Source organism: Panicum virgatum, chromosome 9K (genome assembly GCF_016808335.1).
Source record: "Panicum virgatum strain AP13 chromosome 9K, P.virgatum_v5, whole genome shotgun sequence".
Lineage (NCBI taxonomy): Eukaryota > Viridiplantae > Streptophyta > Magnoliopsida > Poales > Poaceae > Panicum > Panicum virgatum.
Window position 1 is genome coordinate 49,283,419 of NC_053144.1, and position 138,955 is coordinate 49,422,373.

A 138,955-nucleotide genomic window follows, 5' to 3' on the forward strand; every position below is an offset into this window, starting at 1 on the left:
TCCTCGAATCCAAACTGCTCAAGTACATAACAAATACAAGACTTATTGGATATCTAGATCAGCTTAGAATCTAAGAACCCTTGTTTGCACGGTCATTTAGTATTTATTTGTTACTAGAGAGAGGAACAATGTATGTGGCCGTGGCAAATAGAAATCCAATCTGACCATTGGTTCCAAAAATGGTGGTCTTGATTGAGGTGGACTGTAGTGAAAGTTGAGAGCCGCGCCCCCAGCAGAGGCGAGTGGTGGTGGTAGAGGAGGAAGATGAGCTCTAGAGGAGTTGTGTGGGGCCGGAGCATGTCAAGCCCTGAGGAAGGTGGAGCGTTAGGGATGCAAGTGGGCTAGCCCGCGAACCCACATATAGGTTAAATTTTCGCAGGTTATTGCGGCAACCCACTTAATTAAGTCTATATGTGGGTTTTGCGGGCTGCCGCTTGCATCCCTATGGAGTGTGGCTCGCCGCAGCGGGCCACAGAAGGTCGGCGATGCAAGAGCATGTGTGACATCTAGTTTGAGTATGGTGGGATTTTGATTCATTTCTGAAACTTTTTAGACTTATTAAGAGGGTGTTTGAAATCCTTTAGAAGGAAAACATATTATTTCTAAATTTAAAATAAAGCAACTTAGGTTATACAATTTGTTTGGTTCCACCTTCGTCGGATCGGTACTCCGCTGGTAAATTCACCAGGGGTATTGCCCAGGCAGTAGATTTGAGGTGAGGAAAATCACAGAACTAAGAACTTAATGGTAACACAACACAACAATTTAGACAGATTCAGACCACAGTTCGTGTAACACCTACGTCGTGTTGGGGGTGAATCTGTATTGTCTTGCGTTCAGGATGAAAAGCCATCGAGACTAACGGCAAAATGTTGTGTCGAGGCCAATTATGATGACTATACGGGTACCGTACCCGATACCTTCTTATATACTCTAGGGGATAGGGTTTACGTAGCAAGTCCTTAGTTGGTTACTATATAAAAGATTCAATCTGATTACATTTATATCTATATAGAATAGTAGGTTTAGCCCATCTAGTTGCTGGTCGGGCCCTTTGTCACGATACCCAGGAATCTACCTTCGTCACGCCCCCGAGCACCGGGCACCCCTCGAGCACAGGGCACCTAAGGCCCTGTTTGGAAACTATTAACTCGAATTTTAAACAAAAAAGTGAAATAATCCTGCCAAACACCTTGATTATCTACCTGCTTATTTGCACCGCCACCGCAGAAAAATCCACCCCACCACGGCGTTTCGAAATGCGGCCTCCAGCTCGCTTATCCAGAAATGCGACGCGATTCCCCTTCCAGCCCCTCTCCCGCACAGAGCCTTCTCCCTGGATCTGGGCTCCGGCCTTGTTCTTCCTCCCGTCCCCTACCGAATCTGTGCCCTGCTGCCGGCCGCCGACCTCTCCTCCTCGCTACAGCCCGGTCGGCCCTGTCTCCTTCCTGCTACGCCGGCCGCTGGCCTCTCCTCCTCGCTGCAGCGCCCGGCTGGCCCTGTCTCCTTCCTGTCCGCCTTCAGGGGGCGTCCGCCGGCCAGCGCCCCCTCCTGCCTGCAGCGCTCGCCGGCGACGGCCGTCGGCACCTCCTCCCTGCAGGCCCCCTAGAAGCGCCTCGTCCCCGCCTAGACCTCCCTGCAGCGCCCCCTAGGAAGCGCCTCGTCCCCGCCGAGACCTCGTCCCTGCAGCACCCCCCAGGAAGCGCCTCGTCCCTATAGTTCCCAACTGTCAGCTTCGCCCTTTGAAGGTGAGCATAGCAGGCTCTAGAAAAAAATACAAATTGGTAGATTTTTTTTGTGGTAGAAACCTTATTGATTCTCTGTGCAGTAGAAATCTAATCTACATATATTTATGGTACTAGAAATTCCACCAATATTGCAATATATATATAACAATAAAAGTTCCAGCTAGATGGGATGCATTTGTAGCCAAAATTTTCAACGAAATATGTGTAGAAGAAGTCCTTGCCAAGAACAGGCCACAACATTGCTTAAATTCTGTGGGTTATGCTAATTTGGTGAAGGAGTTCTTTGACCGAACAAAGAGACCATACACCCAAGACCAAATGAAGAACAGATGGGATGTTCTAAAGAAGAAATACACTCAGTGGAAGACCTTGAACATGAGAGCCACAGGATTGGGTAGAGAACCTGTTACTGGATGTATTTCAGCCAGCGATGAGTGGTAGGCTGAGCAAAATACAGTTAGTAGTTGTCATTTTGTATTTTCTGTACATGCACTAGTTATTTTTGGTGATATTCTAATTGCTCTAGTTTGTGTTGTAGGCTATGCCAGGATGTATATCATTAAAAAATTCAGCTCTTTGAGCATGAGGACATGATGCGGATAATGTTTGATGCAATTAGTGTTACAAATGAAACTTCATGTGTTCCTAGAACTGGTCATGCGGCAGAACTGGTCATGCGGTGGAAGAGAAATTGACATAAATGATGAATATTTCATAACCTATGTGGATGACACTAGTGATGAAGACCCTTCAGAAGATGATAGCCTAATGGGGGATGATACAGATATGTGTGCCTTTTGTCACACCCTGATATTTTTGAATTTCAGGATGTGATTAAAATTAAAAATAAAACAACAATTTTCTCACAATTTTAAAATTTTCTCAACATTTATTTTTCTTCACAGAGAATTTAGTGTAAAAGAAAATAAATATTGGTTGTTTTTTTTCAAATTAAATGATGTTGTTCTTCTGGTGATGCATTCATGTCACATGCATAGTATTGTTGAGTGTGAAAACCTTTCAAAATGTGTTCTATCATCAAAAGTTCTTCCCGGGAATTTTCCGGAATTTTCTGGATTCTTTTCCCATTTTCCCTAGAGCAAACTCTAATTTTTAGAGGCTCTTCCAAATCTTCTCATGAGCTCCACATATTTTATTTGAGTTCGTTAGGTCCCAATATATTTCTAGGATTTTTCCTAGAATTTTCGGGCCATTTGGAATATTTTTCGGACTTTTAAATATGAATTCTAGATTTTTCTAGAATTATTTTAATTTCTAAAATAATTAATTCCGAATTTTAAATGGTCTAAGTCTATCAAAAGTACATAAATCTCTAATGGATCTCAAGGGCCCATTCGTGTGTTCCCTAAAGGGCTAAAGGCACGTAAAACCCATTAGCATGGGAGAGAGCTTTAGTACCACATTCCTAATTGATGTGGGATGGTGAGACTTTTCTCCCTATATATTAAACCAACCTCTCATGGCAACTCCACACAAAAATATAGACTACCCATAGGGAGACTCCTTGTTTGGGAATCCCTAAAATAATCTTTTCCCCAGAATCCCACCATCCTCCGCATCCGTGCATCTCCGGTGAAATCCGACACCACCCTAGTGCTCAGCTCGTCGTCCTCTTCGTCGTGGTGTCTTCCTTCTCGCGAGTCGTCGCCATTTCGCCGTCGAACCCGTGCCTTCTCCTCGACAAGTTCACCGCCCCAGAGTTTCGCAAGGTAGCAAGGGAGCTCTCCGACCTTTTTTCCCCTCCCCTTCTCGCTCCTGCGTGCGCGCCCGCGCCCGCCGGCTCTGCTCCGCCGCCGCTCGCCACAGAGCCGCCTCCTACCGCGCGCAAAACCCTATCCTTCGCCGCCGCGCCGATTGAAGCTCGGAGCCGCCGCCGCGTGGCCGTTCTGTCGCGCCCCCGCCGTCTTCGAACCATCTCGGAGCTTCGCGTCGAGGTAGAGCAACTCGCCGGCCCGTTTCCCCCTCCCTCGCGCTTGTTTCCGCCCGGTCCTGCTCACCATCGCCGCCGCCCCGCCATGAGCCGCCGCGAGCTCCACTCCGGCCATGAGAGCCCGCGCCGCTGCCCTAGATCACTTTCCCGCCCCGCGCGTTTGCTCCCCGGCCGAGTCGTGCTCGATTTCGGGCCCGGACGGCCGTTTTCGGCGAAGTTCGGAGACTCTCTGCCGTGCGCCGCCGCCCGCTCGCCCCACCCATTCTGAACCGTCCGATCCGTTGCTAACGGTTGAGATTAGATCTAAACCCGAGTCAACAGCCTACATACTGGTCAACACTCGATAACTTTGCAAAAGAGCCCCTTAGTTTATAGGAAATCAACTCGCAGTCCTAACTAGTTCAAAAGTATTCACAAATCAGCCCTGTTTCTTCTGTTTTAAACCCTGTGCTTTTACAAATTAGAACCTGCCGTCCCTAGCCTGCTCTTTTGCAGATCTAACCCCAAGCTTAACCTGTTTTGTGAGCGCAATTTACTGTGTCTTGCAAAACTCCTCTGCTAGCCCTTAAAGTCTATAGTTAATCGTGTTTAGGTCCCTGTAGCCTTGTTTTAGCCATAACTTCTTCGTTTTAACTCCGTTTTCATCGATTCTTGCGCTCACGTGATCCTTGTGACGTGTGCAATAGTTTTATCACCTTGTTATTCTCTGTGAGCACACTTTGTTGTTTCTTACAAATCTTTTCTGTTAGTTCTTAACCCTTTAGTTAATCGCGACTAGATCCCTGAAGCACCGTTTAGTCCATAGGATCGCCGTCCTAGCTCCGTTTTCTGTGTTTCTTGCGCTCTCGTAACCATAGCAGCGAGCCCTATCCTTTAGTGCGTTCTTTTAAAGCCTTTCTTTTGTTATGGTGTAATGTTCTTAGTTGTATCTTCTTGTTTGCTTTGTATGTTTGCCCGAAGATTGTTCCGAGTAGAAGAATCGTTGTTCGAAGATTGAAGAATCAAGAATTCCAAGTGAGCAAAAGCTGAAGAGCAGTAAGAGTTGCTTTTCGTTGGAGAAAGGCAAGTGAACCTAACCATCTTTCTATCTATGCTTTATTTACAAGAGTACTATGATTTAATTGGAACATGGAGAACCACCCAAGAAAACCGTACAACCACAATACTATATGGCTCTAGTCTTGGCTAAGTAATTAGATGAACTATATGTTGTGTTGGGGTTGTTTCGCTTGGTGGTTATGAGTTTGTGTTGTGGGGCGGGTGAAGGAAGCTGTGTCTTCTGAGGGACCGCAAAGGCAGGGACCAACACATACATATAGGGATTCTTCGGAAAGGCCTCGTAGCGTCCATATGCAATCACACCTCGGAAGTGTGGTATTGTGCCTAGCTAGCACATTGCGTGGTTGGGTTCAAAGTTCTTCGGAACTTTTACGCGAATTGTGGTGAAAGTATACAACTTTTGCAGAGTTAAAACTAACCGGTTAGCCGTGCTCACGGTCAAGAGCGGTTTGGACCCTCACATGATTAATAAACTTAAAGATGGATTTAAATCATTTTCTGGTTATTTCTCGTGGCCTTGCTGAGTACCAACCATAAGTGTACTCACCCTTACTTACTGCTGCTCAAAAGGAGAAAGTTGTGGTGAAGTCTTTTGAAGATGCTGCTGAGTTCTAGGCGTACGCAACCCCCAGTCGATTGCCTGTGAAGTTTGGAGCCTTCATTTTCTGGATAAGCTGTATAACTCTGATAGTCTTTTATTTGTTTTAGTTCTCTTTTTTCATGATACTGTTATTGATTATTCACTTATAATGTCTCTATATGTATGAAACTTGATCCTGGCATACATATAGTTATGCATTCGGTTTTGTCCTTAAAACCGGGTGTGACACCTTTCATGATGTACTTGCTTCGGCTTTGGTTGGTTGATTTATTGTTGTAATTTTTAGTATTTTGTAGCACTTTCCATCTATCAAATGAGAGTTAATTTGACTTCTATTGTACATTACATTTTTCTAGAACTAATTTCTATCTCAAACTTCAAAAAGATGCAGAAAATTGCCTTCACATCAGTGGCTCAAACAAAAAAGAGGTATTAACAGCCTTAGGGGTATAACGGTCATTTTATATACATGACAGATAATCTACCAGCAATAATCAGGACAGCCAAACACCTTGCTTATCTGGACAGCTGATTCTCTATATCGCGGCTTATCAGATAAGCTTGCTCAGCTTATAAGCGAGTTTCAGAAAAGCTCTCCCAAACAGGGCCTAAGTCGATCTTCTGCCCAAATAATCATGAAGCCGATTGAAGAACACCCTTTCCAATATGCCAAGTTTTCTAGCAGTGGAAGAGGATAGGGAAAAGATGGTGTGTTGCATCTCTGTGACATGGAGCGAGCCCACATATATGCATAGCACATATGTTACACTTTCATCCCCGCTTTATGCAAAAATACTGTTGGTATGTTGCAGCGAACAGAGTGAGCCAACAGTATTTTTCTCTCACACCAAACCAGCACTAGCCAGCAGCCACCAGCCAGCCAGCAGTACTTTTCTCCCATAACAAATCAGCACCCGCCACCGGCCACAGCACAACGAACAGAGTGTAGCTAGCTTTCACCTACCTAAACTTCCAACGTAGTACTAGGCCAATATCAGTGGGAGTGTCATAAGAGTGTCATAGACATTAAATTTGCTAATATATACTAATAGTATGAGGAGAGAGAAGAGAAAAGTGTCATGAAATGTGAGAGGAGTGTCATCACCATGACACTCCACTGGCACAGTTCTTAAGATTTCAGTCTAAGTAATTGTGTCGATGACACTCCCACTGAGACTGGCCTAAACCACCATACTACAACCACAATTGAACCACATAGGTCAACTACTATTAAGGAATACCGGTCTGAGTATTACAATCCGGCACTAAGAAGTGATGGTTGTGGAGGCAGGGCAGCAAAAATGGATAGATGGTGCGAGGCTGCTAATAGGTGGAAGACAATAAAAACACATGTTACACATCCCTAATTTCATAGGAAGCGGCTGAGAAAAAATTAATTTTTTCTTGAGGCAACTGGTAAGACATGTCTCTCCAACCAGCATATGCATGCAGCATGCATACACACTGAGTCACTGATACACAGCATATTGCACTACGTCACTAGTTATTGCTTACACGACACACATCAACACATACACGTACCAGGGGCGGGCCTACATTGTATCAAAGGTATTCAAGTGAATACCCATTATTTTTTGGCAAAACCTTTTACATATATAGAGTGTAGCATATGTATATGAATTAAAACTATGAATACTGGACAATATAACTGGCTTCCAAACTTCTAGTTTCTGTTTGGTGCTGAAAATCGTAGCACCCCACGTCCCACCCCTCCCCACCCAACGGCCCACTAGCCCATTAGCGATCAGGCAGCCAGTCAGCCAGTTTGACCGACAAGCCAAGCGCCTGTGTGCCCCCTCGGTCCCTCGATTCCCCAATGCCCAGCTGCAAGAGCGGAACTCTAGCTCCTCAAGTTGGCGATCTCGGCAGCAAGAGCGCAATCGATGAGGGCCAGACGAATAGACAGGCAGGGACTTGTCGGCCGCGAGGATGGACATTGGTAGGGGCTCTACGGCTGGGTAAATGATCAGCGCCACGGGCGTGGTAGCTGGGCGGGAGACGAGATACGAGTAGCGGCTAGGTCAGCTCCGCAGCCAGGCAGGAGCGCAGGGCTCTGTTGGCGCCTACCAGCGTCACCACCGGGAAGCAGCGATGACACCCGCAGACGCCAATTGGGATTGCAGGTATTTCAATGACTACTAAACTTCTCCTAAACTCCACTAAGCCTATAGACTACACAAGATGGGCTTGAGAAGAGAGGTGAGTGTGTGTTCATTCTCTACCCCTCCCCTTGTAGTTATAGGAGGGATCCACGGGCTAAAACCCTTGAAACCGACCTAAGGGACCAATGGTGAAGCACCATGTGGCAAAGTTGATGCGGTGGGCCCATGGGCCTGGTCGGCCGACCAGCCCGGGGCGCCAACAGCCCCCAACTCTCTTCTAGTGGGTTTTTCTGGCCTCCCTTGTCCGATCCATGCTGGTCTCGGCCTGTCTTGAGTGGTTTGAACTGGGTTCTTGGGCTACACTTGGTCCATTTGAGCCTGAATCGGTGCTCTGGTATTTTCTGTAATTTTATACTGGGCCAAAGTGTGCTTGCAACCTGCATATTAGCTCAAAAACACATCTTGCATTTTCTACAAGGTGAAGTGTGGTTTAGGAATTTATTTGGATAAAGATGCGTGTAAGAAATGCAAACTCTCATGATTTTTTGATCAAATTGACGCCTAGAAATAGTCGTTAGTGGGCGTCAACAAGCTCGAGCATGCTCGGCATGGAGCATCTTGGGGCTGCCGCTTTGCGCAGTGTGGTAGGGCCTCCACTGCTCCGCCGCTCCAACAATTGTGCCCATGTCTTGGGCGAGCAAGTAAAAACAGGTCTGAGTGAAATTAAGCCTGAGCACAAAGTGAACTGACTAGTGATAAATTTGATCTTTATTTTAAAACTTAGCATTGTAATTTATAAATTTGGAGCTATTAAAAAATTACGCCTTTTGAAATTTTGAATACCCAGCTCTCGAATCCTGAGCCCGCCCCTGACACGTACAACTGCAAGTCCAATAATTCCCTACTCACCCATACAGACAGGCCAGAAAACAAAAGAAAGCCATCCTCTGTCTACTAGTTTAACAAACACTGAGAGAGGTCTCGCGCTCGCGTCTGCCATGCGTCCTTTTCTGGCCACCGCTACAGCTGCGCTAATCCTCTCAACTCGCCATCATCCTGCTTCAGATAATCTTCTCTGCCTCGTAATAATAATAATAATGCTGCTTCGTCACTCGTTTCTGACATCACCACCAGTGGCCGTCGTCGATGACATCTCGACGTTGTTCTTCTCCTTCTCCGGCGACTCCTGCTGCTGGTAGCCGTCGCCGGCCATGTTGGGGATGCCGAAGAGCCCGCCCATCTGCTCGAGCGTGCGGCCGCGTGTCTCCCGGAGGTAGGTGAAGAAGAAGACCCAGGCGAGCGACGCGATGCCCGCGTAGAGGAAGAAGCTTCCCCCGATGGTGATGCCCTTGGAGAGCGACAAGAAGGTCATGGAGATCACCCCGCTGGTGACGCGGTTCAACCCCACGCCCAGCGCGCACCCGAGCGCGCGGAGGTGCAGCGGGAAGATCTCCGAGCTGTACACCCACGTGATGGGCCCCAGCCCGATGGAGAAGAAGGCCACCACGCCGAGGATGGAGGCGATGCAGACGCCGATGGCCCAGGGGACGGTGGCGCCGCCCTCCGGGTGGTGGCCGACGGCGGTGAGCCCGACCCCGAGCCCCACGAGGCAGACGAGCATGCCCCCCGTGCTGGTCAGCAGGAGCGGCCGCCGGCCGAAGCGGTCCAGCGTGACCGTGGCCACCAGGATGAAGAGCGTCTTGGTCGCGCCGACGGCGCACGTCGTGCCGAGCAGCTTGCTCTTGTCGGTGATGCCGGCGCTCTGGAACACGCGCGGGCTGTAGAGCACCACCGAGTCGATGCCCGACGCCTGCTGGAAGAAGTGGATGCCGAGCGCCGACAGGAGCACGCGCCGGACGCCCGGCGCCGGCGAGAGGATCAGCTCCCTCCACACGCGCTGCTCGCCGCCGGCCCTTTTGGGCGCGGCGACGACGTCCCCGTCGACGTCGGCCGGGATGCCGGCCGCCTCCTTGATGTCGGCGAGGCGCAGGGCCGCCTCCTCCGGCGTGTCGGAGGTCTTGTCGAGCACGGCTCGCGAGTCGGCGAGGCGGCCCTTCATGACCAGCCACCGCGGCGACTCGGGCATGCCCAGCACCATGAGCGCGAGGACGACGGAAGGCGCGGCGCCGATGCCGAGCATGAGGCGCCAGCCGAGCTTGAGGCTGAGGTGGGAGAAGGCGTAGTTGGAGACGTAGCCGAGCAGGATGCCGAGGTTGATGAACACCTCGGGGAAGGAGGTGAGGAAGCCCCGCGACGACGCCGGCGAGACCTCCGCCGTGTAGACGGGCGCGATCATGAGCGCGTAGCCCACGCCGACGCCGGCGACGAACCTGCCGGCCATGAGCATTGGGTAGTTGACCGAGAAGCCCATCATGAGGGCGCCGACGAAGAAGATGACGGCGGCGAGGACGATGGTGAGCCGCCGGCCGATCCAGTCGGAGGTGCGCCCTGCCGCGAAGGAGCCGATGAGCGAGTAGAGGTTGAGGATGCCCAGCAGGACCTCCACCTCCACGTCCGATATCTTGAGGTCCTCCTTGATGAACAGCGCCGCGCCGCTCATCACCCCGATGTCTAATAATTAATCAGAAGCACGCAGAAAAATGTTGAAGACAATTAACATGAAGTGATCACTAGCTAAAACATCATGCACACACACGTATGTACTTTAATAATTAGCACCAACAAGTCTATATACAAGTAGAAAAAAGGTCATAAAGTATCAGATGTGTTTGCAGGACAATTACAGTTTTATACTTGACACGGCAAGAGAGGAGGGGGCAAAAAGAAGAAGAAGAAGAAGAAGAAGAAGAAGAAGAAGAAGAAGAAGAAGAAGAAGAAGAAGAAGAAGAAGAAGAAGAAGATGTACGTACCGTAGCCGAGGAGGATGGAGGTCATGGAGGCCAAGATGGCGCAGGCGAAGGCGAACCGGACGTTGCTCTTCTTCCGCGGCGCGACGGCGGCCGGAAGGCCACCGGAGGCGGCTGCGGCCGTGTTTGCTGCTTCGTTGTGCTGTTCTGCCATTGTTACCTTCTTTGGGAGCTTGTGAACGCTAACCGTGCACAACTGCACTTGGACCAGTAGGAGGTTGCTGCTAGCAATATAGTGGTGCACAAGGTTTTACATGTCCCTACTCGGGTACTACCTAGCCAACATGAACAAAAGACGCTGTGGAGGGACCGTGCATATATAGGCGCGATATATGTGATCACCTCTCATCGATAGGGAGGAGCAGCAACTTCAGAGTTCAGACGAAGAGCCTGACAAATGTGGGCCCACGAGACTCGTTGTCAGAGGGAACGATGACGATGGTTTCCGTGTCAACTTTGAAGTTGGATGGTTGATACCTACTACCTACTGTTCCAGTGCCGTCGTCTTTGCGGTGGTAATCTGTTTTTAGTTGAATTGTTAAGCTAATAATAAGCAGCTTTATGGACACATCTGATCTGGGACTTTTGAGTATACGTAGAGATCGACCATCTGGGACAATTTTGCCGTCGGTTTGTTGCAGTATACATGAGATTGTCTTGTGTCGAAATTGCCAATTATCTGTACGGTTTGCGTTTATGGAATTTACTTGCTCAAACCTAACATCGATCCGAAACCTGTTGGGTTGATTGGAATCATTCTTGGTGTGGCTAAACCAAAATAAAAAAAAGATTCATGAATTCATATTCGCCTAGAATTGTAGGATGGATTAATTCATCACCAGAAAAGAACCCGGCCGGGCCCTAACAGAGAAAAAAAGGGTAGCCATGCCCCCACATGTCTATACAATATATGCATACTCCGTTCATCCTGAAATATAAATTATTTTGATTTATCCTAAATCAAAATATTCTAAGTTTGATTAAGTTAATAAAAAAGCGATAACGTCTTGAATGCCAAACGAGAATAATTAGATTTATTATAAAAATATATTATCACAATTTACTTAGTTAATGTGTTAAATGCTAATATTCTTCTCTATAAATTTGATCAAATTTAGTCTATTTTAACTTATAACAAAATAAAATACATACATGGACGACGCTCGTTTAATTTAGCTCAATTAAGGCGACAGAGCCGGGCACGCGAAGTCAAGAGTCAAACGCTTCAATCGATTTTATTACTTAAAAAAGATTTAAGTACTCCAAAGATTCCGCTGTCACACTCGTCAAAGCTTAGCCAGGCACGGAGAACGACGGAACCACAGGTCAGCAGGTGTGCACGACCCCAGCTACAAAAATTCCCTTACATTTTCGTCCTCTACCCGCGGGCCATGTGCGTGCTTCTTGCTAATTAAACAAAACCAACATGCTAATCCAGAGACACGCGTACCCGTATACCATTGATGCACACCATTGGGATAGTATCAACGACAACCGATGGGACAAGAACTAATTAATCAGTTTATCATAAAACCATTTTCTTTATTTTCGCTAAATTGGAATATATTTTCCTTGGTATCAGTACTACTGCACACGTCTGTCTACTGCTTGGACTTTTCGACGTTGTGTGATAGTGTCTGTCACATGCTTAGAGGGCCATCTGTGCTTAGACTTGCTTATTTACAGTCGTATGTAGGCAGACGTCACTATAGACACATATCAGTAATGGTCACTAAATAAATCCAAAACATTCCAGTAACAATTAATAGATGGTAAGAACCTACTAGCTGACCGTTCACTGTGAAATCAAAATGATTGATTTTTTTTCTTACAAGCTCTAAGCATCAGTACGATTGACATAGTTATGGTTTTAGTTCAGGATGTCCATTTCCCATAGTGTTCAGTCTTGAATCAATTTAGCTTTCATTGGATAGAATACAGATATTAGACAACCATAAACTGTCACAGTAAACTCTTGCTGAAGGTCTATCTAGAGCAAATTATCTTACACTAAAGCTTCTAGAATCAAAGTTTTTTTTATGCATTACACATGGATCATGCTTACAAATATATTTGTTAAGTTTCCTGCACAAATACTGCAGTCTCACAAGTTCATGGAGGTTGCCAAAGTCCGATCTTGAGCTTGGGTCATGTAAATATACACTAAAATCAAACTCCATGAAAACCACTTCCACCAGAAGTCAGAATAGGCATCAAACATAATCAAGAATACTATTATCACATAAATGAATGTGTGTATCATAGATCCTCAAAATACCACAAAGACAGACATAATCAGGAATACTATTTAGCTTTCATTGGATAGAATACAGATAATAGACAACCATAAACAGCCACAGTAAATACTTGATGAAGGTTATCTAGAGCAAATTATCTTACAAAAACTACTAGAATGATTTTTTTCATTACTAATGGATTATGATTACAAACATATTTGTTAAGTTTCTTGCATAAATACTGCTGTCTCTCAAGTTCATGGAGGGTTTCCAAAGTCCAGTCTTGAGCTTGGGTCATGTAAATATACACTAAAATCAAACTCCATGAAGACCACTTCCACCAGAAGTCAGAATAGGCATCAAATATAATCAAGAATACTATCACATAAAAGAATGTGTGTACCATAGATACTCAAAAGGCTACAAAGACATACATACATAAGTCATGAAAATTCTTATTATGGGTTCAAACGCTGCTCTATCCTTCTTCTCATAGATTGAATCAAGTGGCCTTGAGAATTGCGAAAATGAAACAAGTGATCTCGAAATGCTGAAAGTTCTGGTACCCTTTGCAGCATTGGTGCATACTCTTGACATGATGGATCTTCAGAAAAATTAATCAAAGCTTCTGCTGCTGCGGACTCCGTCAAGTTCCCTAAACGTCCATTGAGCAAGTCTAAAAGAACAGGAATAGCACCAACTTCCATCAAACCTTCTCTGATATACTCCTCATAGCTTAACTGTGCAACAGCGCCTGTAACTTTCTCAATAACATCATGATTATTCCCATTCCGCAGAAGGTCCACAAGAACAGTTATCACTCCAGAACTTTTAAGGAAAGGAATGATACTCTTATATTCAGCAAGAGCCAACAAAACATCAACAGCAGCACTTATTGCAAGGTCATCTTCACCCCTCAGGATTCCAGCCAGATTCTCCAGAACCACTCCAGCATTGTCCCTGATTGAAATTAAAATGCAGAATACATCTTCCACGATATCTTTCGCAAGTGGATGCCTTTCTTTCAGCAGCTCAGCATATAAAGGTATGGCGCCAGACTGATGAATCAACGGGAGATGGGGTCCAATTGACGAGACTATACCAAGCGCATTAGCAGCAACAAGGCTTGCTGAGGAACCACCATTCCTCATGAGGCCAACTAGCGCCTGATGACTGCTGACACTAGGATCCCCAGGAGCACCTGCTTTCGCTTTGAGAACTCCTGGTTGCAACGACCTAGCTTCGCATCGTTCATGAACAATGCTCATGCTCACCACCAAGGCTGTCCTGATGCTCACGCGTTCACCCAGCGCCTCAAAAGTTGCCACCGTGCTTGTCGGATGTGGTCACGCCGCTTGGGTTCTCTGGACCAGCGTGAAACCGACACAAGACTCCTTGTGTAGGCTCTCGATCTGCTGGAGGAGGTTCGTCCTCTGACTCCTCACGAGGCCATCCTGCGCCGCCTCGCCACACATGCAATCCAGACCATCAACAATGAACGCCTTGCGTACTGGCGCCAGCGCTTCCACATTCGCATCGCGACTGAGTGGGATGAAAACTCTCGTTTCTTTCACACAGCTGCGTCGAGTCGTCGGCATAAAAATCTCATCCATTGCCTTGAGCATGACGGGCAAACTTTCCTGGCCCATGACGCCAAAAGCTTAATCCTCCATGATTTCTACAAAGACCTGCTGGGCCGCTCCTGCTCGGTGGAATGGCGTTTCTGCCTATCTGAACTTTATCCGACAACAGCCGTTGCCGGTATGGATCTCTCGCGTCCTTTCACCTCTGATGAGATTTCTTCTGCTCTGTTCTCCATGGACATGAACGCCAGTCCGGGGCCTGATGGCTTCGGTCCGTCATTCTATAGGCACTTCTGGCCGGCCCTACGGAATGATCTCACCCAACTGTTCACTCAATTTTATGATGGCTGCATTGACCTAGATGGTCTGAATAGGGCATACTTGGTGCTCATACCAAAGAAAGCTGGAGTCCGCACTGCTGACGCGTTCAGACCGATCTCTCTCCAGAATTGCCCGATGAAGCTCTTCACCAAAGTCATGGCGAACCGGCTTCGTGCTGCCATCCCCGCCATTGTTGACGCTGATCAGACAGGTTTTGTCCATGGCCGTAGCATTGCCGAGAACTTCATATATGCTGCAGACCTTCTGAGCTGCTACCATAAGCGAGGGGTCCCTACTGCAGTGATCAAGCTCGACTTCAAAAAGGCTTTCGACTCGGTGAACTGGAGCAGCCTTGACGCCATCTTGCTAGCTAGGGGGTTTGATGCTCGGTGGCGTGGCTGGATAGCCAATGTTCTCTCCTCTGGGAAGACGGTTGTCATGCTTAATGGTGTGCCTGGACGCTGGATTACTTGCCGGAGAGGCCTACGATAGGGCGATCCCATTAGCCCTTACTTATTCATCATCGTCGCTGACGTTCTGCAAAGATTGATCAGACGAGCTTCGGTTCGTGGCAATCTCTGCCACCCTGTTGTTCCCTCTCTCCCATGTCCGGTGCTCCAATACGCAGATGACACTCTTATTGTCGCCAAAGGAAACGTGGCCTCGATGCGTACCCTCAGGTCGATTCTTGAAGACTTCTCTGCTGCTACCGGCCTCACCATCAACTTCCACAAATCAACCTTTGTCCCGATGCATGTGGCTCCGGACGTTGCCATGGACATGGCCACCACTTTGGGTTGCACAGCGTCTACTTTCCCCCAGACCTACCTTGGCTTGCCACTTTCTCCCCACAAACTCAGAGTGGCTGATTATAAACCATTACTTGACAGCTTTGACCGCTACCTCAGTGGTTGGAAAGCCAAACTCCTGAGCACCGGTGGGAGGCTTGTTCTTGTTAGGAAAAATTGGTTTCATAGCATCGAAAGATCATCGTTTCTGAAAAATACCATCAAAAGATCTCTGTTACGTAAAATACCATTGAAAGAATCATTCCGTTTCGAAAAATACCATTCCGTTAACTTTTGCAATGAACCGATCACCATTCTTTTTATTGGACAAACTAAAATATCTGTTTTACCCTCATCTTCTTCCCTTACTCTTCCTTCTTCCTTCCACGAGCACGTATCCGCCCGCTCCTGCTAACCTGCCCGGCTCCGCTCGCCGCTCCGCCCACCCCTGCCCACGCCACGCACCGTCGGCCTGTGCTCGTCACAGCTAGCTATAGCAGCAACAATAGCGGCTAAGCGGCATCGCCAGCGGCACTGGTGGTAGTGGCCGCTGTGTTCGTGCTCGTGCTGGTGGTGCAGGTGTGCAGCGGCTGCCAGCGGACGCGCTGCCAGCCTGCTACTGCTGCTGTTTGTGCTTGTCTCCGCAGAAGTACTGGAGGATGCAAGGCCCAGGAGCAGGTCCACAAAACCATCCACGATAGGTGCTGCTGCTTGCCATTGCCGTTGATCTTGAGGTACCACGCCGGGCACCGCCCAGTTGTGGAGCCCGTGCGTGGACACCATCTCCTCCATGGACGGGCGAAGTCCCTGTGCGGGCGGATGCGTGCTCGCGGGAGGACGAAGGAAGAGAAGAGGAAGAATATGAGGGTAAAAGAGATATTTTAGTTTGTCCAATAAAAAGAATGGTGATCGTTCATTGCAAAAGTTAACGGAATGGTATTTTTCGAAACGGAATGATTCTTTCAATGGTATTTTACGTAATGGTGATCTTTCAGTGGTATTTTTCGAAAACGGTGATCTTTTGATGCTATGAAACCAATTTTCCCTTCTTGTTAATGCAGTTCTTGGGGGGCTTACTGTCTACTTCATGTCGTCCCATCTTCTGCCAAAAACGGTGATCGATAGACTGGACGCTCGTCGTCGGGCCTTTCTCTGGACTGGTGATGACAAAAGCAATGGTTCACAATGCCTCCTGAAATGGGAGGATGTCTGCACTAGGTGTCAAGAATCTTGAGGACCAAAACCACTGTCTTCTCATGAAGTTCGTTCACAAGCTTTACGACCCTACTCCGCGCCCCTGGAAGACATGGTTCCTTCACCACACCGCAAGCATGGATGACTCGTTCTTATGCAGGCTGATCAATGCTGAACTGCATCGCTACCGCTCTCTCACCTCTGTGCGAATTGGGGACGGGCAGCTTACCTCATTTTGGCATGACAAATGGATTCTCGGCACTACGCTGGCCCAAGCTTTCCCGGCCCTCTATTCGCACTGCACCCGTACCTCAGACATGGTTGGAGTTGTGCTCACCAGGGGCCTCGTCCCTTACCTCAGACCTCGGTTGACGCAGGTGGCTCGTGAAGAGCTCAACATTCTTCAGAACTGCGTTCAGGTTTCTCCCCTCTCGGACAGGACCGATCAACGTTTCTTGGACGATCTTGCCCACTCCCCTTTCACTACACAAGGAGCTTACCGATCACTACATATCAATGATGAACGACACGTGGATGCTGCTAGGATCTGGGCCACGAGACTACCCGGTAAAGTTAAATTTTTTGGTTGGTTGCTTCTGCTTGGGCGCCTAAACACCAGGGCAAACCTTCTCCACAAAAACATTCGCCGTCGCGACGAGGCAAACTGTGAGCTTTGCCGAGGAGTCCTAGAAACGGATGAACACATCTTCGTCCATTGCAGCCGGGCCGCTGCGGTTTGGTCTAGGTTGGGGATCAGTCTCACGCCGAGCGCGCATAAAACGCCTTGGTTCATTGGCTGTTCTTTGCCGCTCCCTGATCCAGCTCGCGCAGACACTGCGCTCATCCTCCTCTAGCAGCTTTGGAAGGCTTGGAACGCAAAAATCTTTGACCAACTGGACCTCCCACCTGCCGAAATCATTCGCAGAGCTGCGAAGGACCTTGATGTCTGGTGCTTCCGCTACAAACGCACATCTCATCATGTCCGTGCTTGGCGGGATTACTTCTTATCACGCTGCTAAGTTTTTACCCCTTTCTCTCCCCCCTCTGTAAATCCCCTCCGGTATGCCGGGGAAGTATGTTGTAAACATCCTTCGATCAATGGAAGTAGGCGGGGAATCCCCCCCCCCCCCCCCCTTCGGTATGCCAGCGGCGCACCCATCTCAACCAGCAAAGATCGGCCGACAGTTGATGCACCAAGCAGGCCAGCAGCCTGAGCTGCTCTGGTCCTTGACGCCAAGTTACCAGACGAAATGGCCGCAACGAGGTATTCGACCTTTCCATCAGTTAGGAGCAGGCGCCGGACTTCTTTCATCAATGCTAACGCGCTCAAAATTTCCAGCAGGCGCCGCTTCGATGCCCCAGAGCAGCCCGGAAATAGGCCCAAGAAAACCTCTGCGCCACCGCCCCTGCCAAATACCACACGGCTAGTCGCGTGGAAGGTCAGGATGCAGCTGAGGCACCTCAACAGGATCCTCTGGGGCACCTCCTCAGCCTCCGGGAGCAGCCCCTGCGCCACGGGGAAGAAACCCGCATCAACAACTTCGGCCGTGAACCTGCCACCGTCGACGCGAACGACGGAGCACAGGGCCTGCGACGCCGCCGCCTGCAGACGAGGCGGCGGCGACCGGGCGAGGAGGCCGACAAGCGCCCGGACCACGACCCGCACGGCGGAGTCCGGAGCGTGGCCGGCCAGCCGCTTGACCACGAGCGTGGCTCCCACCGCCGCCGCCTCGTCGCCCGAGGAGACCACATGGAGGTATTTCCTCGCCACCTCCGCCCACTCTGTTTCGCCGTCCTCACGTCGAACAGGTGGTGGGCACTCCATCGCCACCGCCCCCAACCCGGTGCAGCTACCGATCGCCAAGGGAAACGGGACTCCTTCATGGAGTACGGGAGCAAATCTTGGGTGGATTGATGGAAACTGCCCGAATATTTGCTTGATTTCGACGAAAGCGAGGTATCGGTGGAACTGGAAGTGATGAAGTGTAGTTGTATCAGTCAGGGACTCAGGGTGCTCTGCTCCGGGATTTGCCGATTTGGTGAGCGAGTGAAGAGTTACGCTGGCGGCTCTCTTTTTCTCGCGTATCTCGAAGAGGAATGCGGGTCTCGGGAGCCGTCAGCCATTGATACGCGAGCAAGGTTGATTTTGAAAAGCACCTCGGGGACGCTGATTCCTGAAATCATATATATACACTCTATCTTGAAGATTATTTCCACGGATAGCTCTAAGCTGCCACTTACGGATATTGGTAACAGTTTATATTTCTCTATCAGACTATCTTCATGATTATTTCATACTCCCTCTATCTTAAAATAAAACTATTTTTAGAATTTTTTCAAGTTAAATCTTTTAAATTTTGACTGTAGATGGTGAAAAGATTATAAATATTGCCAACATGAAAATGATATTAGTTTATCTATAATGAAATCAACGACCATGAGCACTATTGGAGGAGCCATAGAGGAGCCATAAAAGGTATACTTCCTCGCATAATAAAAGTTATTAGTTTAACCATGGACATAAGAACAAGAAAAAAGTAAATAAAATGTGCTTGTATTTTTTCTAACCCATGAGCAATCTACATAGTTTTTTTTTGGAACAGCAACCTACATAGTTTGATATGTGTAGAAAGCTACACGTGGTTCCCCTTCATGGTACATGAACGTAAAATGAGGTATGCATTTCATTTGTGTACCATGAACATAAGCTATATGGTAAATTTTCCATTGGTGTCAAAATCAAATGTGCATACATTTGCTTGGTGATTCAAACACTATATTTAGGGGGAGTTCATCATATAGTTTGTGATTTTGGAGATTAACAAATTTGCAAACTTATCTTTTGTAGTCTCTTAACGGCGTGTTATGGTGCAAACACTCTAAGAGAATGTTACTCACTCTTGATATATGACATCAAAGAAATACACCACATGAAAATATACTCCCTCTATCGAAGAGTGCAATTCGATATTTTTCTAAATAAATTAGTGTTATCGGCAAATGACCATGCTACCCTCATTACTTGTCTCAATCCCATTAATTTAGGCATGGAAGATGTTCAATTTTCATAGAGTTAGTTACAACATGCAAAAAAATCCTAAAAAATACATTTGAAAGGATAAGACAGGTAGTTGTTGTAAGGATTGTGTTCTTTGTTTAAACTTAGAAGTGCACTCTTCATGGAACAAAGGGAGTATTTCGTTATTGATTTGATGATACTAACTTGGTGCCAAAGCTGCTATATTAGGGATCGAGTGGCCAATAGCTAGTAAACTCCTAAAAACATAGCAATAGTTTTTACAATTATATTATTTACATTTGTCATGTGGGCCTCCAATCAGTAGTTTCATTGCTACTAGTGATCAGTTCATCTACTGCTTACAAGCAGAATGGACAGGTTCCTCAACGACAGACGAAGCGGTCTCAAGCAAGGACTACGACACAGCACGAACATTATTTCACCAAACAAAGCACTAGGACAAATCAGTCGCCATATACAGCAACTTCCCTAGACGATCGCAGTCTTCGATGTGTGTTTCTGCTTTTGCATGTTGTCATAGTCAGGGTCCACGTGGGAGGTGGGATCCAGGTGATCTGAAGGCTGGTGTGGTCATATATTTCTGTATCGGAACATTAGAGTATTTATTGATGAAACTATAAGTTTTTTTATATGTGGTCCTATTGATTTATTCTGAAAATACTAGTATCATCGGTTGTCTCAGTTGGTCACATCGGTCTTATCCTACTTGGAGGCCACCACCAAGGATGAGAGCCACAAGAGCTAGAGCACGACCCCACTAGATCCATAACACTATCCACACAAGATTTCCCTCTACCTGTGGCACCTCAATTCTGAGGTTTGATCATGATTCATGATGCCCATTGGGCAACAAAGGGGATTGCAACTGTTTATGTGTTATCATCACGAATTCATTACCTTGTCACATCAGGCACCAACAGATATTTTATTTTGTGCCCCTTCAGGTTTTCAGCGTTCTTAGGTGGTTTCTCAATGACAAAGGGGAAGCAAATAAAGGATCACTTGAAGGTTCATATCAAGATCAGGTGAGTCCCATGACTGCAGCCTATCACAGAAAGCACTAGGTTGCCTTTTTCCAAGTGGTTATTGCTGTTGAGGCACACGAGTAACACTACACCATATGGGTTATCGAAGTGACATTGCATAAGGTCATGGTACCGGCGTGAGAGCAAAAGCCAACCGGACAGATTCTTATGCATCTAAAAGGTTCTTTCAGAACGAACTATGCAATCAAAGAAAGTACATATCATGAACGCCGCAAATTTACAAGCAACAGAGCATGGAGCAGAAATTGTGTCTTCAATTCATTACTAACCGAAAGTACAAATAAAAGACGCCCTGGACCAACAACGACTTTTACCTCTGTAAATATAACTAACCTTGGTTCATAATCTTTGGAAACAAATGGTAGCTAGAGCACCAATTTGCATGTATCATAATGTCTTATTACAACAACTATCATGTCACATTATTTCGTATAACTTATATATAGTCAGACTACACACTTGTATAAAACTTACCAGTGTGGCTTTTGTTTCTCTGTCCTCAACCTGCATGCTACTACTGCTTTTTTCCATCCCGCTTCTAAAGTATAAAATGAACACGTGCTCTCTTTGTCCTGTGATTCCTAATTAAGAACAGTGAGACTTCTTCTCCGATCCCTTTCTCTATCTACAAAAACTGTTTATTTTTTTTTGGTCTCCTGTGTAAAAACGCACTCATCCCTTTAGACCTTATATATTATTGAGATGATACCAAACGAAACTGATTGAGGGTCCAGGATGCTTTCTCTGGTCTCCCTTTTCCTTCCCATTATATGATTGAGGATATGCTGTTTCCAGCGGGCGCCGCCGATGCAAATGGACTTTCCGGGAGGAGTTCGATTTCGGTGCTGCAATTAGGAGTGTATCCATTGAAAAATTACAGACGATGAAACGCAAGAACAATGTGGCATTGACCGTGCTTCGCAGTGTGGTACCTCTCTTTGTCATCGTAGTTGTTGCTTGCCTGCGTTTGCGGAGCTTGGCTGGTGGATACAATCTCCAAGGAGTCCGGCACATTGAGGGGACGGTCCATCAGGTCGACATCTTTGGAATCTGCTTATAGCGTAAATAAATTGAAGAAAACTTAAACTTAACTCTAGCTAAGATTACTCAAGATGGAAATTAATTCCAAGGCGAGAAACTATGGCATTGCCGATCGACCTGCTGGGAGGCAGTTGAGGGGATTTCCGTCCTCAATGCTGCAGTCGAAGTAAGCAAACTGATGCGGCAGCGGTTCGAGCCTCATCGCTGCGAAGCGCTTCCTCTCGAGCTCCATCAGCCTCTCGCGCTTCTCCGCCAGTTGCTTCCTCACGATCCTGCTTGAAGCTTCAAATTCATCTGGAGAGATGATCGAGAAAGCTGATGCAAGGAAACTCGTGTTAATTAATTGACTGGGAATGGTTAAAATGTACTGGACCCTTGATGAAGTACAGGTTATTACTGTCATTTACCAGGATAAAAGTCCGGGTCAATGTCGAAGAAGCGAGTAGGGTAGTAGTGCAGCGGCTTGATCCTGTCCGTGTACGTCCTGGGATGACTGGAACTTTTAGGTTGTCACACATATATATAGTAGTAGCATGCTATCGAAAAAGAAAGAAAGAAAAAACAAATAATGTCCAATTTATTAATTAGTTTCTTCTGGCTCCCGTACATCAGGCATGAAGCATTACCGTTCCAAGCACCTGGATTTCTCCCTGTAGGGTTTAACGAGGACCCTTGCCCCGCAGATGAAGTGAGGGTTGCGCCTCATGAGGATGGTGCTCACTGTCTCCGGATTCTGGAAGCTCACGAAGCCGAACATGCGCCTCTCCTGGCACGGGATCCTCACGTCGCTCACGGGACCATACTGCCTGCAAAATGCAGGTCCACACACTGTATGTATCAGAACGTCATATAGAACTGAACCCAGAATGCATCTTCGATAGATCAACCTCGTCAAAACTGAGAACAAAAGTAGTAGCTATCCCTATATACATATATAAAGATAGATATAGATAACATATATATGTATATATATATATACATATATATAAAGATAGATATAGATAACATATATATATATGTATGTATATGTACCCGAAGTAAGTGGCAACGTCTTCCTCCTGGAAGGTACTCTCGGCAGGGAAGGTGAGGTATATCTGGTGCGAGCTGGCCGGGACGGAGCCCATGTCACCTCCTCCTCTCTCGCCCCTGAATTCCGTGTACCTGGGGGCGTCCTCAGCGAGAACCACCGAGTGCTGCCCATGCGGCCTGATGTTGTGTGCATTGTCAAATGATTAGGAGTCTGGTAAACTTGAATGCTGACATCATTTTTTTTGTTAGATTACAGTCTTATTATTATTACCTCTCGATGACCCTGATCTTGTTGAGGCGAGAGAGCAGCTTGGTGAGGCTGTAGCCGGCCTTGCCATGGCGCTGGCTCTCGGTGAGGTAGCCCTCGGCCTGGAGGCCCTTCCCATACCTCTCGCCGTAGAGCGTGGGCAGAGACGCGATGGACAGAGGCTGGCCGTGCCGCGAGTTGAGCAGCTCGGTGATCTCCATTTCAAGTTTCTCCAGCGCGCCAGGCGTGCCGCCGCCGCCGTTGTGGTGGCTGGTGTCGTCGGCAAACCCGTCGGAGTAGGCGTGGTGGTGCGAGAAGGGGCAGTTCTGGCCGTTCTTGCACACGCCCTTGATGAAGTAGTGGCAGGCGCGCCGCGTCGTCACGCCGTTCGCCCGGCGAGCCGTAGCCCTCGGCGGCAGGCCCCCGCCGGCGCCGCCATTGCTGTGGAACGCGTCCTCGGCGGCGGCGTAGTAGTACCCTCCGGCGGCGGCGTAGTGGTGGTGGTCGTCGAGGCCGTTGTGGTTCTGCTGCTGCTGCTGCTGCTGCAGAGAGTAGTGGCCCTCGGCGGCGGCGGCGGCGTCCACGAGCCCGAACTCCGGCTGCGCCTTGGGCACCGGCGCGGGCTCCGGCCAGTACTGGATGCCGAAGGCGGCGGCCGCGGGGGAGAAGTGGTGGCGCACCCCGGCGGCGGAGGCGGCGGCCGGGTGGTACCCGGCAGATGCTGCGGCGGCGGCTGCGGCCCTGTGCGCGGCCCCGATCTGGTGGTGGTGGTGGTGCGGCGCGGAGCAGCGCGCGTAGAAGGCGGCGAGCGTGGCCTTGGCGTCGCTGATCCTGGCGTGCACGGCGGCGTCGTTGCCGTAGGCGAGCTGCACCATCTCGTCCTCGTCGGGCTCCCTGAGGAGGATGCAGCCGAGGATCTTGCCGACGTTCTGCGGCTCCATCTGCTGCACCCTCGCGAAGGCCAGCTTCGCGAGCTCCGGGAAGTCCATCGCCGCCGCGCGCGCGCGCAGCAGCAGCAGCAGCAGCGAATCCTACGACCAGCTCCTTGGCATCGATCTCGATCACAGCCCTCCTCTCGAAGGAATCCTCCCCCCTCCTCTCCCTTCCCCTCGAAGGAAACAGGAGGGGAACGAGGGAGCCCCGCGCCCCTTATAAACAACGGCGAGGTGGGGAGCGGAGTAGAGCAGCGGCCGAGGAGGGCGGAGACGAGCGGTTCGCAGGGGCGATCGAGTAGGAGTAGCGCGTAACAAACCAACAGATCGACTAGCGACGGCTGCAGCGCGAGGCGGAGCGCGTCTTTTGGATCTTTGACTGGCCACTTCAACTCCTCTCCCGCACCACGCACGGAGTGAGAGATTACCGGAGGCGGTTGCTCCTTAATTTCGTTGTTTTTCTTGGCGGAAATATATGGAAGGGGATGGGAAATATCCCGGGATTATTGGTGCGCCGTGATGGGCGAGCGCCGAACTGTTTGCGCAGCCAGGAGGTGGCGGCCGCACGTGATCTTTGAGATTATATTCTCTTTTTTTTCTTTATACAACTTGCCGGCCGCATGATTTAATTTCGTTTCTTTTTTTTTCGCGAGGAGCGTGCATCACGAATGCTTTGAAATCGTCTTGTGTGAAAAAGAAACAGCTAGGAAAACAATTTGATGTACTTAATTAAAAAAACAAAAAACAGCCATTTTACCATTCCAAAACATAAATAGGTCAAATCAATCAACAGTCACGAAATTGGTCCTTTTTTCCTCCATGTTGCACAAGTTGATTTCACAACTAAACAGACGATTGTATATATCTCGTTTGTCACTTTTAGTCTGCAACTGTAAAAGGTAGATTTTATTTCTTAGTTCGTAACACAAGCTGTGACGTGAAGATAATTTATATATCACGATTCTTTTAGTTTCCAGGCTGATGACAGCCTTTCAAATCCGCACCTAGCACTTCGTTGTGTCATCAACTTGCGTGGTGTAACATCCTAGTTTTAAATTTGCTAGGATTTTGATATTTTTATATAAAATTTGTGAAAAATTATGAGGAAAATTTTGCAAACATTTCAAAATACAATTATTCTTATAAATATAAATTAAACAACTAGAGAATATAATATATTTTAATTAAACAACTGGAGATTATCATATATCTTTCTACCATTTATATTCTTGATGGCCTTTGTTGTCTAAAATTTGAATTTTTTTCATCCTTTATAGTATAGACTCGATAGGTTTCCCTATGACTAAAGTACATCGGCTAATTGTTATTTACGATCAAAAGCATCTAGAGCACCAGGCCGAATACGGCCCAAACAAACCCAACTCAGGCTCCCCTCCGGCACTCACTCCCAACTACCTAGACTTAAACTCCACCGGCCCAACACAATCGCCGGGGCTATATATCGCTAGCGCGATAATAATAGTTTTATCCATCATCTGAAACCAATCATTGCAGGTTTAATAAACTAATATAAATGCATGTGAGACCGTGTGAGAATGCATGGAGGCATGTGATAGTATTATAAACAAAAAATATTTTTACTATATAGTTGTCTATTTCAAAGTGTGTCAGACTATACTTCTAACCGCTAGCTAGGCAATGTTGTCAATCATGCATTCTCATTTCGTTTCTTCTTTCTAATTCTATCTGTTAGCTTCTATTCTTTTATGTTTTTTCCTTATTTCCATCTATTTATCTTCTTCTTCCCTCATTGATGTGTTTTTTTCCTTATGTTCGTTTTTTTCTTTCCTTGTTTTAGGTAGTTTCTCTTTTCTATTTTTTCTTTCCTAGCAGGTTACTTTCTACTTTGACTTCTCATATTTTGTACAGATTGGTTTAGATAGATTTTTTCTTTCTCAAACTTTTAATAGAAAATTATAAATTTTATCACGGCTACACTTAGCATATATGTTATTACTTAGTATATTTATTTGTACAAGCTAATCTCCAAATTTGCTATTACTTAGTATATAATTTCTTTTCATGTGAAGATTCATTTCTTTTTATTTTAGATTCATAAATTGTGTGTAATAATTTATTTCCTTTATATGCTAACTTGTTTTAGCACGTGTATATATACTTGTAAAAATACTTTTTACATATAAAATGGTTCATAAATTGTATGTTATTAAATATATATTTAATTGTATCATTGATGCATTTATCTTCATATAAAATTTTTTGTCTGCTAGTAATTAATTTATTCGCAACATTAAAACTATTTGTTTAATTTGTAGATTAAATTGTTCTGTGACGTTGACCTATTTATTCATGATATTTATTTAAATGTTAACAATGTTTAATATTTTGTTCGTTGTATATTATTATTTATTCATTATATTTAATTTTTTGTTGGTAAAAATAATTATTTGTTCGTGTTGTTAAATTATTTATTTTCAAGATCTGAAATTAATTATTTAGTATTGAAAAAATATTTCTATAAAATATCATGTAAACATAGGCAATTGTGGTCTTGTTTTGAAGATTTGTTATAAGAAAAATAATGGTGTAACTCAAGTTTAATTTGGATGCTAGATTTAATAGTTATATTTTTTTAATTTTGGATTTTGCATGCATGAGGGTGACGTCACGGTCCTACATGAATTCAAATTTGTCTCCTCTTTTATTAGTTGTAAACATGCACGCACACTACATTGGTAGGCCGATAGCCCATATAATACCACGCGTTGAGGTGATGGTTTGATTTTGCATGCATGTGGGTGACGTCACAGTACTACATGAATTCAGATTTGTCTCCTCTTTTATTAGTTGTATACATGCACGCACACTACATTGGTAGGTCGATGCCCCAATGTTGAATGATCACCCCGCAACACAACCGCACCCCAGGATAGCTCTCCCCATCCCTGCCCTTGACCACCTCATGATCTGGATTAGGTCCTGCTTGCTTGGATGCTAAAATATTGGCATGTCAAAATATGGGCATGCCAAAACATGTGCATGCCAAAAAATTTTTTTACCAAAATCTAGGTAAGTTTAGAATAGCATTTGTCTAGGTGAACTGCTTTTTTCACCTTTATTATAACCAAATATAAGTGCCAAAAATCGTGGGCTTACTCATATTTTGACATGCCAACATTTTAGAAGAGAATTAATACCTCATAGTCGTACCTCGCCATCGTCATCAAGGTAACGGAGCTTTACCGTCTTGATTCGGTACTAGTCGAGCCTCTCTCACCCTTCCTCTTCTCCTCTTGGCTCACGTACCCAGGATCTCGTCTCGAGTCGCCACACGCCATCTCAGCCGCATCGTCGACTCGGCTGCCCTGGTGAGATCCGTCATCCCCCACTCTGTGCCCAGGTCCAAACCACATATCCCTGTAGGATGGCATGCTATTGGGCGTTCGGGGCAGCGAGATCAACCTCGCCATGGCTGTATATATCACCTCGTCATCCAATGTTGCTAGCCCTATGGCTTACATCGGCACATCACCGGTTCACCGTTTGCCAACCCCATATGAGTGGCACCACAGAAACCACTCCTGACACCACATCAGCCTAGCACACATATATGCATAGATCAGGGGTGAAACTAGAGTCATTTGTTTGGCCGCCACCTGAAGCTCGAGGAGTCGAGGACACGCCGCTCAAAACCATGCATGGTGGGTCCACAAGACGAATATCATTTGATTGTAATAAAGTAGTATGTGGATATAGTTGGGCACATATCTATGTAGCTGGCAACAGTTGGGGGGGGGGGTCGGAGAGAATGTTCCACCCGCCGCCTCCTGGCCGAGCTCTCGGCGGGAACTTCTCCTTCCCCGTCGATCCTTCTTCGAGAGCGTTCAGGAGAGCACGATCGGAGTCGAACTTTCCTCTCGATTCGTTGGAGAGATCGTCGGCCAAACTACGGTTTGTCCCGATTCAATTCAAGTGGAGATCGGCGGGTGATTAGAAGACGCCTTCTAAAGGCGATTCGAGCGGGAAACTCACTGCAAATCGTGAGCGCGTCTCTCTGTGGTGGATCCCCACAAGACTGGATTCGGTAAGCATCCGGTCACCACCAAGGTGTGGTCACCCCCGCCATGTCAGATTTGGAAAGGGGTGCTGGGCGTTGATCCTGGTTGCAGGACACGCGGCAACATTGTGAACAATGATGAAGGAATCCAGGGCGGTGCTGGAATCCAGCCCGAGGTCAACATCCCTTCGAAACGAGGGGATCTAGACAACCCTGATCCAGTTCGTCCTTCCTTCGATTCCTCTTGCGTAGCTATATTCGTGGGTTACTTTCACAAATCCCACCACAAATCCCGTCTAGTTCCCTCCACCAAATCGTATGCCCAAGCGCTTCAGACTCAATCACCAGTGATGAGCAACAAAGGCGGTTTTGGAGGAGGAGGTTTCGGTCGGGGATCGGGTCGTGATGGGGCCAGAACCAATGTTTGGTAGTGGATTCAGGGGCGCGGTAGTGGGCAGAGATCGGCTGACGAAGGACGAGACCAAGGCAATCAGAAGAATTCGGGATCTAATGAACAGGGTGGATCTGATGGTGCTAAGAGAAACCCTAGGTCAGATGAGGAGGAAAACGCCCGTGGAGGATCTTCCTCCTCGGCTTGGGATCGTGCTACTGGGTTTGCTACTTCCAAGGAAGATCTGAAGATGGGCGCTGGCAAGGGGACTAAAGATGGCAAAACCGCTACATCAGAGGTACATACTAACAGACCTCCTCAAGCAAAATCGGGTTGCTCTGTGTGCGGGATGAGAAATCACTCTATCGAGGATTGTAGAAGGAAGGAATTATGTGAGATGTGTGGTTTCGCTAATCACAACACACTTGATTGCAAGAGGGAACCGTTGTGGAACATGGGTCCTGAATTGTGTGCTGCTCAGGTCCCGGATCAGAGTTTTTTTCATATTGATGAACACATAGACCAGAAAACTTCACGTGATCGTTCTAGCACTGCAATTATCACGGTTGTTCGGGGAGAGTTAACTGCCAAACAGATCGAGTTGGAGTTCCGCAACATCGTCAATCATAAATACTGGAAATGGTCTGCAAAAGCTTTAGCTAAGAACAAATTGGCTATGAGATTTCCAAATTCCAAGATGGTGCATGATTATAGTAAATTCAAGCTGGGGGTGAAAGAAGGAGATGAACTGATGGTTATTGAACCATGGAAATCCTCAATGGGGACCAAGGGCCCATTATAGCAGGCATAGTTTAAAGTGAGTGGCATTCCTATTGATCAGCGTGGTCTTTGTACTATTGCCAAAATTGGGGGCTTAGTGGGTAAGACAATCTCCATTGATGAACAAACTAGATTCAGGCATGACTATGTTAGAGTCAAAATTGCTTGTAGGGACATCAGGCAGGTACCTCCCTCAGCTGAGTGTAATCTTGGGCTGTTCATTTATGATTTCTTCTTTGAGCTAGAAGACACTGAATTACAAGAGCCAATTCCCTTGAACACTGCTACTAAGGTTGGTGATCATGATGAACACCCTAGTTCCAAGAAAATGAGGACAGAGGAGTCCCTCAGATCTGAACCAAACAAAGGGAAGAGTATAGAAGAGCACACCCATGGCTTGGCAGTGGGAAAGGGGTTCAATCAGAGACTGACCACCTATCCAGAAAATTTGGATCTGCTCCTGGTAAATTACTATCCTATGGAAATCTGAAGTCAAAATCATCATTCAATGAGAAAGGATCTAGGTCTATCAATATGGTGGATGACAACACCCCCATACCACTTGCTGATGAGATGATCCCAGCTGCTATTTATGAGCCCAACAATGACACTGAGAGAGAAGGTCTTATGGAGAACAGTGATGATAGTGAGGGATTTTGCAGAACAAGTGAACAAAATGTTCAACAAGACAGGAGAGTCATCCATACATAGAGAATCTCTATGAAGGGTCTCTAGCTTGTCTGAACAAGATGTGGACATGGTGAATCAGCACATCTTTGAGAATGCAAAAAGGCAGAACTCTACTGTCACAATCTCAGAAATTAAGGATGCTTCTAGTAAGCCTGTGGATACTAATGCTACTCTGGGTAACAATGTTCAGCAGCCTATGAAAGTCATGATGCATCCCTGTGATATCCTCAGAAAAGAAAGAGAAGAAAGAAGGACAAGTGACAGGATCCAGAAGAACTTGTTGGGACATCTGAATCAGAATCCTGGCAATAACAACAAGAAAAGAACTTCTGAAGGTACTACCTCAATATACTCTAATTTCTTTTCTACTCTTGATAATGATTCTATTGTTGAAAAAGTTAATCTTATGGGTGTCAATTTGGGTGTGGAATACTTTGATTCTATAGATATGCTTAAGGACCTTGAAAATGCTAGATTTTCTCTTCAGGAAAAACTAAAATCTTCTAATTCCTCTGAAACTAATGATACCCAGGATTTGAGTGCATCTCAAAATAACCAATCAAATGATCAGACCCTTTTAGATTGGATAGAGGAGGATAACTCTGAGGAGGATGATTTCATTCTAGTTCAATCTAAAAGATATAGAAGGACTGTGAGAAGGTTGACCCTCTTTGGGAAGAAACCACAAAGAAAAGGTTGCAAGGAAAATCCTTGCACAAAAGCAAAATGTGGGGATGCAAAGTTGGGAAACTCAACTTTGGATTCACCAAAGACCCCAAAACAGAAAAAAAGACTAAGAAATGAAAGGTCTGATCTGGAACTGCAGAGGCATTAAAAAATCTGGTGTCTCTGCATTTCTTAGAAACCTCATCTCTAAGCACAAATTTCATTTTATTGGATTACAAGAAACAATGCAAGAGGAAATTGATGACAGAACTCTCAGGTTGATAGACCCCTCAGGCTCCTACCTTTGGAAATGGATTCCTTCTAGTGGAAGGTCTGGGGGATATTAAGTGGAGTACAGATTGACAAATTTGATATTGGTTCCTTCCTTGAAGGAAAATACATATTACAACTGAATCTTTATGATAAGGAGAAGAAAGTGAAGTGGAACTTTCTCAATATTTATGGTGCCCCTCATGAGGAAAATAAGATGGACTTCCTTGCTGAACTAGCCAATTTCTGTAGCAAAAATAAAGACCCTTTTCTTGCAGCTGGGGACTTTAATATTATCTGATTTACTTCTGAAAAAAACAAGTGTGGTAGGTTGAGTAGGAGCTCTCATGTCTTTAACTCTGTCATTGCTGCGCATGAGCTGATAGACGTCAGAATGTCAGGTGGAAAGTTCACCTGGTCTAATAATCAAGAAAATCCAACTCTGGAAAGGTTAGATAGATTTTTGATAGCTAAAGAATGGGATGACACTTATCCCAGGGTGGTAGTCTATAAACTTCCAAGGGAAGTTTATGATCATAACCCTTTGATTCTAACTACTGAAGAGAACAAACAAGTGAACAAACATTCTTTTAGTTTTGAGTTATCCTGGCTTAAACATCCCGACTTTCTCACATATGTGCAAGAACTTTGGTCAAAACCCTGTCATGCCAGTTCTGCACTAGGATTGGTTCAAAATAAACTGAAAAGATTCAAGCAATATTTCAAAGGGTGGGGATTCAATATCCAAGGACAGCAAAAGAAAAGGAAAAATGATATACATACTGAACTGTTGGGTCTAGAGGTGGTTGAGGAAGAATCTGGTTTATCATTGGATCAATTACAAAAGATGGTTTCTCTGAAAAGTGAGCTTATGCAGATTTTGGGAGATGAAGAATTATATTGGTTTAAGAGATCCCATGATAAGTGGCTCCATGAAGGGGATTTGAATACTAAATATTTTCAAAGGATTGCTAATGCAAGAAAAAGGAAGAACACCATCATGTATTTAAAAGATGGAGACTCTACTATTAAGGGGGATGATGATCTTATCCAGCATGCCACTTCATATTATAAGGAATTATTTGGTCCCGCTGCTGAAAATATCTTTCAAATTGATCCTGACCTTTGGGAAGATATGGAGAAAGTCACAATTGATGAAAATGATGAGTTGACCAAACCATTTACTGAGGAGCAAGTTAAGAATGCTCTGTTTTAAATGGAAAAAAACAAAGCTGCTGGTCCTGACTCTATCCCTGTGGAGTTCTATCAAAGTTGTTGGGATATTATTAAACATGATATTATGGAGATCTTCCATGAATTTCACCAAGGTTCCATGAATGTAAGCAGAATCAATTATGGTATCATTACTCTACTACCCAAAATACAAGAAGCTAAGAAAATCCAACAATTCAGACCTATTTGCTTGTTGAACTGTCTATACAAACTAATTACTAAGGTTCTTGCTCTGAGGCTTGAGAAGGTAGCATCTAGATTGATTCTCACCTCCCAATCTGCTTTTCTGAAAAATCGTAATATAATGAATGGAGTACTAGCTTTGCATGATATTTTTCATGAAACCAAGAGAAGAAAGGAGGTAGGAGTTATTTTGAAGCTGGATTTCAAAAAGGCATATGACAAGGTGAATTGGTCTTTCCTATTTGATGTTCTAAAGCTGAGTGGTTTCTCTGGGAAGTGGTGTACCTGGATGCAGCAGGTGGTTACAGGTGGGACTGTCAGTGTCAAGTTAAATGACAAAGTGCGTCCTTATTTTGTCAGCTCCAAAGGAGTTAGACAAGGGGATCCACTCTCTCCCATACTCTTCAATGTGGCTGCTGATTGCTTAGCTAGGATGGTTAGGAAAGCCCAAAGGGCAAACCTGATAACTGGCCTGGCTGAAAATTTAATTCCTGGAGGTGTGATTCTGCTACAGTATGCAGATGACACCATTGTATGTTTACAAAATGATATGACCAAAGCTAGGAACATGAAGTTACTTTTATACTTTTATGAAATGATGTCTGGACTCAAAATTAATTTCTCTAAAAGTGAGATAATTATGATTCATGGTGATGATTCTCTTAACACATAATATGCAGATCTCGTTAACTGTCAAATTGGCAGTTTTTCTTTGAAATATTTGGGGGTTCCAATTAGTCCTGGGAGGCTGCATATTAAGGATGGGCTTCCTTTACTAGAAAAAAATGAGAAGAAACTTGCTTCTTGGAAAGACAGTTCTTTATCCATAGCTGGCAGAGTGACTTTAATCAACTCTTGCTTGTCTATTACTTTCATATACCATATGTCAATGTACTTGTTCCCTAAGACTATTGTGAATTCCCTGGAAAAACAAAGAAGAAGTTTTCTGTGGCAGGGAGGTGGAAGAAAAAGGAAATATCACCTAGTCAAATGGCTAACAGTCTGCAAAAGTAAAAAGAAAGGTGGGTTAGGGGTAAAAACATTTATAGAATGAATATTAGCTTGCTATGCAAGTGGTGGTGGAGGCTGGAAATGGAACAGGGCGTCTGGCAGGAGATTGTGAAAGCCAAATATCTTTCATCTGACCTGGTTAGTACTGTAAAATGGAAGGTGAATGATTCCCCAATGTGGAAAGACTTGTTACAAATCAGACATATATACTTAAGAGGTAGATCTAACAAAACAAGAAATGGTGCAAATACTCTGCTTTGGAAAGATGTCTGGTTAGACTCTCAACCCTTGTGCATTCTGCAACCTGTTCTGTTTGATTTGTGTTCTGACAAAAGCATTACTGTTCTTAACTTTATACAAAAGCTTGGGCAAATTCAGTTTCAGAGATAATTGTCTTCCACTCTTTTTGAACAATAGATTGAAACAATTGATAAAATTTTCTCTTATCCTTTCATCAACCATGATGATGATATTAGATGGTCGTGGAATAGGAAGAGTGGCATTTTTACCACAAAAACTATCTATGATTGGTTGTCACATGGAGATAGTGGGTTCCATTTTAAGCATAGTTGGAAAGCTAAAATCCCTTAGAAGATCAAAATCTTCATAAGGTTATTGGAGCAAGATGCAATTCTAACAAAAGACAATATGATCAAACGAAATTGGTTAGGTGACCCAACATGCTACTTCTGTTCTGAATCAGAATCTCGTGATCATCTTTTCTTTCAATGTTATATTTCCAAAGTGGTGTGGGGAATGGTGGTGTCGGGTACCATGATTAGGGGCACCCTAATCAGGGGACTAAAATCACCCTAAAAACGCAAACGCATGCTGGGCAACCGGGCCCTCGAAGGCCTGCAGCCTCCTTCCAATCTGGAAGAAAGGAAAGGACTCAAAGAAGCCCAGCACGCGGCCCACGTACTCAGTGCGGCCTGTCCGCACCCCCTCGAACCCGCGGGGTGATCTCCGCCTCGCTCGAGGGCTCCTCGCCGAAGCCCTCGACCGCGCCTTGCCCCTCCGCCTCGCTCGAGGGTAGCAAGCCTGCCCTCGAGAAGGCCGATCGTTTCCGCCTCGCTCGAGGGAAGCGAGCATGGCCTCGAGAAAGCCGATCGTCTACACCCTAAGGAGCTGAGCAGCCGGACCCCTGGGGTCCGACTCCATCTCACCGGACCCGCTTCCCGCTCGGGGACGGGTCCGGTGTCACCATGTGTCCCAGAGGTGGAAATGCTCAGCACCTATGGCCACAGACCCGGACCCCCGCAGATGGGTCCGGGACCTCCACATGCCACCCGGACCCCCGCAGATGGGTCCGGGACCTCCACGTGCCTATCCGGACCCCCGTGAGCTCTCGTCTCAGCTAGCTGCTCGGGAGGGGTCCGGAACCGCCATGTGTCACGCGAACACGGGCGCGGGCATAAGCCTTCCGCTGGAAGCTCCCTCACCCACCCGTATTAACTGCGAGTGGTTGAGGTGTGCTCTTCTAACGCCGGGAAAGCCACCCCTCATACAGAAAGGACAAACGGTCCTTCCACTCACCCGCCCGCCGTACGGAGGCATTAATGCCAACCACTCCTCCACAGCGCCTGGGTCTGACGGTGCCATGCCGCCATCCCCCATAGTGGCTGTGACCGGAGTCTTGTCTGCCAACTCCGGTCACTGCTCTGCCATTTCGGCGCTGTGGCGACACTGTGGGAACCTGCGACGCCGTGCAAGATGTGCTCGGCACTGCTCCAGCTACTATGCTGCCAACTCCCCGTACCTCCTTCGTACTTTCCCTTCCGCGGAGCCCCCGAATGGCATGGGCACGACTCTCGGAAGCGACTCCGGCCTTGACCAGGACAAGACCCTGGCCTGCAGGACCTTCGGAACGTCGCCACGCCGCCCGCTGGAGCCGCTAGGACACCGGCGCGATCCTCGCAAGACCAAGGACGAAGCCTAGGACGACTGCCACGCCCGGTGCCATACCCCACAGTGTACTTCCCACAGTGCTCGGCCACTGCACCCCCGCGGTTCGGGAAAAAGACGACGACTTTCATGACCCCCTGTGCATGTACACCGTCCCTCCTTGTGTCTATTAAAGGAGGAGGCGGGCGTTCCCTTAGGGGGGTCGGCCCACCTTTCGGTAGAACACAATGCTTCGCACTACTAGCAGAGCACATACGCTCCTCTGAACCCCGATATTGGCACTCGCCTCAATCAACTCCTCCTCTAGCAGAGACTTGGGAGCTTCCCTCCCTCTCTCGCCTCGCTTGTACCCCTACTACAGTCACCCCCGGTGCAAGACAGTACAGTGCTCTCGCACACCCCTTTGCTGGACGTACGGTCCCACGGCCGGAACCAGGATAAACCCGTGCGTTACTGTGTTGCCTTTTGCATCAACATCTGGGACGAGAAACACGCATCATCATTACTGGTTGGGTCCGGACCGCCGGGTCAGGACACCGACAAGTGGGCACCTGTTTAGGTGCCGATAACGTCCCAAGAGATTTAACACAGTATTATAGTTGGATCAAAATTTGGTTACCAAATGGTGGTTTGGTTCACACCTTTGGCCTAGCGGCAATATGTTGGGCTATCTGGAAGAGCCGGAATAGAGCCTGTTTTGACAAGAAAATGATTAAACATCCTGCTGAAATTCTAATCCAAGCAAGTGCTTTTATGAAATATTGGACAAGTCTTTACAAGGCTGAGTTCCAGGAACAGCTACTGGATGGGGTAAAGGCGTTGCTCTCCTGTGCACAAAGAGTGTTTGCTCAACAAGGTCCTCCAATGTCACACCCTCAGCTCCCTGCTCCCCCTGGGGATACTGAAGATTCTGAAGATGATGAAGGCTGAAGCAGATGACCTCTTTTCCTGCTCTCTTCGACTTACAGGCGCTGTGGGCGCGTTTACCCTGGTCTTAGCTTTTGCTTCTGTTTCTTGAACGTTGTTGCCTGTAAACCTTAAACTCGTTTGTGTCTCGGCTCATAGGAATCCTAGGTCCGCAGTCTGCGTTATCTGTACTGTTGGCTGAAACTTAGCCAGTTGTGTCTTTTGGATCTCCTTCTGGGGGTGGACGGTTGTATTTCCATTTCAATAATGGAAATAGGGAAGTTCCTCGATTCGAAAAAAATAGCTCCATCCCTTCTCTCTATTTTTTTTGATACCTTAACCCTTCAAGTACAAGTTGTAGCATCTGAACTCACGCACAAACTCATACCACTACACTCACGCACACACACACCAACGCACGCCACACGCGAGTTAGACCTACAACCTATACCTAAGAACATCGCGTGGCTGTGAGATATCCGAAGTCACCAGGCTTCGCACGTGACGGGCACGTCACTCTGACCATTGTGGCGCATCCACGTGTGAGGCAGCCGTAGAATAGACCTGCAGGAGAAATTGGGGAAAAACCCCGGTGGGAATCGTGAGCGCTCGAACTCACGACCGGCAGCTCCCTCTCTATTGCTCCTATGTAAAGTAGACGTAAAATTGACAGAGACAAAGAGCAAGATTGTCAATTTACATCCCAAGTTACAACTGACCAAGGTTCGGGGGCGTCTGGCTAACTTCTTGGTTTATTACTGACTAGCATGTTGACGAGCGCGAGGGCGATGCTGGTGTACTGCTTGGCGCGGCGCACCCTGGCGCGCAGCTCGGCCCTCACCGGCGCTGGCGCGGATTCCCGCGGCCCCAGGCCGTCGGCGCACGTGTCCTCGTCGGTCATGGCGGCGCTGAGCCACGTCAGCGCGTCGTCCACGCGCCACAGGACCTCGAGCCCCACGGCCTGCTCGACCCCGCGCAGCCGCTCGGCCGCGCGCGCCGCCTGGCCCGCGGCCGACGCGACGGCCTCGGCGCAGTCGCCGAGCGCGCCGGAGCCGGAGGGCGCGCCGGGGCCGGGCGGCGGGATGCGCGCGGCGAGCGCGCCGAGGGCCGCGAGCGTGAGGTTGGCGGAGGCCACGGCGAGGCGCGCGGGGCTCGAGTGGACGGAGGCCGCGTGCGGGGCCAGCCCCGCACGGCAGAGGCGCGGGTAGAGCGTGCGCGCGCAGCAGACGCGCACGAACTCCACCTCCGCCCTTGCGCCGCCGTGGCAGGCTGGCGCCGGCGCGGGCGCGGAGAGTGCCGGCTGCCAAGTGGCGGCCGCGGCGAGGAGGAATGCGACGACGAGCAGCATGCCGTTGCTTCCTTCCTTGCCTTCCGAGTGTAGATAGGTGGATTTGAATTTGTTTGAAAGGACGGGACGCGAGTGATTGGTAACATAATGCTCCAAACTAAATACTGGTGCAAACGAACGAGATTGGAGTTGGGGATAGAGGATTTGTGGCCGCGAGGATCCCCACCTAGGGTCCTATACCCAGCAGTGCAGCCAATAGACTCAAATGGAAACATCCTGGCAGACTAGCGCCCCCTGCTCATGCACATACAAACTGACAGGCAACCAGTTTGGATGTACACTACATAACATACAGATACAGAGTGTGGACAATTGGACATTATTAGGGATACACGCATAAAACCAAAGCATTTCTGTCGTGAGACTACTACTAGGGGTATTCAGTGGTAAACAATACACGGAAAACCAAAGCATTTTTGCAGGTAGGAGTAACAGCATTTGTTTGGAAAAAAAAACTGGAAGTCAATCCCATTGGCTTTGTTCTAACAAGAGGAGGAAGTACTTGCATGCTCTACTCCATCCAGTCACCGGGATGTTGTCCAAGGAAGTTGATATCATTAATACAGTAAATGAAACTTTTAACTCTGGCAATGTAAACCGGATGTGATAAAAGAGCAAGCACGCCTTTGGTTGCACAGAAAGGCAGGATGGCACTTGAGATCCAAACAATGATATTAGCACTACAAAATGCAATGTATTGTTGGCCACCATCTGAAACTAAAGTAGTTTTCGCAGGACCAAAGCATTCTAGCGTCAAAAAAAAAATCAAGAACTATCACACATCACATAAGAGACATCAGACATCACCATTTCACCTATGCCACCAAGAGCGCAATAGCGCAATTCATACTAAGTAACAGGATGAAGTCGATATTGATCAAAAACAGCATGCACACATCATTAGTGCCTTGAACTAAGAACATCAACAGCATATATAGAAGAAGCATGAAGCAAGACATGACATATTACCTGCAAACAGTCATCATGGTTTAATAATCCGGTTCTGCAATCTTTTGACTCATACAAGCAAGTGTTATCTCACACTGAAGGACGCACTGACTTTAATAAGCACAGCCAAAGAAAACTGCAATAACATAGCACTTTAACTGAAAGAATACAGCTAGCCTTCCTAAAGGCAGTTCATGAGATCTAAACAATTAAACCACATTGATCCAAATCAAAATAGCACAAAAGAGACATGCTCACTTGCATACAACAAGAAAACAGAAACTTAACATTTCTGCCAGTCTATCTGACTGATTCCTAAAACAATCAGACTACGAGGAATGACACATATAACCCTTACTGCATCAATATGAAATTGTCATTGCAGTATCAAAAACATATCTGCAGTGAATGTAACAGTTTCACTGCTCATCTGCTAGTACCTCCAAGAACAAGGGAACATAAGGAAGATAGGGCTTCGAGCAATCATATCCAAGATTGCAGATGACACGAACTTCCTTGCGGTCCATTTCATATGCCATCAGTGTATTGTCCCACCCGTAAACAAAGTAAATCAAATTACATTCAGGGTGAACAGTAATCACTATGTAGTCCGACTCAAATTGAAGGTTCTTCCGCCCAAACAGCAGTGGAGTCCTGACGGAATGCTTCAATGTCCATTCATTAGTACCATGGTCTTCAAGGAACCAGATCGACATTTTGAAGGCATCACCATCATTAACATTAAGAAAACACAGGCGACGCTGAGCTTGATGGATGCCACCAGAAAAACAACTATCAGTTGGCACAGGAATTGTCCTCCATGTTTTCCCCTCCATGTCCACCAACACTCTCCCATGAGAGAACGTGAGCATATGCATGAAGCCGTTAAGAAACACACTTCTCGCTGATGCATCTAGCATAACATCATCGCCCCATTCACTTTCCTTAAAGCTCCATGCTGCAGTTTTGGATGAATAGATCTCCACCCCTGTGACGCACCCACCCTCGTCCAGCACATACTCAACCACATGGAAATGTGAGGAGACTGCCGGATCAAACCCCAAGCGGGCTGTGCGATCCTGGCCACTATCCCAACTGCCATCCAGCAACATCACCCACTTCTGGGTCGCGGGATTGCACACAGCATAATGGAACTGTCGAAACCCGTCGGCATCACTAGGACCAGGCTCAAAGCAACAGCAAAGGAGGAGACCATTGCAAGAATCCAAGAGGTCTACATCGTCACTGGGGACGGGCAAGAAGGAGAATGAAGGAAAGATGAATGGTACACCTTTTCCGGTAACGTTGGTGAAGTGGTGCGCCCTGCTGGGGAAACGATCGCCGTTCCAGCTGTGGTAGAAGAAGCCAGCGAGGGTGTGTGGTAGCTTCTTGCGGTGGACGGGGTCGGAGATGAGGTTGCGCCAGGACCGGGAGACGCACTTGAAGCGGTACAAGGAGCGGACGGGGACGCGGCTGAGGATCTTCACCAGGACCTCGTCCGTGAGGCTGGCCGCCGGGTTCCTCTTCTCGGGGGGCTGCTCCATCTCGTGGAGTCAGGATCCCCCGCCGTGAGGACGAGGTCGCCCCGCACTGCAGTTTTTTTTTTTTAACAATCCCCGCACTGCAGTTGGATCACCGCTAATTAGTGATGTGATGAGTTGCGCGGAGAATAAGACAGCTTCTGTGTTCCAGAATTGATGAGGCTGGGGACAATTAGCTTGCCTTTTTTTTTGAAAAGATTAGCTTGCCTTTTGGATCTGGCGGAGCGCGGCCGGAGACGGAAACGGAGGCCGACGCCACGGCGGCGGCGGCGGCAATGCTGTTGAAGAAGGGAGGACTGGCCGACTGGGAGATGAGGGTTTGCGACTTGCGTGCTTGGTTGCCGTTTTTTGGTGCCCTTCTCGGAATTTTTTTTATTTTTATTTTTATTTTTTTCGATTTATCAAAAATATATGTCTTGTTTTTTTTTCAAAAATGTCACCCAGCCGCCGGTTCATCCGGCGGAAGATTGTTACCGCCGGTTCAACCGGCGGTAGGTTCGGTAGGCGCTCCAGCCGCGCCGCCGCCCGCCCGCCCCCCGCGCGGCTCCCGCACGCGCGCCGGCGCCCGCAGCGCTCCGCCCGCAACGCTGCCGCCCGCTCCAGGTACAATTTTAATTTTATTAATAATAGTTTTTAGATTAGAATTAGTAATATTAGTGTTTTTGAATATAGTTTTATGTGTAGAAATAGTTTTTAGCGTGTAATTATTTGAGTATAGTTTGATGTGTAGAAATTATTTTTTTTATATGTTGAAATATTAGTTTATATGTAGGAATTATTACGATATAAAATCGTAGAACATGTAATTAAAAATATTAGTTTACATACGAATACAATTGAAAATATTAATGAATTCAAACAGACATATTTGTCGCATAAAAAATAATATTAATTAATATTATATTACAGAAAAATAGAAATTGTTGTCAGTACTAAAAATTGTAAAGAAATAATTAAGATATATGCAAGAATAGCAGAATTATTTTTTAGCGTTGATTAAATTCTAATGATGAGTAATTATTGTCGTAAATATTGACAGGCATGTCAGATGATTTGTATTTTCAAGTGTTCTATGGGTCTGGAGAAGTTAGATATGGTCCTGAAGGGGTAGATTTGTCAGAGTTTAGCTCGATCACAAAAAAAATACCCCGAGCTAGAGAGAACTTGGATTTCAATATCCAATTGGCTATTTAAAGCTTTCGGCCTTAGTCGAGATGAACATGAGATCTCTGTCATGGCAATGGTTAGTCGAAGGGAACCAGTATTTTGGGAGCTATTGCCGCTTGAAGGGACGCAAAACTGGAGGAACTATGTCAATATAAGTAGTAGCCGAGGCTTACCGCTTGTGTTGTTTGTTCAAGCATTCGAGAAGATTAGTTTTAGAACTCAAGCGGGCGGGGATCATGAAGGCCAGGGAGATATAGTTTCCGAAGAAACTGAGACGATGCATGAATCTCATGAAGAAGATGGTGAACTTGAGATTTTAGAAGATGATACACATGCTGCACACGAACCTCGTCAAGCAACTGGTCAGGCTGATGAAGGGGAAAACATTCCAGAGATAGTTGAAGAGTTTCAGAGGGAGAGTGAAGAACATCACAATGCAATGAATGATGGCTCCTCGGATGATGATGATGATGATGACAAAGATTATCATGTCCCACACAATTGGTCCGGTTATAAATTTTCAAAATTAAGTGTAAATGAAGGTGAAGCGGTGTCTTGGGAGTACAGGCAAAATGAGGTATGCATCGGTTCGATGTATGCTAACAGTGACAACATGAAGGAAGCTATAAAACGTTGGTCGACTCTCTCTTTGCAAAGACAGTTCAAAGTTCTCAAGAGCAGTCCGAGAACATATGACATGCGTTGTGTGAGAAGCGAATGTCCTTTCAGGGTGTATGCTTCTATGGGCAAGTGGCAAGATTTCTGGGAGGTTAAAAAAATTGTGGAGTACACATGCCTGCGTGAGCAATTAGAACCACAGCACCGCAACCTCAGTGCAGGTTTCATAGCTAACTACATGTACCCTTTGATCGTGGACAATCCTAGTTATGAACCTAAGTCAATCATTTGTGCTGTTGAGGAGGAGTTTAAATATAAAATTAGCTACAACAAAGCTTACAGAGCGAAACAGAAAGCGCTGCAGATGAGGTGGGGGACGTATGAAGCTTCGTATCACAATATACCGGCATTACTGCACACTATATGTCTTAGAAATCCTGGTAGCTACTACGACTTGAAAACGTATCCATGTGCCCAGAAGCCTGGAAAGCAGGTACTCCAACGGTCGTTCTTGGCCTTGGGCGCTTGCATTGAGGCGTTTCCGCACTGCCGGCCAGTCATTTGTATAGATGGGACATTTTTGACAGGAAGGTATAAAGGCACAATCCTCACAGCTGTTGCAGCTGATGGTAACAGACAATTGTTGCCTTTGGCAATTGCCTTTGTGGAGAAAGAATCAGGGGATACTTGGTATTGGTTTTTGCAGAGGGTGAAGCAGATGATTGTTAAAGATGTAGAGAACGTGTGTTTGATTCATGATCGGCACAAGGGTATATTACAAGCAATTGATGACATACAGAATGGTTCTACTGAGCGTAGTAGGACTGCACTTTGGCCGGACCTAAAGAGTAGGTGGTGCATGAGGCATATGGGGGCAAACATTCATACCCAGTTCAAGAACAAAATCCTTATGAAGCTATTCAAGCGGTTATGTAGCCAGAATCAGGAAAGGAAATTCAACTTCCTATGGAAAAAATTGGATGAGCTAACAAAAAAGCAAACGGCGGAGCTAGCGACGAGATCTGTCAATACAGAGGACGACGACCTGGTCTCGCTTGAAGATGTGGGCTTGGATGGTCCGAATGTCAGGCGCAAAAGGAGAAAGGCAATTAAGACATTCTCTGAGTGGATTGAGCACGAACCAAAAGAGAAATGGGCTTTACTGTTTGATGAAGGAGGTGCTAGGTACGGTTTAATGACTACGAACCTAGTCGAGGTATACAATTGGGTGCTTCGTGGTGTAAGATCATTGCCACTTGTTGGGATCGTGGAGTTCTTCTTGTATCGCACTTGCGAGTACTTCAGGGACCGTTACGCTGTGTCACAGAAAGATATGCTCGATAATCGCAAAGTTTACGGATACAAGGTTACGGAGCATATGGAGGAAGCTTTCAAAAAGGCCCGTTTACATCGGGTGACTCCAGTTGGCTCTATGGAACGTCGGTACGAGGTGATGTGTAGGGACAAAGGCCGAATGGGGGGCCGGCGTGAGAAGCATGTGCAGGAGTGTGTTCTCCGTCCTGATGCTTGTATTTTCTCATGTCATAAGCCAAAGCTGCTGCACCTGCTGTGCACACATGTCATTGCTGCCTGTTTTGAAGCTGGTGGACTACAGGCTCGTATGTATGTCTCAAATTACTTCATGAAGGAAACTATTTGGATGACTTGGAGGCACGAGATATATGGGTTTCGCATCCTTGGAGACTTCATAACTGATCTGGACACAATGCAACTTACATTCCAGATCCAGATCCAGAAATGTTTCAAGGGGTGGGCCGACGCAAGAAGAAACGCATTAGAAATAACATGGATCGCTCGGAGGCTGGTCGAGATGTCCGCCTCTGCTCGAAGTGCCATGAGACGGGTCATACGTACAAGTATTGTACGGCATTGAGTTATGGTGGCCGCACAGATGGAGCGGGCCCATCTGAAGCTGCTCCAAATCCGGCACCGCAGGCAACGGGTCGTCGTGGCCGCCGTCCTAACAACGATGGCCTTATTTGATCGAGTACGATTGTCATTTGTGTCATTCGCTATTCAATTATGTTCGATGTTAAATTATGTAATATTAAGAACTAATATGTCGTAAACTGATTTCGTCTTGGCGTACGAATATTTGTTGTAATATGTGCCCCAAATATATGTTCAACTTTATTGTTGTAATTGGAATTTGAAGTTATATAATATGTAATTTGTTGTGCATCATTTATAAGTTTATTACGTTATGTTTTATTTAGTATTTTATTAAAAAATTGTTGTATTACTTAATTTATGTTCTGAAATTTTATTTAGTATTTTTTTTACGTTAATGTTATTATGCTTAATATTGTTATTTATGTTCTGAAATTATTTTGTAATAAATCTCATTATACAGGTATGGCGCACGAGGAAGGAGCTACCCCTGAGTTGCTAGATGCTCTCGTCGACAAGCGCCACCGGTCGTACATGTCTGCGGTCCGTCGCATCAGCTTAGGGACGTTTCGGGCTCGTGTGCCCATGTCGACGATGCCGATACACCGTCGCTGGGTTCCTAGGTACGGAATACATTTGTCACATATTTTAGTTGTTTCCTTAACCGTTTGTTCTAACTTGATTTTCATTGTCGCGATGCAGGTTACGCGCTTCAGGTCTTCTCCCGATTGCGCGACTTGTGGAGGGAGATATGGCCGACCCTGCACGTCGACCTAGGGACAGGGCTCCACGGTTCCAGTTCGACATGTCCCTCCTCGCGGCACTTCTCGACCGTTGGCGTCCGGAGACGCACACGTTTCACCTCCCGGTTGGTGAGATGACCCCTACTCTTCAGGACGTGGCGATGCTTCTAGGCTTGCCGTGTGCTGGACGAGCTGTGGGTGCAGAGGACGTGGGACTCTCGTGGCGCGACAACCTTTTGGCTCGGTTCGCCGGGGTTCAGCGCAACGAGCTAGCGTTGCCGTACCGGCCCTTGCCTGCGAACCACGCACACGGACCGACAAAGAGGTGGCTTCTACAGTTCAGTGTGAGTACATAAATATTGATTCATTCCGTACTTATATTGATACGTATGTGCATTGACGACTCGTACCATTTTGAAGGCGGACTACATGAGGGCAGACGCAGACGACTTTACGGTTGCCAGGCACTTCGAGGCGTACTTACTGTGGCTGTTCGGCTGGGTCATGTTTTGCAGCTCGCAGGGTGACTCGTGCCCCAAACAGCTCATTCCTTTGGCGAGGTCGATAGCTGACGCTCCACTTCACGAGATGCCACAGTTCAGCTGGGGTTCTGCTGTTTTGGCTGCGAGTTACAGGGGTCTTTGCACGGGCGTGACGAAGGTCTCAGCAGAGGAGCCCATTTTTGTTGGGTGTCCTCTACTGTTACAACTCTGGTCTTACGAGCGCTTTCCCGTCGGAAGTCCAGAGATGAACTTCGAGCCGTACGTCCAGCTGTCCGCAGACCACGATTCCGACGAGCCGTGACCTGTCGTGACGACGACACCTTCCTCCCACCTCGCAGTTCGGGGCCGGTTCCTGTGACCGGTCCATCGTCAAGACGGTATGCACCCGCGGCATAGTCAGGTCCACCGCCACCGCCACGTGAAACGATGACGACACCTTCGGGTTCTGCAGTTCGGCCCACGTACGTGCCGCGACCGGCACATTTGTACTCGGCAGGTAAATCGTACTCCAACCTCGTGTCACTTACAATACCGTATCATGTAAAACTTTATTTATTAATTTGTACTTCTTATTCGTGTAGCGCCCGGCTCGTCGCTGTTTCCGTCGATGGATCCCTACGGCGCTGGATCTTCGTCTCTTCGTCGTCCAATACACGATTTAGGTACGTCTAAGACCAGTTGTTAATAGGCGGTAACAAGTGTATTTTTAACTGAATATTGATGGATTGAAGTTTGTGAATCAGAGTACCGACAGGTGGGAGGGACAGACGACGATGAGGAGATTCAGGAGGTAGACGACATCTCGCAGATGGAGTGGGTGAACACGTTCTTCTCTTCTGCACCGACGCAGGAGGTCGTCGGAACTTCACAGCTGGGGAGTGCCCCACTCGCGACGCAGGACTACAGTCAGGTGGAACAGACGCCTGTTCCTGAGCAGGGTCGTCGGTCCACTCGCCAGACCATCCCGCCGGAGCCACTGACGTACTCACAGCACCACACTAGGGCGGGCCAGGCTGCAGAGCGACGTGGCAGGAGGAGAGGGGGCAAGCGCGGACGCATCTAGTTTACAGGTTGTAGCTTGTTAATTAATTTGTTCCGACATACTATCTTATGTATGCATGTGCAGACTATGATTCGATGTGTCCATTGCGTACCATTATGATGAGTAGGCCGGTGCAATGATTCGGGCGATGGTATATGTCCGTGGAGTGAAATTATAACGATTAGGCCGGTGCCGTGCAGTGTTTCGGGCGATTGGAAATGTCGGGGCAGTGCAATAATCACGAGTGAGCGCTGTGGAACGTGAAAGTGCTGAAGTCATGAGCAGTGAGACGTCGTGTCGTTGTTTAAAGTGGGAGCAGTGAGCGTTGTTGAGCGTGCGAGGGTACAAATCAAGAGCAACGAGAGGTCGTGTCCGTGTTTAAAGTGGTACGAGTGAGCGCTGTGGAGCGTGCGAATACAGTAGGCTTTTCATGTGCATTTACACTCCACACTCCGGGTATCAGACCTTTTTGCGCCTATAAATACTCACAAGGTTGTGAGCTCCCAGCAGCACTCAAACACCAAAGCTCATTGTATACCCGATGTCTGGAGGTGGGTCTAGCGGGAAGAATTACTACGGTTTTGGCAAAGGAAAAGGGGGAAGAAAGGGAGACCCCATAATATGGGAGGGGCCTCTTGGACCCGATTCCTTTCCAGAACCAGTGTTTGAGTTTCCGCCACAACAGAAGAGTGAATTTACCAATGAAACTCCTCTTCGACAATACGATAACCGTAGAGAAACGTGGCCAAAATGCAGACATGGTGAGGACTGCTTAGTGCAGATGTGCACCGACGGGATGGATGGCGGTCGGCGTTTCTTCAAATGCCCTCACGCATGGGTAATGCTCGGTTGTTTTATTTCTTTATTCATTGAGACATCTTACATGAAATTTGTTTTGCAGTCTTCAGATGCTCCAGAAAACTGTGGGTTTACCAGGTGGGTCGATCCTGCACCAATTGATTCTGTTCAGGAGTTCATCGAGTACCTCCAGATTAAGATATTTGATCTGGAGTGCAAGGTGAACCATTACGAGGAAGTAAGCGAGGGTAACAAAGACGGCGAAGATGATGATAACAGCAATGCTGCCGCTTCACAAGATGAACCATGCACTAATCCTTACTGCAACTGCCCTTGTCACAAGAACAAGGGCCCTGGCCCTCCGGCACCACCGCCTGCGCAACCTGCAATGGGTGGATACTGCGGAGAAGGCTCAACGCAGTTTGCTACGTGGGGGTACGGCTATTAGGACTACCTAGTCCAAGTGACATGTTGCATCGTTGTATTTGTTGTGTTTTTTTAAATTACCTAAGGCATGTTAGCTTAGATCAAAATCTGTTTACCGTAGTTGCAACGGGTTCTGCCATGCCACTGCATTTCTGCTGTGTGTTTCATTAACGTTGTATTATGATGTAATTCCTATGGTTAACATTGTGACGATTACGCCGGTACCGTGTAGTGTTCCGGGCGATGGGATGTGTCAGGGCAGTGCAATAATCACGAGTAGGTCGATGCAGTGACAGTACGACAAGTTTAAAGTGGGCGATGCGATGAGTAGGTCGATGCAATAATCCGTGTTTAAAGTGGTAGCAGTGAACGTTGTGGAGCGTGCGAGTGTTGATGGTACGAGCAGTGAGAGGTCCTGTTGTTGTTTTTAGTGGAGCGTGCGAGTGCAGAACCGTGGACGACTATGGAGCAGTGAGAGATAATATCTGTGTTCAAAGTGCTTGGACATGTAAGCAGCCCTGCGTCTATAAAAGAGCACCTTGTGGTTCCTGAGAGCACAGACTTGCAATTCAGTTCCCACTTTTTTTAATTAGCCCAACCAAACAGCTATGAGCTCCTCATTCTCCCGGGCAGCTTTCCGTCGGGAAATGGAGGCTAATTTAGGACCCTCTCCTAACGATCCCAATAGATGTATTACAGATTGCAAGGTATGGCCGAAAGGTGTAGAGCCACCAGATTGCTATTGCCAAATGCGTTGTGTTCCGAACATATCTCGTGATTACGAGACTTTTGGCCAGAGATATTGGTGTTGCAAGAATATCGAGGAAGTCCAAAAAAGAGGTGCAACATCACAGGTATAGATTAATTTGTAAATATGCTTTTATTATTTTTATTAATTTTGATTCGTTTCTTGTTTGCAAAAGTACGCTGGTGAAGACACGCATACTCATTGGTGTCATTTCCATGAGTGGATTGACACGTGGATCACCCATCGTGATCAGCGATATATGGAGTGGTTAAAGAAGGTGAATGAAGATTTACGCAAAGGCGAGCGTGCAAAACCAGACATCGCGGGACGTGATAAGGGTACTGCCCGTGAATGATTGATGTTGTACTGCTACGTCTGAATAAATAATGTAACGTTTGTTCGAATTACCTAAGGCATGTTAGGTTTAGTATTGGACCTCGTTACCGTAGTTTGCAACAGGTCCGGACATGCCATGTCATGTGTTCTGTGCGTTGAATTGTGTGGACCACTATTTAATTTGTGTTCAATGTTTGAACGGTGATTGTTTTTATTGTTTTTATTGTCTGTACTGGCCGATATATGCCAACGGAGTTGTTATCGCGTCGGTCTGAAAAGTTTATTTGTAGGGCAATGCTTCTGAATAATTTAGTTGCAGCTAGTACAAATTACACAATGCCGATTAATTTGAGATTGAAATTACAATAACAATTGCACTGGCATGTACATGGAACACGGTAACGTCGTATTCCATCTAGACCTAACATGCCTTAGGGAATATGAAATTCGAACATTACATGATAGTTATCTACTGAGTGCACCGAGGATACTTCCCCTTCCTAATAGCCTCGGGTCCCGCCTCCTTCGCACGGCGGGCCCTCTCTCGCTTCCTCTCCCTATCAGCTTCACGCTCCTCCGCCTGCCGACGTTCAACTTCTGCGAACCTCTTTTCGATCTCTTCTTTATCTTTCTTGCGTTTCTCCTCCATTTTTTCCTCTTGCAGCATTCGCTGCCACCTTTCCGCAGCCCACCTTGCTTGGCGCTCAACGTGTTCCTTAGCTTCGGCCGATTGCTCCGTGTCCAGCCCACTCTATGAAATCACAAAGAGGTGGTGGACTCTATTTCGAAGCCGAGTTAGAATTAGCATACTGAACTCCGAAGGCGCAAACTAGATAGTGCGAGGTGATACCTTCGCTTTGTCCTTGCCGTAGCGCTTTGGCGGATCGAACTCGTAGTTCTCACACATGAAGAACCTCCTGCCGAAGTCATCGCCCAAAACTTTGGACTCCATCAGCTTGCACAACGAACCGCAGAAGCACATTGGAACCTGCACTCCTTCAGGCACAGGTTCTCTAATTTTGTTCCACATAATGTAGGTAGAACCAGAGGAAGACATGGTGGCCGTGCGTGGATGGCTAAAGACTCCGTATGAGATGGCTACTGACTTCATATGAGATGGGGCGATGTTTTATTTATAGATGGAGCTATTTGGTCTATAGGCATGGTTCACGCATGTCTATCGCCGTTTGAAACGGCGGTAAGTACTCCCATATTTTTAATTATAGTAGGGGTGCAGAAGAATCTGATGCAAGATGACAAGACATCGAAATAGTAATTAAAACTCATGAATATCTCATGAAAATATATTTTCACAGATTATTAGAGTTAAATCTAATTTGTATAAATTTTTAAAAAATATTTCCCTAACCTCCGCTATCTCTATTATTTTCTGAAATATCTATAAATGTAAAGATAATAATTACAGTTCAGATAGTCTTTAAAATAATTATACAAATATTTAAAAATAAAAAAAAATATGGGACACCTACCGCCGTTTCAAACGGCGGTAGGGCGCTGCCAGCTATAGCCGGCTGTAGCAGCCGGCTATAGCCGGGCTACAGCGCGGCGGTAGTACTTACCGCCGGATCAATTGGCGGTAAGGAGCTACCGCCGTTTGATCCGGCGGTATCTTCCCTGGGCCCACGGCCCATGGAAGATACCGCCGGATCAAACGGCAGTAGCTCCTTACCGCCAATTGATCCGGCGGCAGGGTGACATTTTTGAAAAAAAATTATACCCACATACGCCCATGGAAGATACCGCCGGATCAAACGGCGGTAGCTCCTTACCGCCAATTGATCCGGCGGCAGGGTGACATTTTTGAAAAAAAAACTATACCCACATATATTTTTTGATAAATCGAAGAAAAAAAATAAAAAAATAAAAAAAACTCCCCTTCTCGGTACTGGACGTGGGCCACTGAGCCTTGAGGTTAGATGGCACGGGCTGTGAAAGTGAGAAATGGGCCGAGTGCCGTATCGGTGAAAGCTGACACTTTTCCATTTTCTTTCGCTGCTACTCCCTACAGCTAGGCAGCAACGAAAGAGTGTCCTTGTTTCGGGCATTGGCAATCACCAAACAGATGCAGTACATTGCATTGCTATTTGCTTATTACTCGAGTAAATTACAGGAATGGAAGACATTTCCGCAGCTTTGTCGGAATTGTACAACTGTTTAGGATGGGCGTTCCGGGTGGATGCCCAAATTAACTGAACAGATACCAATTCTCAGCATTCATTGCAAGCAGTGATTCAATTGGCAGAGTTAAAAGTACATGTTGATTCATTAATCATTAGCATACACGTACGGAAAGAAAATGAATCGGAAGGAAGATAAAAGAAATAACCAACGCATGGTAGATATCTGCAATCAGCTTTGCAGTATAGCATCTAACTTTGTCATTTTGCTTGTCTTGTTTCTGAACCTCCACAGCATTCTGAAACAATGCTAAACTGGAAATACAGAAACGGAAAATAGACATCAGTATCAGTAGAGGTGAAAGCTTTCGTTGCCTCCATGGTCATCAAGAAATGTGAAGCGATAGCCATTGGTGGCAATTCCAGTTAGCCTTAATAACATAATCCTAGCTGTTTAACTGAAAGAATACAGTTAGCCCCTAAAGGCAGTTCATGAGATCTCAACAATTAAACAACATTGATCCAAATCAAAATAGCACAACAGACATGTTCACATGCATAAAACAAAGAAAACAGAACTTTAACTTTTCTGGCAGTCTACTCAACTTACAGATTGCTAGAACAATCAGACAGCTACAAGGAATGCCATCATACTCCTTACCAATATGACTTCATCATTGCAGTAACAAATATATAGCTGCAGTAAATCTAACAGTTTCACTGCTCATCTGCTAATGCCTCCGAGAACAAGGGAACGTAAGGAAGATAGGGCTCGGAACAATCATGTCCAAGATTGATGATGACACGAACTTCCTTGCTGTCCATTTCATATGCCATCAGTGTGTTGTCCCACCCATAAACAAAGTAAATCAAATTGCATTCTGGGTGAACTGTAACCACTGTGTAGTGCAAATCAAATCGAAGATTCTTCTGTCGAAACAGCAGCAGAGTTCTGACAGAATGCTTCGATGTCCATTCATGAGTACCATGGTTTTCAAGGATCCAGATCGACAGTTTGGAGACATCAGTATCATCAACATTAATAAAACACAGGCGGCCCTGGGCTTGATGGATGCAGCCAAGCTCATCATCGGACGGCACAGGGATTGTCCTCCATGTTTTTCCATCCATGTCCACCACCGCTATCCCGTGAGAGAACGTGAGCATATGCATGAAGCCATTAAGAAACACACTTCTCGCTATATCATATAGCATAACATCATCGCCCCCATTCACTTTCCTTAAAGCTCCATGCTGCAGTTTTGGATGAATAGATCTCCACCCCTGTGACGCACTCACCCTCGTCCAGCACATACTCAACCACATGGAAGTGCGAGGAGACTGCCGGATCAAACCCCAAGCGGGCTGTGCGAGCCTCGCCACTAGTCCAACTGCCATCCGGCAACATCACCCACTTCTGGGTCGCGGGATTGCACACAGCATAATGGAACGGTGGAAGCTCATCGCCATTTGGATCAGGATCAGGCTCAGGCTCAAAGCAACGGCAAAGGAGGAGGCCATTGCAGGAATCCAAGAGGACTACGTCGTCACTGGGGACGGGCAGGAAGGAGAAGGAAAGATGAATGGTACGCCTTTCCCGGTAACGTTGGTGAAGTGGTGCGCCATGACGGGGAAGCGCTCGCCGCTGAGGCTACAGTAGAAGAAGCCGGCGAGGGTCTGGGGTAGCTTCTTGCGGTGGGCGGGGTCGGAGATGAGGTTGCGCCAGCCACGAGAGACGCACTTGAAGCGGCACAGGGAGCGGATGGGGGCGCGGCGGAGGATCTCCACGAGGAGGTCGTCCGTGAGGCTGGCCGCCGGGTTCCTCTCCTCGGGGGGCTGCTCCATCTCGTGGAGTCAGGATCCCCCGCTGTGAGGAAGAGGTCGCCCCGCGCTGCAGTTGGATCACCGCTGATTAGTGATCTGATGACAGCTTCTGTGTTTCAGAATTGGTGAGATGGAGAACGATTAGCTTTCCTTTTGGATCAGGCGGGGCGCGGCAGGAGACCGAAACGGAGGCCGACGCCACGGCGGCGGCGGCGGCGGCGGCAGTTCTGTCGAAGAAGGGAGGACTGGGGGGATGAGGGTTTGCGACTTTGCGCGCTTGGTTGCCGTTTTGGTGCCCTCGTGGGAACTGGACGTGGGCCACTGGGCCTGGAGGTTAGATGGCATGGGCTGTGAAAGAGAGGAATGGGCCGGTAGCCCACGACAGTGCAGAAGGCCGTAGCGGTGAAAGCGACACTTTTCCATTTTCTTTCGCTGCTACTCCCTCCAGCAGCGATAACCAACGAAAGAGTGTCGTTTCGGGCATTGGCAGTCGCTAAACAGATGCAGTACTCTGTCCACTACACTGCTTTGCTGTCTGCTTACTCGTGTAAATTGCAGGAATGGAAGACATTTCTGCAGCTCTGTCAGAACTTTACAACTGTGTAAGATGGGCGTTCCGGGTGGACGCCCAAATTAACTGAACAGATACCGATTTTCGGCATTCAGACATTGCAAACAGTGATTTAATTGGCAGAGTAAAAGTACATGTTGATTCATTAATCATTAGGACACATATGGAGAGAAAATGCACATGATTTAAAGTACATGTTGATTCATTAATCATGTTGATTCTAGGGCAGTGTATATGTATTTGCTCCTCCTTTACTCTGAACCATTCCATTCTACTTGCTTTGGTGTAATGGAAATGAAATGAAATTAGGGCTATCATTTTGCTGTTCGTTCCAAAGAAAATTGGTGCTGCTTATATCAGTTATCAGATTAAAGATGAACTATGGGTATCCATGGCAAGAAAAAAGAGAAGAACAAGGAACCAACTGTGACCAAAACATGGCTACAGGCCAAAGGGACATTTATACAGATCTGAAAAACAAAGAGGCACAAAATGATAGCAAGACGAAATTGGCAAGCAAGATCGTACCTTGTTTCAGTTGTGGACACCAAGATATACCCAAAAACTGGCTTTAAAAAAAAACGATATACCCCCAAACTCAAACATGCCCTGAATACCAGGCTAACATAGGAATATTGTAGAATCTATCAAAGCTAAGTAGCTAACTGCAATAATGCTAGTGGTTTGGTTCGTCCACTTCACTTTCTTCATGCTGTTTTCGGAGATTTCATGCAAACGAGAATGTTCCATGCATGCCAAATGAAGCCATTTCAGGCCAAGTCCCAACTGGGAACATGAGATCACTGGTTCAAAGTTTTCAGAGCTTGTGTTACTACATTATATTACCAGGTAAATAGTGATTGCAATTTGAATAGGGCACTAATCGAAAATCACTTGAGACATTTGCACCAACAGAAAGTATAGTGGTATGCCTTGTAACTTTCAGCTCAGCTCAGGGTGTTCAGCACACAGGAAAGAGTTCAATACGAAGTGTCAAGAAAGCTAAACATTCAATGGACTGATTAAAGTTCAAACTGTTAGAATGTGGTTCTCCAACATAAAAGATGATGAAGCAAGAGTCATAAACAAACCACCTGCAAACTTATCGGTCTAATAAAGTGACTCAGCTCTATTTGAGACAGGAGGACAGTCACTGTTTATCCCCAAGAAGCACACACTGACCTTAAAATCATCCACGAACAAAACCAAAAGAAAACAAGGAATGTAACTAGTTTAACTGAAAGAATAAGGCAAACCTTTCATAGAGGCAGTATGGAAACTTCAATAATTAGACAACACTGGTCTAGCTAAAAACAACACAAAGAGTACAACAATACATCAGAGTTTAAACAGAAAGTCTACTGAACTGACTGACTGATTGCTATTGCTGGAACTGATAGAAATGCTCAGTAACATATACTCCTTGACACATTGGTATGGTATTGCAGTAGCAAATACAGTGGAGCTGCACTTTGGATGTCAGTTTCAGTGCTCGTCTGCCAATGACTCTGAGAAGAAGGGAACATATGGAAGATAGGAACCCCAGGAGTCATGTCCAAGATTGCGGATGATGCACACTTCTCTGAGGTCCATTTCATAAGCCATCAGTGTATTGTCCCATGAACTGCAATCACTTTGTAGCCCTGATCAAATCGCAATTTCTTCCCTCCAAACAGCCACAAGGTGCTGACTTTATGCTTCAATACCCATTTGTCTGCATCATAGTCTTCAAGAATCCAGATTGACAGTTTGTAATAATCATTATTATGCACATCCAAGTAAAACAAGAACTCTTGAGCTTGATGGATGAAGCCAAATTCTTCACTGGGTGGTGTAGGAATTGTCCTCCATCTCTTTCCTTCCATGGCCACCGCTACAATTTCATTCATAAGCACGAGCGAATGCATAATACCATTGAGAAAGACACTTCTTGAACCAGGGCACAGACTAGCATTATGACTCCATGATCCAGTTTTGGATGAGTAAATATCCACCCCTGTGACGTGCTCACCCTCATCTTACACATACTCGATCACATGGAACTTGCAAAAATAGGACTGCAAACATTGGTCTTTGCTATTTTGACATTGGACCCACATTTCATAGACTCAGATGGTCCCACAATATCATTCACTAGGGTTATATCATTCACTAGGGTTCGTGTGGTGCCCTCGTTGAGAGCTGTGACAAGAGAACTGGACTTGGGCCTTGGTACATGGGCTTAGAATTCTCCCATGAGGCCAATTCTGCGCGTAAAATTCAACAATGGCTCCGAATGAAATTTAACAATTTTCAAGGCTGTAAACTAAGTTTCTATTAACACAAAAGTAGCCTTTTGAACTTTTGATTTACTAGAGCTTGTCACAAATAAATTACGTTTCGAGCATTGCATCTCCAAATACAACTTCAACTAGCACCTTTTACAAAATGATAAACATAGAAATAAGTATGTTTCTACGAAACTATGATTCCATACAAATTTACTGATAGTTTACAACCCACAATTTATAAAGACAACCATGAAAGTAAAACCCTTGCAAGTTCTTCCTGATCTTCCCGCCGCTGGCAACCGAGCCTGCCGCTCGTCAAGCCGACCGCCTTCCCGATAAAAAACAGTAGAAGTTTTAAGAGCCACCATGAGCAGCATAGCATATCAGGGACCCCAAACTTGCTTCGTAAGCATTGAACGTGCAGGTCAATTCTCGCCGAAGAATAGGGGATCTGCGTCTCAATCACCAACAACCCCAGTTCGCTGGACGATGAGTCCCCAAGGAGGGGAAGGAAACCATCAGACGCAACCAACCCAATTTCTATTTCTCAAGTAGGTGTAGCGCACACCTCACAAGGTAAATACCGGTGAAGATTATGTGGTGGCCGTCGGAACCGCCGAGCACTGGCGCGCCGCTGGGGCGGCGGGGAAGCGGGAGGCGCCGGGCCGCTAAGCCGCGCAACTGCGCGTGTTGCTGGGACTCCATACGCACACCGTCGCACCAGCCTACCCCCTACGCCGCATTGCCAGGACATCGGGCGGCGTCGCCATGGGAGGTGCAGGACCGCCTAGCCGCGCCCCCAAACAAGTTGCCACTGCGGGAGGCGCTAGGCCGCCAAGCTGCATCACCGTGCGAGCGACCTTCAGCGAAAGAGGCTCGAAGGGACAAAAGAACTAGTGGTATATATCAACCGAGAACCCTAAAGAAAACAGAGCTTACCAAAACTAAGGTCATGCTTGGATCCCACCTCCTAAAGCAAGTCACTAAACTTTACTTGCTTTAGGTCCATTTAGTCCCCCAAGAAAAGTGACTAAAAACATTTAGTCCCATTAACTCCCAAAGCTAAAAAGAGCCAAAAGGAGCAGTTGAGTGGGCATGCTCCTCTTTTTGGTCATTTTCGTCATTTTATTTGGAACTTTACTCTTTAACGCTGTGTTTGGTTGAGCTGTGGCTGTAGGAAAAGCTGTTATGGGCTGTAGGCTGTGGGAAAAACTGTTATTGGTTGTAGGTTGTGGGAAAAGCTAATATGGACTATGGGCTGTAAGGAAGCTAGAAGATGTTTGGATGAAACAACTTTGGACAAACTACTGCGAATTGTGAGTTGTGTAAAATGTCTGTAGTGCTCTTATCTACTTCAAAAGCTGAATATATGTAAAATACTATGCTATTCAATGATTGACATATTAAAATAGCAATTTTAGAAAATGAAAAATTATTGTTAGTTTAGGCCCAACCATATATCTGATCCACATAAGTAGGTCTATTGAATTCACAAAAGACACATGGTTAATCAAATGATTTCATCCATCCATATAATTATCAAGGCAGAAAGAAACCTGCGGGACTAAAACAGCAACTGATGAAACTGTTCTAATTTCTCTGATCAAGAAATTGAGCAGAATGTTTATACACAAAATAAAAGAAAAATTTATGGTTCTGGCTTGGTTGTCACCCAATTATTCTTCAGACATTGATGGCAAAACATCACCAATCTTTATACAAGAGTTTGCAGAGCTTCAGAAAATTTTTGGAGTCGTTATGTTGGGTTACTGGATCTATTTTGTTTTCGTGAGACTGGTACATAATTCCCAAATGTCGATAAAGTCGTCAATTGATGCAGCAAATCCAATCAATATTTCCCAAGCTACTACTTTCTCCTAAGAGCAAGATCAGAATCTACTACTTTCTCCTAAGAGCAAGATCAGAGGCATATTGCTATCTGCTTACTCGTGTAAATTACAGGAATGGAAGACATTTCTGCAGCTCTGTCGGAATTATACAACTGTGTAAGATCGGCTTTCCGGGTGGATGCCCAAATTAACTTAACAGATACCAATTCAAGCATTCAGACATTGCATGCAGAGTGATTCAATTGGCAGAGTAAAAGTACAGGTTGATTCATTAATCATTAGTATACGTATGGAGAGAAATGCATCGGAAGAAAAATAAAAGAAATAACCAACGCATGGCAGATATCAGCAATCAGCTTTGCATTATAGCATCTAACTTTGCCATTGTCTTGTTTTGTTTCTGAACCTCCACAGCTTTCTGAAACAATGCTAAATTGGAAATACAGAAAGGGAAAATAGACTTCAGTAGAGGTGAAAGCTTTCGTTGCCTCCATGGTCATCATTCATCAAGAAATGTGAAGCTATAGCAATTGGTGGCAATTCCAGTTAGCCTTAATAACATACTCCTAGCTGTTTAACTGAAAGAATACAGTTAGCCTTCCTAAAGGCAGTTCATGAGATCTCAACAATTAAACAACATTGATTCAAATCAAAATATCACAACAGACATGCTCAAATGCATAAAACAAAGAAAACAGAACTTTTCTGGCAGTCCACTCAACTTACAGATTGCTAGAACAATCAGACAGCTAGAAGGAATGCCACATACTCCTTACTGCACCAATATGAATTCATCATTGCAGTAACAATAGCTGCAGTAAATCTAACAGTTTCACTGCTCATCTTCTAATGCCTCTAAGAACAAGGGAACATAAGGAAAATAGGTCACCGAGCAATCATGTCCAAGATTGCGGATGACACGAACTTCCTTGCGGTCCATTTCATATGCCATCAGTGTCTTGTCCCACCCATAAACAAAGTAAATCAAATTGCATTCTGGGTGAATTGTAATCACTGTGTAGTCGAACTCAAACCGAAGCTTCTTCCGCCCAAACAGCAGTGGAGTCCTGACGGAATGCTTCAATGTCCATTCATTAGTACCATGGTCTTCAAGGAACCAGATCGACAGCTTGAAGAAATCAGCATCATCAACATTAAGAAAACACAGGCGACCCTGAGCTTGATGGATGCAGCCATCAAAAAAATTATCAGTTGGCACAGGAATTGTCCTCCATGTTTTTGCATCCATGTCCACCAACGCTATCCCATCAAGGACCGTGAGCATATGCAAGAAGCCGTTAAGAAACACACTTCTCACTTGATGATGTAGCATAACATCATCGCCCCATTCACTTTCCTTAAAGCTCCATGCTGCAGTTTTGGATGAATAAATCTCCACCCCTGTGACGCACCAAGCCTCGTCCACCACATACTGAACCAGGGGCGGAGCTGCCTTGTGCCACCGGGGTCGCCGGACCCCGATGGAATTTGCTAAATTCAATGGAAAGCTACTGTTCAATACTATTCAATCATGCGTATGACCCCAGTGATTGTGCCGACCCCGGTGGTTTTGTGGTCTGGCTTCGCCCCTGTACTGAACCACATGGAACTGCGAGGAGACTGCCGGATCAAACGCCAAGCGGGTTGTGCGAGTCTCGCCACTAGCCCAACTGCCATCCGGCAACATCACCCACTTCTTGGTCGCGGGATTGCACACAACATAATGGAACGGTCGAAACCCGTCGCCATCACTAGGACCAGACTCATCGCTCTCATCGCCATTATGAGGATCAGGCTCATAGCAACGGCAAAGGAGGAGGTCATTGCAGCAATCCAAGAGGACTACATCGTCACTGGGGACGGGCAAGAAGGAGAAGGAAGGAAAGATGAAGGGTATGCCTTTCCCGGTAACGTTGGTGAAGTGATGCGCCTTGACGGGGAAGCGCTCGCCGCTGAGGCTACAGTAGAAGAAGCCGGCGAGGGTCTGGGGTAGCTTCTTGCGGTGGGCGGGGTCGGAGATGAGGTTGCGCCAGGACCGCGAGACGCACTTGAAGCGGCATACGGAGCGGATGGGCAGGCGGCGGAGAATCTCGACGAGGAGGTCGTCTGTAAGACTGGCCGCCGGATTCCTCTTAGCAGGGGCCTCCTCCATCTTGTGGGGAGCTGGAGGCAGATCCCCGCCGTTGGAGTGGTGCCGCCCGGCCATGCAGTTGGATCACAGCTTAGTACTGCAGGTGGAGGCAGTTTTGTTGTTCCAGAATTGGAGAATGGGTAGCGATAGCATTACCTTTGGATCTGTTGAAGCGCGGCCGGCGATGGAGGCAGCGGCGGCAGGGATGTCGAAGAAAGAAGTGGCGACTGCCGACTGGGGACGGAGCACCCGCAGGGTTTGCTCGCTTGCTTGTGCGGTTGTGGGAGACGGTTCATGTGCAAGCTTATAACAGAGAAAGCTTACACATGAACCGGTAGCCCACTGCGGAACTGACGTCCGTGTAACGGAGAAAGCTTAGGGCTTCTCCAGTGGCGATGAAAAGCGAATCATGTGATGACCTAGAGCCGAACCATACCGACTCAACTACTGGAGTATTCGATGCATGAGCAGGTGAGAAAAGAATTCGACTCCTATTTAGGAGCCGATGCAAGAGCATAGAATATTATTTTGGCTGCAGGAGAGGCTGTTCATGAGAGACGCCGAGAGTAAATGAAATCAGTGCATCACTGTTTTCTCTTGTTATTTAATTCTGTGGTGGGACCCATTGGAGAGAGGATATCCTAGAGCAAGTTTTTTTATCATTCAACAATACCACGTGTCACGGATGATTCGCTTTTTTCATCCAACCACTGCTGATGCTCTTACACATGAACCGTCTTGTGTGTGTCCAAGTTTAGTTGCTGTTACGTTGCTATCACCTAAATTTCATTCTCTTGTTTATTATGTCATATAGTACTATGTACTACATAACCGTCTTGTTCCTTTCTTCTCGGGATCATTGGAAGATGGAACTGGAATTGCCACCAATGGACCATAGCTTCACATTTCTTTCCCCGAATCGAGGTGACGATACGTGGACCACGGTGAATTTGTGTTCTCTGAAGGACCAAAGATTTTCTACTCTAGTTTGTTTTGAAATGCTGCGTAGAGGTTACATCATTAAACAATATAAGACAATGGCAGATTAGATGATCTTCTGCAAATTATTCTTCAGACATTGATGGCAAAACATCACCAATCTTTATACAAGAGTTTGCAGAGCTTCAGACAATTTTTGGAGTCGTTATGTTGGGTTACTGGATCTATTTTGTTTTCATGAGACTGGTACATAATTACCAAATGTTGATAAAGCCGTCAAGTGATGCATCAAATTCAATCAATATTTCCCAAGCTACTACTTTCTCCTAAGAGCAAGGTCAGAAGCTACTACTTTTCTCCTAAGAGCAAGATCAGAGGCATATCGAACATGATCGTGCAAATCGATCCAGCTTCGAGTTTCAGAAATCAGTCTTTCTTGTTGAAGAGCCCGCCGGGAGCCTAAGCCGGGATGTGCCACACGCCGCGCGTCACCGCCGCCAGCCGAGATGTGCTACGCGTCGCGCGCCTCCACCGCTGGGCCATGGAGTTCTCTGCCACTGCCGCCACCGCTGACACTCGAACTCTGGGTTGGAGGGGCGGTGCCGGTGTGAGGTGCCGCCGGTTTGTTGGCCCACACGTTTTCGATTTCGACCAGCTCGTCGCTTCTGGTGCCCTGGCAGGCGTCGGAGTTGGAGGGGGTCTTATCAGCCGGTGGCTGGTCGTGTAGATTACTCAGGCTGTATCCGAATCAAGTGACTAAAAGCAAATTGACTAAAAGTAGTGGCCAAATTTTATATTTTGATCAAGTGACTAAAGGTCTGTTTGGTTCGGCTGTGATGTGCTTTAACATTCAAAATAAAAAGTCAAAATAAAGGGAACTGCTTCCTCCGATGTGCTTCCACAAAAACTGCTTTTCTGCAGCTCATTCTCCGTAGCCACTCTCGAGGTGCTTTTAGCGGTTGCGAGGGCGAACCTTTCAGTTCCCCTTGAGTCTGTGGCGCCGTCCCCGCCCCCACCTGTGCCCCTATCCAACGTCGCCGGCGCCCGTCACCAGGGCACATATGGCAGTCGTCCAGAGACTCGGTGGTGCGGCTAGTCGGAACTCATATTTCGGTGCCCCCTTGTGAGAACTGGACGTGAACCACTGGGCCTTGAGGTTAGATGGGACGGACTGTGAAAGTAAGAAATGGGCCGAATGCCGTAGCGGTGAAAGCTATACTTTTCCATTTTCTTTCGCTACTACTCCCTCCAGCGGAAGAAGGCAGGCGTTGGCGGTCACTAAACAGATGCAGTACACTGCATTGCTATCTGCTTACTCGTCTAGATTACAGGAATGGAAGACATTTCCGCATCTCTCTCGGAATTATAGTTATACAACTGTGGCCCTGTTTAGTTCCCAAAAAATATATCCATCACATCGAATGTTCGGACATATGTATGGAGCATTATACAGGCTAACTGATTAGCACGATATGAATCTTTTAAACCTAATTATTTCATAATTGGATATTATTTGTCAAGTAACAACGAAATGTGCTACAGTATCAAAACCAACAACTTTTTACCAACTAAATAGGGCCTGTGTAAGATGGCGTTTCGGGTCTAACTGATTAGCACGAGATGAATCTTTTAAACCTAATTATTCTATGATTTGATATTATTGTCAAGTAACAACAAAATGTGCTACAGTACCAAAACTAACAACTTTTTACCAACTAAATAGGGCCTGTGTAAGATGGGCGTTCCAGGTGGATGCCCAAATTAACTGAGAGAAAATTTCTTGTAAGGACCCAGAGAAAAGAGCACTTCCTTGTGTGGCTCTGGAAAAACAAAACTTCCTCTATGGCCTTCACTTTATTTTCCATCCCTTCTATGCCCTTCCGTTGCCTTCCGTCAACTCCTGTTAGGAAATTCTGTCAACATCGTACGGAGACGTCCCATGGTCTGGAAGGAGACGGCCATGAGGCTGCCGCAGCAGCATTGGGTGCTGGAGGTCAAGATCCCCAGCTTCTTCCGCTGCCCCATCTCGCACGACATCATGCGCTCGCCCGTCAGCCTCTGCATCGGCGTCACCTACGACCGCGCCTCCATATCCAGCGCTGGCACGACTCCGGCAACACCACCTGCCCAACCACCATGCTCCCGCTCCCCTCCACCGACCTCGTCCCCAACCTCACCCTCCGCAGCCTCATCGCCCACTGGGCCCCCTCGGCCGCCACCTACTCACCCACCACCGCCAGAGGAGCCTTCGCAGCGGCTTCCTCGGTGCGGACATCCTCCCCCGCCAGCCTCGTCCGGCAGGTGGTGGCCTCCGGCGCTGACCCCTCCCTGGCCCTCCGTGAGCTGGCGGCGTATCTCTCCGACGACGACGTCGACGACTTCGAAAAGAACGCGCTTGTGGGCGCCGGCCGCGCCGTCGAGACGGTCGCGTCGGTGCTCCGGAGGAGAGGTGAGGAGGAGGCCAGCGTCGAGGGCGTGGAGGCGGCCACGAGGGTGCTCGCTGCGATCGTGGCCTCGGACGGCTTCGACGACACGAATAAGAAGCGGGTGGCCGCCGGCCTCGCCGCGGACGCGCCCGTTGCAGCCACGTCACTGGTGCGCGTGATGCGCGGCGGCGGCGGGAGCGGCCTGGAGGTGAGGGTCGTCGCGGCGAGGATGGCGGAGTTCTTGCTCGCTAATGCCGCCGAGGCGTGCACGGAACGGGAGAGCGGCGCGTCCGCGGTGCGTCTACATGCACGTGGCGGGGGAGGTGGTCGCGGCTGCGGCGACGAGCATGGCGAGGAGCAGGGCATCCATGGCGCGTGCGGCGGGGCGGGTGGGCGGGAGAACCCGTCGACAGCGGCAGCGACGAACCGCAGCGCGGCCGCGTCCTCCTCGACAGAGACGTCCGCGTCGGCCGCGAACGGGTGCTCCAGCACCTTGGCGAAGATGTGCGGCAGGCGGCGCAACTTCTTCCCGCCGAGCGCGCCTGTGGCGGCCGCGTAGCGCTGCACGGCCATGGTGCGCTTCCGCGAGGCCGGGTGGACCCGACGGGGCCGCTTGCGTCGTTGTCTTCACCGGCGGCGGTGCTGACGCCTCCAGCGGCAGGTCGACGGGCGCGGGGCGGCGGACGACATGGGGGCGTGCAGCGTAAGGGATCCATGGCGCGCGCGGCGGGACGGGCGGAGGGCGTCAGTGCCTTCACCGGTAGTGTCAGGCTGTCAGCGACGCCTCCAGCAGGTCAACGGGGCGCAGTGCAGCTGACAGTGCCAGGACTTGCATCGCAGGGGGTGAGGAGAATGTGGGAATTTTCTAACGGGAGGTGACGGAAAGGCCATAGAAGCGATAGAGAATAAATTGAAGGACATACAAGGAAGTTTTATTTTTCCAGGGACACACACAAGTAAGTGCTCTTTTCTCTAGGGCCTTAGAAGGAATTTTCTCATTAACTGAACAGGTACCAATTCAAGCATTCAGACATTGCAAGCAGAGTGATTCAATTGGCAGAGTTAAAGAACATGTTGATTCATTAATCATTAGTGTACGTATGGGGAGAAATGCATCGGAAGAAAAGTAAAAGAAATAACCAACGCATGGCAGATCTTAGCAATCGGCTTTGCAGTATAGCATCTAACTTTGCCATTTTTCTTGTCTTGTTAAACTGGGAATACAGAAATAGACTTCAGTAGAGGTGAAACTTTCGTTGCCTCCGTTGTCATCAAGAAATGTGAAGCTATAGCCATTGGTGGCAATTCCAGTTAGCCTTAATAACATAGCTGTTTAACTGAAAGAATACAGTTAGCCTTCCTAAAGGCAGTTCATGAGATCTCAACAATTAAATAACATTGATCCAAATCAAAATAGCACAACAGACATGCTCACATGCATAAAACAAAGAAAACAGAGCTTAACTTTTCTGGCAGTCTACTCAACATACAGATTGCTAGAACAATCAGACAGCTAGAAGGAATGCCAGATACTCCTTACTTCACCAATATGAATTCATCATTGCAGTAACAAAAACATAGCTGCAGTAAATCTAACAGTGTCACTGCTCATCTGCTAATGCCTCTGCGAACAAGGGAACATAAGGAAGATAAGGCTCCGAGCAATCATGCCCGAGATTACGGATGACACGAACTTCCTTGCGGTTCATTTCATATGCCATCAGTGTCTTGTTCCACCCATAGACAAAGTAAATCAAATTGCATTCTGGGTGAATTGTAATCACTGTGTAGCCGAACCCAAATGGAAGGTTCTTCCCCCCAAACAGCAGTGGAGTCCTAACGGAATGCTTCAATGTCCATTCATTAGTACCATGGTCTTCAAGGAACCAGATCGACAGCTTGAAGGGATCAGCATCATCAACATTAAGAAAACACAGGCGACCCGGAGCTTGATGGATGCAGCCAAAAAAAATTTATCATTGGCCGTGTTTAGTTCGTGAGGACTGTAAAGGCAAAAAAATTTGCATCTGAATCTTTCCAATTTGAAGTAGTAAATGAAGTCTATTTACAAAACTTTTTGTATGAATGGGTTGTAAATCGTGAGATGAATCTAATGATGCTAATTAATCCATGATTAACCAATAATTAGCGGTTGGTACTGTAGCATCACTGTTGCAAATCATGAATTAAGTAGGCTCATTAGATTCGTCTCGCGATTTACAACCCGACCATGCAAAAAATTTTATAAATAGACTTCATTAAGTACTTCAAATTAGTAAGATTCCTTTTCACTTTAATGCGTTTATAGCTTTTTTGCGTTTCCGGCATGGGAAACATACCCATTATCAGTCGGCACAGGAATTGTCCTCCATGTTTTTCCATCCATGTCCACCAACGTTATCCCATCAAGGACCGTGAGCATATGCAAGAAGCCGTCAAGAAACACACTTCTCACTTGATGATGTAGCATAACATCATCGCCCCATTCACTTTCCTTAAAGCTCCATGCTGCAGTTTTGGATGAATAGATCCCCACCCCTGTGACGCACCAAGCCTCGTCCACCACATACTGAACCACATGGAACTGCGAGGAGACTGCCGGATCAAACGCCAAGCGGGTTGTGCGAGCCTCGCCACTAGCCCAACTGCCATCCGGCAACATCACCCACTTCTTGGTCGCGGGATTGCACACAACATAATGGAACGGTCGAAACCCGTCGCCATCACTAGGACCAGACTCATCGCTCTCATCGCCATTATGAGGATCAGGCTCATGGCAACGGCAAAGGAGGAGGCCATTGCAGGAATCCAAGAGGTCTACATCGTCACTGGGGACGGGCAAGAAGGAGAAGGAAGGAAAGATGAATGGTACGCCTTTTCCGGTAACGTTGGTGAAGTGATGCGCCTTGACGGGGAAGCGCTCGCCGCTGAGGCTTTCGTAGAAGAAGCCGGCGAGGGTCTGGGGTAGCTTCTTGCGGTGGGCGGGGTCGGAGATGAGGTTGCGCCAGGACCGCGAGACGCACTTGAAGCGGCATACGGAGCGGATGGGCAGGCGGCGGAGAATCTCGACGAGGAGGTCGTCTGTAAGGCTGGCCGCCGGATTCCTCTTAGCAGGGGCCTCCTCCATCTTGTGGGGAGCTGGAGGCAGATCCCCGCCGTGGGGGTGGTGCCGCCCGGCCCTGCAGTTGGATCACAGCTTAGTACTAGTAATACGATGGCTTGTGAGGAGAATGAGGCAGTTTTGTTGTCCAGAACTGGGGCATGGGGAGCGATTAGCCTCACCTTTGGATCTGTTCAAGCGCGGCCGGCGATGGCGGCGGATCCGGCGGCGGCGGCGGCAGGGAGGTCAAAGAAAGGAGTGGCGACTGGGGATGGAGAGCACTACGGCGGCTCGCTTGCTTGTGTGGTCGTGGCCTCCTGGGAAATGAACGTGGATCGATGGGCCTTGAGGTAGACGGCACGAGAGTGACATGGGTGGGCCGGTAGCCCACTGCAGAACAGTGTTTTCCAATTTCTTTCCAATTATTTCCGTTTTTGTCGCAGCTACTCTCCCGAAAAACCTATATATCTTCCGAAATTTTTTTTACTCATCTTCTAATATTTGAGATCCGTGCGAGTGGAATGAGTGAACCAGATTCCGAAAGAAATTTTTTTACTCATCTTTTAATATTTGAGATCTGTGCCAGTAGAATGAGTGAACCAGATGAAATCACATGGAAAACCAATTCAGCTTATGGTTGTCTTTTGGGTGGAGAAGCAAGACACATGTCAGCCTACGGTTGGTTGCTGTGGAGGAGTGACGGACGGATCTCTTTCCTATCTAAAACTTTGATTACATTTTTCTCTCAAACTATAGATGCATTTTGTGTTTCGTTTGAACCACAGTGTTACTTACAATTTATGCAGCAGAATAAGATCAAACATGGATAAATAAGATCAAACATGGATATATTTCAATTTTTTATTCTTTTTTTAAAAAGCAACATTTGAAATATACTAACCCAACATCTTGATATACATGTTTCAACATCTTTGATGTAGTGCTTCAATATTTTCATATAAATTGTTGAACTAATTTATTGGAATTGTTGAACTAAATTTAAATGAATGTTAGATCTAGTATGTTAAAATGCTGACAATATTAGTTTAATATTATGAGATAAAAAGTATTTAGAAAATCAATAAGTTACTCAAGCAAAAAAAAAACAGGAATAACATACTTGATTACTTTGCCCACTGCTTCCTTCACCACGTAGCAAGTTAACTTACAGCTGCTAGCTGCTGGCTTCCACTTGCGCTCTTCTTATTCCATAGGAGAGCTGCGGGTTACATAGGATAGCGGACCGACGATAACAGTGGGCCGTAGCAGGCCGTGCGATGCATAGTCTATGGCATCTTCCGGAATATAGACAGGACACCCAACTCGCTCCGGCATCGACAACAAAAGACTATAATACCGAGCATTGGCAGTCGCTGATACAACTACTTTGATATGCACTTTGAGGGAGTCTTCTCATTTTTCAATTTATTAATATATTGTTTATTGATTTTTTTATATTACACATTATAACTTAGACTCTCACAACGCACACACATTTACTACTATGAACATACGTACGCAAATCCTACTTCTATGAGTATCTTCGAAAACTGAGTCGGTAAATTCTCGAGATCGACGAAGTCACCACAGATACTTCGTTGTTGATGGGAACATCGTCTACCAGAAAGCACAATGCCGTTAAATACTAGAATATTGGCTCGCAAAAGAAGTCGAACCCAAGATCTGATGTGCTGCTGCTCACGTATTGTTTATTGACTTGACATGTGCTTTGCGGGAGATTATCTAATCTGTCATGTTTCTTTTTTTTATTGATAACCTCTCTACAACATTTTTCAAAACAAGATCAAACTGGAAATTGAGGGATAGACATCAGTATAGTAGAAAGCTTTCTTTGGTCCTTCAGAGAACACAAATTCACCACGGTATACGTATCATCATCTTCGATTCAGGGAAACAAATGTGAAGATATGGTCCATTGCATTGGTGGCAACTCCAGTACCATCTTCCAATTATTCCGAGAAAAAATAAAGGAACAAGACGGTTCATGTAGTACATATGACATAATCAACAAGATAATAAAATTTAGGTGTGATTGCAACAGCAAGTAAACTTTGACACACACAAGACGTACGGTTCATGTGGTCCACACTTGACCCCAGGTGCTTTTATTTTTCCACGAGCGCACATAATAAACGTACTGGACGGGACACGAGACAGGGACGCGAAGCACGCCTCGCCGTTTTCGATGGACATTCTTCAGGCAGACGACGCATCTCTGCTAGATCCTGAGAGTGTCTGCGAAGCGACTCCCTTCGGGGATCGCCTTGAGGATGCCCTCGACGTACTCATCGAGCTCGATGGACTTGTAGCGCGGCTCCTGCTTCTTGAGGTACAGAGCAATTACTATAAATCTAAAAAAATTAAAATATCCTACATTTTAAAACGAAAAGAGTACTTTGCATCTAACATTTGAATATAGAAAATGGGGTGCGCATGTTCCACGAGTTTTGGGGGAAGAACGCAATCACTGGTTTTGGATTGAGCTAATGTACTTCTAATCGATCAGGTTGGGTAAACCTACCTCCTCCTTCGTAGTTTTGCAGGTTAAACTTTTAGCGCACGTCTTAGCTAGCCCCTGAACCAACAAAAACCATATTGAAGCACACTAAACCTTACGCTTTGTGTCTAATTTCTGACATATATATTTTGGCCATATTGTAAATTTAATCAACATGTGGTAGTTTATATGGTTATAGTGGTTTTACACCAAGAGCATAATAATTAGGTGAAACACTATGCACTAGAGATTCTCTATCAATACCCGTCAAGTATGAGGTTTTTTTAATGAAATGGAGGGGCAGGCTTATATCTATATCTATATATCTATTACTAAAGCAAGTAAAGTTTCTACTCAAATTTTTAGTTTGGTACGTTGGTTTGGTCCGCATGTGTTTTTTTTAGATCACACAGTACAACTCACAACTCCGACACTCTCAACACACGCATACTCACACTCCTATGAACACACGTACGCAAACCCTATCCCTATGAGCATCTTCGAAGACTGAGTCGGCAAATCCTCGAGATTGACGAAGTCACCATAGGCGTCTCGCTGTCGACGGGAACGTCTCCTACCACTGAACCCGTATGCGAGTCGGACCTGTCGGTGTCCGGACCTCGCGGTCTAGCACCAACTAGTAAATGTGCTGCGTGTCCCTATGTCCAGATGGTTGATGCAAAAGAAAACACAATGACACCGAGTTTATCCTGGTTCCGGCCGAGGAGGCCATACGTCCAGCAGAGGGAGATGCACTGTATTATCTTGCACCGAAGTGTTTGTAGTAGGGGGTACAAGCTTGAGCGAGAGAGATGGAGTGAGGCTCCCAGGTCCCTGGTGTGCTAGGGCTGATTGAGGCGAGTGAGAGTTCGTGCGTTCGAGTGTCTCCGCCCCCCCCCCCGAACGGGTGTCTGCCTCTTCCTTTTATAGACTAAGGAGGGGAGAGTTACATGTATAAGATGTCTACAGATCGTTTCTTCTCCCCTCGGCCCGGGGGAGAACAGTTGGTCTTCCCTGTTGCCGAGCGTCGTGGAGCAGGGCGTCAGGCGTGGCCGTCGTCCTTGCGAGTCCTTTGACTGTGCTCAAGGCGTGTCCGCGTCCTGTGGCGCCAGTCGGAAGCGTGGCAATGGCTGTGGAGGTGCGCAGAGCCTTACGTCGGATGAGGTAGGGCACCGAGGGTGCTGCTGTCCGCGGTCTTGCCCTGGTCAAGGATCGCACGGTGTCCGAGGGTCGTCGTCCATGACTGCCGAGGGTCCTCCAGGGGAGAAAAGTACAAGGGTAGGCGGCATAGTGGCGAGGCGGTGTCAGGCAAGTCCGCACAGGGCGCCGTAGACCTGCACTGCGCCGGGAATAGCGGCACAGTGGCGGGCGCAGGCTGACGAGACTAGGGAAGGCAACGGGTACAAACCCGTCGGGTATCACTAACCCAAACCCGCACCCGCCAGAATAAAATTGTACCCGTTAAAAAACACATACCCGTCGCGGGTATGATTTCATGCCCGTACCCGTACCCGTGCGGGTTTTTTGTACCCGCGGGTTCCCCATACCCGATAGAAGAAGCAACAAAATTTAATAGAAAACATAAACAAATACATAATGCATTATAGCCAAATGAGTCTATGAATAGGTAATCATCGATGGAAATAGAAGTACATGAGCCTAAGTCTCTCTTAGCATGTGATTGAACCTTATTTTGATACAAGACCTTGTGACATTAGTATTTTAAGTTATATGTTGTCGGGTTTATTGTACCCACGCGTTTGCGGGTTTGGGTACTTGAAGAATAAACCCGCACCCGCAAATCCGACGGGTACGAAGTTTATCCCATTAAAAAACCCGCGGGTATAGAATTTAGTCTATGCCCGCACCCTAATGGAGCAAAAACTCATCGGGTTTCGGGTACCCGTTGCCATCCCTAGACGAGACGCCAGTCACGTTTGCTTGCTGTGCGGCATGGCGGTTGACGCCAGCTGACGCCGTCTGACTCCGCCCCATGCCATGGGGTGGTTGCCGAGTTAATGCGCCCCGTCCCGTCGGGTGGTTGGGTCGCCGCTTCAGTCTGCCGAGGGGGGGCCGAGCAAGGCGGAGTTTCCCATGTGCCGAGGGTCCGCGGAGGGCTCGGCTGAGGGAGCCTCGAGCGAGGCAGAGATCCGAGGGTCTGCGGAGGGCTCGGCTGAGGGAGCCTCGAGCGAGGCGGAGATTGCTCCGCGGCTGGTGAGTCCTCGGCGGGGTCGTACTGTGGCGCTCGGCCGTGGGCCGAGTGCATGCTCGGGCTTCTCATTCCTGAAGAGGATTTGGGCCATATGTTGAGCTACGTTTTTGTGACATTTGAAGTAATTTTAGTCCCTGTTTAGGGTACCTCCAACCATGGTACCCGACAGGACCAATTCTCGATCACGTAGAACTCTATAAATTAACACACGAACACCAATACATATCCGATACTTATATCAATTTTATCCGTAGCAACACTTATTAATAAATAAAGAGTTAACAGAGAAAAAAGAAATAGATTTACACAATGAGGGCCAAATAGCAAAAAAAACTCACTTGATGATGTATAATATCAATACACATTCGACATAATAATAAACAAGATAACGAAGTTTAGGTGATAGCAACAGCAAGCAAACTTTGACACACACAAGACGGTTCATGTAGTACACACCTGACCCCAGGTGCTTTTATTTTTCCACGAGCACATAATACTAAACTGGACAGTGGACACGAGACAGGGACGCGAAGCCCCTCGCCGTTTTCCATCGACATTCTCCAGGCAGACGTACGCATCTCTTGCTAGACCTTGAGAGTGTCCACGAACCGAATCCCTTCGGGGATCGCCTTGAGGATGCCCTTGACGTACTCGTCGAGCTCGATGGACCTGTAGCGCGGCTCCTGCTCCTTGAGGAGGCCCGGGAGCGGCGCGACCATCCCCCCCACCGTACCCTCCTCCACGAAGACCACGGTGGTGCGGCCCCTCCGGGCGTCCGGGATCACCCGGTGCTCGACGCTCCGGTAGGCGCCGTTGGTCAGGACGTCGAGGATGTCGCCGACGTTGACGAGGTAGGCGCCCGGCAGCGGCAGTACGGGGTACCACCTGCCGTCCTTCTTGATCTGCAGGCCTGGCGTGTCGTCCAGGTGCAGCAGCAGCGTCAGGCCCAGCCCGTCGGTGTGCGGCGTGATGCCCAGCACCTTGTCCGGGCAGGGGCACGACGGGTAATAGTGCATCGCCATGCTCTGCCGCTTCCCGGTGAAGGCGTCGACGAGCTCCTCGTCCTCGTCTCCGATGTCGGCCGCCATGAATCCCAGCAGCCGCCTCGCGAGCTTTGTCATCTCCGTTAAGTACGTGGCGAGCGCATCGCTAGAAACCAAAAGGAACATTGTATTTAAGCAACCTCATCAGATCACGCGATTGAATTGGGTTGGGAGTATGTAACTGAAACAATTAATCTACACGCCCAAAGGAAAAGAACATGAAATCCGATGAACAGGGAGACAGCAGACCGAAATGCGGGCGGGTTGGTGGGCCACAGGTAGGGGTGGTAATGGGCCATGGCCCTAATGGCCTCTTCACAGTCCAATAAAACCCTTAAAATTTTTAGTTCAAAAATACATATGTTTAGAGCCCGATCCTTTTAGAACCCGATCTTTAGATTTTCTAGTTCAAAATATTGGGCCTTTTACCACCCCTAGCCACAGGTTCATGTTCCTGTCTGGACTAGCTGCGTGATGAGGATCAGGCCCTCGGCCCAGTCCAATTTGTCACCTCGCCCCCTGCTGTAGTGGTGGCCATATCCTTCAATGCCAGCACTTTCTTCCGGCACTGCCACTCTGTTCTTGACGTCCAGTGGCAGGCTGAAGAACTGCACGGTGGTGTCCTTTATAAGCTGCGCCACTGCTTCGTCGACTCCATGGTTGGTTAGCTGCAGATGTACAGGGTAATTAGGCTGGCCATATCACTGCATGCACAACATCCAAATGCGAGGGAGAGAAATAATAACGCAATTCCAAATGAACCTGAAAGAAACCCCAGTGCCGGCACGCATGGCCGAGCTTCTCCGTCTCCATGGCCGAGGAATCAGGGTCAAGAAGCTTGGCCATGTCGACGACCGGCAGCTCGTAGGCCTCGTCCTCACCGACGACTTCGGCGGCAAGGACCTCGTCCGTCCTGATGTAACTCTCGGGGATGTCGGTGGAGTCGCCGGCGAACATGGACTGAGCGGCGTCCGTGATCTCGTCCCTGTTGACCATCTTCTCGCTAGCGACCTCCATTGTTCAGCTGTTGGCAAGGCTGGTATGCAGGCCGGGCCAGGCTGCCTATTTATAGGGTCGATTGTTTTCTGGTGGTATTTGGTTTGGTAATATGTTCCTTTTCCACTTGCACGGGGAAACCAAAATTATTAGGGTCGACAAGGGGGAGGTTGGTGTTGATTAATTTAGTGCTCTCTAGTTTGCCAATGTTTATGTTGTCATTTTTCAAAATCCCTAAAGGAGTACTTAAAAATCTTGACTACTATAGGTCAAGATTTTTTTTGGCAATGTGATGAACACAACAAGAAATATAGATTGGCAAGATGGAGTATTTTGTATGAACCTAAGAGTACTAGGGGATTAGGGATTTCAAATTTGGAGGTTCAAAACGTGTGTTTGTTGAGCAAATTGTTACTCAAACTCTGAGAAGGGCATTTGGCAAACTCTCCTTAAAAGAAAGTACTTGAGTAAAAGGACGTTAACATAAGTGAGCAGCGTGGTGATTCTCGATTCTGGTCAGAGTTAATGGATATCAAAGACTTTTCTTGGTAAGAGGAAATTTTCAGATTCAGGCCGATCAAGCTAGGTTTTGGGAGAATTGGTGGATTGGACTGGCACCTTTGATGCAGCAGTACCCTTCCCTATATAGCATTGCCAGAAGAAAGAACCAAAGAGCGGCTGATGTTCTTGGAACAAGACCACTGAACATTTCCTTTAGAAGAGCTCTAGTAGGTGACAAGCTAAGGCTGTGGCCGGAGCTAGTGTCTAAAATAGCGAATGCGACTTTAATAGAAGACAAAGACTACTTTCAGTGGAGTTTAACTAGAACACATTTCATAGTAAAGTCGATGTATAAAGATATAATGCAAGCTGAGCGATTGCAGGTTAATTGTGCTATTTGGAAGTTGAAGATACCACTAATAAAAATAAAGATTTTCATGTGGTATTTAAAAAAAGGTGTCCTCTTAACAAAAGACAATCTCTTAAAAGAGAAAGTGGAACGGGAGCAGTAGTTGTTGCTTCTGCACCAAAGATGAATCTATTCAGCATCTTTTTTTTAGTGCCATGTGGCAAAAACTGTTTGGAATGCTGTTTGCCTACGGGATAAAAACACCTACTAGTATTGCAAACTTGTTGGGTCCTTGGCTGAGAGGTTTCTCACCTAACCTTAGAAAACAAATTTTGGTAGGGGCCGCGGCATTGTCCTGGGCACTTTGGCTAACCCGAAATGATGCAACTTTCAATCGATCTTTCCCTAACTCGTGTTTGCAGGTTATTTTCAGAGGGACATACTGGACCAGGTTTTGGTCGCACCTATCTAAAGAGGAAGAGAAGAATCTTATAAAGAAGCAGTGCTTGCACTTGGAAGGTTTGGCGCTGGAGGTGTTCTCCAGAAGTGGATGGAATTTCAGGAGCAGGATAGAGTGTTAGGTGTTCAAGTTAGCTTCGGTGTGGCTTTCTGTTGATTAGCTTGCTGAAGGACGTTTTAGCTTCTTTTGTTCAGGTTTAGCATTTGCTTGGCAGTCTGAGCACTGCGGTATTGTAATTGGCTGTGTATCTTTTTGGTAGAGGCCGGCTTTGCCTTAATCTAAAAAAAAATATTAGGACTGTTGGTTACGCCACCAGCAGGATTCGCATCCCTTTCCACCCCACCGGACCATATATCTGCTTCCATCTGTCTCCATATATACGATCTGGCTATCTGGTTGGACAATTCTATCTGGTCGATCGCTTCCATTTCTCCAACTAGTCCCTTTTAAACAACTTACGCGTAGGAAGAGGTCCAATGATTTTCCTTCAACTACAAGTCAGTCATCAGAAAGCTTGTCTTTTATCCATTTCTTATTTATAGGTCCAATAATAGTTTTTCTATCCCTTGACCTTGACAGCTAGGGATGCAAGTTAGATATATTTTGGATTGTTGGGTAACCTAAAAAATTAATAAAATAAACTAGAGTGGAATGTCATTGTAATTAATTAGCTCATCCAAAAAATACAACACCATTGGGTACCCACTTGCATCCTTATTGACAGCAGTGTTCCTTTTCCTTGACTCCACACTTCGTTGTTACTAGCCCCGTAAATAAAACGTTTTTTTTTCTATGAGTGCATAGGACGATTAGCCATTTGTGTGCTATACATGTCGCACAATTCCAGTTACACCATGCTTCTTGCAAGTTTTCGTTCTCCCCTATCTTAATTAGAGAATAATCTACGTATATGCCGAGTTTTTCGTTGATTGTCTTTTTTCACTGTGATCGCTAATCATATTAAGCAAAGTACCTGTGGTGGCAACTTAAAAGCCCGAAGCACAGCCTCAACGTAACACGGGCATTAGTGACCAACAAGTACTAATAATACGTTCATACGTTTCAACATGCAAACTGTCAAGATTAACTAGTGACCAAAATACAATGTGTTCTATTAAGTATAATTAAACACCCTAACACTGCGAAACACCGCCTTGGCTTCATGTAATAGCAGCTATATATAGCTACATTCATATATATAGTTCACCAATAGCATTTTTACGAGTTTTTTAAACTAGTATTTTTATGAGTTTTTACTGTGCAGCACATATACAAATTCTTACACACATATTGTAACTGCACAAACATCACATGTTGACCCTTACTTTAGTATACCCCATGCGTTTTCAAATATATATATATATGTGACATCTATGACAAAAAGAATTAATTCATTTTCAAACTTATACTAGGTTCATACCCGTGCGTTGCAATGGGCAGCAAAAATTTTATAATGTACTATACATAGAACATCACACAAGACAATAATTCAATAATGATATAGTTACTTATATTGAAGTAGTAGTATAAAACCTGCACATTTGTATCCTTTTAAAACTGTTATTATATTTTAAGGTCTTAATCTTTCAAAAAATACTTGATCTAAGTTATAACTATTATTAATATCTAGGGTGTTACATTATTTCATACTCAACGATGATATAATTTGATTTCTCATTGTATTTCTTATTATCAAATTATTATTATTTAGTCCATATTACTTCATATATCAAATATTATATGCAAGAATACAAATATAGATTAAGAAAATAGGTTAAAAAATTATGGGTATGCAAGAATTAATTAATGTCAAATATAAATAATAAACAGGAGTAAATATGATCATTTTACGTTCTTATTAATTTCTTCTAAAATTCATAGGATGATTTATTTGTGAGCACGAAGGGAATAAGTTAGGCCAGTCTCAGTGAAGTTTCATAAGAGTTTCATGAGCATTTAGTTTTGCTGATGTGATAATATATCTATGAAGAGAGAGAAGAGAGAGTTTCATAAAATGTTAGAGGAGTTTCATTCCCATGACACTCATCCAGCATGATTATCTAATTTTTATTCTAGGTAACTGTGCAATAAAACTATGTATGGAGATTAATAACCTTATAAGTTTTAAAAAAAAACTCGAGCTGTCGGAGATTGCACGCCTTCGGCATTCCTCGCTGATTAGGAAGGCCCAAAGACTAAATTCTTAGAAAGGCCCTGTCTGGGGGCGCCAGCAAGGCAGCAGTAATTACGTTTTGCGCTGCTAGATGCTAACTCAACTTGATCTCAAACTCGGTTGGTCAAACCGCATGAGAATTGTTTGCATGCTCTGTTAAAGTTCGCATTGAGTCCGGGCCTCCGGGGTCGATCAAGCATATACAGTTACTGTAAGGTAATTGCAAATATATTTTTATATTACTCCCTTCATTTCAAATTAGTTTCAAATTATTAGTTGTTTTGATTTTTTTAGATACATTAATTTTGCTATGCGCCTAGACATAATATATTTATCTAGATGCATAGTAAAAAATTATATACCTAAAAAAATTAAAATGACTAATAATTTGAGACGGAAGGAGTACAAACATATTTTCCATGGCACACCATTCACAATTTAGAGATGGTCCCCCTGTAAGGTGCATGAGATTGATAATCAGACTCCACCGGACAGTAAAGTCCTTACATTGGGATTCAAAAAACAAAAATTATGCACTAGAAAAGATAAAAAAACTAATAATTTGGGACATATTTTTTTCCGGTGTTACTCTGCAGTCTGGATTTTTATTTAATTTTCAAAGAGCATTGGGATTCAAAGACAGAAGCAAGCAGCTATCTGTCACTAACCACTTGGACTGCAGATACATATCTCGATCACAATCACAAGCTCTAAATCCTGAGGCTCTCGATGAAGCGTGTGCCTTCAGCCAGCGCGTTGAAGTTGCCCTTGATATACTCCTCGACTCCGATGGATCTATAGCGCGCCGCCACCCTTGGCCACGAGCCCCGGCAGCGGCGCCACCTCTCCTCCGACGGCGGCCTCCTGGAATATCATGACGGTGGTGCGGGCCCTCTCGGCGTCCGGGAGCACCCGGTGGTCGACGCTCCTGTATGCGCCGTTGCTGAGGACGTCGAGGATGTCGGCGACGTTGACGACGAAGGCGCCCGGCAGCGGCCGCACCGGGAACCACCGGCCGCCCCTCCTGATCTGCAGGCCCGGCGTGTCGTCCACGTGCAGCAGCAGCGTCAGGCCTAGCCCGTCGGTGTGCGGCGTGATGCCCAGCACCTTCTCCCGGTGGGGGCAGGGCGGGTAGTGGTGGATCGCCATGCTCTGCCGCCTCCCTGTGAAGGCGCCGACAAGCGCCTCCCGCTCCACCCCGAGGTCGGCCGCCATGAAGCCCAGGAGCTTCGTCGCGAGACCGATCATCTCCACCGAGTACGCCTCAAGTGTGTCCCTGGGATTAACCCATCCATGGGAACGAAATTAAGAGTCAATTAAGCGAGCCAAGCGTGTTGCCACTCCCTCACATACACACAACATCCTCTTGCTTGCAGGTGGAGAAAAAAATGAGAGACAGAAAAAGGACTCAGGAAGAGCACACGAAGTGGAGCTGCTTAAGACTCTGAGCTGTAGCTGCTCTCCTCTTTATAGACACACCGGTCAAAATGAGAATTTACAAGGCATGGCTCTACAGTACAATGCAGCCATGACTATTACATGTACAGCCGTTTACTGCTACCATGCTGCAACTTGCAGCGGCTACTATGCACAACAGTTCTTTGCCGCCCAAGAGTAAATGGCAGGCTTGACTGAGTACAAGCTAGTGGTACTACTACTACTAGGCATGGAAAAAGCCGCCCCAGCCAAACTCCCTGGCAACATGCCGTCGTTGCCGCAATGTACTCTTCCTCGCAAGTGCTCAGCGCAACGACCTTCTGTTTCATCGATTGTCAGGAGATCGGGCACACTCCAAGGAAGAAGAGCACACCAATCGTGCTCCTTCGTCCATCAACGTCGCCCGCCATGTTGCTGTCGCTGAACCCAATCAGCTCCAGCTCTCCTCTGCTCCTCCTTGGGTAGACAAGCCCGTAGTCGCGCGTCCCTGCCACATAGCAGAGCAGATGCTTGACCGCGGCGAGGTGATCCTCCCGCGGCTCCGCCCTGAACCGACTCACGTACCCCACGGCGAACCCAATGTCCAGCCACGTGTGCGTGAGGTAACGCAGTGCGCCGACGATGCTCCGGTAGCTCGTGGTGTCCACCAAGGGGGCAGTGCTGTCCTTTGACAGCTTCACCTTCTCCTCCATGGGCGTCTGGCATGCCCTGCACTCGCCCAATGCGCTCCTATCCAGCAGCTTCCTCGCGTAGGCGCTCTGGCGGAGCGTGATGGCATTCCCGGTCTGCTCCACTTCAATGCCGAGGTAGTAGGTGAGCAGACCGAGGTCTAACATGCGGAACATCGACTTCATCTTCTGCTTGAACGCGTCGATGTCCCGTTGCTCAGCTCCGGTGACGATGAGGTCATCGACGTACACACCGACGATTACCAGGCCTCCCTTCGACCGCCATGTGTAGAGGGCGTGCTCGGTGGCGCACTTGGTAAAGCCGAGCGACGCGAGGCTGGCGTCGAGCTTGATGTTCCATGCGCGTGGTGCCTGACGCAGCCCATACAGGGCCTTGTGCAGGCGAAGCACCCTGTGCTCCTCGCCGGCGATGACAAATCCCGGTGGCTGCTGCACGTACACCTCCTCGGCGAGCTCTCCACTGAGGAATGCCGATTTCACATCCAGATGATGGACCTTCCAGCACCTCGCCGCCGCCAACGCCAACAGCAAGCGCACGGACTCCATGCGCACCACCGGCGCAAAGACTTCCTCGAAGTTGATGCCCTCGCGCTGCACGAATCCCTTGGCGACGAGCCACACCACCTCGCCGTACTCATTCCGCTTCACCTGGAACACCCACTTGAGCCCAATTGGCCGGCAACCGGCCGGCGGATCCACCAGCTCCCATGTGCGGTTCTCTTCCACCGTCGCCATCTCCTCCAGCATCGCCGCCCGCCAGCGTGCCTCCTGTTCTGCTGCGGCGAAGTTTGGTGGCTCCTCTGCGCTGCCCAGATGCAGCTCGAGGTCGTCCAGCACATGGGCCGCCTGCCCGGGCGGCCTCCCCATGCCAACGATGTCATCCACAAGACGGAATCGGAGTGGCTCACCGGAGTAATCGGCGTCGATGTTCGGGGAGGCGCTCGGCGGAGGCGTGATGAAGCGAATCGACGAAACGGCGCTCGTTGCGGCGGAGATCGAAGTCCCCTGTACCGCTCTCGAGGGTGTCACCTGCGCTTCGCTCGAGGGTGTCACCTGTTCCGCTCTCGAGGATGCCCCCTGCGCCTCGCTCGAGGGTGCCCCTGCGCCTCGCTCGAGGGTGTCCCCTGCGACTCGCTCGAGGGTGTTGCTTCCCCTTTGTTGTGAGCTAGCTCCCCTACACCGGAGTACACTATGTACTCCACGGTGAAAGAGCTGCTCAGGCCGCCTGGCGTCGCTTTCCCATTGCCGGACTCCCAGCCCCAGCACACCGCCTCGTCGAAGACGACGTCGCGGGACACGACCACCTTGCTGCTGGCCGGGTCGTAGAGCCGATAAGCCTTGCTCCCGCGCTCGTACCCTAGGAAGACCATGGGAGTGCTCTTGTCTTACAGCTTGGCGAGGTTAGGCTTCGTCTTCTTCACGTGCCCGACACAGCCGAATGTCCTGAGAAAGGACACGTCCGGCTTCCTCCCGTGCCAAGACTCAAATGGCGTCGTGCCCTTCAGGCTATTGGTGGGCGCGCGGTTCAGGATGAACACCGCCATGCTCACCGCCTCGCCCCAGAACGCCGTCGACATCTTCTTGGCCTTCAACATGCCCCTAGCCATGCCGACCACCGTCTGATTCCTCCTCTCCACGACGCCGTTCTACTGCAGCGAGTACGGCGCCGTGAGGTGGCGTTCAACGCTCTTTCCCGCACAGTAGAGGCCGAACTCGACCGAGGTGAACTCGCCGCCGCGATCCGTCTGCAGCACGCGTAGCTTCTTCCCCGTCTCCGTCTCCACCTGCGCCTGGAACTCCTTGATCACCGCTGCCGCCTCGTCCTTGCTCGACAGCAGGTGCAGCCATATGTAGCGGCTGCAGTCGTCCACCAGGAGCAGCAAATAGCGCCGTCCGCCGTGCGTTGCCGGCGTGATTGGCCCGCAGAGGTCGCCGTGGACGAGCTCGAGGGTGTCGCCAGTGCGATAGCTCGCCTTCTTGGGGAACGGCAGCCTCCTCTGCTTCCCGGCAAGGCAGCTGTCGCACAGCTCGCCGGCATGCTCGGTCAGTGGCAGCCCTCGCACCATGCCTTGCCGCCCCATCCTGGCCAGAGCATCGAAGCTCAAATGGCCGAAGCACGCGTGCCAGTGCCACGCAGCATCGTTGCACCTTGCCGCCAAGCACACCGGGCACGCAATGCGCAGCGCCAAGGTGTAGAGGCGATTCCTGCCGTGCTCGACCTTGGCGAGCAGCTTCTGCTCGCGGTCCCTGGTCCGGAGCACACCGCCGTCGATCAGCACCTGGCAGCCTCGCTCGTCGAGCTGGCCAATGCTGACGATGTTGCTCCGGAGCTTGGGGATGTAGTACACATCCGTCAGTGCCTTGTGCTCGCCATTCTTGCACTGGAACACGACCGTGCCGCGCCTCTGGATGTCGACGCCGGAGTTGTCCCCGAACTTCACGGTGCCGATGACTCCGGTGTCGAGCTCGGAGAAGGCCGCGCGGTTCCCGGTCATGTGGTTGCTCGCACCGGTGTCAAGGTACCACAGCTCCTCTGCCTCCTCCTCTGCTCGCCCGAGGTTGACCCGCGCGCGGCTCGTCGAGGTCGACACGCACGCCGCGGTCCTCTGCCTCGGTGTTGATGGCGCAAACCTGCGCCATGAGCAGCACAGGCACTTCCTCGTCATCCTGGGCGAGGTGCGCCCGCTCCTGGCGCCGCGGCTCCTTGCAGTCGCGGGCCCAGTGCCCGATCTTGCCGCAATTACGGCAACGATCCTTGTCGGCGGCACGATCTCCGCCGTCCTTGCCGGCGCCCTCCGCCTTCCGCCGTGGCTTGCCGCGCCGCCTCCGCCGCCGCTGCGCGAAACAGAGGAGCCCCCCTGCTTCCTCTCGCGCAGGCGCGCTGCCCACTACTCCTCCGTGAGCAGTAGCTGGCCGCCGCCAATCGTGCGGGCGGGGGCCTCCGTGCAGTCCTCAACTGCCTTGAGCCGCCCGGTGACGTCCTCGATCGAGAGCGTGGTCATGTCGTGCGGCGTCTCGATTGAGAGCGTAATCTGCGCGAACCGGGGCGACACGACCCGCAGGTACTTGGCCACCGCTTCCTCCTCTCCGATGTCGACGCCAACATGCGCTAGCTGGCTTACCAGGGAGGTGAGCCGCAGCGCGAAGTCCTCGATGGCCTCTCCATCGCAGAACGTGATCGCCTCGTACTCACGCCTGAGCTGCTGCGCCTTCGCCTTGCGCACGCGGTCGCCGCCCAGCCGCATCGTCTCCAGGCTTTCCCACGCCTCCTTGGCGGAGTCCTTGGCGCCGAGCTGGACGACGTACTCTGACGCATGGACTTGAGGATGGCCTCCATGGCCGACTGGTCGTCTTCTTCATCAGCGGTGCCCACGGTCACCGCCGCCCACAGGCGCCTCGCCTTGAGCATCACCTTCATCAGCACCACCCACTCGGTGTAGTTCGTGCGAGTGAGCATGGGGTACTGCGCGCCGCCGACGACCCGCACCGTATTCTTCACGACGTACGTCGTCTGGCGCCCACGGCCACGCTCCTGAGAACGCCCGCGCCCATGCTCACGATCCAGGGAAGCCATAGCCACCAAGCTCGAACACTCAAGCTCTGATATCATTTGTTGGCACTCCCTCACACACAACACCCTCTTGCTTGCAGGTGGAGGAAGAAGATGAGAGGAAGGACTCAGGAAGAGCACACGAAGTGGAGTTGCTTAAGACTCTGAGCTGCAGCTGCTCTCCTCTTTATAGATACACCGGTCAAAGTGAGAATTTACAAGACATGGCTCTACAGTACAATGCAGCCATGACTATTATATGTACAGCCGTCTACTGTTACCATGCTGCAACTTGCATCGGTTACTATGCACAACAGTCATTTGCTGCCCAAGAGTAAATAACAGGCTTGACTGAGTACAAGCTAGTGCTGCTGCTGTTACTACTAGGCTTGAAGAAAACAAGCATGAGCATGAGTAATTATCTATGAAAGCGATGTCATCATCGATGGCTGCTGAAACTGACCAGGCCATTGGGAATTTGGGATGGAGATGGAGACGAGACAGACCTAAAATGTGGGTGGGTTGGTAGGCCACATCTCCATGTTCCTTTCTTGGGGTGGCTGCGTGATGAGGATCACGCTCTCTGCCCAGTCCAGCTTACCTCCTGACGCCCTGCTGTAGTGGTGCCCGAACCCTTCGAAGCTGTTCTCTCGGACCGCCACTTTGTTCTTGCTCTCCAATGGCGAGCTGAAGAACTGCACGGTGCTGTCTTTCATTCGCTGGATCACTTCTTCGTCAACTCCGTGGTCTGTCAGCTACGCGCGAAAACATCATAGAACTTTAGAAGAAGGAACTCATCGTCAATAATTGGATGCATGGGCATTTAATTTACACGGATAAAAGGCAGAACGAAACGGTAGGAGCCGGACCTGGAAAAAGCCCCAGGTCCTGCAAGCGTCCCCAAGCTTCCCGATCTCGAGCGCCGCCGACTCCGGGTCACGGAGCCTGGCCATGTCGACGACCGGCAGCTCGTAGCTCTCGTCCTTGCCGACGACGACGCCGTCGAGGACCTCCTCGGTCCGGACGTAATTCTCCGGGACCTGCTGGCCGGCGTTGGCGAACGCCGCCACCGCGGCATCCGTGATCTCATCCCTGTTGACGATCTTGTCGTAGTTGCGAGGAGCCTCTTTCTCCATTGTTGTGCCTGTGCACACTGCAAGGTATACTAGGGTGATGTGCCGATTTATAACTCCATCCTACTGTACCTAACACACCATCGAGTGTGGCAGTATAGTTTAGTTGCCAGTCTCGACATAATCATCCTACCCAACACACCAAATCATCACCAAAAACTCCATGGAAACCGCGGGTGCGCTTGGCCCACGCCATGGCTCCGTCCACGTCGCTGCAGGACACGACGGCACTCCTAGCAGGGTTTCCATTCCCGACCGGACCGGCCTAACCGCCGGGCTCCGGTACCGGTTTACCGGTCCGGTTAGGCCGGATACCGGTCGGAACCGGGCAAAAGGTTTTTTGAATTCAAATTCAGCAGTTATACCGGTACGCAACGGTAAGCCGGTCGGATAGTCCGGTATACCGGCCGGTTTGGCCGGTATACCGGTGTTTTCGGCGGTCCGGGTTTTAATGGTAAACCGACTGGTTAGACCGGTATACCGGCCGGTTTGACCGGTATACCGGTAGTTTAGAGTAGTTTTCCGACACTTGGAAAATGGATCCCCGGTGTGAAATAAAAGAAAATTTCGACATAAGCTATGCACATTTTAATGTAAATGACCCTACCAAAACAATAAATTATAACCATGCATACAAATACAACAGTAATAAGCGTGCATACAAATACGGAGTCATACACCTATACACATGAAATGAAAGTTCAACGTAGGAATGGGAAGACCCCCATTTGGGACGCGGTTTGGTATTCGGCGGTGGACATCAAAGCGATACCTCGCACTCTAAGCAGCTCAGCCTTGTATTGTTGCCAAGTTTGGCCCGTCCACGCCGATGTTGTCTGCCATTCCTGAACTAACATAGTGTAAAAATGGGGGTCTTCCCATTCGTACACCCATCTCGTCGGTGGCTGCATGCTGATGTCAGGAATGGGATAGTGAAAAGAGTGCCTCGAATCGCTGTAGGAGGAAGAAGAGTTCTGTGGACTGTCATAGTCCGTCGGTCCACCTGTTCTCCTCTGCGATTGCGGTGCTCCATGGTCGGTGTCCTGAGTAGCATGTGTGAACTGAGTTTCCCCTGCAATCAACCATATTTCATAATTAGTAGTCAATAGTCAGAAATATGTGTCTATTTGTATGTGCAATATATACCTGTGAAACGAACACCACGAGCACGACCACTACCACTAGCAGCAGCAGCAGCATCAGCACCAGTACCACCACCACCAGCATCAGGCTCAGCACCGTCACCATCATCACCATCATCGGCCGAGCTGCTATCCTCGGACTCCTGATACGGAGGACTACGCTTACCTTCGCCATCATCAGTCTCGGTGTCGCTGCTCACTGGTTTTGCTGTTCCTTTGCCCTTTCGACACTTCGGGTCACCCTGCTTAGGCCCCTTCTGCAACTTTCTCTTCCCTAGGTGAGTGTCACCTATATTTGTACGTGCCCAATCGCTGATGGAATCATTCCCCGTAGCCTCACGTAGATCTGACACGTTTATTTGATCTCTACAATATAGGACGGGAGAGGGATGTCGCCGTCATCGTCATCCTCGTCCAGAACTGGAGCCCGGTTAGATCTACCATATTCCATCCATTCCCGCACCGGATTGTTCTCATCATAGAAAGAAAGATGGGCCAGCTGGTCAATGAAATCACCTTCTTCACGCATCTGTGGGCCGGAGACCTCCTCAAGTCGGAGACGAAGGTTGTAGTTGACATAGACAAGCTTATTAAGTTTCTTGTGCGACAACCGATTGCGAACCTTTGTATGCAGCAAGGCAAAAGTACTCCAGTTCCGCTCGCATCCACTGGACGAACAACATTGTGAAACAAGTCTCATGGCAAGGTACTGCAGCTTTGGAGTATTTGATCCGAACATCATCCACCAGGACGCTGCATGTGCAACCGAGTATGTAAGCAATATATTCGAATAGAGAAAATAATAATTTCATACGGAGTAACTCTTACATGGGGATGTCTTTGTGTCCATCGCCATCCGCATTGCCATGTCACTGCTATACTCGCCAACCTTCTGCCGAAACACGTCAAACTCCTGCAATGCCTGGACGGCGCTCTGGAGATCCGTCATGCGCTGAAATGTATCCTTGAGTCCACGAAACATTTGTTGAGTTGGATCCATCGTATATGCATACCTCGGATTTAGGACAGCAGCTATATCCTTCAACATCAAATTGACGGTGTGTGCTAGACAAGGTGTCCAAGCTATGTGGTCATACACGTCACTTAGTATTTCCTTGCATGCTTTTTTGTAGTTCGAGCCGTTGTCGGTGACTACGTGCACGACATTCTCCGGTCCAATCTCTTCCACCACCTTTCGAATCTCCTGCAATGGAAGACAGATTGTTTAGTATCATGTCAAAACATACACAATGTCGAAACATATTTAGGGACTACCTTGAACAAATATGCAGCATCTTGAGTTCTTCCAGTCGCATCAATAGACTTATGGAACCACATGACCCCATTGCAATATATCAAAAAGTTGATGACACTCATCCTCGTCGGACCAGTCCATGAATCACACATCAACATGTCGCCAAATAAGGGCCAGTCTTTCTGAAACTTTACGTACCTCGTCTTCAAGTCTTGCTCGTTCAAATTAAGGTACTTGCCATCAATATCCCGTCCAGTGGGTGATGCGATACCTTCACCTGCAACCATATGAAAATCATGAGATACAAGAATGTAAGCTCATAGGTATCATTGCAATGAAAGAAAACTTACCCCACTTCTGTGTCTCCCTGACCGCGCTGATAAAGTATGGACTGTCAGCCTGTCTTCCAGGAACTCCTGCAATATGGAAAAATTTTGACCAAGCTTTACCAATAGCTTCCTTTGCGTTCTTACCCTTCTGCGTCCAGGAGCCTGTATCAATCCTTGGTTGCGTCATTCCTCTTCTCCCACCAGCTGCCAAGTTATAGTCCTCCACCACAGGACTCTCCCTCTGCGAAGTGGACCTTCGAAACATCCTCTGCATAACATTCCCCCTCATCGAACCACTACCCCCTCCACGCTCATATGCACCTCCTCTCTGTTCCACCCCCCGTCGAAACTCTGCTTCCGCTCTCGATAGATCCAAGGCACGCTGCACCTGGGCCTCCTCATCTTCTTCATCACCGGGATAGTTTCCCTCCGCTGCAGCCTTCTCCCGTCTCAACTTCTCTCGGGCCCGGTCAGCAGTTGCCTTCTTTGCCCTATCCAACTCACGCTGAAAGAATTCCCGCACATCAGGTGGCACATTCCTGCAATGGACCACCTCCGCCCCACGCCCAGCCAAATGTTGTTTCAATCTAGTCGCACCACCTCCTCCTTTCTGCGTACGACAATAATTGCATCGCCATCCGGGATACAGATTTTCACCGTGTTCCCATACAACATCTCTGCCTGCCATTGTCTATCTGCATACATGGACAACAAAAACATATCATCTAATATTCTAACTCCTAAGTGATAGTGTCAAAAATCATCTAATACACCTAAATCAAATCTACAAAAAATCTACTACATGGTGCAAAAAATCCTAAATCCAAAAACATTCTAAATCTTAAATCTACCTAAATCTTACCTACATTCTAAATATACCTAAGTCATACACCTAAATCCTTAAACAAATCATCTAAATTCACCTAAATCCTAGGGAAAAAAATTTGATACCTTTGCCTTCGTCGGACCGGCTTACCGGACCCTCTGCCCGGCTAGCCGCTCTGTCAGGCCGGCTTACCGCGCCTCCGTGCCGGTTTCTCGGGGCGGCGCTCCGGATACGCAACCGGACCGGCTTACCGGTCCTACCGGCCGGCCGGCCGCGCGGTGGAGGCGGCTTGCCGGCTTCCGACGCCGGTCGCCAAGGGGATGCTGCGGACAGGGCTCGGGGTGGGTGGGGAGGACTTTGGGGTGGCCCGTGACCCCCCCCCAGCTCAGGTGTGGGCGCTATTAAGGTCCCCATTTGCGATGGGCCTTAATGGGCCGTCCGTTTTTTTTTCTTTTCTTTTTCGATTTAACTAAAAATGTCCCAAACTATACTTATTGAGCGAATTTTTGAGAAAGTTTGGCACCATTAAATTCTTCACACCTTCAAGTATTTTTAGGAATTTTTTTAAAAAAATTTCATTTTTTTGATTTCAAATTTGAATTTTGAATATTGGCCGATTTCATACCGGTTAGAACCGGAACCGGGCCGGTCCGATTTGACCGGTAACCGGTCAAACCGGACCGGTTCCCACCGGTTCGGGTAACCCTGACTCCTACTCCTAGTCGGGCTGCCGCATCAGCATCTATCTACCACCAGCAGCGGCCGCTGGAGAGAGACAGGAGTACAGTACATGACAATTATTAAGTCTTTGGAGGAAAGCGAAGCCCATGATTGGTATTCCACTGTATATGCGTCCCTTGAAATCTAAATCTAAACAAATCATCAGCTAGTGTGTCCATAGCGTCGAACAGGATGAAGTGAATCACTCTGTTCGGCGGCTCCAGCAGCCTCCAGCCCAATAGTATTTTTCTCTCACACCACTCTAGCACCAGATTCGAGCCACCAGCCGATCAACAGTATTTTTCTCTCACACCACTCCAACTACCAACTCTAGCTCCAGCTCAGCGAACAGAATGATTGTAACAGTGGCACCTTTCTCGCCTTCCAGCTTTAATAAGTTTTAGGCTAGCTTAGTTCACCTTTCTCGTCTTTTCTTCTTCGCTTGCTTTTTTTTTCTCTTTTTTAAGGAAAACTCTCTTTATTGTTTAGTCCGCGAAATTTTTTGGATTTTGACACTGTAGCACTTTTATTGTTATTTGGCAATTAATATCCAATTATAAACTCATTAGGCTTAAAAGATTCGTCTCGTGCTAATTAGTTGGACTGTGTAATTAGTTATTTTTTTCAACTATATTTAATTTTCCATGCATGTGTCTAAAGATTCGATGTGGCAGGTACTGTAGAAAATTTTTTGGAACTAAACAGGGGTGCGCCCCTCCAGTTCACTTAAAAAAACAGTGCCGTGTCAACCATCATCACCATCTGCTACAGAGCTAAGGCAAACGGTAGACAGAGACGTATCTTTGGTTTGGTATAGTTATTAAGTACTCTACATTTCTTTTTTTTTGCGGGTAAAGTACTCTACATTTCAACCACGTCTGCATCTAGTTGACAAGCCGTGAAGGAGGTTAGCTAAACAGTTTACCTCGCAAAAAAAACAATTTTAATAAGAAGAAATAATGAGGTCCGAAGGGAGAATGAGTAGTAGTAATTAGTAGTAGGAAATGGTAATTACCAGACGACCTAGTACTAGTATTTCACTCATGATGCTAGCTAAAGCTAAGTGACCCGGCCCATCACACTCCAAATGTGTTCTATTTAGGGGTGGTAACGAGTCATGGCCCTAGTGGCCTCTTTGCAATTCAATTTGATCCTTATATACTTTTAGCTCAAAATTGTATAAGATTAGAGCCCGGCTCTTAGATAATCTAAATCAAATTTTAAGGCTCTTTACCACCCTTCCATTAGACCATTATCTTCATACCATATTATCTCCAAAATTTTAACCATCTTTCCTCGTCGGCTTACGATTTTGGGTGCAACTAGCCCTGGGCGTTCGGTTATAACCGAACCGATCGGTTTTGTTTTTCGGTTCTTGGAGAACTTCAGTTCTTGAAAAACAAGAACCGTTCGGTTCTTTTCAGAATTAAGAACCGAGCAATTTCGGGTTCGGTTCCGGTTATAACCGATGGAACCAAACTTGGTTCGGAAGAAGGGAAAAAATATCGCTTGCCTGCCGAGGACCGTCGCCGCATGTGCCGCCACCTCCTGCACGCCGCTACTGCCCGCCCCTCCCCACGCTGTGTGCCACCATTGCCCCACGTGGCCGCTCGCTGTCTCCCGCGCCGCGTGCCACCGCTCCCCCTTCTGCCAGGGAGGAGGGCCGCCTGCCTGCCAGGGAGGCAGGGACCAACGCCCCTTGGGCGCCGGCCGCCCGCGTGCTCTGCTGGAGGCCACCGAGAGGGCGAGCGGCGGCCGGGGAGGTGCCGGGGCGGTGGCAAGTGAGGGGACGCGGCGGCGTCCGGTGAGGGCGCAAGGCGGGGCGGCGGCGAGCGTTGAGCCACTGACGAGGGCGGAGGGCAGGCCACGAGCACTCGGGGCCGAGGGCCTCGCCGCCTAGGGGTCTTGGGTCGGGGGGCGGGGTGGCGGGGGGTACGGGACGGGTGGGGGACTGGGGTGTTAGGGTTTTCTTTTGGGCATTGGGCCATGTTTTTTTCCTTCATGGGCTAAATGTATGTGATATGGTCGGTTCTTCGGTTAACCGGCTTGGTAACCGAAACCGAACCGACAACTCGGTTCCTGAGAACCAGGAACCGAAATGGAACCGAACTTCTCGATTTCGGTTCGGCTCTGGTTCTCGGTTTTTTCGGTTCGGTCTTCGGTTCTCGGTTTTTCGTGCCCAGGGTGAGGTGCAACTAGCTGGCGCATTCAAATAATATGGTATGAAGGCCACATGTATTGGCTTCGAATCTTGGGATCAAAATTCAACAGAAACAGATGGTGAAGTGTACATGAACTGTCCATGTTGGTATATCAGCCGGTGCATCTAGGACAATGCACTATTTTCAGATGATAAAGGGACCACCCTGTTAGCTGGGGTTTGGACAGACAACTCATACGCCTTGTTCGGCTGGCAGCTCCAGCCAGCCAGCAACAGTGTTTTTCCTCTCACACCAGATCAGCTCAGCCACCTGCTAGCCAGCCAGTAGTACTTTTTCCTCACAATAAACCAGCCACCAGGCTAGCCACCAGCCAGCCGAACGAGGCGATAATATCTCAAACATACCACCAAGACATCCGCGTAAGAGAGACTCAACTTGGTACATAACCACGACCCCATTGTTTACTGGTTTCAGAGGATCATCAAGCTATTTGCAATATTATAAAAAAAAACTATTTGCAAAAAAAATGGTCGTGTTGGATACAGCAAAGACCGTGGAGGGTTACTACACTACACCTATGGAAATGTAAATTTGAAATGACCATATATGCCCCTACTAATATCTGCTATCATCACTTAAACTTCTTCACATCATAACAGTATGTGTAAATACTTGAAATTTCGAATTAGCTATGGTCCCAGGTATACATTTGAGAGAAGAGAACTGTATGGCTCATTCACCTACACAAATAGATGGGTTACAGGCACAAGACAGGTTCATTGCTAGTGACTACACGTTCAACCATGAGGAACAATATAAATACTAACCTGAAAGAAGCCCTGGTGCCAGGGAGACTTTATTTTGCTTGCACAACGTAAGACGACCAGGCCGCCAGGGCAGTGAAATAGCAATTCAGAGCATCTGATTATAGTAGTTAAACAGCACAATGCCAATTTTGCAGTCTATTGAAGTAAAAGACATGAATGTTCACATTTAACATCCAAACTGCTTAATATTTACAGTCTGCTCAATTGTGTTCTGTGGGATACACTCCTTGAGCTCCCCTCGAAATTGTCTACATCTCCATGCCATTAGCTTTTCACCAACATTTCAGACAGACGCCAAATAGTATAGATGGTAAGTGTCTTCATGAGAAACCAATATAATGATTAAATTGTTACACACCGCATACTTGCACACAGAAGTCAAGGTGCCAAGTATCAAGTACAGAGTATTGATCTATTTCAGAGCTTGCGCTGTCACAGTGGATCTGTCAAGGTCCAGTACAATCCTTGTGGCCTCTATAACAACCTGCCCATCCATGTAGTGTTGTCTACACACGGGCATATAAACATCAGCTCCCCCAATTAGTTCAGTCTTAGTTTCTTGTGTCTTCCTCAATGTGAAGAATGCCCGGCGACCACACAGCTCACACCGTGCTGTTAGCTTGGTGACTGAGTCAGCCAGGGGAACAATATCCAGAACTGAGCCAAACTTTTTCCTACCAAGACCACAATCATGAAATCAAAAGGTGGCACAATATTCGATGTGAAAATATTCTGCCTCCAAACCATCTAAAATTACATGGGTATATGTAGCATAGATAGGCTGGTCAAATCAAATATAATAGCAAAAACTCATAAAAGTACCTTTTGTAGTCACCGTCTAGCCCTGCAACAACTACAATTTTTCCATCATGGTCCGCAGCTTTGCAGCAGAAATCGTAAAGATCATCAAAGAACTGTGCTTCATCAATACCTATAACATCTACCTGCACAAACCAGTTTCAGCAACTTAAAGATTGCCTAGAGAACAAAGAGCCTATTTCCATAGCCATGCCATGTGCACACTGCGCAGTAAGACCAACAGCTAACATCTCAACAAGACTCAAGGCTGCTTATCACCGACTTTCATTATAAACGCATATCATTTTGGATAAGCGCATTCTGACAGTATATCATTTTGGATAAGCACATTCTGGACATTATCTTTATAACTATATGTGATGAAAAGCTTACAAACCAAAGGCACTTTGACAACAAATGAACCAGTTTCTTTTACATCTGGAATATTACAGATAATTGTATATATCAGCACTCAAATTCGCAGTACAATAAAAGTAAGAAAATGGCCAACTCACCTGACAAACCTAAAGCATCACTTAGAAAGAAAACAGAGAAATGAAACTGATAGCACACCATGCTTTAACAGAGCTCACAGGATATGACTTTTGGTTTGACTTCAAGATATGTCACTCATTAGCCTGGAATTGCTACATGTGCCACTATTGAAGTATGAACATATCTTTCATTTTCTTACAGAAACTCTGCTCTTTAGACACATGATGAGTGCAAAGAATATCCTGCGACTGGCTGAGGGCTGACAAGTTGGCACCTAGCATGTAATGGACAATCAAGCAAGCTTGGGAACAAGTAGTTAATGGACACTGCAATGGCGCCACCTAGTGGATCAGGCAATGACCTTTTGAAGCCACGAATCTGTCTACAAAGGAACAACTTTTGCAAGCCTAAATTCAACCTAGGTGCAAAGGTTCTCGTAGTTTCATGCCATCCTAAGCGTACGGCTACAGAGAAAGTTGTGTGAGGGAGGGGAAAAAACTAGGTGTGGTGATTGGTGGAGGAAGCCAGGTACCGGGATTATGTTCGAGTAAACACTGCTGCAGTACTGCACTATTTCATAATCTCACCTAATAAACTCATTCAATTAACTACTGCTACGAGCACACTAAGTAAAATTTTTGGGACCGTGATCTTTGGGGGCTGTGCACCTGTGCTGCATGTGTTGTACGGGCATGCATGTAGCCAAGCTGAAGATATAAATCATCCAAAGGTTTTCAATCTCAATAAAATACTACTCTGAGGCATTAAAAGTTAAACTAGCATATTTCTACTGAGCCAAACTTATATTAGATCACCAATACTCCGATAGCAAGCCAACAAAGACTAGCAATTGCCAGTAAACAAATAATTGCATTTCTTAAAAATCATCATATTTCTATAACTGCAGGCCGTCTCCTAAGATCACTAAATTTGACAATATTATGTGAAACGACAGTCTGTCTGCTATATATTCTTGGTGGGTCGCTAAAAAATTCAGAATTAACTCGTAAGATATTTAAGCTATAGTAGAGTTCTGTAGAAGTTGCTCGCGTCTTAAGTTGTTACTCCAAATTATGTGTACCATACTCTCAAAAGAATCACCAGTTCAATTTATTGTCTCAATTCTTAAAGAAAGTGACTGACACTATAAAATACAGCTTGAAGCACCAATCTGAACTGTTCAAAATATATGCATGGCAGTACAGTTCATGGTAGGTACACGACATAGGCATGTAAATTAAGAGGCAATGTGTTTGACCCAACCTTATCGTAGGCCTCAATTCCTAATTTGTCATGGAAACTTGACAGCTCTGATAAGGCCCAGCACGCCATCTTTGTACCGTCATGAGTGACAACAGAATCCAATCCATAGCGGTTGTCTTTGTCAGACTTTATGAGCGCCACAGTCCTACAATGGCGGCGTGAAAAGGTCAGAAAGAAGCAACTTCAATCCAAGATAAAGAGGCAGTCAATGAAATCAAATTTCTTTTTTTCCACATGTACGTCATATCATTGCCTAAACATAATTTTCAACACAATAACAGTAAACCTCACAGCAGGGCATCATATCATACTTTTCTAGAACTGCCCTGAAAGTGATCAAACAAACTAGTTAACTTCCAGTTTCAACTGGTACAGACACTTGCAGAACAAGCACCTGAAATTCGGGACACCAGGAAACAGCACAGTCTTGGCCTATCCAAGAAGGCAAGAAGCTCATTCGTAACAGCAATGCTTCTTAAACTACCCTCTCCTTGACTAGTTGAATCTATGGGATTGTCTATACAACATATGCTAAGATTATGGACCATGTCATCCCTGGACAGTCAAGACCATGAGAAATACACAGCTTCCAGAGCAAGGCATTGACAAACGAAAGTTCAAAAATAGCAGCAACAGCCGGCCATCAACTATATTATTCGCCTTAGATTTTTCTTTGTAGCAAAACCTTTTTTTATATATACTTTGTAGCAAAACCTTCGAAGACGTCTTAGCCAAAACTCGGGAAAGAAAGGGGGTCACTAGCGGGTGGGGGCCACACAGTCAGTGAAACAATCAAGCACAAAGGCAGATGCGCGGCGTCGCCGGCGTTTCGTACCTTCCGCTGCCGGCCTCTGCCTGAACCCGGCGGAGGAGCGCGGTGGTCTTGCCGGCGAACATGGGACCAACGATGACATGGATCTCGCCGGACTGGACCGCCCGGGCCTCCATCGCAGAGCCGCCGCCGCCGATTCGCGACTGGGCCGCCGCAGAGACTGACCTCGCCGTGCCCAGCATGTTTCCGGCGGCACGACCCCGGCGGAAAGGTAGAGAGCGGGGCTGCGGCCGCGGTGGGAAAGCGCCGGCGCGGAGGACGGTGGGGGCGGAGGCGGCAGCGCCAGCGGCGAGCAGGGATCTCATGGCGCAAATGGAGCGCATGGTGGCGGGATTTGTAGTGTGGACGGGGTGACGGCGGGTACCGGATACTTTCTTGAATTTTTTTTAGGGAAAATTGAGTGGGTGAGATTGGACTGGACGGTCGACTTCAAAATTGGAGCGGTTCTTCCAATTAACGTGGGGTGGTAGGTGAGCGCTGGCGCGTGATAGGCTGATAGCTTCGATTTGGGGTTCGAAATTTTGGGAGGGAAGCGGAGTGGAGGGAACGGGTATTTGGAGCAATCGTTTTGCTAGGGTTTTTGGAGGGAACAGAGAAGCGGCAAAGGTGGGGGACGACCCGCCCTCGTCTGGAGGAGGACGAAGCAACGAAAGGGTGGGGTCCCGTCCATTTTCTCTCTACCCTTTGGCCCTTTTGGTTATGGCTTTTTTTTCTCATTTTCTCTTTTATTTATTACCATAAACCGCGTTTGGAACATCTAAATTCTATTAGTATACTTTGTGTAAACAATTTAATTCTAATAGAACAAAAAGAGAATACAGAGTATGGAAGAGAAATAGGTATCCATTAGTTCAATGCTAAGAAAATTATAGGTTCTGAAGTATGATTATGTTCTACTCCCTCTGTTCCAAATTATAAGTCATTCTAAAAATTTTGGAGAGTCAAACCATCTCAAAGTTTGACCAAAATTATAGAGAGAAATATAAAGATTTATGACATCAAATGGGTGCACCATAAAAATATAGCTAACAAAGAATCTAATGATACTTAATTGGTATCATAGATGTTATTATATTATCATATAAATTTGGTTAAACTTGAAAAACTTTGACTCTCCAAGATTCTTGGAATGACTTATAATTTGGAACGGAGGGAGTATAAATGATTCTGATGTAATTAGTTGCATCCGAAAGGGCTAAACTATGATTAGGATGTATTCGGGTTTTTGACAGCACGTGTTGTGAACTTGTGAATGGTATCATTGACTATCCGATGTAAAATATAAAAGTAACAATTTTCCTAAAGTTTTAATTGCGTAAAACTTCTTAACGTTCAATCACCTAACTAAAACAGCAAATACTCATCTGAATTGCAGTATATATACTAAGCTACTGGATGTTGAAGCCCCAATGGCCGATAGTATTTGAGCTATTGTACTTCGAAAAATGACTTAAAAGTAACAGAACCACAGGTTTTCAAAAATTTAGACGCTACTCCCTCCGTTCAAAATTGCAATTCATTCCCATTTTTTGGAGAGTCAAAATATTTTAAGTTTGACCTAAGTTTATATAATAAAATACTAATATTTATAATATCAAATAAGTATCATTAGATTATTCGCTAAATATATTTTCATAGTATATCTATTTGGTGCTATAAATTTTTGTAAACCTTTTATAATTTCAATCAAACATAAACATAGTTTGACTCTCCAAGAAAGTTGAAATGAGTTACAATTTGCCTAGAACGAAGATTTTGATGAAGTTATTGGTCGCAGAATCTGATTTAGCTTATCTATGAGAGCATCTAACGAAGGTAGCAAAATGTTCAAGTTAATTAAGCGATTTCAAAGCATTCACCAAATCTTTGCATTTACATACGTAGGTGGCGAACTGGCAAAAATGGAAGCAAAACTTTGAACCATGGTGCGCTTGAATGGGAACCGTGGATCCACAGCTGCTAGATGGTACAGACTACAGAGCAATTGATCATTGTCTGATTGTTAGTGCGAAATGCGAATGGTATGTTCTGACAGGATCGTTTTCTGTGTTGCACGGTGAGATTTGCAGATTGCCGTAGGCGTTGTTCTCGTTCATCGGGCACCGAGTTTTCTGCTGGCCATCCCGTACGAAACAGGGACGCAGCCACGAACGACACAGAACGCCTGGAGGCCGATGAAGAGGACCAGCACGACCACGGCGACGCAGGCGAGCAGCTCCCTCGACCCGAGGACGCGCGCCCTCACGAACGTCCTCACCCTCACCTTCCAGCAGCCGCCGTGGTGCCGGTTCAGGTCGTCGATGACCCTGTCCAGCGCCGGCACCCTCGTCAGCCTCACCGACCTCGTCATGCCGTTCCACAGCTCGGCCACCTCCCGGTCGCTCCTGAGGTGGTTCAGGATGACGCCGCTCTCCCTCAGCACCCGGGCGTCCTCCTCCGTGTCCACGATCCCGTTCATCAGCTCCACGTAGCGCGCCAGGACCAGCGGCCCGGCGGCCGCCGACGCCTCGTACGCCACCAGGTTCCGCAGCACGACCTCGCTGTTGACGTCGACGCCGACAACCGGCAGGTGCAGCGTCGCCGTCGCCGGGGAGAAGCCGATCGCGGAGAGGTCGCCGACCGTCGGGCAGAACTTGACGCCGGCGTACGCTAGCTCCGCGACGGATGGCACCGCGATCTCTTCGAGCAGGGGCGACGCGGCGTCCTTGTTCTGAACACCTGACGCGCCTCTTGGTTCAGACGCCTGCTGCGTCAGCTGCTCGATGGGCTCTCCGAGTATCGAAAGGCAGGGGAGGCTGGCTACAAACTTTAGCAGGAGCCTCAGCGTGAAATCTATGACCACCGAGAAGATCTTCGAGCCGCGCCTGACAAGCAATTCCGTGGCCGAGTTCAGTGTCCTCTTCCTGCGATCGTGTCCGTGGCGTGACTCGTCTCCGGCTTCCCCGGTAGATTCTTCAGTGCACCGAGGCACCATGTTAGAGTACAGGAAATCCAGCAGGTGGGCGTGCCGATTGGCGTCGGTGCACGGGCAGCCAATTCCTCTGAACGTGGAGACCTCCTGGAAGAACCCGGCCAGCATGGAGCTCAGCGCGGGCTGCGCCGCCGAGCCCCGGGTCTCGAGCGCCTTCAGGAGCAGAAAGAGGGGGACCTGGTTCTCTAGCATCACCATGTCCCGTAGCAGCATGCTGTGCGAGGATGTCCGGCGAGAGGGGTCGACCAGATGGGACATCCTGGACGGGATCCTCTGCAGTGCCCTCTGGTTACTGTTCTTGCTGAAGGTCTGCAGGAACTCGAGAAGGAAGGACACGTCGATCGCCATCATCCATCCTAGTGTTTCGTTGCTCAGATTGAGGTGCCTAGAGAACGAAAGAAGAAGGAAATCAAAATCCTTGGACGGAGTACGAAATTAAGGTAGCTATGTGTAACCGACCTGTGATAGTGAGCACGAATTAGGTGCTCAAGTTTCGTGAAGACGTCGACGAGCTGTTGAAAGTCTGTGCCTGGGAGGTGGCTTTGGGCTCTTCTCGCCGCCGAGAGCTTGTACCTCTCCATGTCACCCAGTTCTTCGCGGCAGTGGTGGTAAGGGCCAAGGGCCACCAATTGAGGGATGTAAGCTTCGGGTCTAGTACATAGCAGAGGCTTCGGGACATCAAATACGCAGATTGGCTGATCCTCACCGAGCTCGATCTCCTCATCGAATATCCGGCGAATGCGGATGATCCACCGTGTTTCATCAAATGAGAGTGTTGAACATGTCGTCATAGCTCAAAGAGGGAGACAGTCACACACACTAGGAAGGTGAACTGAAACAGGTTAAAACATAAAGGTAAAAAAAAACTCATGCTCCATTTATTAAGAAAGCAAAACATAATGCCCATCAGTTTTTGATGAACATATTTGATCTCATTTATTACAATTAAAAAAATAAACATAAGGGAGATGTTGTAAGCAACAAATAATTCACAAAATTTGTTTCAGCATCGGCCCTATTTGTTTCAGCTTATGGCCGATTTTGAAGGATCGATCTCGAGAAATTCAAAAATCAATGACTTTCAAAATCCAGAATCAAGAATCCATAATCAGCTAGATTCTCAATTCTAGATTCTGGGAGTTATCTGACTTTTGGATTTCTCAAAATCAAGCCTTCAAAATTAGTGAGAAGCCGAAACAAATGGAGCCATTATTCCCTCATTTGTACGTAAAAATAAAGAACCAAGGAATAGGTACCACTAAATAAAAATGATTTAGATCGAAGCGCATCCAAGTAAAATAGCAAAATTCAGTTGATCAAGGATCACCACCATTAGTATGCTTATATGTGAAAGTGATCGGGTGCTCTAGCATAAGAGGGAGAGGGGGTGAATTAGGCTCTCTAAAAATCTTAACCTATGGCTCCAACTAGTTTGCACAAAACATAAACTAAAACAAGCTATCTAGATGTGCAAATACGGTTCACATTAGTGTGAAACCCTCATCCAAAAAGAGGTTTGCAACCTATAGCCAATCCTATCAAGATACTACACTAAAAAAGTAAAGACTCACAAGTTGCAATATGAAATGCGGAAGCTAAAGGAGAGGGATGAGAGAAAGCGAACTATCGACATGAGGATATATCCCGTGGTTCGGTTTGCCACAAAGGCACTCCTACGTCCACATTGTTGAAGCACTCACGAAGAGTATCGCTTCCTGGCAATCAAGTCTCTTCCGTGAACACAATCACGGTCACATTGATCCCGATCTTCACTAAGGGAGATTGCCCACGAAGGAGGGGTCTCCGTCCCCCGCACAATGTTGTCAACGCCACTCCACACCAAGCCGGAGGGTCGTTGACTTGCCGGCGAGCCACTAATGCTCCAAGGAGGCCGGCGCACCGAGATACAAGTTTGGTTCACTCTAGAACCACAACACAAGGATCTAAACCTTGGTTGATCACTCACTCAAGAGCTAACCTAGCACTAACACTTACAAAGCTTGTGCTAAGGACTAAGGATTTGAACTTTATGCTCTTGGATGGCTTGGAGGTGTTATTGGGTGTGTGTGTGTGTGTGATGTCTTGTGACTCCAACAAGCTTCAAATGGCCGGGGGAACACATATATATATAGGCCACCATGTCAAGAGAGCCGTTACTAGCCGTTGGTCAGTTTTCTGCGTAGGCATCGGAACTTCCGGTGCATAGAGTATCGGTTCTTCCGGTCACTCTGCGATCTGAAGTAACCGTTGGCCTCTCTGACACGCTGCAGCAACTTCAGGGACCATCGGATGAACCGATGCTAGGGCGTCGGAATTTCCGGTGACACTGGTCCTTCATATAGCTGTTACACCTTGCTGACGTCATTGCACCGACGCATTACTCCGGTAGCCGTCGGATCTTCCGGTGCTGAAGGCTTGGCTGCTGCATGCTTGACATCGTCTCTAGAACATAGTACGTTGAATGCACCGATGCTTAACTTAGTCTCGTCGGTTCAACCGGTGCTTCACTCTTTCTTCACTTGATGTCCAGAGGTGCTCAGAGTTGCACGGATGCCAGGGCGTCGGATCTTCCGACAACCATCGGATGCACCGATGCTTAGGCATCGGTTAAACCGGTGCCCCTGTTTTCTGCCAAACTCGTCCAATGCATCGCAGCGATCAATTGGATCCGTCAAATTTATTCTATCTCTGGATTTCCACTATGCTTTGACATCTCTACGGCGGATTGGACTTGTCATCTTGATGGTGGATTGGACTTGGCGTCTCGACGATAGATTAGACATTGCGTCTTGACGATGAATTAGACATGTTGACTCATATCCATGGGACCTAAAAACTCCTACAAGTGTGATCTCACAAACTTGTTAGTCCCATTGATTATGTTGTCACTCAATCACCAAAATCACAAACAATGCCCTAAATGAGGCCATGTTCCTTACAATATGGCATGTCTTAGTTGTAGAGGCATGCCAAGATGCTCAACATCGCGGTCAGATCACTTTCGAATAGTTTGTTGTTGCCACAAGATCCCACAAAACTTAGTTGGTCGTAGTTGTATGTTGTCCAACAATATGGACACCATGAATTGAAGACAATTTTGTACTTAAAAAATTAAAGTTTCCTGAGCTGACAAAATTACGCTATTTGGATGCCAAATAAAAGTTCATGAGTTACGAGTTAAATTTTAGTTAGAAGCTGTTAGATATCTAGGCAATTTTCGGTATATTTTAATTCTAAATATTAATATCAATTTCATGATATAGATGAGTGATAATGTGTGTACAAGATATGTGCATGTGTTCATGGTATTCTCACTAATAAGCATGAACAAAGAATTAAACCAGAGTAGGTTTAGTAAGTACCCCAAGGCGGGACCAGTGCCGGAGGCACCGGTTGCGCCGTTACCAGCTGGAATAGACATGCTATTCGACTGGTCTTGCTAGAAGTAGCCGAACTATGTCGATGCAGGAAGATGTTCGCAGTGCAGTCCCACGAACGGTTACGCCGGGAAGTAGACGAAGTAGTCGTTCGCACGAGCGGTTACGCCGGGAAGTAGACGAAGGAGTCGTTTAGGGAGCGAGCAGTCGCGTCAAGACGCTTCCCAAAAACCTAATTGCCCGCGTCCCGTGCAGGACCTTCAGCGAGCAGAGGTTCCGGAGGCCCTGCTCTCGCTAGACCTGTGCGCGCAGTGCTAGCGGTGGGGAAGGCAGAAAGCAGCTGAGGGAGAAGGGAGAGGTCTCCTGAAGAGGAGTACCTGGATGAGTGCTTGAGATGAGTGAGGATGAGAGGAGAGGGTGCTGGTTTATATAGGCACGATATGCCTCAGGTTCAACGAACCTGGACATCATGAATGGCTTTGATGAGCGGCAGTTAATGTGCCTCAGGTTCAACGAACCTGGACGTCGTAAAGAGCCTTCAATGTCCGGTCATTAGTGACGACATTAACCCTATGTTTTAATACTCTTTACTGCAAAACATCCTTCTCATCTCAGCACATCACGTCGCACCGCACCGGCACCTGCACGTCACGTCACGTCCGGCCGCGCACGCGCACCGCACCGCACCGCCCGGCCGGCCGGCCGCGCCGCGCCGCGCCGCGCCGCGCCTCGTCTCGTCTCGGCCTCGGCCACGGCCACGGCCCGGCCCGGCCCGGCCCGGCCCGGCTCGGCGAGGCGAGCGAGCGCGCGCGCGTGTGGTTCACCGTCCTCCTCTTACCGGCTTCACAAGTGGTGCACACGAAGTCCACCTTTTAAGTCGGTTGAGATCCTCCTCAATTCCCGGTACGGAATTAAGCATTGATTCCCTAGCATTAATAGTGGGCTTTAAATTCTTTTAATACTTTAAAAGTAATGGGCCAAGCCCATTACTCCAACAATCCCCACCAAGAAATTCAAGCCACACTAGAAATACCCTCATTCCCTCATTGATATACCAGTATTCGACAGAGACTGTTAAGTTGAACTTTCATCTAGGACAAAGGCTACACTTATTCACAACTGTGCAATGGACTATGCCTTAAATTGCCAGTTTTGTGCAAACAAGTTTGACCAGAGCCCTACACTGGTACTAGGCTGCAAAAGCATCCCCGCGGTTTGGAGCTTATAAGTCATACTCCATGCCCTTCATGAGTTTCTAGAGAATACCCAATTCTCATAGACCATGACCAGTGGTCAAACTCATATAGGTGTGTTCCTTTCAGATGTTCTGTAGGACAACATCTTTGTTTCAAGAAAACAACTCATTTGTTTAAAAGAAACCACCTGGCACACATTAAGGTATAGACCAACCTGTCATACAGATTAGAAGAGAAATGCACCTTATACACAGATTGAGCCCTTTTCACAAAGGTTCTCTTCTCACAGTCAGACTTTAGTTTGTTTCACCATCCTAATTCACGGGATCTCCGATCACATAGGACAGGTTTCCACTATAGAATGACTCACGTGGGTCTCAAGCCCAATTCCATAGATGCATTGTCTATCACATTTCGTGAAAGACCCTTTGTAAACTGATCTGCCAGATTTTTAGCCGTCTGAACATAGTCCAGGGCTATAACTCCGGAGTTTCTCAATTTTCTGACAGATTTCAACCGCCTTTTCACATGTCTAGATGACTTCATGTTATCCTTTGAACTATTCACCTTGACAATTACCGTTTGATTGTCATAGTTCATTAGGATTGCCGGTAACGGTTTTTCAACTATCGGCAAGTCCATAAGGAGCTCACGAAGCCACTCAGCCTCAACAGTGGTGGTATCTAATGCTGTGAGTTCTGCTTCCATAGTTGACCTCGTTAAGATGGTCTGCTTGCAAGACTTCCAGGAAACAGCTCCACCACCAAGTGTAAACACATATCCACTTGTGGCCTTTATCTCATCAGCATCAGAAATCCAATTTGAATCACTATACCCTTCTAGTACCCTTGGGTACCCGGTGTAGTGAATTCCATAGTTCATTGTCCCCTTCAGATAGTGCATTACTCTTTCAAGAGCCTTCCAATGATCATCTCCCGGGTTTGAAACAAACCGGCTCAGTTTGCTTACAGCAAACGAGATGTCAGGTCTTGTAGCGCTCGCTAAATACATTAATGAACCAATGATCTGAGAATATCTCAGCTGATCTCGCATTATCCTTTTGTTCTTTCTAAGAATTAAACTGGCATCATATGGTGTTGAGACAGGTTTATAGTCGCTATAACCAAAGCGACTTAACACCTTCTCCACATAGTGAGACTGTGTAAGAATCACCCCACCATTGATCTCTTTTACTAGTTTTATATTAAGGATAACATCAGCTTCTCCCAGATCCTTCATCTCAAAATTTTGAGATAAAAACTCTTTGACTTCCTTAATCACATTAAGGCTAGTGCCAAAGATCAGAATGTCATCCACATACAAGCACAAAATCACTCCTTCAGCCCCACCATAGCGATAGTACACACATCTGTCAGCTTCGTTCACAACAAAGCCGGCAGAGGTCAAAGTTCTATCAAACTTTTCATGCCACTGCTTAGGCGCTTGCTTGAGACCATATAAAGATTTTAACAACTTACAAACCATTCCTTCTTGACCCTTTGATACAAACCCATCCGGCTGATCCATATAGATCTCCTCTTCTAACTCTCCATTGAGGAAAGCCGTCTTAACGTCCATCTGATGAACGAGAACACCATAAGAGGCTGCCAGGGAAAGTAACACTCGAATTGTGGTCAATCGGGCAACTGGTGAATAAGTGTCAAAGAAATCTTCTCCTTCTTTTTGGGTATAACCCTTGGCCACAAGCCTAGCCTTGTATTTTTCAATAGTACCATCTGGCCTAAGCTTTTTCTTGAACACCCACTTGCATCCAACTGGTTTACATCCATAAGGACGTTCAACGACCTCCCAGGTTCCATTAGACAAAATAGAATCCATCTCACTCCTTACTGCTTCCTTCCAATAGTCAGCATCAGGAGATGAATATGCCTCTTCAATGGTTCTGGGTGTATCATCTATGAGGTATACAATGAAATCATCACCAAAAGACTTTACAGTCCTTTGTCTCTTGCTCTTTCTCGGAGCATCATTGTTATCCTCCTCAGGATTTTCTACAAGTGTATGTTCATTGTGTTCTATCGGCTCAGCAGAGCCATCATCCTCGATGAACTCTTGCCTAGATGAACTTGTTTCATCTCTCATGGGAAAAAAGTTTTCAAAAAATGTAGCATCTCTGGACTCCATTATAGTACCAACATGCATGTCAGGTACTCCAGATTTCCCTATTAAAAATCCATATCCAACGCTGTGAATAGCATAACCTAGAAAGATACAATCCACAGTTTTAGGTCCAAACTTACGTTTCTTAGTTATTGGCACACTCACTTTTGCCAAACAACCCCATGTACGTAAATATGACAGCGTTGGTCTTTTCTTCTCCCATTCCTCGAATGGAGTTATCTCTTTATTCTTTGTAGGAACACGGTTTTGACATGACATGCAGTCAATATAGCCTCACCCCACCATTCCTTGGAAAGTCCCGCTGTATCTAACATGGCGTTAACCAAATCCGTTAGAGTGCGGTTCTTTCTTTCGGCAACCCCATTTGACTGAGGTGAATAGGGAGGCGTCCTTTCATGAATAATGCCATGTTCCTCGCAGAATAAAGTAAATAAATTTGAGAAATACTCGCCACCACGATCTGACCTAACTCTTTTGATCTTTCTCTCAAGTTGGATTTCTACTTCAGCTTTATAGATTTTAAAGTAGTGTAAAGCTTCATCTTTTGACTTCAACAAATAGATGTAACAAAATCTAGTACTATCATCAATCAAAGTCATGAAATATTTTTTACCACCTTTTGTCAACACTCCATTCATTTCGCACAAATCGGAATGAATTAATTCTAAGGGTGCCAAGCTCCTTGCCTCCGTGGTCTTATGAGGCTTACAAGTTTGTTTTGATTCAACACATACATGACACTTAGAATTTTTGACAAAAGTGAACTTTGGAATGAAGCTCAAATTAGCTAAGCGCATCATACAACCAAAATTAACGTGACAAAGCCTCGAATGCCAAACATTTGTTTCATCAACGTTAATAACATTGTATGCAATTTTATTACAAACATCTGACAAAGAAAGACGGAACAAGCCTCTGCTTTCATAACCTTTTCCAACAAAAGTACCAAACTTGGACAAGATACATTTATTAGACTCAAAGACTAATTTGAAACCATCTCTACACAGTAGAGAGCCGCTGACTAAATTCTTCTTGATGGTGGGGACATGCTGCACGTTCTTCAGCTGCACGGTCTTCCCCGAAGTAAACTTCAGATTTACCGTACCAACACCAAGAACACGCGCATGTGATCCGTTCCCCATCAGCAAGGAGGAAGTCCTGCCGGTCTGGTAAGAAGAGAACAAAGAAGCATCAGCACAAACATGAATATTAGCACCAGTGTCAACCCACCACTCGGGTGAACCAAAGACTGAAAGAATAGTAGGTAATAAATTACCGTACCCCGAAGTTCCTCCAGGCTCGCTAATAACCATGTTGGCGGAGTCGTTGCCTTTGCGGTTCGGACACTTTGCAGCAAAGTGATCCGTACTAGCGCACACATAGCAAGCTCCCGTCTTCTTCTTCTTCTTAAAAGTGGTTGTCTTCTTAGTCTTTGGTTGGTTCTGCGGTGGCTTTTTCTTGTTCTTGTGGGAGTTGTTCTTCTGAACAAGATTGGCACTTGAAGCACCAACAACTCATTTCCCACGTATGTCCTTTGCTCTCGCCATCTCCTCAACATCAAGAGTCCCTATGAGTCCATCTATTGTGAACTCCTGTCTCTTGTGTTTTAGAGAAGTAGCAAAGTCCCTCCAAGAAGGTGGCAGCTTAGAGATTATACCTCCGGCCACAAACTTATTGGGTAACACACATGGGGACTCTTTGCTGCAATTTTTGAGATCTTTTGCCAGAGTATGTATTTCATGAGCCTGTTCCACTACAGAACGGTCTTCGACCATCCTGTACTCAAGGAACTGCTCCATGATATACAACTCACTCCCGGCGTCAGATACTCCATATTGAGCCTCAAGAGCATCCCACAATACTTTGCCAGTTGGCAGCCGGATATAAGAATCCACCAGGTTATCACCGAGAACACTAATGATCAAGCCTCGAAAGAGAATATCAGCCTCATCGAACGCACTCCCTTCCTCTGGAGAGAATTGTTCAGGCTTACCCTCTTTCACATGGATCACTCTCGATAGTGTTAACCACAGTATAAGCCGCTCTTGCCAACGTTTGTAATTTGAACCATCAAAAGGTGGTGGTTTGATTGATGCAGCAAAGCTAGATACCGAAAGCCTATTAACACAGTTAGGTTTTTGGATTGTTAGATATCTAGGCAATTTTCGGTATATTTTAATTCCAAATATTAATATCAATTTCATGATATAGATGAGTGATAATGTGTGTACAAGATATGTGCATGTGTTCATGTTATTCTCACTAATAAGCATGAACAAAGAATTAAACCAGAGTAGGTTTAGTAAGTACCCCAAGGCGGGACCAGTGCCGGAGGCACCGGTTGCGCCATTACCAGCTGGAATAGACATGCTATTCGACTGGTCTTGCTCGAAGTAGCCGAACTATGTCGATGCAGGAAGATGTTCGCAGTGCAGTCCCACGAACGGTTACGCCGGGAAGTAGACGAAGTAGTCGTTCGCACGAGCGGTTACGCCGGGAAGTAGACGAATGAGTCATTCAGGGAGCGAGCAGTCGCGTCAAGACGCTTCCCAAAAACCTAATTGCCCATGTCCTGTGCAGGACCTTCAGCGAGCAGAGGTTCCGGAGGCCCTGCTCTCGCTAGACCTGTGCGCGCAGTGCTAGCGGTGGGGAAGGCAGAAAGCAGCTGAGGGAGAAGGGAGAGGTCTCCTGAAGAGGAGTACCTGGATGAGTGCTTGAGATGAGTGAGGATGAGAGGAGAGGGTGCTGGTTTATATAGGCACGATATGCCTCAGGTTAAACGAACCTGGACATCATGAATGGCTTTGATGAGCGGCAGTTAATGTGCCTCAGATTCAACGAACCTGGACGTCGTAAAGAGCCTTCAATGTCCGGTCATTAGTGACGACATTAACCCTCTATTTTAATACTCTTTACTGCAAAACATCCTTCTCATCTCAGCACATCACGTCGCACCGCACCGCACCGCACCGCACCGGCACGTCACGAAATCCTTCTAAAGCCCAAACTTCCATTTCTCCTACTCGGTCATTAGTTACGACATTAACCCTTTGTTTTAATACTCTTTACTGCAAAACATCCTTCTCATCTCAGCACATCACGTCGCACCGGCACGTCACGAAATCCTTCTAAAGCCCAAACTTCCATTTCTCCTATTCGGTCATTAGTGACGACATTAACCCTCTATTTTAATACTCTTTACTGCAAAACATCCTTCTCATCTCAGCACATCACGTCGCACCGCACCGCACCGCACCGGCACCTGCACGTCACGTCCGGCCGCGCACGCGCACCGCCCGTCCGGCCGGCCGGCCGACAGCACCGCGCCTCGGCCCGGCCCGGCCCGGCCCGGCCCGGCCCGGCCCGGCGAGCGAGCGCGCGCGCGCGTGTGGTTCACCGTCCTCCTCTTACCGGCTTCACAAGTGGTGTACACGAAGTCCACCTTTTAAGTCGGTTGAGATCCTCCTCAATTCCCGGTACGGAATTAAGCATTGATTCCCTAGCATTAATAGTGGGCTTTAAATTCTTTTAATGCTTTAGAAGTAATGGGCCAAGCCCATTACTCCAACAGAAGCTATATACATGAAATTGAAAAATCTCTAACATAATGTTTTCTACTTCTCTGCAAGTTTCAGAGCTTGATTTGTTTGTCTCAAGTTGAAGTCCCTACTATGTAAATTTGTATTATCTGATAAATCCCTAATTGAATCTCCAAGGAAGAACTCGAACAAACTTAATGCCTCATGTTGAAAGGATCTGAATCCTAGTTTTGATAACCAAAGTTTAAAGCTCCAGGACTCTCTAATTCTCTTCTTGCCATTGCAAATTTGCACAATAGAGTTTGTCACGGGTCAATGACAAAAGTGGATCCCATGCGTCATTGACACACTGATTGCAAACAAGATATTGTAAATTCCTCTAGTGGCAAATAAGTAATTATCCTCTCAGATTGAGAGGTTAGGTTTACTTGTTTAGAACAACACAAATGTTGATACAGCTAGTTATCTCTTCTGGAATCTGGATGCACCCTTGAATGGTGTGTCTAGTTTTAGGATAGTCATAAATGGTAATAGTAACTGAAATTGATAAACAACTGCTAAAATTCTTCGTTGGAAAATAAACTATTAGTAGTATACAAAAAGCCAGCGCTAGCCATAACTAGTCACTTATAATGCTACCATACTGTTTTAGCATTAAACAATCAACTAATCAATTGAGTACTACTATCTTTCTCTCGCCAGTGAATTGAGTACTTATTAATAAACATATGTAGGACATATAATAAAATGATGGTAAAAGGATTATAATAAGCAGCTATTAAATAATACAGAGAGCATATATTTAGCAGGATTTAATCACTGCCAGAATTGTGCTGAGAAACATCTTCTTCAGTATTCGCCCTGCTGACATCCTGTGTCTACTTAAGATCCACTTTGGCCCCTCCTACTCTGCCAACACCAACACACTAAGTCATTGTGGAACCAACTCCCAAACCTCTCCAAGAAACGAAATAATTCCTTTACCATGAGGGCCATCAGCTCCTCCCTGCTCATCGCCGCCGCCGCCGTACTAATCGCGCTGTGCTCCGTCGCCCCCGCTGCAGCGGCGCATGAGGCGTCGGCGCCGGCGCCGTATATAACCGTCGGCGGGTGGAGGCCGATCAAGGACGTGAACGACCCCCACATCCAGGAGCTGGGCTCCTGGGCGGTGTCGGAGCACGTCAGGCAGGCCAACGACGGGCTCCGCTTCGGCGAGGTGGTGAGCGGCGACGAGCAGGTCGTGTCCGGGATGAACTACATGCTCATGATCGAGGCGACCAACGGCGCCGGGAAGATCGCGACGTACGGGGCGGCGGTGTACGAGCAGGAGTGGACCAAGACGCGGAAGCTGCTGGCGTTCGCGGTGGGCAATTGATCCCGGACGTACCAGCCCGTTCCTGGTTACATGGATTTTTAAGATCTATTAGGGTTAATAATCTTAATCAAGTAAGAGCTGCGATCACCTGCGGTGTATAGCAAATGAAGTGCTGTATTGCACATCTTGGGATTACAAGGTTCAATATAAAAGAGTCTCTGTTATTATGTCTTGGTCGGTTTTTCAAGTTTTGATCAGGCGTCTGCTGCTCTGCTCACGCAAGCGTCCGACGTCCGAAGAATTTTAGCAGAGTAACGTTGAAACTAAAAAGATTCGGCGTGAAGACCATGAGACGATTCACACGGAAATTTATTTACTCCCTGTCATCAGGTTAAAAATCTTATATAATTGTTTCGTCAATGTTCTCTATCCCTAAATATCTATCTATTCAGATATCATGCCCCTCGCGGCTCGGCAGCAGGGCATCCTCGACAAGTCCTTGACCCCCGCCGAATCGCCGGGCCGAGATAATGCGAAGATATTGTTCGAGTCAGAATCGAGATAGGCGCTGCCGCCGGCCATAACCAGGGGCTTAAATTGCCAGACATCCGTGAAGAAGATTTGAGATTTCGACCCCGTTCGTTAAATTCCAGCGTCCCGCTTCGAGCTTTCGTTCGACCCAAGACACAAGCTGAGAACCTCCCAAATTGAATAACCATGTCCGCCGCCAGAGCCCTCCTCCTCCTAGCTGCGATCCTGCTGGCCGCCGCCGCAGCGCCGGCAGCGGCGGCGACGAGCGCGCCCCGTTGCGGGTGGAGCCCCGTCGGGGACGTGAGCGACCCACACATTCAGGAGCTCGGCAGCTGGGCGGTGGCGGAGACGGCCTGCGGTTCTGCAAGGTGACGAGCGCGCAGGAGCAGGTCGTGGACGGGGTGAACTACAAGCTCTTCCTCGACGCGGCCGACACCAGCGGAGACGAAGCCGATTACGCCGCGGTCGTGTACGAGCAGGAGCGGACCAACACTCACGAACTCATGTCCTTCGCGCGCGCCGCGACGAAATGACGACCGGGTAGAGTGATTAAGCTGTTAGAAGATTTGGGCCTTGGGCCAAATAATGATTCCAATAAAACTTAAAGGCCCACTCATATATGCATGGTATGATTTGGAAAGAGAACAACTTATTCATTTAGGCTAAGGGAGAGCAGGTCTCCGGCACTGGCATCCTCTTGTGTCCCTGCACGGGCAGGGGACGTATCAGGTTTCTGGGCGCTTCTCGTTCCACTGCGTATGTCGAATAGTTTGTTGTTGCCACAAAATCCCATGAAACCTAGTTCATTATAGTTGTATGTGTTGTCCAAGAATATGGACATCATGAATTGAAGACAATTTTGCGCTCAGAAAATTAAGGTTTCTTGAGCTGACAGGGAAAATTACATTATTTGGATGCCAAAAAAAATTGATGTACTACAAGTTAAATTTTTGTTAGAAGTTATGTATGAAATTGAAAAATCTCTAATATTAATGTTTTCAACTTCTCTGCAAGTTTCAGAGCTTGATTTGTTTGTTTCGATTTGAAGTTCCTACTCTGTAAATTTGTATCATCTAATAAATCCCTAATTGAATCTCCAAAGGAAGAACTCGAACCAACTTAATGCCTCAAGTTGAAAAGATCTGAATCCTAGTTTTGATAACCAGAGTAAAGCTCCAGATCTCTAATTCTCTTCTTGCTATTGCAAATTTACACAATGGAGTTTGCCACCGTACCGGTCAGTGACAGAAGTTGGTCCCATGCGTCATTGGTTGCAAACAAGGTATTGTAAATTCCCTTAGTGGCAAATAAGTAATTATCCCCTCAAATTGAGAGGTTAGGTTTACTTGCTCCGAACAACACTAGTGTTGATGCAACGAGTTATATCTTTTGGATGAACACTTAAGGAAATATATCAGATGCAAACTAACTCCTTCATGCAAACCGTACAAACTTCAATTTGGGCCACCGGATCAACATTCAAAGGGGTCAGCAGGGGAGTGAGAGGGGTGATTTGCAAAAATGTGATTAGAGGCGGGTGGTTAATTATAAAATTATCCAATCCCCCCTGCACACCGCCTTGGATGTTGATCCAGTGGCCCAGATTGAAGTTTGCACGAATAGGTTGGTTTGCACCTGATATGTTCCCACACTTGAATGGTGTGCCTATTTTTATGATTGTCATAAATGGTAGTAGCAACTAGCAACTGAAATTGGTAAACAAGTGATAAAATTGTTCGTGGAAAATCAATAATTATAGATGACAAAAAACCAGCCACATGTAGAGCTAGCCATACCTTGCTAGTTACGTATAATGCTAACGAACTGTTTTAGCAACCAACAATCAACGAATTAATTTACTACTATTTTTGTTTTTGCTAGTGAATTGAGAACTTAGTACAGTAATACATATATCCCGTACCCAGCGCATATAATAAAAATGATGGTAAAGGATTGTAATAAGCACCTATTAAATAGCGCATAAAGAATCTCTTTATCAGGATATAAAGACTGCCATAATTGTGCTGAGAAACGCATCCCTGAGTATCCGCCCTGGTGACATCCTGTGTCTATTTAAGCACCACTTTGCCCCCTCCTACCCTGCCAACACCAACACAAGTCATTGTGGAAAACCAACTCCCAAACCTCTCCAAGAAACAAGGTATTCCTCGACCATGAGGGCCATCACCTCCTTCCTGCTCATCGCCGTTGCCGCAATCGCGTTGTGCTCCGTCGCCCCCACTGCAGCGGCGCGCGCGCCGCACATAATCGTCGGCGGGTGGAGGCTGATCAAGGACGTGAAGGACCCCCACATCCAGGAGCTGGGCGGGTGGAGCCCCGCCAGCGCCAGGGACGTGAGCGACCCACACATCCAGGAGCTCGGCAGCTGGGCGGTGGCGGAGCACACCAAGCAGGCGAACGATGGCCTGCGGTTCGGCAAGGTGATAAACGCCCAGGAGCAGCAGATCGTGGATGGGGTGAACTACAAGCTCCTCCTCGACGCGGCCGACGCCAGTGGGAATGTGGCCAACTACGGGGCGGTCGTGCACGAGCAGGAGCGGACAAACACCCGCGAGCTCATGGCCTTCGCGCGCGTGCCGGCGAAATGACCACCGGGTAGAGTTATGTACTCTTGCAGATTTGCTCCTGTCGTGGGCTAGTTGCCCCTTGCACGTGTGAACAGTTTTCAACAAGATATCTTGGAAACTTTTGTCATAAAAATAGCAGTTTCTGATGTGACATTGCAAATGCTGAAACACACTCCTATTCCCTAGATGCTGCATTTTCTGAGCTACATATATGTAAACCCGGCAGATAGAATGATAATACGTGGTGTGGTGGTAATCTCTTTCTTTTTATAAATGAAAGAGCTGCCGATGATATTGAAAAAAATTCAAATCGAGTCACACTACAACCAAACACTAGCCGGGTTGGTTCTCCCTTTCCGATCACAAACAACAAAATAATGAAATAAAGGATGCCTTGGTCTCTTGGACATCAACATGTGTCTTCCTTCACTTAAGCTCTGTCATAAATCAAATGCTATGCTTTTATATTAATATCAGAAACAACGTTATTGTACAACTTATATTCTACGTACTACACCTAGCAGTCAAATTATCGACCAAACTAAACGAAAATTACTTAACTGAATTACCATATCGCTGAATCAAGTTCAGTAAAAATGATTCAGTAATCACAATGCGGAAATTCTTGCTAAAAAATTGTTCAATAATTAGTCTGAAGTACGTACATCTATGTTGTAGAATAGCCCATGGCTAATTTCAAATAAATACACTATGAAAGCATATTTTATAGTTGATTTGCTTAAACTAATTATGTTGAAAATGCACGTACTTTTCCTAAAAGTTTGACACTCACTCACACCCCTATGAATACACGTACGCAAACCCTATCCCTATGACCATCTTCGAAGACTGAGCCGGCAAATTCTCGAGATTGACGAAGTCACCACAGGCGCCTCGCTGTCGACGGGAACGTCGCCTACCACTGAATACACAACGCCATTAAATCTCAGAATATTTGCTCCCATGGAGAGTCGAACCCAGGACGTCAGGTGCTACCCAGGGTTTTGTAACCACTAGGCTACAGGCCATTTCGCTCCTTCTATCCATATTAGCTAATGGGTGGAAAATAATTTCATATGTATAAGATTGTATCTTTCAAGATCGACTAGAAAACTGAGACCGGAAACATCACCTTCTCTTATGCACCATCTTACATCCTACGCACTTTGGCCACAAATAAATGTCATTCTCGGACATTGATCGATACGGCAATCAAAACACAACATTAAACTAGTCATTTTGTTACAAATATTTGTTAAACATACTTCAATAGAGGTCCACTTTCATATTAAAAAAGAGTTTTAATAAAAATCTACTCGTATTATATATATTCAAATACCCACACTAAACACATAAAAGGTGTTAAATTTCTGAAAATGTTAACTTAAGATAGCTCTAAAACATCACTTTTGACTGGAAGGGACTAACATTATAACCTGAACAAGGCATCCAAATCGAACGTAGTTGTAGAAGTTTCGACGTATAGTAACTTTATGCAGATCCAGAAATTTCGATCCGGATTGTAAGTGCAGAGAAAATGGATCAAGGCAGATATTGGAGGCAGCAGGCAGGGAACTTGGGCGAGAAGTCAGCGGTCAGCGCTGTATCCGCAACAAATCCAATCCCCGCCGTATCGCCGGATAGAGACGATATATAGGAAGATAGATATGAGAAGATGCACGACAGCAGGAGGCAGGGGCTCTTCTGATCCCGCCACGCCATCCACGGCGATTTCGGCTCGTCGCCTCGATAAATTCCAGCGCCCCTGCTTCGATCCGATACCTCCCAAAGTCACAAACTCACAGCCAAAACCACCCAAACCAGGTCCGCGAGAGCTCGCCGCCTGGCCACGCTGGGGGCGCGCTTGCGGCCGTTCTGCGGCGGGTGGGGCCCGATCAAGGACGTGAGCGACCCGCACATCCAGGAGCTCGGCGGCTGGGCGGTGGCGGAGCACGCCAGGCGGGCTAAGGACGGGCTGCGGTTCGGCGAAGTCACCGGCGGCGAGCAGCAGCTGGTGTCCGGGATGAACTACAAGCTCGTCCTCAAGCGGCGTACGGGGCGGTCGTGTACGAGCAGCGGTGGACCAACACCCGCGAGCTCAAGTCCTTTGCGCCGGCGAGGTGACCAGGAACGCGAATGGCGGCGGCGGCCATTTTCTTGGAGTCCCTTATGTAACGATTGTGTTACGGTAACTATGTGATGCAGTTACGGGGACATCCAAGCTTGCAGATGTGCTCTTGTAGTCTTGTCGTGGCGTGGGTCGAGACTCGAAACTTCAATAAGCCACACCTTAGAATCGTTGCTACACCGATCTTCATTTGCTGTATCCTAGTTTGTGCTGCAAAATATATATAGTCCAGCGCCTCTTCAACTCTTCAGCACTTTTTATTTTTTGAGGGGTAATCACCGGGGGATGCAAAGTTCCCACCTGAATGCATTGATCTATATAAGCTGGCTCGGCCGATCTAGGGTTCGGCCAATCCACCACTGACTCTGTTTGCACCGGCCTTTGGCTGGGTGACTGCTAGGTGGGTCCTCATGACAGTTCTCCGGTGCATGGGTTGGATTAAAGCGGTTGTGATCATTTTGTGGGCCCATGGATCCACGTGATGCCGAACGACGCTCTCTGATTAGTCGACACCTTTTGCCTTAGACGGGGAGTGTGTTTCCTTGTTCTTGAGGTGTGTTTTCTCTCTTAATTGATCTGCATACAAATATTTATCAATACTTGTGGGAATAATTTGTAATAACCCGCTACCACTAGGTTGATGTTAATCTTTTATGTATTTATGTAGGAATTAACAGCCTAAATTTAGTGCTTAAGGACCGTCAACAACAATAAAATTGGGCCCCATGCGTCATTGACACACTGATTGCAAACAAGGTATTGTAAATTACTCTAGTGGCAAATAAGTAAATTATCCCCTCAAATTGAAAGATTAGGTTTACTTGCTCTTAACAACACTAATGTGTCTAGTTTTAGGATTGTCGTAAATGGTAATAGCAACTAATATTGATAAACAAGTGCTAAAATTGTTTGTGGAAAATCAACAATTATAGTTGTTTATTACAAAAAGCCAGCCACATGTAGTTTCTTATAATGCTACCGAACTGTTTTAGCAACCAACAATCAACGAATTAATTTACTACTATTTTTCTTTTTGCTAGTGAATTGGTTACTTAGTAATACATATATTTCGTACCCAGCGCATATAATAAAATGATGGTAAAGGATTACAATAAGCAGCTATTAAATGGCGCATAAAGAATCTCTTTATCAGGATATAAAGACTGCCATAATTGTGCAGAGAAACGCATCCTTGAGTATCGGCCCTGGTGACATCCTGTGTCTACTTAAGGACCACTTTGCTCCCTCCTACCCTGCCAACACCAACACAAGTCATTGTGGAAAACCAACTCCCAAACCTCTCCAAGAAACGAGGTATTCCTCAACCATGAGGGCAATCAGATCCTCCCTGCTCATTGGCGCGGCAGTAATAATCGCGCTGTGCTCCGTCGCCCCTGCTGCAGCGGCGCGCGCGGCGCACATAATCGTCGGCGGGTGGAGGCCGATCAAGGACGTGAAGGACCCCCACATCCAGGAGCTAGGCGGGTGGAGCCCCGCCAAGGACGTGAGCGACCCACACATCCAGGAGCTCGGCAGCTGGGCGGTGGCGGAGCACACCAGGCAGGCGAACGATGGCCTGCGGTTCGGCAAGGTGATAAGCGCCCAGGAGCAACAGATCGTGGATGGGGTGAACTACAAGCTCTTCCTCGACGCGGCCGACGCCAGCGGGGACGTGGCCAACTATGGGGCGCTCGTGCACGAGCAGGAGCGGACAAACACCCGCGAGCTCACGGCCTTCGCGCGCGCGCCGGCGAAATGACGACCGGGTAGAGTGATGTACTCTTGCAGATCTGCTCCTGTCTGTCGTTGGCTAGTTGCCCCTCGCACGTGTGAACAGTTTTCAACAAAATATATTGGAAAATTAATTTCTGTCATAAAAATAGCAGTTTCTGCTGTGACATTGCAAACGCTGAAACGCACTCCTATTCCCTAGATTCTGCATTTTCTAAGCTATACATAAGCCAAGCAGGTAGAATGATAATACGCAGTGTGGTGGTAATCTCTTTCTTTATTTTTTATAAATAAACCGAGTAGAATAGCTACTGATTATATTTTAAAAAAACAAATCGAGCCACACTACAACCAAACACTAGCCGGTTGGGTTGGTTCTCCCTTTCCGATCACAAAAAACAAAATAATGAAATAAATGATGTCTCGGTCTCTTGGACATCAACATGTGTCTTCGTTTGCTTAAGCTCTGTCATAAATCAAATGCTATGATTTTATATTAATATCAGCAACAGTGTTCTTCTACAATTTAGATTCTACGTACTACACATAGCAGTCAAATTATCAACCAGACTAAACGAAAATTACTTAACCGAATCACCATATTGCTTTTCTGTAAAAATGAGTCAGTAATAAACTTGCGATAGTTATTGCTAAAAATTGTTCAATAATTAGTTAGAAATAACTACATCTGTGGTATAGAATAGCACATGGCTAATTCCAAATAAATACACTATCACAACATATATTTTATGGTGGATTCGATGAAACTAATTATGTTGAAAATGCTGGTATTTTCCTAAAATTTTGATCAAATTAATAAAAATTTTAATAGACAAAGCATGACTACATTTCGAGGCTAATCTAATTATATAAAAATTTTAATAGCAAGCCTCAAGTTTGAAATTATTGACTGAGGACATCCTCGAAGCATTACTTATTTATGTCTAACAAAGTAATGAGAGTGTCATGTTATGAACTTGAGTTTATTCTTTCTATTTCTTCTATCCATATTAGCTAATGGGTGGAAACAACTTCATATGTAAAAGATTGTATCTTTCAAGATCGATTAGAAAACTGAGACCGAAAACATCACCTTCTCTTATGCATCATCTTCTCCTATAGGCCAAATCCATACATATGAAGTATATTCTACTCACTTTGGCCACAAATAAATGCCAATTTCAGACATCGATCGATATTATTGTGATCAAAACACAACATTAAATTAGTCATTTTGTTACAAATATTTGTTAAACATACTCCAATAGAGGTCCACTTTTTATATTAAAAAAGTTTTAACAAAAATCTACTCGTATTATATTCAAATACCCACAATAAACACATAAAAGGTGTTAACTTAAGATAGCTCTAAAACATTACTTTTGACTGGAAGGGACTATAACATTATAACCTGAACAATGCATCCAAATCCAACTAGTAAAAGTTTCGACGTAATAGTAAAAGAGTAAATTGCACCCACCATACAACATCTTGGCAGGTGGGTGCAAATTGGTCCAATAACTTGTAAAGTGCTCAATTTAGTACAATAACTTGACATGTGGGTGCAGATTGATCTAATAACTTGAAAAATGCTTAATTTAGTACAATAATTTGGTAAATTGGTGCATTCACAGTCCAAACATTACACGACAATGTATTTGTTGACATCAGGTCACAATAAAGAATATATTCACATCGGAATGTATTATTTGACCATAGATTTTCGTAACGTAATGGACGCCAATTATTTTATTGTCGGAATAAATTAATTATAGTTTTATTAAAAATAATATATTTTTAACCACAATTACGACAGCAACATATTAAGCAAAGTAGATGAACGTTAATAATTCTTAAATTTTATAAATGGAAATTATTGATGGTGACTCGGTTGTTGTTTTTCAACTATGTACAAATTAAATAGTTTTAAGCAAAATTAAATCACTATACAAAAATAATTAATGTAAAGACATAACATTAATTTTTAAATACCGAGGGTTCTTATCTTGGCCAAATACATTGCCATACAGACGCAACACAAAAATCAATGGTCAAATAATACTTAATAATTAGTCCTAATGTGAATATACTCTTTATTAAGACCTTGCGTTAGTTACATTATTGTATAATAATGTTGGGACTGTGAATGCACCTATTTACCAAGTTATCACATTAAATTGGGTATTTTACAAGTTGCTACGGGGACACCCAAGCTTGCAGATGTGTTCTTGTAGTCTTGCCGTGGGTCGAGACTCGAAACTTCAATAAGCCACCTTGGCATATTGTGGTTTCAAGCATGCCACTACTTTCATTGCCTTCTTTTCTAAATGATTTTTTTGCCCCTTCATTTGGTCATTCATGGTGTTCATAAGCCCTGATTCTACTTTCTAGTTTGGCACAGCTACAAGTTATTTAAGTTTGAACAATCGTCGAAGAAAAAATACACTTGTCATATAGACCCTCGGAAAGTAAAAACATCATCAAGCTTCCTAGATTCATACTCACAAATATTCTTTTATTCACACTGAGCTAAATTTGCTTTATTATAGTATATAAAAGACTTTGTTACAACTAGCTAAATAATAAGTTTTATCAATTTAATTGGGATGTCACTGTATTTTGATAGTACAAGGACCTAAGTTACACCCAGAGCTAGGTTTATTTGAATTTCTTTTATTATGTTAATGTATTGTTTCTCGAAATGCAATACATGCACATACACTTATACTCTCTCCGTACTGTAAAGGAAGTCATTTTGGATATCAACATGGTCTCCAAAAACAACTTTGATCACTAACTTTTTACTATAAAAAATTATAAAATATAGTCAACATATATTTTTATAAAACTACATTTCAAGATGAATCTATTATATCACTTTTATACTTTCAAACTCAACTCAAAAAAATTTATTTAAAATTTAAAATGTTTAATTTAAGACAAACTCAAAACGACTTCATTTACCATATGGAGGGAGTATACACGTACATATACTCACTCTTTTTGTTTTGTTGATTCTGGCATCAACTTGTATCCTACGAGAGTAGCCTTTGGTAAAGCTAATCAACATCGTTCAGCTTAAAAGTTCGTAGAAGTGCCCTCTGTTTAATTTTGTAACTGAATCGATCTACGTCACTACGTGCTTCATCCGTGCGTTTTTTACATTTGTGACTTCGTGGTGAGGCAACGCAGCCATCATCGGTGGACCGACCGGGGACGGTGGGCAGCGCCGCGCACCCTGATTTCCGCGTCCGACGGCGAGAGCATGCGGCGCGAGCACGACAGGCGTCACGGGAATCCGTCCCCGTCCCCGTCGCCTCGTCACCAGGTTAAATAAACCGATCGGTCCGGTCAAATCAGCGAGGTTCGGTAGCGGTTTACCAGACCAGTTTGACTGAAAATAGGTAGAAACCAATCAAATTCAAAATCACATGTTCAATCGGTTCCGACTGGCTTACCTGTCGGTTTGACTGATTTACCGGTCGGTTTAACTGGTAACCGGCCAAATTCAAATTTTTTTCTTTTTTATTTAAATTCAAATGCCCGCAAAGTATACTAAATAAATATTTGTGTAATATATTTTAGTCTAAATGAACCCTCCAACCCTCTCTTGTACTACTTTTACATTGTATTTGTATACTTTATATGCACGCTTTTTTTAAATCCCCGCAAACTATACTAAATGAACGAATTTTTTAGAAAATTTGACACCATTAGATTCGTCGCACCTTGAAGTATTTTTTAAAACTTTTTGAAAATTTTTCATTTTTTTAATTTAAATTTGAATTTTAAATTTGGGCTGGTTTGGTACCGGTCCAAACCGGGACCGGGCCGGACCGGTTTGACCGGTTACGGTTCCCACCGTTCGGGGAACCCTGCTCGTCACACGGTTTCAGAAAAGAAATAATCATATTTTTTTCTTACCGAAAAGGAAAAGCAGAGGCTCGGTTTAAATGCCGTGCCCTCCAACCGTCTTCGACGCCAAGCAAAGCAGTCACGTCTCCCAGATCTCCCCACCACCAGCGTCGCACGACAATCCCCCCCTCTTCCTTCTCGACCCAATCCCAAGCTCCCACCCGATCCGGCCATGGCGAGACCCCTCCTCCTCTTTCTCCTCCTCGCCGCCCTCGCCGCCTCCGCCGCCGTCCCTGCCCGCGCGACGCTGGGCGGGGTCGGCCGCGGCACCGGCCCGCGGGTGGGCGGGTGGAGCGCGATCCCGGACGTGAGCGACCCGCACATCCAGGAGCTGGGCGGGTGGGCGCTGGGGCAGGCGAAGCAGGCGCGGCTGGCCGGCGAAGGGCTGCAGTTCCGCCGCGTGGTGCGCGGGGAGCAGCAGGTGGTGTCCGGGATGAACTACCGCCTCTACATCGACGCTGCGGACGCCGCGGGGCGGAGCGCACCCTACGTCGCCGTCGTGTACGAGCAGAGCTGGACCAGCACCCGCCAGCTCACCTCCTTCAACAAGGCGCCCCGCGCCCACTGAATCATCTGTCCATGCCTTGATCCACCCCGGCGGCCCGGTTCGGCGGTCGGCGACGACGGCGTCTCCTCTCCTCCATGTTTAATTAGTAATTACTTCTAGTGAACATTACTGCTCCTAGTATATGCTGCCAGTGAATGAGTACTGCGTTTTACTACTAGTTGCTGTTGTGGGGTTAATCTGCGACCCAGCCATGTGGATGAAGATGCGCGTAATCGATCGAGGCTATGTGCTAGAAGTAGAACTACTGCTGGAATGTACTCCTATAATGATGTAATCAAGGGTTTGTGCCTGTGTTGGCTCTTGTGTTAATGGAGTTACTGTCGTATTGATGTCGTTCGTCTGTAGCTGGAGATAGGGGCTTCATCTTCTGATTTTTTTTTTCAAATAATTCATCTTCTGATTTTTTTTTCAAATAATTCATCTTCTGATCTTCTCTCTAGGAGTATGAAGCCGCGTGAAGCTTCATCTTCTCATTCGATCTGTCTTTTGGCGCTTGCGCTGCGATCATTGAGCGAGTCCGTGCAGTGGGGCCACAGTAGCCCACGGATCGAGTAGGCGCGGCGCAGGCTTGATTTGCGATCAGCCGCTGGTTGCTTGCGGTCTTTGCCCCTGTTTGGTTCTCCCTAACGCAACTTTGAATCTTGGATGCATGGAATACTACACGAAGTTTATTTGCAAAAAATTTTCACGAATAGATGCAACTTTGTGCGAGCTAATGACAATAATTAATTCATGATTGGCTACAGTAATACTATAATAACTATCTTCTAATCGTGCGGTCAAATGACTTATTAGATTCGTCTCGCGAAGTAGCGCAGGATTCTGAAGATAATTTTGTAATTAGATTTTATTAATACTCATAATTAATAGTCAAAGTAGCACTATTCATCAGCACAAACCAAACCAAACAGAACCTTTGTCGTCTGGTGGACAGATGTGATCCATCAAGTCGTTAAACTCTGAGCAGCTATACGCCCAGGCCCAGACACAGGCCGGAGTAGGGGTGATAAAGAGCCCCAAATTTTGAACTATAAAATTTAAGAGTCGGGTTCTAAAAGAGCTGAGTTCTAATTTTATACAATTTTGAGTTAAAAAATTTAAGAGTTTTTTATGGGCTGTGAAGATGCCACTAAAGTCATGGCCCATTACCTAAGGATTGGATTTAAAGTTGAACCTATCGTGTGCATTTTTTTTCAAACACGAACAACCGTAGATGTTTACAAATATACACACTCATTTATAAGGATACACACACACAATTCTATTTATACCGGTAATGCCCAGCAAGCACCAAGGTATGTTACATAGGATTCGAAGACCGGCCCTCCTTTAATTGAGGTTGGCATCTAAGTAAGCCGGGCTACCCTTCCTCCTCATGTATAGGTATCTCACCCTCTTAATGGTTTGGGTTGAAATGAGTTTTGTGGATTGTGTTTTAAGATGGATTATGTTTAGGTGGGTTGAAATGGGTTAAATTAAGTAGTGGGTTGGATTGGAGTGAGTTCTATATAAATATGGGTTGAGATGGGTTGGAATGGATTGAAATGGATATTTTGTCCAAAATAGTATGGACCCTAAAACAAAAAATTCACACCATATAATTTTTGAAATTGACTTAAATTTATTGAAGATGACTCAATATGACTCGCAGATACTCTTGGTAAAGCAGTGTGGTTAGATATAAACGTGGGCCCCACATAAAGAGCCGGACCACAAAAATAAAACCTCACGTTCACACTATAAAATTTTATCACAATTGACAGAAACTTGTTGGACATGACTCAGTATGACTGGTAGCTACTCTGTGCAAAACAATGTGGCTAAAACTAGACGTGGGTCTCATGTCAAGAGTCGGACCCTAGATATAAAACCTCGCGTTCACATTATAAAATTTTATCGAAATTGACCAAAACTTGTTGGAGATGACTCAGTATGACTGACAGCTACTCTGTGCAAATCAGTGTGGATAAAACTACATGTGGGCCCCACATCAAGGGTCGGATCCTAAAAATAAAACCTCGTGTTCACACTATAAAATTTTATCAGAATTGACTGAAACTTGTTAGAGATGACTCAGTATGACTGGCAGCTACTTTGTGAAAACAATGTGGCTAAAACTACACGTGCGCCCCACGTCAAGTGTCGGACCCTGAAAATAAAACCTCGCGTTCACACTATAATTTTTTATCGAAATTGACTGGAACTTATTGGAGATGACTCAGTATGACTGGCAACTACTCTGTGCAAAACAGTGTGGCTAAAACTACACGTGGGCCCCACGTCAAGAGTCGGACCCTGGAAATAAAACCTCGCGTTCACACTATAAAATTTTATCGAAATTGACTGAAACTTGTTGGAGATGACTCAATATGGCTGGCAGCTACTCTATGAAAAACAGTGTGGCAAATACTACACGTGAGCCCCATGTCAAGAGTGGATGCGCTAAATTAGTTGAATAGAATTAGACGCAGCAGTTCGAAACCGGTTTGTTTGGGTTGAAACTATTAGTTTGGTTTGCTTTGGGAGTAAATAGGAATTAGTTTGGATTGGTTTGGGTGGAATAGCAAGTGGATGGAGTTGGTTTGGTTTCTAAAGTATATTGATAATGAAATGGTTTGGTGTGGTTTTGGATTGGTTTCCAAGCCATTAGCAGGGTAAGGTATCTAACTTCAATTGTTGGAAAGTATATCTTTTAGATGTGTAAGCTAGCAAATTGTTACATTTAGCGGCGACCTTAATCGATCGAGCTACTATTTTGGTGCCAGAACTAGTATTCTAAGTAGAGCAAGGACAATGCTGCTATTGAGGCTCTGTGTCCTGTCGTTAGGCTATCCGCACTGGGTCCTGTAAATGAAACGCAACGCCGTCCGGGAGTAGCTTTTAGTGTTCCAAAATGCTGCAGCGGGGTACTGGAAAAGGTCCGCAAAGATTGCAGACGCTTCCCGGTCCGGTAGATAGCGCGGATGTACGGAGGCCCGGTACCGGCCGATGTGGCGCCGCGTGCCCCTCCTCCGCGTCGCCGCGGCCGCTCCGCCTCGCCTCGCCCCGGCCGCCCCGCCAGGCTCCGCTGCCGTAGGGGAGGAGAAGCAGGGGAGGGAGGCCCGTCCGCCGCGGCCGCTCGCCTCGCCTCGCCACGGCCGCCCAGCCTCGCCGCCCCGCCCGTGCTCCGGCTCGCGCCGCAGTGGGCGCCCCTGCTCCTCCTCCCCCTCGTCCCACCCGCGCTGCTGCCGTCGTCGCTCCGTCCAGCAGCAACACCGCGCGTCGGGCCCGCCGAAGATCCGCCGCCGAGACGCCGTCTCCGCCGCCGGCGCGCGTCGTCGAGGGTGGGCCCCTGCTCCTCCGCCTTCCCGTCTCCACCAAGCTCGAGGCAGCCAGAGCTTGAGGCCGCCCAACTCGAAGTGCATCTGGACCCCTCCACTAGCCGCGGCGGCGTCATCGTGGACTCGGGCACCTCCGCCGCGCTACTGCCCCGCTGTGTGCCACTGCTGCCCGAGCTCCGCGTGCTGCGGCTTCGCGCCGCCGTGCGCCGCTGCAGGCCCGCCATCCCGTCCCGTTGCAGCTCGGCCGCGCCGCCCAGAGCTCGCGGCGGAGAGAGGATCCTCGGCGGGACGGAGCAGTCGGTGGGGCGCCGCGCCTGCCCTGCCTCGACGCGACGCGCCGCGCCCGCCCTGCCCCACGCCGCCTCGGTCAAGCCGTCACGGGCACCGCCGCCGCGCCGCTGCCCTGCTGTGCCGCTGCCCAACCGTGCGCTGGTGGCCATAGCGGCGTCGCGGGCATCCGCGGAGGCCGTGGCCGAGGGCGCTAAGCTCCACGACCACCTCCGCGCGCCCCTCCCTGCTCCGCCCAGCCCGCCTTCGCGCACGCCGCTTTGCCCCGCCCTCCTCTGCGCCGCTCCGCCAACCCGCACTGCAGCTCGGCCGCGCCGCTGCTTCCCGCTGTCGCCGCGGAGGGTGGAGGGGCGCCGCGGTGCACGCCCCACCGGAGAGCCGCAGGGCTCGACGGTCCTCCCCGCCGTGCCGAGCCACGGGCGGCCATCCTGCGCGCGTGCCGGGGGGCAGGGGCGGGTGCCACGGAGGGCCGCCGCCACACGCCGTGGAGTGCCGTTGCACATCGCCGCGGCCGGCGCAAGCCCAGGGAGCGCCGTAGCACGCCGCCGCGCTGGCCGCGAGCAGAGCCGAGGAGGACGAGTCCGCCAAGTCCGGTCTGTTGCGGCACGGGAAGGACGCCGGAGGAGGGGCGCGGGCGGAGAGTTTGGGGAGGGAGAGAGAGAGGGAGGTAGAGAAAGGAGGAGGTGAGGCTACGTATGGGGCCCGCGGATGGGTAGTTGGGATTGGGGATGAGATATAGAGTATGATGTAACGAACATGTCAACATTTATGCCATTTCGAGTGTTTTTGGTGATCGAATGACAACGCAATCAATGTGCATACATTTGCTTGGTGATTCAAATACTAAATGCACACATTTAGGGGGAGTTCATCCTATGGTTTGTAATTTTGAGACTAACATGTTTCCAAGTTTATCTTTTGTAGTCTCACGATGGAGTTAACACTCTAAGATAATGTTTCTCACGATCAATGTAAACAAACAACTTTATAAGAGTGATTAGATAAATTGTGCTTTCATGCATATTGAGCCATGCTCTTTTGAACTTAAATGCTTAAATCTAAGTTCATAGGCTATGTGCTCATACATTTGCTTAACCTTAGTGTATCAAGTATCCTTGACCTCAAAGACTTTGAATTGGTATTCAACTTCATTTGGTATCATTTGCAAGTCACTTTCAAATTGATAGATGCAAGGTAAACAAATTTTCCCCGGAGGTATGCAAGGTTCTAAATTCTTTCAATTGGTATCGTTGTCATATCCTATTTATTTTAGAGCTACCTCCGTGCATGATAGGGTCTAAGCTTTCTAATTGAAACATCTAGTTGTACACTTGATTTTCACATCATCATGTTGTGTACACACGTGTGGAAAGCTTATCTCATGTCATGCTAGTTTTGTGATCCACCATAGTGAATTTTCAATTGGTATCTTCGTTGATATCATACAATTGGATCATAAGTCATGAAACTAACTCCCTAGGCTACTAATCTTCTTTTGAGCTATATTGTTTTGCAAGATCCTTTAGGGCAAGACCTTTTAGGTGATTTGATTCCAAAGGGGGAGAAATATGGATCAAAACAAGACATGTTTTCCAACAAAGAGGGAGAGGTGTTTTCCCAAGAAGGAAAAGTATATTCCAAAGAAGAAGACATGCCAAGTGAATCAAGTCATGAGGGAGAAGTAGCGAAAAAGGGGGAGAATCAAAGGGGAATCATGGTTTTAGGGGGAGGTCAAGTCATCATTGGATGATGGTAAGCATCCAAGCAAGTATAAGCAGTTTCAATTGGTTTCAATTGGTATCAAGTGGTTAAATTTGTCAATTTTTGTAAATATTATACTTGCTTTGATTGTGTTGTCATCAATCACCAAAAAGAGGGAGATTGTAACGAACATGGCACCATTTATGCCATTTCGAGTGTTTTTGGTGATCGAATGACCACGCAATCAATGGGACTAATGGTTTTGTTAAGAGAACATTTCTGGATCACAAGAATGAAGTAAAAAGGTCATGCAATGCAAAACACGAAGAAAGAACTCAAAGAAACGCTGAATTGGACGAGTTCTGCAGAAATTAGTAGCACCGGAAGAACCGATGCCCCTAGCATCGATGCATCCGATGGTTGTCGGAAGATCCGACGCCCTGTTTTGTGGCCCAAGTCTGTGCGCCTCTGGAGATTAAGTGAAGCAACAAGTGAAGCATCGGATGAACCGATGGTGTCAAGAGAGGCATCGGTGCATTAGATGTACTATGTTACAGAGACGATGTCAAGCGCATAGGAGCCAAGTCTTCAGCACCAGTTGAACCGGTGATGCATCAGAGCATAGCACCGGTATAATGACGTCAGCAGAAGAGGGAGGCCAAACAGCTAGTCCAGTTGCTGTGTGTGATCGGTTGAACCGACACCCTAAGCATCGGTTCAACCGATGATCCCTGAAACTACTGCAACTGTGTCAGAGAAGCCAACGGCTACTTCGGGTCTGAGAGTGACCGGATGAACCGACGCTACCCCATGGAGAGGCATCGGTTCATCCGATGGTACGCAGATTTTTGCTGACCGTTGGAGCAACGGCTCCACGACTTGGAGGCCTATATATATGGCATCCACCGGTCATTTGAAGCTTGCTGGAGTTGCTAGAAGTCACACATATCCAAGATCATCTTCAAGCCATACAAGAGCCCATTGATCATATCCTTAGTCTTTAGCACTAGCATTGTAAAGTGTGAGTGCTAAATTAGCTCTTAATGAGTGAGATTGCAAGGCCTTGAGCCTTTGTACTGTGGTTCTTTAGTGAACCAAAAGAAGAGCTTGGTGTGCTGGCCCCTTGGAGCTGCGAAGCTCACCGACAATGTCATCGACCCTCCGACTTGGTGTGGAGCGGCGACGACACTTTGTGCGGGGGACGTGGAGACCCCCATACTTTATGGAGAAGCTACTTAGTGAAACCCGGGGGCCAAAGTGACCGTGATTGTGTTCACGGAAGAGACTTGGTGGCCGAGTAGCAATACTCTTAGTGAGTGCTACAACAACGTGGATGTAGGTGTGACTTTGTGGCTAACTGAACCACGGGTAAACACCCGCGTCAAGAGTTTGCTATCTCCTATCCCGCTCTTTAAGCTTCCGTATTTCATACTAGCAATTTGTATGCCTTTACTTTCATAGAGTATTTTCTTGATAGAAAAGGTTATAGGTTACTAAACTCTTTTGGGATAGGAATTTCACACTAGAACAACCATACTTGCACATCTAGATAGCTTGTTTTTGTTTAAGTTTTGTGCAAACTAGTTGGAGCCGTAAGTCTAAGTTTTTTAGAGTGCCTAATTCACACCCTCCCCCTCTTAGAATAGAGCACCAGATCTTTTCATATGACGAGTGCAGAAAAACTAAATATAGAGAAGAGAATCTCGCTGACCAGGATAAAATATTCTTTTTAAAGGTTGAATTTAAAGGACGATGAGTGCGGACATACTTAACTCTTGCGTGTCAAAGGAGTTCTCTACTAGTATTATTATTCAGTTCGTGGATACACTACTACAGAACAGGTCTTTGATCCTGCACATTTATCCCGGCCATAGTTGGACCCGGGACCAATAAAAGCTTTAGTCCCGGGTCTAAAATCTCGATGCCCGTAGAGAGCAGAAAGAGACCTTTTATCCCGGTTAGAGATTCCCACTAAAATAAAATAATAGTCTATAGTCCCGGTTGTAGTCACCAACCGGGACAAACATTTAGTCCCGGTTGGTGACTGCAACCGGGACTAGAGGGTAGTATTTTGTCCTAGTGGAAGCCTTCAACCGGGACAAATGGTTCCCAGCAGTACGAGTTCCGATCTTTCTAAGTTTTATTTAACTCCTCCCCCAGCCTTATCTCTTCGTCTCCCTCTCTTCGTCTCGCTCGAGGTCTCCACATCCCTCCATCCCTCAAGCTTTCCTCCCTTCCCTCCATCCCTCAGCTTCCTCCCTCCCCTCCCAGGCGTGGGCGGGCCCTGGCGAGCCGCCGCCAAGGCGCCAGGCGCCGGCTGGGGCGGGCATGCCCGAGTGCGGGCCGGCGAGGCGCCGCCGCCGCACGCAGCTGGGAGTCGGTCGCCGTGGCCCAGCCAGTCGCCGTCGTCGCGCGCAGCCAGGCGTCTGGCGCCGCGGCTCGGCCAGCCGCGACCCTGGTGCGGGCGGGGGCGGCTCTACACTGCGCGGGGTGGGGGCGGCTCTGCACGGCGCGTCTAGAGCGGCAGGAGCTTAGCTCGGCCTCGGCGGGCGCGAGGGCAACCCGGCAGCGCGACCGCGAGGGCTGCGTGCCGCTGCCGAGCGCAAGGTCAGGCCCGGCCACAGAGTGGATCCAGGCGGTGAGAAGCTATAGATGAGTTTGTGTTTCTGATTGATTCGTTTGTGACTTTGTTGTGAATAAGATGTTGTACTGTAAAACAAATCAAATTTATGTGTTGTGAATCAATTGTTGTACAATGAATCAAATTGAAATCATGTGATGTGAATTCTTCGGTTGTATGTATATTGCTCTCGATTTGATTGCATCTTTATGGCGGTTGAGGTGGAGTTTGGAGCTCAAGAACGCGGTGCTCGAGACGAACCTGCAGGCTCTGGCGGAGCTGGGGCGGCGCAGAGGGCGAGAATTTTTTTTATTCTGAAAATTTACATTGGTCCCGGTTCCATATGTGCCGGGACAAAAGACTGGGTACATTAGTCCCGGCCAGGCAGTCCCGGTTGGAAAACCGGGACTAAAGCCGGTTGGAAACCGGGACTAATGAAGGATTTTGTAGTAGTGATAGCTAGGAGATGGGTCAGTAGGGATTTCACGTGCCACTGTCAGGGTGCGCATCTTTGATATCTCTAGAAGAGTAGGCTAGTAGCTCGGCACGTGAAGCCTCCGTGATATATAGGATATGCTCATGTGTATAGTTGTGTGCGCGTTGGGTTCACTCCAGTATCAAACAGCTGGGGAGATTTGGAATCTGGATGCTGTGTGTGTGAACGTCTTTTTCTATACTAGGTCTTAAAGAAAGTCCGTCAAGGGGGCACGGACGTCTACCAAATTGTTTCATATATCTCCTGCGTTTTGCGCTTGTTGCGTCGAGATCGTCTTCGCCCACGGTTCTGAGTCGGCATGGGCGCAGCATCGACTCTCAGCCGCGCTCGCCCGTTTTGGACGAGGAGGCACGACGGACCAGTCTCGATCGGTTTCAACCGTGATGGCTATCCTAGTGAGATGTACGAGAAGTCCCCGCAGCATTTTTCTTTGAAAAGTTTCCCCGCAGACCGCAGGACGATAGATGAGCCCATCGAAACCGAAGGGATTGGATTCAAAATCGCCCCCAGACACGCACACGGGCCAAGGTATGACGAGAGCGCAATCGAGAAAGGAGAAACAAACCCCAGCAGGGCAGCAGGGCCAGCACACAATCGTGCACCGGCGGCAGCGCTGGGGCATCCACGAGCTCCGCAACAACTTCCGATCCATTCCATGGGCTGCGCCGGCGGTGCCCGGTGCATCAGGTTCGTCACCGTGGACGGCCTCGTCAGCGACGGCCGGCCCACGGCATGCGGCTAGCCTTCGACGAAGTGAGCTGACAACCTGTGGTGACCTGGACTGCCTAGGTATTGTATTTGCCATTGTATTTTGCAAATAAAAAGAGGGGCACTCCATTGTATGCAATTTGATGTTTGGGTCTCGTGTTTCAGCAGGCACGTTTGAGTGTAGATGCCCTTGAGTGTGTGCACAATTTATAAGTCGTGCATGAAAAAACAATCTTTTGGATTTATAAGCGAATCGAGATGTACGGGTACAAAAGTGGAGTTAACGGCAGTGTATCTGTCATCAGAAGAGAGAAAAGGTAAAATAGCCAATTTGATACTTTAATTTATCCCTCAACTATAAAATCGTCCAATCTAATCCTCAAACTTTCTATTTGGCCTTAACTTCCCTGTCCTATGTGGCATGCCATGTTGCCATGCCTACCCAACAATGGGTGATGTAAAAGTCAATCAATAAGCATAAGCAGAATCTTTTTATCTCTGATTTTTTTTTCTCACAGTCGATGCCTTGTAAAAATTATAGTTCAATAGTCAATGACAATATACAAATAATCAAAAGTTTAAACCTTTCATTTAGAGACGCAATGTCATCTGCATCTTATTTTTTGCTATGTTAGTAAATTAGGGTTATTATACCACTTGAGTTGATTCCAGTGTTGGACTTGATAACATGTAAAGAACCTTACATACACTTTGAGATAAAGTCGGCATGGCACATCGCTCCAGAGATGAAATTGGGTCTAAATGAAAAATTTGAAGACTAAATTGGCTCATTTGATAGTTAAATGATGAATCTGAGTGTTGGAAGAAAGTTGATGGATGAAATCGGTATTTTGCCAGAAGAAAGAAAAGAGTACAAAGTGGGATAAATGTGACAACCCAGGTTTTTAAAATGTTAAGCAGGAGAAATTAAACCAAAGACTAGTTGAAGTCAAAGTGAGAAAGTAAAATTTTGTACATGAAATGACGAGTTCTTCAAATCCCAGTTTTTAAACGTTTAAACTACCTTTCAAATTGTAACAAACAGGTTTTAAAAATAAATTTCAAACCATTGCTTAAATGGACATTTGCCCAAAACAAATGTTATAGGTTTTTGAGTGACGAACAACTTTTGTGTTCAAAGTTTTTCGAGTCGCCACACAAAAATGGGAGAAAAAATTAAATTTCGAAGCGTATAGAACCTTTTCAAATGCACTCAAGTTTTAAATTTTATCTTTCAAACGAAGCTTCAAATGAACTTTTGCCTAAAACTAAAGTTGTAGATCTCGAAATTTTAAGCAAGTTTGGTATTCAAAAGTTTTTCGTTTGAGGCCAAAAAGAAGGAGAAAAATTGAGTTTACAAACTGGAATTTTTGAACTTCAGTTTAATTACCAAATTACCCTCACTCCGTCTCCCTCTCTCCTTCCTCTCTGTTTCTCGCCGTGAAGTCGCCGTTCGCTGCCGGCACGGCCACTGGCCGCCGACGCGTCGCGCCCCTAACCAAACCCGCTCTCGCGCCCCCGGTATAGCCCAAAACCGGTAGATGTAGTTGGGGGAGCTGGGTTGCAATTCTGTCGGTACCCCAGGACTGGGGTACCCCCTCTTGCTGTGACTAGGCAAGAGCCTTAGTAGTCATCCTTGACTACAACCAAACAGCCGGACCCCTGCAGTCCGAAGTCCTATCCTCCCGACAAAGGTCCGGACCTGTTCCACGGCCAGGGAAGGTCTGGGAACGCCACGTGTCCCAGGAAAAACAGGCGCTCAAGCGCAAACAGCCAGGGCTCCGGACCTCCCAAGGAATCCAGACCCCCGCAGGGTCCCGGACCCCTCATAGGGTCCTGGATAGCAACCGGACCCCTCTCAAAGGGGAAGTTTGGACGCCCCGCCTCAGGGTGGTCCGGGGCCGACACGTGTATGAGGCCCTTGGTCTCCATATTGAGGTCCACCTACCTTCGCATTCATTGCAGTAGGTGGACGTCCACTTTGATATAGTGGAAGCCGAGGCGTTTGACTGACCAGGGGGCACTATTGATCGCGTATTACCAAGGCAGTGGAGCCGATGGCGCCGCCCATGCCGCGTCTGCCAGTCTGCCGTAACAGTCGGATACGACGGCTCGGCTTCACCCATTATGATGCTACATAATAGCCTCAGCAGGCCACGCCGCAAGCTACGCTACTCCAACGGGCGCCTCGCTGACGGGACAAGAGAAGACCCCCTGTGTCAGAAGAGCAGCAGTACGCATATCGAAGGAAAGATTCGCTACCACTGTAGCCACAGTCACGTTGGGCCCACCTGTCGGGGCATCAACGTTCTATGTATCCGCCCCCCCCCCCCTTTGATCTATAAAAGGGGAGAGCGCCGTTAGAAAACCTCAGGCTGAGCAAGAGCCAAGGCCAGCAGGGGATAGGTTCATACACACAACCAAGAACAATACATCTCACAGTGGACGTAGGGTATTACGCTCCGGCGGCCCGAACCACTCTAAATCGTGTGTTCTTGAGTCCTTGTCTCAGCGTAGGTCTAGCCCCATCGCCTAGTACTTCCCCGAGTACTCCCTCACTGGGAATAGGCGGGTGCGCTCCGCCACCCGGCTGTGGGTACCCCCCGAAAATCCCCACGACATTTTGGCGCCGTCCGTGGGGAGGACAGGCGTTGGCTAGATCTTCAGGCCTCTGGGCTGCGTTCTCCCTCTGCAACGGCAAACTTGAAGATGAAGGAAGGCACACTCACTCTGCATGCTATGGCACCGGTGCTCCGACGACCTCGGTGCGGCGGCGCACGGCAGCGGCGTCTGCTGTGTGTCGCCACCGCGACACCTCAGAGCCGGCGTAGCAGCGTACAGCGGAGGCGCCGCTGCGCGCCGCCGCTCCTACGTCGACTCAAGGTTTTCTCTCAAGCAACGGCCACGCCCCCTCTGCGATGGCATGACGTCGGCTCAAGGCTTTCTCTCAACTTGGAGCCTAGAGCCGACAGCCATCCCGGAGGAAGTTGACCGAGACCTCCTGCCACCGCAGCACCGGAGATCCACCTCAGCGTTGCTCGGTGCTGCTGCAGGCAGGACCCCGCCACCTCGCGCGGGGGCCCTTGGCGCTAGCACCAAGGACAAGCCGGCGAACGACCGCACTTCTCCATGCGTCGCACCGGTCCATCTGCTGCGCAAGGGTTCTGGTTTCCATCGGCAACGGCGACGGCAGGGGGAGGGGGCCTCTTCCATTCAAGGCCAAAGAATTTGTCTCATGCCATGTAAGCATGTGACAGCTCTTAGGCAAGGAGGGGCCCCCCGAGCTCCCGAGGTGATCCTGGATGATGCGGTTCAGGCACGTCCAAGGCGCCTTCACCTCCGAAGAACACGCTGTATAGCATGCAGCCGTAGGTTACTCCTAAGAAAGGAATAAGAGAATTTCTCCTTTGAAACAGCGTGGTGTCTATGTGTGTGTCCAGAGCGGTTAAGGTCCGACCTTGTAAACCCGGCCTCTGGCCCTATCACACAAACAGGCAAAAGCGGTCCGGAGCGGTGGAGGTCCGACCTCGTAATCCCGACCTCTGATGTATACCGTGATAACCACAATGATAAAGGAGATTTTCTTTCTTATCTAGGCTCCACCCCGGTTACATTCATTCATTCTGGATGGCTGTTTTTTCGGTTGACCATTTCTTCCTCCCAAACAGAGTCTTTACCTTTGTTGCTAACAATCCAAGTTGAGTTGCTGGCTTGTGGTCAGGTGAAGACACCCCTTCTAGCTGGAAGGCAGTCCGGACCCCTAGGGACCTGCTCTGGAGAAGTGGTATTTGTATCCTGGGGTAGAGAAGCTCCGCGTGGCTTAGTCTGGTAATGTACCCTAAGTTTACGTACTTCACTACCCTGTTACAAGTACTCTAGTATCCAGGACTGCTGACTTTAGAGGTCCCGGGCTCTCTTCTAGTATAAGGCTTGGTTTCTTTGCACCTTACTATGAGGTCCGGTAACATGCTTCATCGGATTGTCAGCAACGGTCGCTCCAAGTCCACTCCGGTGGCCCGCTCCGGCGGAGACCGCTCGCCCCGGTCGCTCCAAGTCCACTCCGGTGGCCCGCTCCGGCGGAGACCGCTCGCCACGGTCGCTCCAAGTCCACTCCGGTGGCCCGCTCCGGCGGAGACCGCTCGCCCCGGTCGCTCCAAGTCCACTCCGGTGGCCCGCTCCGGCGGAGACCGCTCGCCACGGTCGCTCCAAGTCCACTCCGGTGGCCCGCTCCGGCGGAGACCGCTCGCCCCGGTCGCTCCAAGTCCACTCCGGTGGCCCGCTCCGGCGGAGACCGCTCGCCCCGGTCGCTCCAAGTCCACTCCGGTGGCCCGCTCCGGCGGAGACCGCTCGCCACGGTCGCTCCAAGTCCACTCCGGTGGCCCGCTCCGGCGGAGACCGCTCGCCCCGGTCGCTCCAAGTCCACTCCGGTGGCCCGCTCCGGCGGAGACCGCTCGCCACGGTCGCTCCAAGTCCACTCCGGTGGCCCGCTCCGGCGGAGACCGCTCGCCACGGTCGCTCCAAGTCCACTCCGGTGGCCCGCTCCGGCGGAGACCGCTCGCCACGGTCGCTCCAAGTCCACTCAGGGTGGCCCGCTCCGGCGGAGACCGCTCGCCACGGTCGACAAAAGCCGGGCCCGGGAAGTAGTGCTACCCCCTGAGCGATCCGAAGTCCGTGTAGCCGCTTAGCTTGGTTCCGTACCCTAAGCCTACACCTTCGTCGCCCCGTGGAGAGCACTCTAGTACCTAAACCAGGCAACAAGCATACCGGCCTCAGGGGTCCGGGATGCCCACTCTCTCCAAGAGCACACCAGCGCAATCAAGTTGCGTAGGAACACATCACGATGGTGGCCCCACCCGCGGGTTCGTACCTCTCCCGAGGTGGGCCCGGGGGCCACTGTCGGTACCCCAGGACTGGGGTACCCCCTCTTGCTGTGACTAGGCAAGAGCCTTAGTAGTCATCCTTGACTACAACCAAACAGCCGGACCCCTGCAGTCCGAAGTCCTATCCTCCCGACAAAGGTCCGGACCTGTTCCACGGCCAGGGAAGGTCTGGGAACGCCACGTGTCCCAGGAAAAACAGGCGCTCAAGCGCAAACAGCCAGGGCTCCGGACCTCCCAAGGAATCCAGACCCCCGCAGGGTCCCGGACCCCTCATAGGGTCCTGGATAGCAACCGGACCCCTCTCAAAGGGGAAGTTTGGACGCCCCGCCTCAGGGTGGTCCGGGGCCGACACGTGTATGAGGCCCTTGGTCTCCATATTGAGGTCCACCTACCTTCGCATTCATTGCAGTAGGTGGACGTCCACTTTGATATAGTGGAAGCCGAGGCGTTTGACTGACCAGGGGGCACTATTGATCGCGTATTACCAAGGCAGTGGAGCCGATGGCGCCGCCCATGCCGCGTCTGCCAGTCTGCCGTAACAGTCGGATACGACGGCTCGGCTTCACCCATTATGATGCTACATAATAGCCTCAGCAGGCCACGCCGCAAGCTACGCTACTCCAACGGGCGCCTCGCTGACGGGACAAGAGAAGACCCCCTGTGTCAGAAGAGCAGCAGTACGCATATCGAAGGAAAGATTCGCTACCACTGTAGCCACAGTCACGTTGGGCCCACCTGTCGGGGCATCAACGTTCTATGTATCCGCCCCCCCCCCTTTGATCTATAAAAGGGGAGAGCGCCGTTAGAAAACCTCAGGCTGAGCAAGAGCCAAGGCCAGCAGGGGATAGGTTCATACACACAACCAAGAACAATACATCTCACAGTGGACGTAGGGTATTACGCTCCGGCGGCCCGAACCACTCTAAATCGTGTGTTCTTGAGTCCTTGTCTCAGCGTAGGTCTAGCCCCATCGCCTAGTACTTCCCCGAGTACTCCCTCACTGGGAATAGGCGGGTGCGCTCCGCCACCCGGCTGTGGGTACCCCCCGAAAATCCCCACGACAAATTCCATCAGGGGAAGCAACCCAAGTATATTCCTTATGATTTAAGTGATAAGGTCATCGACTGGAAGTCGATATGGTTTTATATTAGGAACCTTTCTTCTTCTCTTCCTACTCGCACTCCTGGCCCCCTGTGAAAAAGTCGAGTTGGAATTCCAAGGGAAGCGGGGGGGATCAGGTTAACTTCCTTCTTGAGGAGATCGAGAGGTTGAAGGCGGATCACCAAATTTGTGGTGCTTCTGTTGTTGCGCATTGGTCGATGCGGAGGATCCAGCCGTTGCAGCAGCGGGTCCATTTGGGCTTTCAGTATACGGGAGGTACGGATCCTTCCCGTTATAGCCGATCCAAGATTACTGAGGATGATCTGAAGGATCGGGTGTTGGGATTGTTGAAGAACATGGCTGGGACGACCAATATTGCTGGGACTTTCAGTGCTGGCAGGCGTCCACGGGAGGTATTGTTTCGAGTAGTCGACTGAAATGTAGTTCGAGTACTTTTTGTCGAGTAGTCGAGTTGATCCAGTATCTTTCGTGCAGATTAATCCCGAAAACTATCAGAGTAGGCCTCCTCTGCCTGAAGATGTGCCTTTGGCGCATACTGACTCAAGTGTGCCTCTGACTTCTTTTGTCTTTGGTTCGAATTGACCATTAGATCCTTGATTGACATCAGTTGTATCTTGTTTTCAGGTCCATCAGCCAGTCGGACGGTGTCTGATGTTGGGGGCCGGACAGCGGATGAGCCGGCAGTCAAGTCTATAAGGATTCGGAAGTGGGGCACCGCTTCTGCTGGTAGTAGTGACAGGTGAGTACGGGTTAGTACTTTTCCGGGTTGTTGCGTTTGATTTCGATGGTTTTCTCTCTTCTTAGGCCTCCTTCTCCTTCCAAGAGGCAGGCGGTGGGTTCTGTCGAGAGCCTGGCCATCACGACTCCCGCTGCGCCGGCTGAATCCGGCGGGAGTGGCTCTGCTAAGTGGCAGAGTGCTTCGGGGTTGAGTATGGTCTCGAAGTTTACTAGATCGAGGAAATTTGTGCTCAAACACTCCTCTCGGTAAGGGCGATTATTGATCGACTGCTTTTTTGCTTTCCTTTGATTTTGTTGTTGAAGTGTCGAGTGCTTATTTTTTGTAGCAATCCGAATGCTCTTGGGTTTGATGAGTCGGAGAAAGGGATCTTTGGTTCCCTTAAGAACATCACCCAGTTGCCTCCTGGTTCGCCAAAGGAGGGTGATCGGGTGGCTGATTTTGCTGCTGGGGCGGCGAAAAATCTGGTCACCTAGGAGGCGAGCAAGAAGTCTCCTGCTGCTGGCACTGGTGAGTGGCTTGATTTGATCGACTGGCTTTTTCGTTGAGCTTTTGTTGATGTCTTCTGCGCTTTTTCAGACAAGCAGAGCGAGGATCGGCCGAAGAGACCTTCGGCTGCTGCTAATGTTGATCTGGTCTTGCGCGAGGTGCCGCAGCAGGAAGTTGAGTCGTCGACTTCTGTTGCCCAAGAGATTCTGGGGTGTCATTCTTCTCTTGTTGTAAGTGTCTTTTGTACTCGAATGCTTTTTTTGTGTTATCGAGTACCCTGCTTTAACTGTGTTCTGTTGACAAATTTTGGCTAAGAAAGTCGCTGAACAGGCCGAGTTCCTTCGGCGAGCTGGAGAGGGTCTCTAGTTGTCTGCTGACCAGGCTCGGCAACTTGAGAAGATGGCTGCTCTTGAGCGGTCTTCTCAGGAGCAGTTGCGGAAGGTCTGTCTCCTGGAGGCCCGGGTGGAGACTTTGGAGCAGGACAATTCTGCTCTGAAGGATAAGGCCTCCAAGCTGCAGGAGAAGGTCAAGGCTGCTGCCAAGGAAAAGAGAGGTATTCTTTTCCTTCTTTGGTGTCTGTCCTTCGGGTAGTTTTCTTCTGTTCTCATGTTTTCCCTGCTTTGACAGAACTTAAAAGCTTGTTGTTGCGAAGGGATAATTAGGTGACTGATCTGACCAATATTATGTATCATCACGCAGATGCTGTGGAGAAGCTGTCTAAGATTAAGGCTGATGCTGATAAGCAAATGATCAGTGATATGAAGCAGATCAGAGACTTGGCGGCTGATCGTGATTAGAAAGCTCAGCAGCTGGCTGATCTTGTGGCGGCTGCTCAAGTAGTCGTCGGGATGGTCGAGGATGAAGAAGCTAGCGAGAAGAGTCTGCTGGAGCGTCATCGTGAAGCCCCCAGCAACACAGCAGCTTCTTCTCTAACACTTCTAGGGATTACTTGGCTCAATCCTTAGGATTAGTTAAGTCCTTTCTCCCTTCCGTGAACTTGTCCTTTATTTGTGATGGGGTTGCCGTTGGCTGTTCGGAGGAGCGATTCTCTGAATATGTCACGGAGATGAAGCTTGTTGCCGATAAGGTTATCAGCAGCTTGGAGCCAGCGCCAGAGGCTTGAACAGTTGTTGTAATATCCTCTTGGTTTTTGTTTGGATGTGAATCCTCTTGAGTACTTTTAACATTCTGATGTATAATACTTTTTCCTTTTATTTGACGGCCAGTTGGTTGGTTGCCTTTTTGTATGAAGCTTGTCATCGGCTGTCTTGAATCATTTCTTTGAGTACAGTAGTAGTCGATTTTCTTGTCATCTCGTGGACGAGTAGTTCCTTTGTAGAAAAAGGAGAAGTTGTTCGTCGGTCGAGTACTGTGGTAGTCGACGAGTTGTCGTCTTGAGGACGAAGGGTTCCTTTTTAGGAGTTAGAAGTCGAGTGCGTAGCAGTCGATGAATTGTCATCTCTTTGGATGATTAAGTCCTTCTTGGAGATAAGGAACTTGTCCCATCCGTGGATCTAGTACCGAAGTAGATGATCAATTATTGTCTCATGGACGATAAGATTCTTTTGGGAGATAGGGAGCTTGTCCCGTCCGAAGATCGAGTATCGAAGTAGTCGATGATTTGTCGCCTTATGGACGAAAAGTTTCTCTTGGGAAATAGAGAGCTTGTCCCATCCGAAGATCGAGTACCGAAGTAGTCGATGATTTGTCGCCTCATGGACAAAAAGTTCCTCTTGGGAAATAGAGAGCTTGTCCCATCCAAAGGTCGAGTACCGAAGTAGTCGATGATATGTCGTCTCATGGACGAGAAGTTCCTCTTGGGAAATAGGGAGCTTGTCTCATCCAAAGGTCGAGTACCGAAGTAGTCGATGATTTGTCGTCTCATGGACGAAAAGTTCCTCTTGGGAAATAGGGAGTTTGCCCCCATCGAGTACCGTAGTAGTCGATCAGCTGTCGTCTCATGGACGATAGTGTAGAGAACTTGTCTCTAGGGCCGTAAGGCTCGTGTCCCTTAGCCCCGACTACTCGATTCACCGTGCCTTTGACTTTGAGTGAAAAAAGAAAGGTTGGTATTCGAGGTAGCCGAAGGAGTAACCACCCTTGGGGAGGGGGAGCTCATGTCTCTAGGTTTTACTCCTGAAGATGGTAGAGAACTTGTCTCTTGGGCCGTGAAGCTCGTGTCCCCTAACCCCAGCTACCCGATTCGCCATGCCTTTGACCTTAACATAACAAGGAAAGGTTGGTATTCGGGATAACTGATGGAGTATTGACTCCTGAAGAAGTAACCCCTTGGGAGGGTGGAGCTCATGGCTCCGATGACGAAATCTTCTCTTTCATCCAGTTTTGAAGCACTCGATTTCTTTATATCGAAGTCTTGTTCGGGTGGCCCATCTTGGTCTTTATTGGATTTAGGACAGGGGATCGGCCTGAATATTTTGACTTTTGCCAACATGAGTGACGATCTGAGTCAGAGCTCTGGCGAACCCATCCCAGCCCTTATTGGGTGTAAGACCGGGGGTAGGCCCAATAGATGACTCATTTTAGTGTTTGCCTTATGTCAACACGAGTAGTGGACTGAGTCAGAGCTCAGGCGAACCCATCCTTGCCTTTATTGGGTGTAAGACCGGGGGTAAGCCCAATAGATGACTCGATTGCCAGTGCGAGTAATTTTGGGGTTGAGTCAGAGCTCGGGCAAACCCATCCTTGCCTTTATTGGGTGTAAGACCGGGGGTAAGCCAAATAGATGACTTGAGTCAGAGCTCGGGCGAACCCATTCTAGCCTTTATTGGGTGTAAGACCAAGGGTAAGCCCAATAGATGACTCGTTTGAGTAAGTGGCATGCTTAATTCTTCATTGGGAAGGATTTTGCTCGTGTTGGCTCTCTTTTTTGTTGTCTTTGTTGGCAGAAGTTGAAGGTGCTCCGAGTGCTTTGCGAAGAGTGCTGCATTGGAAACTCGAGTGCTTTCCTTTGGGATGCAGGAAGTACTTTGAATGGATTTTCTGTTGAGTAGAGTCAATCGTCGACTGCTTTGATTGAGAAGGAGGTGATGCCTTGTCGCGACGTCGTTGTCGCGGGTTGTACCTGTAGATATCAGGTATCCGGTAATTAGATGTTGGACTGTAGGCTTGGACTTCCTCATGATCTTCCCTTTTGTTGATGACGACTGTTTTTGTGTTACGGCCAATGTTGATAACATTGTGTAAGTCATTGTTGGAGTAGTTGAATGAGTCGCCGAGTTGTTGATGATGCTCTTTCTTGAGGATCATCTTAGGGTTGTTGTCCAAGTGGACAATGACCGTGATTCCTGGCGGAGGTGGGATTTCAGAGCTAGCTGCTTCAGTTATCTCCAGTTCAGAGAGGAATTCATCGTAGTTCAAGTCTTCCAGTGCTGTGGAATCAACTTTTCTGTTCGTAGCGTCCGAAAGGAAAGCCATAAAAATTTCACGATTGTGGCCGCGAGTTTTTGAATTGATGTTGTCTTTCTTGAGCGGGAGACCTTGCTGGAACGGTAGTTCTTCATCTTCTGAGAGTTGCTGCCTCTCTGAGGATTGCAGTTTTATTTTTGTAGTGGCTGTAGAAGTCGACTCCTTGTCGGATTCAGTCCTCTTGTCCGAATCGGGTTGT

General features: G+C 47.5%; 15 protein-coding genes, 3 long non-coding RNA genes and 5 pseudogenes across 25 annotated transcripts in view; 10 read left to right on the plus strand and 13 right to left on the minus strand.

Annotated features, from left to right (window-relative positions):
* LOC120648751 overlaps positions 1–180 on the plus strand; it is a 647-nt gene extending 467 nt beyond the window's left edge. The window contains exon 2 of the long non-coding RNA XR_005665074.1: positions 1–180. This exon is cut by the window's left edge and continues 190 nt beyond it. This is a non-coding gene — a long non-coding RNA (uncharacterized LOC120648751).
* An 8,052-nt stretch (positions 181–8,232) lies between these two features.
* On the minus strand, positions 8,233–10,652 carry LOC120651930 (putative polyol transporter 1). Its single transcript, XM_039929572.1, has 2 exons — positions 10,353–10,652; positions 8,233–10,053 (listed from the first exon to the last, which is right to left on the minus strand). Exons 1-2 carry the CDS (start codon positions 10,501–10,503, stop codon positions 8,591–8,593), a joined length of 1,614 nt encoding a protein of 537 aa, XP_039785506.1. The 5' UTR covers positions 10,504–10,652; the 3' UTR covers positions 8,233–8,590.
* Positions 10,653–12,484: 1,832 nt separating this feature from the next.
* LOC120648069 lies at positions 12,485–18,667 on the minus strand. Its single transcript, XM_039924838.1, has 2 exons — positions 17,617–18,667; positions 12,485–13,920 (listed from the first exon to the last, which is right to left on the minus strand). Exons 1-2 carry the CDS (start codon positions 18,295–18,297, stop codon positions 13,045–13,047), a joined length of 1,557 nt encoding a protein of 518 aa, XP_039780772.1. The 5' UTR covers positions 18,298–18,667; the 3' UTR covers positions 12,485–13,044.
* A 2,124-nt stretch (positions 18,668–20,791) lies between these two features.
* LOC120651932 (zinc finger CCCH domain-containing protein 54-like) lies at positions 20,792–24,226 on the minus strand. Of its 6 annotated transcripts, none has more exons than XM_039929579.1 (7): positions 22,900–24,226; positions 22,632–22,805; positions 22,238–22,405; positions 22,007–22,083; positions 21,717–21,893; positions 21,491–21,608; positions 20,792–21,403 (listed from the first exon to the last, which is right to left on the minus strand). In XM_039929579.1, the coding sequence occupies exons 1-7, from the start codon at positions 23,862–23,864 to the stop codon at positions 21,325–21,327; spliced, it is 1,758 nt and encodes a 585-aa protein (XP_039785513.1). In that variant the 5' UTR covers positions 23,865–24,226; the 3' UTR covers positions 20,792–21,324. The 6 variants fall into 6 exon arrangements, with proteins under 6 accessions (XP_039785513.1, XP_039785510.1, XP_039785509.1 ...); XM_039929576.1 differs by having other exon boundaries at positions 22,007–22,092; positions 22,226–22,405; XM_039929575.1 differs by having other exon boundaries at positions 21,717–21,914; positions 22,900–24,224.
* An 11,945-nt stretch (positions 24,227–36,171) lies between these two features.
* Positions 36,172–37,472, minus strand: LOC120651934 (21 kDa protein-like). Its single transcript, XM_039929581.1, has 2 exons — positions 36,601–37,472; positions 36,172–36,445 (listed from the first exon to the last, which is right to left on the minus strand). Exon 1 carries the CDS (start codon positions 37,227–37,229, stop codon positions 36,621–36,623), a length of 609 nt encoding a protein of 202 aa, XP_039785515.1. The 5' UTR covers positions 37,230–37,472; the 3' UTR covers positions 36,172–36,445; positions 36,601–36,620.
* An 813-nt stretch (positions 37,473–38,285) lies between these two features.
* On the minus strand, positions 38,286–40,043 carry LOC120651933 (F-box protein At5g07610-like). The gene has a single exon (XM_039929580.1). The coding sequence runs from the start codon at positions 39,719–39,721 to the stop codon at positions 38,597–38,599; it is 1,125 nt and encodes a 374-aa protein (XP_039785514.1). The 5' UTR covers positions 39,722–40,043; the 3' UTR covers positions 38,286–38,596.
* Positions 40,044–43,879: 3,836 nt separating this feature from the next.
* On the plus strand, positions 43,880–44,961 carry LOC120648070 (protein MAIN-LIKE 2-like). Its single transcript, XM_039924839.1, has 3 exons — positions 43,880–44,037; positions 44,117–44,501; positions 44,578–44,961. The coding sequence occupies exons 1-3, from the start codon at positions 43,880–43,882 to the stop codon at positions 44,959–44,961; spliced, it is 927 nt and encodes a 308-aa protein (XP_039780773.1).
* A 5,268-nt stretch (positions 44,962–50,229) lies between these two features.
* On the minus strand, positions 50,230–52,257 carry LOC120651936 (annotated as a pseudogene).
* Positions 52,258–53,913: 1,656 nt separating this feature from the next.
* On the minus strand, positions 53,914–54,642 carry LOC120648072 (annotated as a pseudogene).
* A 2,364-nt stretch (positions 54,643–57,006) lies between these two features.
* Positions 57,007–59,310, minus strand: LOC120651935 (F-box protein At5g07610-like). 3 transcript variants are annotated; one of them, XR_005666367.1, is made up of 3 exons: positions 58,264–59,310; positions 57,390–58,101; positions 57,007–57,233 (listed from the first exon to the last, which is right to left on the minus strand). XR_005666367.1 is itself a non-coding variant. In XM_039929583.1 (3 exons), the coding sequence occupies exons 2-3, from the start codon at positions 58,813–58,815 to the stop codon at positions 57,496–57,498; spliced, it is 1,158 nt and encodes a 385-aa protein (XP_039785517.1). In that variant the 5' UTR covers positions 58,816–58,826; positions 58,951–59,307; the 3' UTR covers positions 57,009–57,495. The 3 variants fall into 3 exon arrangements, 2 of the variants coding, with proteins under 2 accessions (XP_039785517.1, XP_039785516.1); XM_039929583.1 differs by having other exon boundaries at positions 57,009–58,101; positions 58,264–58,826; positions 58,951–59,307; XM_039929582.1 differs by having other exon boundaries at positions 57,009–58,101.
* A 2,362-nt stretch (positions 59,311–61,672) lies between these two features.
* On the plus strand, positions 61,673–62,718 carry LOC120648073 (annotated as a pseudogene).
* Positions 62,719–63,400: 682 nt separating this feature from the next.
* On the minus strand, positions 63,401–65,580 carry LOC120651937 (F-box protein At5g07610-like). The gene is made up of 3 exons (XM_039929584.1): positions 65,442–65,580; positions 64,494–65,338; positions 63,401–64,125 (listed from the first exon to the last, which is right to left on the minus strand). Exons 2-3 carry the CDS (start codon positions 65,284–65,286, stop codon positions 63,761–63,763), a joined length of 1,158 nt encoding a protein of 385 aa, XP_039785518.1. The 5' UTR covers positions 65,287–65,338; positions 65,442–65,580; the 3' UTR covers positions 63,401–63,760.
* Positions 65,581–70,299: 4,719 nt separating this feature from the next.
* Positions 70,300–72,098, minus strand: LOC120651939 (protein SRG1-like). The gene is made up of 4 exons (XM_039929585.1): positions 71,795–72,098; positions 71,501–71,700; positions 71,282–71,335; positions 70,300–71,138 (listed from the first exon to the last, which is right to left on the minus strand). The coding sequence occupies exons 1-4, from the start codon at positions 72,047–72,049 to the stop codon at positions 70,574–70,576; spliced, it is 1,074 nt and encodes a 357-aa protein (XP_039785519.1). The 5' UTR covers positions 72,050–72,098; the 3' UTR covers positions 70,300–70,573.
* LOC120651940 lies at positions 71,117–71,703 on the plus strand. Its single transcript, XR_005666368.1, has 2 exons — positions 71,117–71,310; positions 71,477–71,703. It is a non-coding gene; the product is annotated as an uncharacterized LOC120651940 (long non-coding RNA).
* A 3,816-nt stretch (positions 72,099–75,914) lies between the features above and the next one.
* LOC120651941 lies at positions 75,915–82,511 on the minus strand (annotated as a pseudogene).
* Positions 76,635–77,032, plus strand: LOC120651942. Its single transcript, XR_005666370.1, has 2 exons — positions 76,635–76,768; positions 76,888–77,032. It is a non-coding gene; the product is annotated as an uncharacterized LOC120651942 (long non-coding RNA).
* A 7,171-nt stretch (positions 82,512–89,682) lies between the features above and the next one.
* LOC120651943 (thymidine kinase-like) lies at positions 89,683–93,629 on the minus strand. The gene is made up of 4 exons (XM_039929586.1): positions 92,973–93,629; positions 92,138–92,282; positions 90,404–90,525; positions 89,683–90,255 (listed from the first exon to the last, which is right to left on the minus strand). The coding sequence occupies exons 1-4, from the start codon at positions 93,290–93,292 to the stop codon at positions 89,994–89,996; spliced, it is 849 nt and encodes a 282-aa protein (XP_039785520.1). The 5' UTR covers positions 93,293–93,629; the 3' UTR covers positions 89,683–89,993.
* Positions 93,630–95,061: 1,432 nt separating this feature from the next.
* On the minus strand, positions 95,062–96,288 carry LOC120648074 (putative UPF0481 protein At3g02645). Its single transcript, XM_039924840.1, has one exon. The coding sequence runs from the start codon at positions 96,286–96,288 to the stop codon at positions 95,062–95,064; it is 1,227 nt and encodes a 408-aa protein (XP_039780774.1).
* A 10,880-nt stretch (positions 96,289–107,168) lies between these two features.
* Positions 107,169–107,710, plus strand: LOC120648752 (cysteine proteinase inhibitor 8-like). Its single transcript, XM_039925426.1, has one exon. It carries the CDS (start codon positions 107,180–107,182, stop codon positions 107,567–107,569), a length of 390 nt encoding a protein of 129 aa, XP_039781360.1. The 5' UTR covers positions 107,169–107,179; the 3' UTR covers positions 107,570–107,710.
* Positions 107,711–110,214: 2,504 nt separating this feature from the next.
* LOC120648075 (cysteine proteinase inhibitor 8-like) lies at positions 110,215–110,649 on the plus strand. Its single transcript, XM_039924842.1, has one exon. The coding sequence runs from the start codon at positions 110,215–110,217 to the stop codon at positions 110,647–110,649; it is 435 nt and encodes a 144-aa protein (XP_039780776.1).
* A 942-nt stretch (positions 110,650–111,591) lies between these two features.
* LOC120648076 lies at positions 111,592–112,833 on the plus strand (annotated as a pseudogene).
* Positions 112,834–114,040: 1,207 nt separating this feature from the next.
* On the plus strand, positions 114,041–114,580 carry LOC120648753 (cysteine proteinase inhibitor 8-like). Its single transcript, XM_039925427.1, has one exon. The coding sequence runs from the start codon at positions 114,084–114,086 to the stop codon at positions 114,513–114,515; it is 432 nt and encodes a 143-aa protein (XP_039781361.1). The 5' UTR covers positions 114,041–114,083; the 3' UTR covers positions 114,516–114,580.
* A 3,880-nt stretch (positions 114,581–118,460) lies between these two features.
* Positions 118,461–119,306, plus strand: LOC120651944 (cysteine proteinase inhibitor 8-like). The gene has a single exon (XM_039929587.1). The coding sequence runs from the start codon at positions 118,575–118,577 to the stop codon at positions 118,968–118,970; it is 396 nt and encodes a 131-aa protein (XP_039785521.1). The 5' UTR covers positions 118,461–118,574; the 3' UTR covers positions 118,971–119,306.
* Positions 119,307–138,955: the final 19,649 nt, after the last annotated feature.

Excerpts from the sequence above, each read along its gene's own strand:
- LOC120651930 (XM_039929572.1), bottom strand. The coding sequence starts at position 10,503 with ATGGCAGAACAGCACAACGAAGCAGCAAACACGGCCGCAGCCGCCTCC. Across the intron at positions 10,054-10,352 it reads CTCCATCCTCCTCGGCTACG|ACATCGGGGTGATGAGCGGC; the intron begins GTACGTACATCT and ends ATTAATTATTAG.
- LOC120648069 (XM_039924838.1), bottom strand. The coding sequence starts at position 18,297 with ATGGAGTGCCCACCACCTGTTCGACGTGAGGACGGCGAAACAGAGTGG. Across the intron at positions 13,921-17,616 it reads TTGAGATGGGTGCGCCGCTG|AGCACGGTGGCAACTTTTGA; the intron begins GCATACCGAAGG and ends CCACATCCGACA.
- LOC120651932 (XM_039929573.1), bottom strand. The coding sequence starts at position 23,864 with ATGGACTTCCCGGAGCTCGCGAAGCTGGCCTTCGCGAGGGTGCAGCAG. Across the intron at positions 22,406-22,631 it reads GACGTTGCCACTTACTTCGG|GCAGTATGGTCCCGTGAGCG; the intron begins GTACATATACAT and ends TGCATTTTGCAG. Across the intron at positions 21,915-22,006 it reads TGACCCGGACTTTTATCCTG|CTTTCTCGATCATCTCTCCA; the intron begins GTAAATGACAGT and ends TCCTTGCATCAG.
- LOC120651934 (XM_039929581.1), bottom strand. The coding sequence starts at position 37,229 with ATGCTGCTCGTCGTCGCATTCCTCCTCGCCGCGGCCGCCACTTGGCAG.
- LOC120651933 (XM_039929580.1), bottom strand. The coding sequence starts at position 39,721 with ATGGAGCAGCCCCCCGAGAAGAGGAACCCGGCGGCCAGCCTCACGGAC.
- LOC120648070 (XM_039924839.1), top strand. The coding sequence starts at position 43,880 with ATGGCGCACGAGGAAGGAGCTACCCCTGAGTTGCTAGATGCTCTCGTC. Across the intron at positions 44,038-44,116 it reads CACCGTCGCTGGGTTCCTAG|GTTACGCGCTTCAGGTCTTC; the intron begins GTACGGAATACA and ends GTCGCGATGCAG. Across the intron at positions 44,502-44,577 it reads GGTGGCTTCTACAGTTCAGT|GCGGACTACATGAGGGCAGA; the intron begins GTGAGTACATAA and ends ACCATTTTGAAG.
- LOC120651935 (XM_039929582.1), bottom strand. The coding sequence starts at position 58,869 with ATGGCCGGGCGGCACCACTCCAACGGCGGGGATCTGCCTCCAGCTCCC. Across the intron at positions 58,102-58,263 it reads TCTCCTCGCAGTTCCATGTG|GTTCAGTATGTGGTGGACGA; the intron begins GTTCAGTACAGG and ends GCTCCGCCCCTG.
- LOC120651937 (XM_039929584.1), bottom strand. The coding sequence starts at position 65,286 with ATGGAGGAGGCCCCTGCTAAGAGGAATCCGGCGGCCAGCCTTACAGAC. Across the intron at positions 64,126-64,493 it reads GCCGACTGATAATGGGTATG|TTGGCTGCATCCATCAAGCT; the intron begins TTTCCCATGCCG and ends GATAAATTTTTT.
- LOC120651939 (XM_039929585.1), bottom strand. The coding sequence starts at position 72,049 with ATGGAGGTCGCTAGCGAGAAGATGGTCAACAGGGACGAGATCACGGAC. Across the intron at positions 71,701-71,794 it reads GGCACTGGGGTTTCTTTCAG|CTAACCAACCATGGAGTCGA; the intron begins GTTCATTTGGAA and ends GTACATCTGCAG. Across the intron at positions 71,336-71,500 it reads GGCCTGATCCTCATCACGCA|GGCCATGGCCCATTACCACC; the intron begins GCTAGTCCAGAC and ends AGAGGCCATTAG.
- LOC120651943 (XM_039929586.1), bottom strand. The coding sequence starts at position 93,292 with ATGCGCTCCATTTGCGCCATGAGATCCCTGCTCGCCGCTGGCGCTGCC. Across the intron at positions 92,283-92,972 it reads GCAGAGGCCGGCAGCGGAAG|GACTGTGGCGCTCATAAAGT; the intron begins GTACGAAACGCC and ends CCGCCATTGTAG. Across the intron at positions 90,256-90,403 it reads CTAGACGGTGACTACAAAAG|GAAAAAGTTTGGCTCAGTTC; the intron begins GTACTTTTATGA and ends TGGTCTTGGTAG.
- LOC120648074 (XM_039924840.1), bottom strand. The coding sequence starts at position 96,288 with ATGGCGATCGACGTGTCCTTCCTTCTCGAGTTCCTGCAGACCTTCAGC.
- LOC120648752 (XM_039925426.1), top strand. The coding sequence starts at position 107,180 with ATGAGGGCCATCAGCTCCTCCCTGCTCATCGCCGCCGCCGCCGTACTA.
- LOC120648075 (XM_039924842.1), top strand. The coding sequence starts at position 110,215 with ATGAGGGCCATCACCTCCTTCCTGCTCATCGCCGTTGCCGCAATCGCG.
- LOC120648753 (XM_039925427.1), top strand. The coding sequence starts at position 114,084 with ATGAGGGCAATCAGATCCTCCCTGCTCATTGGCGCGGCAGTAATAATC.
- LOC120651944 (XM_039929587.1), top strand. The coding sequence starts at position 118,575 with ATGGCGAGACCCCTCCTCCTCTTTCTCCTCCTCGCCGCCCTCGCCGCC.